The sequence below is a fragment of the Syzygium oleosum genome, unplaced genomic scaffold (assembly GCF_021117445.2).
Source record: "Syzygium oleosum isolate NSW1041296 unplaced genomic scaffold, Sole_v2.1 Sole_v2.12, whole genome shotgun sequence".
Lineage (NCBI taxonomy): Eukaryota > Viridiplantae > Streptophyta > Magnoliopsida > Myrtales > Myrtaceae > Syzygium > Syzygium oleosum.
This window is the reverse complement of record NW_026607496.1, coordinates 242,680-355,188: the sequence shown is the minus strand read 5'-3', so window position 1 is coordinate 355,188 and position 112,509 is coordinate 242,680. Positions and strand designations below refer to the sequence as shown.

At 42.7% G+C, this 112,509-nt stretch overlaps 8 protein-coding genes and 4 pseudogenes across 12 annotated transcripts; 8 read left to right on the top strand and 4 right to left on the bottom strand.

Annotated features, from left to right (window-relative positions):
* Positions 1-10,947: 10,947 nt before the first annotated feature.
* LOC130139408 (G-type lectin S-receptor-like serine/threonine-protein kinase At1g61500) lies at positions 10,948-13,324 on the bottom strand (annotated as a pseudogene).
* On the bottom strand, positions 13,227-14,324 carry LOC130139407 (G-type lectin S-receptor-like serine/threonine-protein kinase SD1-29). The gene is made up of 2 exons (XM_056316301.1): positions 13,462-14,324; positions 13,227-13,360 (listed from the first exon to the last, which is right to left on the bottom strand). Exons 1-2 carry the CDS (start codon positions 14,293-14,295, stop codon positions 13,328-13,330), a joined length of 867 nt encoding a protein of 288 aa, XP_056172276.1. The 5' UTR covers positions 14,296-14,324; the 3' UTR covers positions 13,227-13,327.
* Positions 14,325-19,682: 5,358 nt separating this feature from the next.
* On the bottom strand, positions 19,683-22,703 carry LOC130139492 (L-type lectin-domain containing receptor kinase IX.1-like; annotated as a pseudogene).
* A 4,163-nt stretch (positions 22,704-26,866) lies between these two features.
* LOC115666553 (L-type lectin-domain containing receptor kinase IX.1-like) lies at positions 26,867-28,907 on the bottom strand (annotated as a pseudogene).
* Positions 28,908-35,564: 6,657 nt separating this feature from the next.
* On the top strand, positions 35,565-38,786 carry LOC130134386 (polygalacturonase-like). Its single transcript, XM_056316648.1, has 4 exons — positions 35,565-36,265; positions 36,730-37,019; positions 37,427-37,655; positions 38,330-38,786. Exons 1-4 carry the CDS (start codon positions 35,786-35,788, stop codon positions 38,552-38,554), a joined length of 1,224 nt encoding a protein of 407 aa, XP_056172623.1. The 5' UTR covers positions 35,565-35,785; the 3' UTR covers positions 38,555-38,786.
* Positions 38,787-40,091: 1,305 nt separating this feature from the next.
* Positions 40,092-43,394, top strand: LOC115664809 (2-alkenal reductase (NADP(+)-dependent)-like). The gene is made up of 7 exons (XM_056316331.1): positions 40,092-40,317; positions 40,414-40,553; positions 41,604-41,989; positions 42,088-42,265; positions 42,426-42,592; positions 42,701-42,783; positions 42,885-43,394. Exons 3-7 carry the CDS (start codon positions 41,762-41,764, stop codon positions 43,261-43,263), a joined length of 1,035 nt encoding a protein of 344 aa, XP_056172306.1. The 5' UTR covers positions 40,092-40,317; positions 40,414-40,553; positions 41,604-41,761; the 3' UTR covers positions 43,264-43,394.
* Positions 43,395-46,998: 3,604 nt separating this feature from the next.
* Positions 46,999-50,351, top strand: LOC130139402 (2-alkenal reductase (NADP(+)-dependent)-like; annotated as a pseudogene).
* Positions 50,352-53,356: 3,005 nt separating this feature from the next.
* Positions 53,357-55,696, top strand: LOC130134511 (2-alkenal reductase (NADP(+)-dependent)-like). Of its 2 annotated transcripts, none has more exons than XM_056316267.1 (5): positions 53,357-53,599; positions 53,821-53,998; positions 54,166-54,332; positions 54,876-54,958; positions 55,077-55,696. In XM_056316267.1, exons 1-5 carry the CDS (start codon positions 53,372-53,374, stop codon positions 55,453-55,455), a joined length of 1,035 nt encoding a protein of 344 aa, XP_056172242.1. In that variant the 5' UTR covers positions 53,357-53,371; the 3' UTR covers positions 55,456-55,696. The 2 variants fall into 2 exon arrangements, with proteins under 2 accessions (XP_056172242.1, XP_056172241.1); XM_056316266.1 differs by having other exon boundaries at positions 53,360-53,603; positions 53,840-53,998.
* A 6,702-nt stretch (positions 55,697-62,398) lies between these two features.
* On the top strand, positions 62,399-99,615 carry LOC115689744 (2-alkenal reductase (NADP(+)-dependent)-like). The gene is made up of 6 exons (XM_056316608.1): positions 62,399-62,786; positions 96,314-96,514; positions 97,678-97,855; positions 98,210-98,376; positions 98,785-98,867; positions 98,986-99,615. The coding sequence occupies exons 1-6, from the start codon at positions 62,751-62,753 to the stop codon at positions 99,362-99,364; spliced, it is 1,044 nt and encodes a 347-aa protein (XP_056172583.1). The 5' UTR covers positions 62,399-62,750; the 3' UTR covers positions 99,365-99,615.
* On the top strand, positions 65,368-68,887 carry LOC115667901 (2-alkenal reductase (NADP(+)-dependent)-like). Of its 2 annotated transcripts, none has more exons than XM_030589430.2 (4): positions 65,368-65,825; positions 66,836-67,013; positions 67,462-67,628; positions 68,069-68,155. In XM_030589430.2, exons 1-4 carry the CDS (start codon positions 65,586-65,588, stop codon positions 68,153-68,155), a joined length of 672 nt encoding a protein of 223 aa, XP_030445290.2. In that variant the 5' UTR covers positions 65,368-65,585. The 2 variants fall into 2 exon arrangements, with proteins under 2 accessions (XP_030445290.2, XP_056172584.1); XM_056316609.1 differs by lacking the exon at positions 65,368-65,825 and adding an exon at positions 68,270-68,887 and having other exon boundaries at positions 66,830-67,013; positions 68,069-68,151.
* Positions 74,662-77,672, top strand: LOC130139485 (2-alkenal reductase (NADP(+)-dependent)-like). 3 transcript variants are annotated; one of them, XM_056316605.1, is made up of 5 exons: positions 74,662-75,050; positions 75,320-75,776; positions 75,997-76,174; positions 76,342-76,508; positions 77,022-77,108. In XM_056316605.1, the coding sequence occupies exons 2-5, from the start codon at positions 75,378-75,380 to the stop codon at positions 77,106-77,108; spliced, it is 831 nt and encodes a 276-aa protein (XP_056172580.1). In that variant the 5' UTR covers positions 74,662-75,050; positions 75,320-75,377. The 3 variants fall into 3 exon arrangements, with proteins under 3 accessions (XP_056172580.1, XP_056172579.1, XP_056172581.1); XM_056316604.1 differs by lacking the exon at positions 74,662-75,050 and adding an exon at positions 77,219-77,672 and having other exon boundaries at positions 75,441-75,776; positions 77,022-77,104; XM_056316606.1 differs by lacking the exons at positions 74,662-75,050; positions 75,320-75,776 and adding exons at positions 75,904-75,921; positions 77,219-77,672 and having other exon boundaries at positions 77,022-77,104.
* On the top strand, positions 85,394-87,662 carry LOC130139486 (2-alkenal reductase (NADP(+)-dependent)-like). The gene is made up of 5 exons (XM_056316607.1): positions 85,394-85,636; positions 85,857-86,034; positions 86,202-86,368; positions 86,880-86,962; positions 87,081-87,662. The coding sequence occupies exons 1-5, from the start codon at positions 85,409-85,411 to the stop codon at positions 87,457-87,459; spliced, it is 1,035 nt and encodes a 344-aa protein (XP_056172582.1). The 5' UTR covers positions 85,394-85,408; the 3' UTR covers positions 87,460-87,662.
* Positions 99,616-112,509: the final 12,894 nt, after the last annotated feature.

Below are 112,509 nucleotides of genomic sequence, written 5' to 3'. Positions count from 1 at the left end.
TGCACTCAATCAATCCAACTAATTCAACCAGCCAATTCAATCACACGCTCAACCGGCCAATTCAATCACACTCAATTCCGCATGCGTGGCCGAACATCTTTCTCACGACCCGCGCCCAGCTGCGCCTCGGGCCCACTTGGCACACCGGCCATTCATGCTTTCACACGGACCGCCGTCAACACGTCCCAAGTCCGTAGCCCTCCGATCAATCCGGGCTCAATTTCCAATGACCGACGTAAATACGTCCCGGTCCAACACACCTCTAACGGGCCACCGTCAACACGTCTCAAGCCCGCATCCATTTGGCACACCGGCCATTCATGCCTTCACACGGACCGCCGTCAACACGTCCCAAGTCCGTAGCCCTCCGATCAATCCGGGCTTATAATCGACAGGCATGCACACGCCATTCAATTCAATCAATTTCACGCCAATTGCATTAAACCATCCATATTCACAACTCACCACGTCAATCCACAAACCCGACGTTCAAGTCGGCCACGTACGATCACCCAAATCATGCACATCATTTTATCAAATCCAATTAGCACAATCATATCATAATATAATTAAATTAAATCACGCTCTAACCGTTCTAAACCCGAGACAAGTCATAAAATACCCAAAGTACTAGGTAGGGTTTAGGAAGTCACTTACTTCAATTTGGCTCGGGAAAACCCGCACGGCTCAAAAACGGGCCGGATGAACAAAGGCCGAATGAACAAGAACGGGCCCCGATGAACAAAGTGTTCTAATGAACAGCAATGGCCCCCCTGATGAACAATTACTCGGAATGAACGAGAACGGGCCCTGGATGAAGCACTCTCGGAATGAACAAAGGACGCCCCCCACACAGGAACCCCGTGCACGAGCAAGGGCGCGGGGCTCGCCCAATCTGCTCGGGGCACTCGGGCCGGGCCGGGCGGTGGTCAGCCGGGGCTAGGTGGTGGTAGACGGGAAGCCGACGGCGGCCGGTACGGCGCGCGCGGCCGCTGGTCGAGGCGGCGCCTGGGGAGAGCCCAAAACAGGGGAGGCGTCTGGGGAGGAAGAAAACAACGGAGGAAGAAAGGTGGTGGCGGCCAAGGGGGGGAAGCGGCAGTCGGCGGAGAGGTGGCTGAGGGGAGAGACTGGGTGGCGGAGGCCGAGCGGCGGCGGCGAACGACGGCATGCGGCGGCGGCGAGCCGGGAGCCGAAACCTGGGAAGGCGTCGGGAGAGAAAACAGAGGGGAGAGGGAGTCGCGCGCGCGGAGGTGGCACGGCGGCATCTCGGGTGGCCGGCCGACGGAGGAGGCAGGCCGGGCCAGGCCCAGGCCGGGCAACGCTGACCACGCGGCCTTGTGACGCAGCTGCAAGCCGGCGTGCAGCGTGGGCAGGGACAGCCGCATAGAGCGGACAAGGCCGACAGCGCGGTCGCGGCAACGCAGCAGCAGCGCAATGCTCGGTCGGGCGGCAGCAGCGATGGCGACTGGGCTGGAGGCGAGCTCGATCGGCGTCGAGGCTGGGTGCGACGGCGGAAACGATCGAGCGGCGAAGGAGGAGGAAGAAGAAGAAGAAAGAAGGAAGAAGAAAGAAAAAGGAAGAGAGAGAAGGAGAAGGGATGGGTCGACACGGGGGAGAAGGGATAGACGTGCGCAGGGGGAGGTGACCGGGGAGAGAGAGAGAGAGAGAGAGAGAGAGAGAGAGAGAGAGAGAGAGAGAGAGAGAGAAAACAATAAAAAATTTAACTTCAATCAAATATTAAATGCGATCCGATGACCCAAATTCAAAATCGAAAGCGATCTACCGGTCCAAAATAAGCCTCGCATATAAAAAGGGACAAAGGCCGAATTAATTAAATCAAACTATATCGAGGGAGGTCTACTAATCCAAATTCGCATCCGGTCAAAAACTCCCCTTTTTCCATTATTCCTGACAATCTCAACGCTGGCTACGATAATATTGACACCGTCCAATTTATTTCGTCCGAAACTCCCGAAAATCGTCATTGTCAAGTTCGGGGTCTAAATAACGGCCAAATTCGATCGAGCGCGATTCTAGCGAAATCTCAATTTTTTAAAACAATAACCGAGAGTGATCGGTTCCCGGCGAGATTTTACTATAAGCACACTTGACGAATTACACGTTTTATAAATCCCAACTATGGGCCGAAATTCGGAATGTCACAGTAAGGGCATATGCGATGTCCATAAGTCCGCACGATACGGAGGCAGTACAAAAGATGTATCGACAGAGCCAATAAAGTAGGAATACAACATGTTCTTGAGGTGTTACAGGTCCGTCTGGCTTGCTAAATTTCTTGATGAAATCAGGAAATGAGAGATTAAAAATCAGGAAATCAGGAAAGAGGAGCCATAAAAATCTGGACATGACCATGACTTTTGATTATAAAATTCCACAAAAGGTGATAATCGAGTCAGTGACCACATATCAAGCAAAGTAATGGTTACCGGACCAGGGGGTAGGAAAAAGCAATTGGTCGATGGTGACCAAAGACAGAAAAGAGCTCCGATAAGCCCATATTCCACAGGATCTATGGAAAGACAGCTTAATGACAAGGCCTCCTCTATCTTTGCCGCTTTCCAAATGTTAGACATTTCTGGTTTCATTCTCTGGTACCACCAAGAAAATTGTTCATCATAACACGGATACGAGTTGAAGCGAGTATTTGGCGTTGTCCATGAAGAGATGCTAAGTCGAGATCGACTAATGGGAAGTATCTCCTTGAAATAACGTGGAAAATGCTCGGTAAAGATAGATGGTGGGGGTGTTGATTTGAGGTACGGACCAAGGATCACATGGCGAGCTTTTGCGTCATAATCCATGAAGGATAATGAAAGGCGCCCTTGTCGTTCGAAACTCCGAAGTTTCTCGAAACAATTCAGGCGAAGGAGAGCTTGAGCATTGGTTGGGGAAAAAGAAAAGCTAGCCATTATGATGAGCCAAGTGACGAAACTTGCCAACGACTATCAGGTATTTATACTAATCCATTTGGCCGATGAGTTAGGCCCACTAACTGGGGACGTGCACATAAATGAAGGCGCAAGACTCGGGATCCATTATTGAAATTAGTTATAAATGATTGTGGCACACGTAGGACATTCGAGGAAAATAAAGATATTTTATTAAAGAGAAGATTTATCCGACAGAAAGTCATGAATCCCTCGTTGGAGCGAAAATAGCTGGGATTCTAATCTACTCATCTTTGAAGTACATGCGCCTTTATTCTGATGACGTTCTATCACGGAGTTCACTATTCGTACGTGCTCTTGTTGCTTCAAACTCTTCAAGACGCCGACATGGTGACGCAGTTCTTGCTCAATTTCTGCTTGTTGATGAAGCTTCGCCTCCCGCCGTCGACGGGTCCCTTCGAGGATTTCTGTAAGACGTCTTTCCTCCTCGACGAGGACACTTACTTCGTCCGCAATAATCCGAAGAGACTCACGGCGAGTGCTTACTATTTCACTAGCTTCCTTCACAATATCAGCTGGTTCTTCATGTACTTCGGTGGGAATGGACGCCTCTTGTACGTGGCCCAAGAGTTGTTGATACTTATCGAACATAGTCTTAAACTTTCGGGAGAAAACCCTGAGTCGTTCTCTGAGTGCTGAAGGAAGAATAGACGCAACTTCAGCATTGTCATTCCCAAGACGCTCAACGAGTTTGAATTGCTCTAAGGTAGCAGCATCGTACTACATCCTCGCAAATCCTCCTATAGATAAGTCTAAAAAGCGCGTCAACTCTATCTTCTTCTTGACAATGGCTAGTTGTGATTGGCCAAAATGAGGCGATAAGTCATATGGATTGAATGCCAGAATAAATTCAAATTCATTTATAGCATGTATTGCCTTGCCCGTATAAGCAGTAGTCGATTGATGATTAGGAGTTGGTGAGACAGACGTCGACGATAAAGCCTCGACAGAAGTAGTCGTGAAAGCCGAAGTCACGAATACTGGAGTAGACATCGACGGAGAAGTCGTGGAAGGATTGACCATAGTGGCTGGAATAGTGGTCTGTTGAGCCATAATACTCGTCGACGGGCCGCATGCTGTAAAACCGGAATGATACATTAGTATCAAGATTAGAATTGGAGACAAAGTAATGTTTGAAAGACATACACCAGTCTCAGGCATGGTTGTCCCACGTTCGACCATATGAGGAGCAACAGTGGTCCCTACGGTAGAATCAAGAATCGGGGCAGAAGTGGAAACAATAACTGGAAAGAAAAGAAGAATAAATAAATCCAATAAACAATACGAGCAGAATATACCAGACAACAACAAAAACTTACCAGGAGTCAAAAGAGTAGATGAACCAGGCTGAGAAAAGAGATGTACTCGGGATGCCATCGAACTGGTAACAATGCCGCTAGGAGATATCAAGGTAGCTGTGACTGGTGTGGTGCTAGAAATACCAGTCGATGGAATTGAGACATTAATAACTCGATCGATGGAAGGAAGGCCAATAGATGTGAAAGGGTAACAGGATTCTGAATGGGAACGAAGATATTATCCCTTGGACCTTTACCTTTATCCGAAGAAGCAACAGCTTCTGAAGAAACTACATCGCGTGCGACCGGCTCAGCAGACGGCTCGGTAGATAAAGTACTGGACTTCTTTCTCAGAGGGGGAGGAGATGATATTTTCCTTTTCCTTTTCAATGATGATACCATCTCTTCTAGTGTCTCCTCTTCATTTATCCAAAAAAAAAAAAAATCCAACAGGGACAAAGACCTTGTAAATAACCAATTAACACAAAGAAGGACAAAGTGGGCTGGCACAGAGAAAGAAAGACAGATTTACCATCAGTAGGATTTTCTGCAGTGTCGACATCCTTTGCATCAGAATCTTCTCCTATTTCTAAGTTAAGAGATGGAAAATTAGAAGATGTACCAGAGTGAAACTGAATAGGAACATAGAGTGATGATGTCTATACCTTGAGCAGTTGGTTTCTTAGAACCACTCCGTTTCACACGACCAATCGCAGACCGGAGAGCCTCTTCGTATATACTCTCAAATGCAAAGGAATACCACCAAGTCTGCCATTCAGCAAGGTGTCCTGGACGGGCTCTGAAAACATTAGAAAGGTTCGCACTATAACGGGTACGCATTGTGTTGGAAATTTTAATACAACAGAGAAGTGGACTTCGATTCTTGAGAGAATATTCCTTCTTCTTGGTTCCTTCCGAGAAGCCCATTGAGTAAGGAATTGACATGGGAATTGCTTGCCAGAGTCCAAATTGCCTGGCATAAATATTGCGGAGAATATACCTCAAACTCAGGATAGAATCAACCCTTCAATGAAGTCCATATGGGAAGATCTACTGCAGACAAAGCACAAGTCCAGAAAAGCCTATAGAGGTTGAATCGAGCTGGATCGAACAAATAATTAAATTCTCCATGGCCATACTTAAAGAAAATGACTTGGTCATGATTCAATTCAAGAAGAATCCGAAGATAAAAGATAAAAGAAGGTGCTGAAGAAGAAATATGTCGAGGAGAACGACTCAGTAATCGACAGCCCAGAGGTAAAGGTGTAGGTTATCTATACCCTTGAAGAGACAGATGGGGAAGATGACGAGTGTTTTTATAAAAAGAGAAGGGAAATGCAAAGCCATCCATGCTTGAAGTATCCAAAAGGCGCCTGAAATGGTACCAGAATCTCCGAACTTCATTGCTCGAGAGGCGTGGGTAAAGCCTCTATACAAAATTGCAAGAACAAGAAGGGCCAAGGCAAGACGTTGTCCCGTGGCTAGAGCTGCGGCAATTTGCAAATAGTCCTTACAAACTTTAAGGGCAGGACTGATGAACACATATTTTGATAGCCAAAAAAGCAAGAAAAAGAGACGCTCATCTTGAGTAACAGGACCCGAAGCTCGGTAAAATCGAGACAAGAAATTGTTATACGCCAAAACGTCTTCAGAGATGAAAGAAGTGGACAGTACGGGCAAATCCTCGATGGCATGACCGACCAATTCAAAGCCCTCTATGGCAAATGCATCGAGCATAGTGACGGACATGTGGGCCCAAGGGAAAAAGAAACAATTGCTAGAAGAGGATCAGAAAGTGATGGCGGAGCCCAATAACCCACGTTCCAGGTCATAAGATGACATACTGACCTCAAGAGTGATGTCGATTCCGGCAGCTGTCCATAAAAGCCGAGTCTCTTGGTCAGCCTTCAGCCGAATAAACCATTTGTGAAAATCCTCTTCGTAAGAAGGGAAACTTCTAAATCGAGAAGACCCGGTGGACCACACATCCGTAATAGAAGAATGTTGCAGTGCCAAGGTCTCACTGTGTTTATACGGGAAGTGGAATTGAAGATTCACAGGTATATTGAGATGGTCCATGAAACTGGGACCCAGAGAGAAACAGTTGCATTTACCCTCGATAGCTTTCAGTAAATGAAAGGAGCAATTACCGGCATGCGGATCATCTTTAAACTTATCAAAAGCTGCGATGTAATCGCTGGATAAATATTCGGATTTTTTGGACGCCATGAGAAGTGATCAAAAAGGATCAAGAAAGAATTTTTAGGAGAAGATGCGACGATGAAACAAGGTTTTTACCAGGAGAAAAGATGAAGAAGACGATTTGAAAAGCCAAAACTTTTCGGGGAAGATACGAGGTGATGTGTCTAATGGGTATTGGATGAAGAATTCGTAGAGACTGCTCGAAAGGACGTCAAAGGATAGAAAGGCACGATCATCGCCTAGGGGGGCATATGTTGACACCCAAAATTACCCCTGGTGGAAATGGGTCGTCCACAAGTTACAGAAGATATAAAATACTGCCCACATGGCAAAAATATTAGAAAGGCCGCAAGTCAGACCCAGAGGCTGTTGTCGACAGGACACGTCATAAAGGTGTCGACAAGTATAAAATCACGAGCTTTGCACGTGATGTCGACAAATCTAAGCTTTACACGTGACGTTGACGAATCCCAGATCACGAGCTTTGCACGTAATGTCGACAAAGTTCGGAATCGCGAGTTTTGTGCAAAATCATGGTAATACATTCATTTACACGTGTCAAAAGGTAAAGACACGACCGTGGGCATCAAGAATGACAAGAAGTAACGTGACACGGGGAAGAAAATCAGTTATTACTTGAAGCCCAAGGAGCGTAAGCAATATCGACAAGTGAGGAAACAGTTAAAGCACGAAACGTAAGGAAGTGGAAAACGACTTTCAAGGAACGGTTGCCAAGCTGCTCTATAAATACTCAAGGACTTCCAACGTAGAAGGGACTTCTTCAACAATACAACACATCCTTTATTTAGCATTTATCTTTAAGCACATTAGGAGTAGCATTAGTCATAATCTTCAGATTCTGCATCGTAGATTCAATTCCGACGAAGGTCTTTATCAGGTTCAGCATTGTTGATTAAATTCCAGTGTTGAGCCATTAGCTCAGTGTCGTTGATTAAATTCTGGCGCTGTGCTTGGGGTATAGCTGTTGATTAGATTCCAGCCGTATTCATCCAGGTTACGTCATTGATTAAATTCTGACGTACTTTGAAGTTGTGTCGTTAATTAAATTCCGACGTACTTTGAAGTTGTGTCGTTGATTAAATTTCGACATAGCTTAATTTCAACATTCGTTTCACGTCGAGCTCGACATCATATCGAGTCAGGGTGTAAGATCTACATTGGGATTAATAAACGCATTTGACATTCTCTGTCCAAGCTTAACTCAAGACCCTAGTCTCCTCTAATAAAATCCGAAACGCTGCGTTCGGTGAAAGATTTTTCGACGGAGTAACAAACCGGCGAAACAGATTTTAATCATACACTTAATGTTGTTGAATCTAGATGGGGCTAGCCAGTTCAACTAGTTTGAACCGACACTTCTATTCAGTCTAGTTAAACCTACAAAAACAATTTGTCTAGACTGAATCAATTTCAATTGGATCGATATCTCCCAAGAAAATTAAAGTTCGGGCTCATTTAGGCTAATCCTAGGCTCGTAGTCATAGCTCAAATAGATCTGATAAGACCACTTCTCATCTAAAATAAGAAAGAGCCCCATAATTATTCACAAGAGATGCCCCAAAACAATTCCCTTTCTGCCGTGTAAAAAGATATCGATGGAGTTTGAATATACCTTATAGATATTAGAATGTTTAATTAAATTTTTAGCAAAACACCAACTGTATACTGGGCAAGCCCGTCAGCTCAGCTTCACTTGGTCTGGATGGGGAAGCCCGAAACTGGCGACACGACTAAGCACGTGCCAAGTAAATGAGCTCTGTTCTATTGATTGTTTTTTGGTCGAACTGTTCAATTGATTACTTGAGTTAATAATAGCTTTCAATCTTATTTCTTCCAAATTTTTCAAACTTATGAATAATTTCTAATCATGTTGACATAAGCACATCGGCCCAATCTACAACCAATCTTTTTTTTTAGGTTGAAGATCCACAACGAATCCACAACCAATCTTCGGAGATATTGAAATGTCAAACCGTTAAAACGGTTGAAACTGTAATTAATTTAAGTTGGGCTCTTTTCGAGATGAGGTAAAATCTGTAGTTGAATTGCGGATCCTAAGATCTCAGCTAACAGCTGTAAAGTAAGACCAAGAAAAGGTCTTGCTCCAAATGAAAGATACTGGATCACATGGCAAACTTGATGAGGAAAACAAAATTGATGAGGAAAAACAGCAATGATGCGCGGTTTTCTAAGATTGATCTGCAAAATTTACTAAATAATGTATCAGGCTGTGAGTTAATCTTCAAAAAGTAAACATCACCTATTAAACTACTTTTATAGACCATTTAATCCAACAAACCATGCATTTTGCTGTAGTAATCGAATAGTACACACTACGTCATTTTGTAAAAATTGACCATCTTATGTCCTCTCTCTTAATGCCCTTTTCTGAGGGAGGTTTGAACATAATTGTAGCACCAGTCGCCTTTTCAGAACCTGGATATGAGGAACTTGATCCCTCCCTCACCTTTCTGACTGGACCGCGCATTTGTTGACGAGCGGTGCTGCGGCTTCAATCCCCCTTTCAAGTGCTAAATTCGAGTCTCCTCGCATACTTAACTCGGAAAAAAAAAATTTCTTTGGCAAGTAGATTTTGAAAGCAATAAAAGTAGAAAGAAGATTTTGACCAGGAAAAACAAAAGAACTTTGGGCAAATCTCATTAGGAGTGAGCGGTTGCAGGTTTCTTACGAGTTCAATCTGGAACCTGGAACCTATCTTGTCATAGGTTCTAGGATGGGTTTCAAGATCTAACCGGTTCTTAGGTTTCAAGGATTTAACAGGTTCTTTTTTTTTTTAATTTCATTTTTAGTTAAATAAAACAAAAGAACACAATAATACTAAATAAGCTTGTCGTTCACTAAAGAGAAGCATTGCTTGATGATAAGATGCTGAACCAACTTAATTTTATTTATTTACGGTAACTATTGGTCGTCAAAGAGGACAGGGCAAGCAGTTGTAGGCTACAAGGGCAGAGTATTTGGCACGCAACAGCTCTTTTGATGTGGTCTTTCAGCTTCTCTTTTAATGGGTCTACACTGTGTAATATTATTCGCTTTGGGCCTAAAGTGAACAATATTACACAGTGTAGACCCGGGGTGTTACAGATTGTATTAGAGCCGACTCTCGACCGTGTGTGGGGCCACAGCGAGGGCGCTATGCTCGTAAGGGGTGGAGAGTGTGATGACCCAGGCGGCAGTGTGCGGAAAGGAGGGAAGGCAGTACGTCCACGCCTCGGTCCTCGGACGTGCACAGGGAAGGGGGGAGCCTTCTTTGTCCCACATCGTCTAGGGGGAAACCTAGACTAGCTTATAAGTTTTGGGGTTCTACATCTGTGTAACGCGTTTTAAAGCCGTGAGGATCAGTGGGTCCAAAGCGGACAATATTAAACAGTATAGACCAGGGTGTTACACGAGAAAAACTATACTATGACTGTGACAGACGAGGTTCAGTCGATAGAACACCTTTTGATGTGGCTAATAATTCACCAAGTCAAGTCACTTGGCAATGGAGGAACCGCTCGACTGCATCTTCAAAGGTTCATTTAATTCCTAGCATTTCAGTGATAGTGCTTCGCGTATGATGATACAATGAAACGAAGCAATAATTGATGTTTTTCCTTCTTTTTAGAAAAATGCTTGAACGAAAATTGTTACTGTAGTTGCTCATGGTGATCTTAACAGGATTGTAAAAGTGTTTTCATTTCGATTGTGCACTTGAACTGGAGTAGTGGTGCTTACAGGGCAGCTCTGCTTGAACTATCTGTGCTAATTTACCCACCTGTTTCCTTAACGAAATCGAAGTTAAGTTTAAGTTTTCGATTCAAACAATTTTACATCAGCCTTAGACAGCTTCAAACCAAAGCCACTTGATCATGTAGCTGTTTAAGTGGCAAATCCCACAAAATGAATTTAACCCCTGCAACTGGCGTTCAAAGTTGACTTAACCTTCCAGTGCGCAAATAGTTTATGAGGGGTCGAAGCCACTTCCGATCAAATTTTGTTGATCATCTGTTTCTGTCAATGCAATAACGCAAGTTTCAGGTTCAGCAAAGCTAGATTTGATACTGGTTCCAAGAAAAAGGGTAACTCTTGAATCCTTCAATTTAAGGATACTAGCTGACATTATAGCCTTCCATCTTCATGCGAAACTCGTCCGAAATGAATTGTTCAGTCGTTGAAGCTTTTGGCCACTTTCTGCTTTCTTTCCTCTTGTTGGATAACCGAGAATTATTTTATGGCTGCGAGGCAGCAATATAGTTCCCATAGACATAGACAACTCTTATGATCAAATCTGGAGAAGGTAAATCGCATCTGTAAATCATACTGAAGCTGGAAATACTTTTGCTGTGCCAATACTAACGATTCTTATTTGGGAACTTTAGTCTAGCTTTAATAATGACGTCTTTCGTCTGAAATGCCATAACATAAAAATCTTCATAACGCAACTGTGATGAGACCTGAAGATGATTACTTGTTAGTTCTCCTTCATAATACCAACAGTTCCGGCTATTCCAAGCCCCTGCTTTACAGCCTAAAATCCTTGTAAAAGTGGAGCAGTTCATTCAACCTTTTGCATAGAGCAGACTAAAGCCATTCTTGAATCGAATAAACACTGATGCCTTGGAAAATAACAACAAAATCATCTGCCAACAAAGGAAAATAAAAATTAAGAAAGATAGCCAACATCTTCCTTCGACCACTGTATTAGTGACAGTGTTAACAGACCAGATGCTTGCTTGCTGCGATGGAATAGAACGATTTGGCATTTCAGTTTGGAAAGTGAATATAGGCTGTCTCGGCTGAGGAGGATCTGATTCACCACTTAGCATCAGAACCACATTGGTCATGTTTGGTCTATCCATGGCATGGTCCTGAACACAGAGAAGCCCGACGTGGATGCATCTTGTTACCTCCAGTGGAAAGCTAACAGCAATTGCTTCATCCATTAGGTCCAATGCTTTGCCTTCACTCCATAATTGCCATGCCTACAAGAGAACACTGTCATAATATTGCAGGGAACTTACAATATCGATTAAGGTTGGAATTTGGCAATTACGTAGGAAAGGAGATTGAGATATCCCTGGTCATACAGGGCCGTGTTCTTTCTGCCACTAATGATCTCCAGTAGCAACACTCCAAAGCTATAGACATCGGACCTCTCGGAAAATATCCCGCCCATGGCGTACTCAGGAGACATATAGCCGCTGCATTGAGTTGAACATATTTTGTACTCTTTAATTGTATTGAAGGACAATGGGATGAAACATATATAAAGTGACAGAGTCATTGTGGTAAATCAATCATTTCTGTCTACTTCAAAAGATTGACTCAAAGGATTGATAATTCAAGTAGGACTAGAGAACTTACAGTGTTCCAACAATTTTGTGAGTGTTCACCAAAACTTGAGTGCCCTCGAACATCCGTGCCAGCCCAAAATCCGAAATTTTTGGGTTCATCTTTTCATCCAAGAGAATATTGCTCACTTTTAAGTCACGGTGTATGACCCTAAGGCAAGAATCTCGATGGAGGTAGAGAAGTCCCCTTGCAATTCCCTCAATAATTTGGAATCGTTTGCCCCAGTCGAGTTCTGCCTTCTTTCTTGAATCTAACAAACATGACAAACAAGAACAGTTTTCAAGTTTTAGTGCTGTTTCGAAAATTACATTACCAAAAAATAGTTATTCGGAGAGAAAAAGCCAACCAAAAAGAAAGGTGTCCAAGCTTTTGTTTGGCAAGTACTCGTATACCAAAATCTTTTCATCTCGTTCAGTGCAGCAACCAATGAGTTTAACAAGATTTCGATGTTGGAGTTTCGATATTAGGACGATCTCATTCTTGAACTCTTGAACACCTTGGGCCGAGCTACTAGAAAGTCTTTTCACAGCTACCTCTTTCCCATCATCCATCTTTCCCTGTTTCGCAATTCACATAGCTTTTAGACCTTGAATTATCTCTATATTTTCATTTAACAAATGTCCTGCAGAATGGTTTTACCTTATAAACAGTGCCAAACCCTCCTTGCCCGAGTTTACTTGTCGTGCTGAACTTGTTTGTAGCAAGTAGTATGCTATCAAAACTGAAAAGGGTCAATTCCAGTGCATCATTTTGCTTCAACTGCTCTTTCCATGCATTTCCTTGTAGCAGTTCACCTGGCTTTTCAGGTTTATCTACCGAGTCGAGGGGCCTTGAAGTTTTTCTGAAGTTTCCTGTGTTTATTATTGGTGAAGAATCAGCTAACTATCTTCATAGCGATCGAAGATTAAAAAAAATAGAAGCACGATCCTCTGAAAACACTGATGTGGCTCTTGAATAGTACCTCTTGTCTTAGCTCTCCATTTGCAAAGACCAAAAACAAGTACTGCAAAGAACATCATCCCGGCAACAGTACTCAGGCTGATGATAACTACTGCTTTCTGTGGCGATCCTCCTGAAATGGGAAAGAGAGTTACATAAAAGACGATTGATGTTGACTCAAACGCATCTCAATGAAACCATTTCTAACCTTTTTTTACATGTGCAACTCGAACAAATAGATCTTCTCCAGCTGTGGAAAGTTCCTCAAGATCGATTAAGTCTTCTTTAGTCCAAACCATACACCCGATGGTGCTGACATAAGAATAAGCCAAGCAAGAACAGTTGCTCAGGCACCAGCTTAAACATCCTTCTTGATCTCCAATGTCTGATAAATAGTCCTCAGAGTCAGGTAGTTTCATCCGGCTCATTTGCCAAAAGGCATCTTTCTTTACGGTTGTTGAAGCCAATGTGCTTGTGTCTTTCTGGCAATTCAATGGTGTCTCTCTTACACATCCTTTGGTCCAGTTTCCACTGTTCCATTCTTCATTTGACTTTGGCACAAACCCATTTAAGCATCTGCAAATAGGCAAATTCGTTGAGTTACAAACTCCGAAAGGACCACAAGTTCCATAAATCTCGCAAGTATTGTTCGGTCCTGCCCAATCTGTCAACCACACCTTAGCTCCATCATCCCACTTCATTATCTTCAGAGATCCTCCAGGCGAAACAAACATGTATACAAAGAATGGGCTCTTGTAAAAATCGATAGAAAGGTAAGTGGTCCCCTGCTGAATATCTTGCTGGACATTGATCGCACTCGAGTACGATTGGTCCATGTTTTGTATGCCGATAAATTTCGATTTGTCCCATTGCCCGCCTCTCCAGTAAGGGGTTGAACCATTCCAAGTGAAAGGTTGAGGCGGCGTCTCCGATGTCATCCCAGTCAAGAAACTTCCAGGGGACGGATCACTGTCGCTTCTCCAGGAAATTAAATAGTGTTTCTCCCCAGTCCTGGCATTTACTCCCATCTTCATGCCCGGAAGAAGAGTGTCTGTCGGATCATCGAAGCTTCCCCATATTTCACTATAATTCGCATCTTGCAGTACAAAATTACCACTATCCAATAGCGCCGCTGATGTATAATCAGACCGACCAGAGGCATTGGTAGACCAAACTATATTTTCTTGTCCATCCACGAGCTTCAAATTCCCATCGCTGCCTATCGTTAATTTCGCAGACCGATCCGTGTCCACGAGCGGCAAATCCCTATTGGCCACCCACACGACTTTAGAAGGCGTGAAGTTCTTGTACCATATCCCAACATACTGATTTTCTGAGCCATCCGGCGTAAAGAACCCAAGCTCGAATATGTGGCCAGAGGAGACAAGAGTTTGGTACGGGAAGAGTGGCTCCGATGTCGTGATATTGTAAACCACGCCGCTGGCTATTTGACTTGCCTGAAGTAGGAAGAAGAAGACCAAGCAAGAGCACCAACGAATCATAAGTGGCATAATAAGATGACTGAACGACCCTAGCGAGTTCTGTGGGTCGGTTGATTCTGCAGTTCCTGGCCGGAACAAGAATTGATGAAGAAGATTTTCTGAGAGTCAACCCTTGGTGCTCTAGGTAGGACGTCTTTTAAATCCTTTTTCTGTGTTTGTTTAAAGTTCATTTCGTGCACAGACTAAGCACGATCCTGGGCGCCGATAATGCCTGTCTCATATTACAACTGCATGCCCAAAATGACCCAGAAGATCAAGATTGACATCACAATCATTTGAGTCAAAAGGGCGGCTAAAAAATCAATCTTTTCAGAAGCATTTCTTCATTGACTAATTCAACGAGGGATGGTTCCTCGCCACTCTTCAAATTTGACTTGGCCTCTACAGTTGAATCTTCTTCCTCCACAAAAAGAGCTGCATTACGCGTGAAGACCATGTAAGAAGAGAGGAACTTGGAATTCAAAGTTCAAGAAATTTGCTACAAAAAAAGGAAACCAACAGCTTCCAAGCTTTCGCTGATGCAACCATTAGCACAAAGATGATTCGTTAATTTTCCGTCATTTTAGAAAGAAGTCTCATTGACATCAGAAATAAAGAGGCATAGATGCGAGGCAAAAATTATGCTTGGACGATAGTCAACGGTGAGTGAAGGAGCGCGAGATTACGAAGCCGCCGATGGCGATGGAGGATACATGCGATTCGTAGATGTCGTGTAGAGGAAGGACTTCAAAATCGAGCTAATTTGGTAGGATTACTACTATTAAGTTGGAGAGAGAAAGTAAGAGAGAAGAGGTAAGTTGAGTTGATAATTGACTAAACTTTTAGGATCCTTTTGTTTTATGTAAAATGAATGATTTGGAAAATATTTTTTAAAATTTGATCATTTGTATTGCTTATAAAAATGTATAAACGACAAATATTTTCATCGTCCACGAAAATGTTTAGACTTATGAGTAACGAAAATATTTTTATTGACTAATTATTTTAAGAAATGCAAGCAATCATTTTGAGGAAAATATTTTCCAAAACGCAAACACCTCGCAAAACAAACAAACCCATAAATTAAAGGGGTTTATAAGTCAATTAAGGCCTAATTCCAAAAAAAACCCCAAACTTTACACTTTGTCCCAATTATACCCTGAACTTTTTTTTGTCTCAAGAAAAACCTCAAACTTTTCTCCGAGTCCCAAATCTACCCTACCGTTTATAACTCCAGTCCAATTAACGTCGAGAAAAAAAAAAAAAAAAGAATCGGCCGCGGCGTGGCCAAGCCTTCGCAGGGATGCGTGCCGCCGAGAAGGAGCTGGCGCCTGCGCCAGGACTTCCGAAGGCGGCAACCCTCGCCGGCCCGGGCGAGTCGCCGCGAGGGCTCGCGGCCCGATCCGGGGAGGGCGCGACCCTCGCCCCGGATCGGGCCGCGAGCCTCGCCGGCGACTCCGCCCCGGCGAGGGTCGCCGCCGGAAGGCCCAGTAAGTGGCCGCCGACCTCCCGTGCGAGGCCTCGCCTCGGGATCGCCCACCATGGGCGAGGCCTCGCCCGGGCCCAGGCGGCCCCGGGCGAGGCCTCGCACGGGTCCGTGGCGCCGGCTCGCCTTCCTGAGCCGCTGGCGATTGCCGCCGGCCTCGGGCGGAGTCAAGCCGGCGAGGGCTGCAGTGCCCCGATCCGGGGGGGAGGTCGCGCCCTCACCCAGACGGGCCGCAGCCTCGCCGGCGATTTCTTGTCCGGGCCGGGCGACGGCCGCCGATCTTCGGAAGACCCAGCTGGGTGGTCGCCGCTCTCTTCCCGGCGGCCGTGGCGGCGGCCACCGGCGAAGGCTTGGCCGCCGCACCGGTTCCGGGTTCCGTTTTTTTTTTTTTCCGACGTTAATGGACGGAGTTATAACGGTAGGGTAGATTTGGGACTCGGAGAAAAGTTTGAGGTTTTTCTTGAGACAAAAAAAGTTCAGGGTATAATTGGGATAAAGTGTAAAGTTTGGGGTTTTTTTTTGGAATTAGGCCGTCAATTAATAATAACATGGGTGTTTTGGTCAACGAAGCGGTGGAAGTAACCCCACCCTTGAACAAATTCCAATATTATTTAGGGATAAGTGCACCAAAAGTCTTAAAACTTGTCAAGAAAGTGTAATTGAGCCTTAAAACTTTTAAAAACTGCAACAAATTGGTTTAATCAAATTCTTCCGTTAACTCCGTTTAACTAGGCTTAGGGAAAACGCTAATGCGTCTTCTTTTATTACTTTCATAAGACATGTGGTGACGATGTGGCATCCACCAAGCGCTACGTCAGAAAGATATTCAAAAATTAAGAAGAAATACAAACTAAATTAAATTAAAAATATGAAAAGTTAAAAGTTAAAAAAAGAACAAAAAACACAAACTACAGAAAAAGCAAACTAAATCAGAGCCCTTGCCATTGGCCCCCGCTGCCACCCATCACCGAAAAGGGTTGACCGAGGTTGCTTGGGCCTCATTGATGGCCGGCAAGGGTTGCCGACCCTGTGCAAGGCCCCGTTGGCCCTCGGCGAAGGCTTGCTAGCCCAAATATGGGGGAGGGTGCGACCCTCGGCTTAGATCTGAGCGAGGGTCGCGGCCTCCCCCATATTTGGGGCAACAGGCCCTTGATAAGGGCCAGTGAGGGTCACCGAGCTTCAACGAGGCCTAGGTGACCTCCGCCAGCCCTTTCTAGCCATGGGCGGCGGCGGCCACTAGTGAGAGCTTGTTTCTCCTTTTTTTTATTACTTGGTTTTAAAAAAATAATTTATCCTTTTTAATTTATTTAATCAAACATAAGTAAAATTTGATAAGAAATTAATGAAAAGTGGAATATAGGAGAGAAATAGCATTTTCAGTTTGCCTAGTTGGAGGAGTTAAGAGAATGACTTGATTGAACCAATTTGGCAATTTTTAGGACTTGATTGTAATTTTCGAATGTTTGAGGACTCGATTGCACCCTCGTGATAAATTTTGGGAATTCCAATGCATTTATCCCTATTATCTAAAAAAACTTGTCATGATTTTGTTTGCGGGACTTCTAACTCCACCCGGATCAAATTCATATCCCGTTAAAATCGAGGTGCGTGGATTTTATTACTTTAGGTGACATTTATATATTTATTAATGACTTTATGCTAATTCCTTGATCACTTGTCGAAGTTTTGAAATTTGATAATAAATAAACAATTTCTTTTTTTAAAAAAAAATCAGGCTTTAACCCTGGGTATCCGGAACCGAACTGATTCAAACAACTTCTAGTGATTTAGGGCTTGGCCACTGATCGAGCCCTAACAATTTAGGCTCGACCTGTTTAGGCCCAGTCAAAAATCAGCGCGAGTTGTTCGACAACGAAGGATCTGGCGTCGACCAGGGTGTCTCCTCGGTAACGCTGGCTCCATTACCCGTACGTAACCCGTCATGGCTTCAACGCGCAGAGGATGACCCCGATGAATAACAGACCAAGATTCGAGACTTGACTGTGCAGAGCGAGCTCGAAAGATCGCGCGGCTGCGAAAGTGTCGAGGGCGAGATGGATCACACGGCCACGAGGGTGAGATTGTTTGAAGGTGGAAGAAGAAGAAAAGAAAGTGCGAGGAGAGAAAGTAACGGGAGAATAAAAGAAAAGGAGGAGAAATTTGAAGTTTCTGAAGAGTGGGGCTCGGTGGGTGCAAGTGTCCATGTATAAAAAATAATCACAATCATTAATGGTGTGGCACATAAGTGAGTCCACATGATCAACGACTATAAGATCAACGAATCCATTGGCCGGCTCCGCAAATCCTTCGTAGAGTATGTCGTCTGAGTTCTTGTCAAAGCTAGTTATGTTGAAGCGAAGGGGACTGACAAAGGGGACAACAGGACAGCAGACAAAGGAGAAGAAAATTAAACGAGTGCGAAAAGAAAGAGAACAAGAGGTCGCACGCGGCACGCTGAACATGGTTTTGATTGAAATTGCATTTATACAAGTATGAGAACGAGGTTCGCACTCGTTTCTCAACTGGTTGAGATCGGCACCATTCGGGGGTTGCTTTATATAATAACCAAATGTTCCTAGCAGCCGCTTCGACAAGTGAATAGGTCGACAGCTTCTTCGCTGTTTCCGCTAAAGATTCGATATGGACAAGGAACCTTCTTCATTATCTAGCAAACAAGAAGATGATTATAGCAACGTGGTCAATTGGAGTGATCTTTTCATAACTGTATTCTGCTTAGGGCCGTCCTATGAATGTGACTCCTGCTATTTGTCCCTTGGGGAAAATTACAGGACCGTCGAGACAAAAGCCTGAGTCGAACGAGTTGGCAAATCATGGAGCGGCGACGCAGACCGCGGAGATGCACAGTCCTTTGCGACAGCACCGTGGAGAGAAAACCAACGTGCAGCACTTAAAACAAACAGAATCGGCAACCTGAAAGATAACATAACTTGCTTTGAAATCCTACAGAAAACAAGTTCAAGTATTATTTACGATAAGAGTTTAGGAGAAAGAAAAGAGTGTTCGGTTGGAGGATAATCTTGATTTATTAAGTTACAAGGACCTAATAATTCTACTACATGTAGTTTAAAATAGAATAAACTCTCGCAGAACTATCATGTACATGTTATTTCGTGACAATTTCATTTTATATATCTTAATACACATTGAAGTTATACTAACATTCACATATTATTCATATTAAAAAAATTTCAAACGTAGAATTCTTCGTCATCAAACGTACTTTGACCGGCACACGCGAGCACTTTCTAGACCGATTGTATTTGACAGTCAAAGTCAAAATTGTAAATGCATGTGGCGATTGTCCATCGCAATCTTAAACATATAGCATGTGGTCGTGCTACGGAGACTCGCACACCTATTGGTGAACTCGGTAGGTATGACTCAATTAAAATATTTTGTAACGGGCGACCAATCGCTTATTGTAATCTCCTAAAGGGTTACATTAGTCCCCCCAACTCACCATTTTATTTTATGAATTTTTTTTAATCAAACACTTAATGTTGCTGAATCTAGATGGGCCAGCCGGTTCAACTAGTTTGAAATCAGAAAAAAGATTTTGACCAGGAAAAACAAAAGAACCCTGGGCAAGTCTCGCCACTGGATGCTAGGAGAAGTTGCAATGACCCAAGGTGATGGATAAGAGTGTTGAACAAGCACTTTTGCACGATGTTTTTTTTCTTTTCTCTTAACTTGCACAAAGTGAATTAACTTTAAAAGAATATGTAAAGAATCGGCGTAACAGGCAAGACCTGAAATGTAGAAAACTAAGAATGCCCGTTCATTCCTATGCATGTGTTCTGTTCTACGATTTTGCCAATGTGTCTGTATCATCGACTTCAACTACTAATTGGGCACGCAGGAGAAAATATACAGAACAGATGTTAGACAAGCTAGCTTTCTCCCAAAAGATTGAGCTGCAAGGAGACGAGCTAACGATGCATATAACACATTACTAACAATGGGAATACATGAGGAACAACATGAATTAGCGGAAATGGTCGACGCCCCGAGTCTTATTTACGGGTAAAAGGACGGGGCATGAGGAACCATTTCACTGACTCTCATGTTTGTCAGCCTCCATCCACAAAAGCAACATGTGTTGTCGTGTGGCTTTAGGAGCCATGGTCCATCTTGCTTAACACAATTATTTCTTGACTAGAAGAAGAAGAAGAAGAAGATCCTATTCTTAGTGCTGGTGGCTGGAATAAAGTGGGAGCCTCGAATGCGGCGAGTGGAAACTTTGGCACAGGGACTTCTAGCTGAAGAAACCTGATAACTTGTCCTGCTTTTGGCCCTCTCTTGGGATCTGGATGCACACACCAGAGTCCCACCATCATCAAGCATTCCATGTCCTTCCTATCGAAGCTCGAACCCAGCTTCTCATCCGCTGCTTCAAGCATATTTCCAGCAAGGTAAAGCTGCCAAACCCACTTGTACAGTGGGACATGAAACTCTCCATCCTGATAAGTCCTCCTACCGCAAGCGATTTCTAGATCCACGACCCCGAAGCTGAACATGTCAGACTCTCTAGTAGCCTTCCGTCCGTTGAGATATTCTGGTGCCAGATAACCGTATGTCCCCACCACGTCCGTCGTTTGAGTCCTGAATTGGGGTCGATGAACTTAGATACTCCGAAGTCGCCGAGCTTAGTGTTGAAATCCGTGTCTAGCAATACATTGGCCGCTTTTATATCTCTGTGAACAACGCATTGCTCTAGATCTTCATGAAGATAATTAAGGACCGATGCCAGGCCTAGAGCTATCCCGTACCTAACATCCCAAGGAAGAACTTTTCGAGTTCCAAAGAGATGATTTTCAAGGCTACCGTTAGGCATGTATTCATAAACGAGCAAAAATTCACCTTCCTCTCGACACCATCCAATGAATTGCACCAGATTTTGATGTATCGCATGGCTTAATATCTTCACTTCATTGATGAAGACCTTCTCGGAATGTTTGGATTCGGTGGAGATTCTCTTGACAGCAGCTTGGCGATCTAAACTGTTCACAAGTCCTTTATAAACACGGCAAGACCCTCCTTGGCCGAGTCTTCGATCCTGTGAGAAGCCACTCGTAGCTACAACTAACTCTTGATAAGCAGCAATGCTCTTATTTCTTTCTCCATGTCGGTCAAAGCACAAAGCTCATATTTTTTCCTCATTTTGATCATAATTAGGCAAGACCCCGCTGAGATAATCAGCATTAGAGTTGCTAAAGGAGCGGTGATAAATGTAAACAACCTACAGATCCTGGAGTTTGCTCCCTTTACTGATGAATTGGTCGACGGGGGACGTACAAAATCCAAGTCCAAAGTAAACCCCCATGAATTGATGATGTGTCTCTCCGCAAAGCCGCCACAAGAAGCTGAAATCCCAATTGCTACCGATTCAGGAAGAACTTCAGCAAGGTCGATTTGGTAAGAAAGCGAGGAGCTTTTCTTGTCCAAAGAAACCGGCTCGCCATCAAATTACCAGAATACGCTAAGATTCTTGCTAGTAGAATTATAGGTCACCACAACATTAGTTGCATTTCCTCTGTGTGATTCGGGATCCCAACTGGAATAAACAATTGAAGAGAGCAAGTTTATGTTGATTCCTATGTGCTGCACTGGAGGGTCATAATCTGTGTTCACAAAAGTATCGAACTCAACCATCACGATTCGGTTTCGGGGCCCATCATCGACTGTGCTGGCATTGAACAATCCGAGACACGCACCAGCTGAGTTGGGTGGGATTGCGAAGCCAGTAGGAGCAAGGAAAAAGGCCATGCCGTCACTGTATTCGTTGGGATTGAATGGTTCGATGGTGAAAGAAAAATGGGTAGAGAAGTCTGCTTGTCTCCCAGTAATAGAATTCCTTATATAGATGGGTTCAATCCCTTAAAACGGGTGGAACCGTATAAAATTGTAAAATTCCAACCTCTTCTGTAATATAAGCTCGGCTCTTTTCTAAATGAGGTAAAATCACTAATTGAACCATAGATATTGAGATCTCAGCTAACCACCAAACCACCTCTTCTTTAATTTAAGTTGGGCCAAATGTCCTTAACAATCCATAAAGAATTGACCAAAAAAGAGTCTTGCTCCAAATGAAAGATATTGGCAAACTTGATGAGGATAACAAAATTGATGAAAATAAAATGCGAGGTATTCTAACATGGGTCTATAAATTAAGTTACTAAATGATGTGTCAAGCTATGGATGGACCTTGAAAAAATAACCGGTAATAGTTTGACATACCATCTGTCACGCCCCGTACCCCACGAAGCGCGAGCATCCCATCTCCGGTCGTTTGTGATGCAACGCTCCCAGGATGCGTCGCCGACCCAACGCCCAATCAGAGATAAGTCACATGCGGAAACAACGTATATAAATATATATACACACCCGTACAAAAACAACACACGTGAGATCAAGATAGAACAGCCATCAAACAAGAATATACACTTGTACTGTTATAGTAAAAACCCTTTTTACACTATCCTTTTAAACAACTCCGAAAACCTACAGAAGTCAACTGCCACTATATCAAAAAGGGTAAGTGGCACTGGTGGTTCGACTAGCTAGAGTATGAACGCTATTCAAAAGAGACAGTCTTCGCTTCTCAGGGTACCGGCCTGCTCTAGGGCTCCCAGTCAGGGTCTGAGGACTCCGATGAATCGCCCGATGATTCCTCTGAAGACTCCTCCGATTCCATGGCCTGTGCTCGCTCATCCTCGGCTGCGATCCTCTCATCCTCCGAATCTAGCTCTAACTCTAGGTCCAGATAAAGACCTAACTCGTCATCTTCCTCAGCTCCTATCTCCACATCGGACCCTACCTCGGCGACCTCTCCAATTACTTCCTCATCATCTATGTCCATGTCTTCGAGTTCCTCTTCCTCGTCATCGAGCTGATCAGGATCTTCGGCGATTACTTGAGGCTCCCCAGGCATGGGCTCATCCACGCCGTCTACGTCTTACACATCCTGAGGATTAACTATCTCACCATCAGCCATTCGTGGAATCATCAATCCATCTTGGTCGACCGGCACATCAAAAGTCCTAAGGGGTTGCCCTAGGTTTCCGTCTGCATCTCGTAAGCACCATGCCACGTACTCCTGGGTCTGATGAAAGTACTCTCCCACATTTATAAACACCACGGACCGGTATCTTACGTATGATTCCCATTTCTGCGGGGTAGGTACTTGGTATATCTTGGTGTATCATACGGGTATTCCAAAAAGCGGCGGTTTCGGCATCTTTTACTGGTGAGGGTGCGAAAAGTTTCGGTTTACACAACCGTGAGACGAATCTCAATGAGTTCAACCCCTAAACCTAGGCTAGGCTAGCATGCAATCTCCTGACCAGAAATAAACACTCAAAGTATAACACAACAATGATCACACAAGTCTCTGACCCTGCAGGTTAGATAGTTCAACATCTAATAATCACAGCACATACGTGGCACACATAGTCACACGTATGCCAAACACATGCTCCTGCACCGAGTCTCACACACTCGCACGCTAATCCATGCATTCTTATGCATGCAAATGTCGTCAGCATGTCATATGCATTTTCCGGCCCACTGGCCCACACTGGCACACTGGCAATCGCCCGATTTATTATTTATTACGACTCGAGTCGACAATATTCACGGCCCGGTGCGTCTAGCCTGCTTCAAAGTGCATGAGGCGCAGCAACCGATTTGGCCCAGTGTCTCTAGCCTGCTTCAAAGTGCATGAGGCGCAACACTGATCTCCTTACGAACCAGAGCCAGCTTCAAAATGCATGAGGATGGTCGTCTTCCGGACGTACCGGGCATCGTCCTGCTTCAAAGTGCATGAGGACGGTATCGACCCGAAGGTCACGACCCGAAGGCCCTTAGGTGATCACACAACCCATTATTATCTGAACCCCGCGTAACACGCATCAGGATATTTTAGGTGATCACATGCTCATGACAGGCACGCAGTCTCACACAATTTCATCACAAGCCTCATTCTCGGCATTCATAATGCGTGCCATGAAATGCAACATGAGCATCCACATAACATAGGCACATGCACACAGTTCAATCAGAGTCATTCCACAGTGCCTAATTCACAAGCCACGTGCTTACTTGGCCTATTAATACCATGCAGCCCAATTCCAAAAACACAATTCAAGCCATCAATTGGCCAATCACACTCCGCACGATTCAGCCACACAAGCACGCAATATGGCATTTCACAATTAAACACAATTGATCACCAATCAATCAACAGCCAATCATTCTGGTTAATCCCGGCCATTTCGACTAATAATTCTTGGCCCATTATAATCCGGTACATTCCTCAAAAATATGGACAGCCGCTATTTCCTCAATCCGGGCCCAACAATTATCCGTAATAATCCCACTAATTTCCTCGGATTTTATTTCCACCAAACAATCCTCAATCCAGTCCGAATTACACACTGATACTACCCAAGCCTGTCCAAAATACACCGATAATACCTAAGCCAGTCCAGAAAATCGCACTATCAGTCCTAATCCGGGTTTAGGAATTTTACTCACCTAATCCAAGGTCACGACGACGGGGAACGGCGGCCGATCACTGGTAAATAGTGAAACCGGTGGCGAAATTCCCGGCGACGGCGTACGGACGGCGTGAACAGTGACCGTACGGACGCGGTGAACAGTAACCCCTGTACGGACACTGTACGGACAGGCTGGGACGATGGCCGGCGAGGTGCCGGTGGCCGGCGCAACGGCCGTACGGACGGCAACCGTACGGCGCTACAATACCGTCCGTACGGACACTGTACGGGGCTTGTACAGTTGGCGTCGTACAGCATGGCTGGACGGCTAGGTGTCGACAGGCACGCGACGGAGCTCCGGAAGCTCGGCGGCCCTATTTGCCGGACGGGAAAGAGAGAAAAAGACGGAGAAAGAGAGAGAAAGGGAGACGGGGTGAGGGTGGTGATGCTGGTGGGTGATCGAACGAGGCAGCAGCAGCGACGGCCGGCGACCAGCAGCTCCGGCGGCGGTTCGACAAGCTCCGGCGTGAATGGCCAAAAGAAAGAGAGACGGTGGATGAGGAGGAAACGTGGGGGAGGGGCTGCTCTTGGGGTTGATCTGCCGAATGAGGTAGGAGAGAGAGAGAGCTGGTCAGATCTGGTCAAAAATAGGGGCTTAGGTGGACACGTGTCGCCGATCCGAGCAATATGACTAAAATGCCCCTAATCTAACGGTCTAAAATCAACCTAATCTAATAATGGATGGGCAAAAAGGTCAATAGCCCCAATAATTCAGCTGATAAGCACTCTTGAATCTCCCAAATAATTTTCCCAAAATTCGGAGCTGAAAACGGCCCAAGGGCAAAACCGTCATTTTTCCGGTCCCGGGGCGAAATTCCAATTTTCGCACATACGTGTTCCATATGTGCGTGACTAACATAATATGGTGTCGGATTCGCGAAATTCACTTTCTAAGCCCTCGAAAATCGACTGCGAAGTTTCGGGAATAAAATAATATTATTTTCCCAATTTTTGTCGAAATTCCAATTTTTGGCCATAACGACTCCTGGTATGCGTGGCCACCCAAAAATGGCGTCGGCCATGAAAAATAACCTCATTTGGCCTCAAAAAGCAACGCTGGCGTCCCGAGGGGTAAAATTGTAATTTTTCACCCCCGGACCAAAATTCCAATTTTCAACTGTACTAACTCAAAATATGCGTGGCCAGCATAATATGACGTCAGATTCCCAAAAATAGTCTCTTAAACCTTCGAAAATCGATATCGTAATCCATGTCCAATTCCGTGAACCAAAACTCGCTAAACTTTCAATTTTAGGGTCTCTCACTAACGGGCAGCTGTTTAGAGGTTACGCGTATCAACCTAGGGTTATTCGAATTACGACGGTCCCGATCATTGAGAGAATGAGAAATCATCACTAGTTCCAGAGGTCGCGATCGTTCGGTTCAGGTTCAGGACTGGTTGGTCACGTGCACTTTCGGTCTTGCAGACTCACCTGCGATCCGATTGTACATCGTTGGCCTTGGCCAAACCAAATCCATCACCTTTCCTAAGATCGGCCCACGTTGGCCCAAAATATTCCCTCATCATATCTCGAGATCGGTGTCCCGTTCACTATCGAGTCCCTGGTCCACGTACCATTTCCTAGTTAGCCATACCCCCTTGGTTAGTATCCCGAGAGTAATCAGCTCTGGGCGAGACTTACTAAAATGAAATGTGAAATATTGTCAATTTTATTGATCCCGGAATTACATCAAAATTCGGGCTGTTACACCATCTGGTGTACTACTTTTGTAGACCAGTCTTAGTAACTCCAGCATTTCTCAAAATAAAACACCTTTGATGGAACGATGCGGTTAGTGAAGAACATTGCTAATGGCTTATATCTGTTTATATGTATATAATCTTCATAACATATGACGCACTAAACAGAGCTATGACTTGTTATTATTATCATTATCTCGGTTGCAGGAGTGCTTTTAATATTATATTGACTTTTAAGGTTCATATGTTTTACGACAAATGAACATTGTTACAAAGTATTTTCAAGAAAACTTATTTTATAGGAAAATGAACTTTGTTACGTTTGGCGGTCCTTTGTAAATGATATTAAAGTCATTTTACGACGTTTGTTACAGGATATTAATGAGACACTAGGCTGGTAACCAAGCCTGTTCATGCCTATGCAGGCAAAGTGAACTTACTTTAAAGGAATGTGTTACAGCATCGGACTCCAGTGTGACAGGCAATACCTGAAATGTCAGAGAAAATTGAGAATGCCCATTCCTGCCTATGCAGGCGTTCTGTTCTACAATTTTACCGATGTGTCTGTATCATCAGCTTCAAGCCACTAATGGAGGATGCAGGAGAAAATATGTATTACAGGTGTTCGACAAGCCATTGTTCCTCCAAAAGCTGGAGCTGCGAGTAGATGAGCTGACAATGCATACATAACATATAACTAGCGATCGGGATACATGAGGAACAAAATGAATGAGCAGAAATGGTCGATGCCCTGAGTCTTATTTACGGGTAAAAGGGCTGTGCGAGAGGAACCAATTCATTGACTCTCATGTTTGCCCTCCGCCATCCCAAAATTCAACATGTGCTGTTGTGTGGCTTTAGGAGCCACGGTCCATCTTGCTTGACTGAACTGAATCTTGACCGGAAGAACAATAAGATCCTATTCTTAGTGGTGATGGCTGATATAAAGTGGGAGCCTTGTATGCGGCGAGTGGAAGCTCCGGCACTGGGACTTCTAGCTTAAGAAACCTGATGACTTGTCCTGCTTTTGGCCTTCTCTTGGGATCTGGATGCACACACCACAGTCCCACTATCATCAAGCATTCCATTTCCTTCCCATCGAAGCTCGAGCCCAGCTTCTTGTCCGCTGCTTCAAGCATATTTCCAAAAAGGTAAAGCTGCCAAACCCACTTGTAAACTGGGACATCAAATTCTCCTACTTGATAGGTCCTCCTACCACAAGCAATTTCAAGAACCACAATCCCAAAGCTGAACATGTCGGACTCTCTAGTAGCCTTCCGTCCGTTGAGATACTCTGGTGCCAAATAACCATATGTCCCCACCACATCCATCGTCTGAGTCTTGAACCAGGGATCAACTAGCTTAGCTACCCCGAAGTGACCAAGCTTAGTGTTGAAATCCATATCCAGCAATATGTTTGCCGCTTTTATATTTCTGTGAAGAATGCATTGCTCTAGTTCTTCATGAAGATAATTGAGGCCGATGCCAGGCCTAGTGCTATCCCATACCTTACATGCCAAGGCAGAACTTTTCGTGTTCTGAAGAGATGATTATCAAGGCTACCATTAGGCATGTATTCATAAACAAGCAAAAGTTCACCTTCCTCTTGGCACCATCCAATGAATTGCACTAGATTTCGGTGTTTCGTGCAGCTTATTATCTTCACTTCATTGATGAAGATCTTCTCGGAATGATTGGATTTGGTGAAGATTCTCTTGACGGCAACTAGGCGACCTAAATGGTTCATAAGTCCTTTATAAACTTGGCAAGACCTCCTTGGCCGTGTCTTCGATCCTGTGAGAAGCCACTAGCAGCTGCAACCAACTCTTGATAAGAGAATTTGAGCGGCAAAGCTTTTATCTCTTTCTCAATGTCAGTCAGGGCACAAAGCTCGTATTTTTTCCTCATCTTGATCATATATAAGTAAGACCCCGCTGAAATAATTAGCAAGAGACTTGCTACAGGAGCCGTGATTAATGTTAGTGACCAATAGATCTTGAAGTTTACACCCTTTACGGATGTATTACTCGATGGGGTCGTAAAAAATCCAAGTTCGATGTAAACACCCATGAATTTATGATGTGTCTCTCCCCATGGAGGCCATGAGAAGCTGAAATCCCAATTGCTACCGATTCAGGAAGGACCTCAGCAAGATCGATGGGCTGAGTAAGCGAGGTGTTTTTGTTGTCGAAAGAAACCGGCTCGCCATTAAATGACCAGAACACACTAAGATTCTTGCTAGTGGAATTATAGGTTACCACAACATTAGTTGTGCTTCCGTCGAGTGATCCGGGATCCCAACTGGAATAAATAAGTGAAGAGAGTGAGTTTTTATTGATTCCTATGTGCTGTCCTGGAGAATCATCATATCCTTGTGGATTTCCAAAAGTATAGATCGAACTCGACCATCACGATGTGGTTTCCAGGCCCATCATCGACTGTGCTTGTATTGAACAATCTGAGGTACCCACCAGCCGAATTGGGTGGGATTGTGAAGCCAGTAGGAGCGAGAAAAAACGCAATGCCGTCACTGTAATTTTTGGGATGGAAAGGAATGATGTTGAAAGAAAAATTGGTAGAGAAGTCTGCTTGTCTCCCACTAATAGAATCCCTTATATAGATGGGTTTGGAATACTGAATGCGGCCTACCTGAAACTTCTTGTGGAGTGGTGCCTTCGGGGGTGAGATCAGCGCATCCTTGCGCTCGTACCGCAACTCCTTCGTAGAGTATGTCGTTTGAGTTATTGTCAAAGCTACTTATATCAAAGTGAAGGGGACTGACAAAGGGGATAACGTGATAGCAGACAAAGGAGAAGACTATTAAACGAGTGTGAAAAGAAAGAGAACAAGAGGTCGCACGCTGCATGCTAGACATGGTTATGGTTGAAACTGCATTTATAGAAGTTTGAGGACGATGTCCACACTGGTTACTCTTCTATTTGGGATCGGCACTATACCCAGGTGCTTTATAGTGTAACAAAAGTTCCTAACAGCAGCTTCGACGCATTGAATATATCGACAGATTTTTCGCTGTTTCTGCTAAAGCCTCAATATGGACAAGGGACCTTCTTAATCACTGCATACATTTGCTATCTAGCAAATAAGAAGATAATTATATCAACATGTCACTCGGTGTAGATTTTTCATCAATATATTATGCTTAGGGCCGTCCTAAGAAAGTGACTCCTGCCATTCGTTTAATGTCTTTCTTGGGGAAAATTACAGGACCGTCCTGACGAAAGCCGACCAACCTGAGTTGAATGAGTCGGCAAACCGTGCAGTGGAGACGAAGACGGCGGAGATGCAAAGTCGCTAGCGACAGGACCATGGAGAGAAAACCAACATTCAGTAATTAAAATGAACAAGTCGACAACCGGGATCGATGTTTTCGACTCATCCGGGGAAAAAGTCGATCTAGAAATACCAAATCTCTCTGCAGAAACCAGATAATTTTCCCTAAACACACAAAAGAGTTTTGTCGCTCGCCATTCTTCTGGCTCCAGCCTCACAAGTGCGTCTTCTTCTTCCACTCTCTCTATCTCTCTCTCTCTCTCATTATCCGATTTTGTTGAGCCCCATGATCTCTTCCGCCCTCATCCATTTTTGGGGGAGGACAAGATATAATGCTTTCTTCATATTTATCTGCTCTCTACTGTTGGTTCTACAGATATTGTTGGAGCCGGAAGATCAAATTGGATTTGTGATGCTTGTGATAGCAAGCCTACTAACTTCTTGCCAAAATTTCTCAAAGAAATCTGACTTAAAATCACGGTGATTTTGCTATTAGTCGTGTGAATTGGAGACGCATCTATCCAACACAAAACTATCAAATGAACAAAAACACAAATCAATTTTCTACTCCAAATGGCAGAAATCATTTTCCAACTCGTTTTTGGATTTGGCCCAACACGGGAAACCATCGTCATTTTCCTAGAAAATGACTTACTTAGAAAATGTTTTCCAATTGCATTATATTTTTCCCGAAATAAACAAAGCCTCAAAGTAGTCTCTTGAACTCTTTTGAGTCATGAGCCCTCTTCTTCTTCTTTTGTACGTTCGTAGGTCGTTCTCTCTGCTTTGATTTTCATAATTTTATGATAGAACGCTTTAACAACTTTTGGCGTGGAGACACGAGTAAAGAGATCATTTGTAGGTCAACTATAAGGTTAAATATGAAATTTGATCATGTCGATAAATCTTGAGATGCTTATCAGTTATTTGACACAATATTAGGTGATCAATTTATTTTTGTCAATATGTTATATCATTGGTTAATATCGTATGCCACTTGAAAAACCCATTTAGGTGTCTATACCTACGAATTCACACAAGATTAAGGTTTTCGGAAATAGATCGAGCGATAAGCCAAAATAACGTAGCCACAAAATTCATCATGTAACGGTAATGTAATGATAAGTGCACGTGTAAATATAAATTTTTGTGGTGCCGATGCTAATTGCTCTAAAAGAAAAAGCTGCTGAATGAATGCGTGATTTAATATTTAAAAATTCTAACACTCCCCATCATGCATAGACTAGACTTTTGACATAAGATTAAGCGTGAAAAAATATGATAAAGGAGACAAATACAGTGCCTAGAAAATTTTTAATTCAAAACAACTTGCTCTGATACCATGTAAATTTCTAACAATATGGATTCAAATCCAAAACAATAAATTTTCCCTTAATTTAATCCATTCTTTTTTTGTTGTACTCGGTCTCGGTATAACAATTCTTTTTTGGACTGAGTTATGACCTAAAATAACGGGGATTAGATCATCTCTAAAATTTGCGGGCACCCATTATAATCTTATGATTTTACGGTCCAATTTTACAGCTAGCGAACTTATTTTCAAAGGGTGTTTTTTAGCAAACCTAGCAACGTCTGCTTATCTTCTACTTATAGCGTTGAATAAAGGAGGACAGTTGATAAGGTCAGCTTTTGCTTTGGAGTTAGGCCATCAAAAGCAATGCATGTCCGAGTACGAAGTCTCTGCGGCTCTTATCTTGAACCCTAAGCAGTCCTTTCGGTGTATAATATGGGGTGATTAGTGCTTAATTAAGTTAAGTTAATCTCAGCAGTCATCCCCCAGAAAAGTCAAAATGATTTGGAAGAAATACAAATTGACCCGTTTTTGGAGGAAGGTTTTGAAATGATTGTGTGATTGATGATTTGCTACGAAAGCAATGGGCAAGTACGTCGGTCGCACGTACGACGACTATCGAGGTCTTTTGATGGCTTTTTCCACATATCGATGAGATGAAAGAAATTTGCCAAGGAGGGTTTGGTTCTTGAATATGTCCTAGATAGCAGACACGTCACGGATCTTGTTTATTTTGGTCTTAGGCTGTGCTCGTTTGCGGAAAAATATTTTTCCGGAAAATATTTTCCGCGTTTTCCGGTGTTCGGGGGCGGAAAATGTTTTCCGCCTTCCCCACCCCCAAATCCTTCATTGTTTTGAGGAAAATGATTTCCTCTTTTCACAAAGAAATCATTTTCCCTAAATTGAAGGCAAAATTGCCCATGGGAGGAAAATATTTTCCGTGGGAGAGGAAGTTGATCGCCGGTCACCGCCGTTGGCCGCCCGTCGCAGGTCGCCGGTCGCCCGCCGCCGCCGCCGCCGGTCGCCGGTGAAAAATATTTTTTGAAACTTTTTCATATTGATCGCCGAACACCGGAAAATTATGTTCCGGGAAAACATTTTCCAGAAAAATGACTTCCGGGAAAATATTTTCCAAAAGGAGAATATTTTCCGCGAAACGAACGGAGCCTTAGATTATTATAAAGTCTATACATAAAAAGCGGGTTTTGTAAACAAGTTCCTTGTGGCACTTGCTGAACACCTAATTAAGAAAGCTTATTATTTTCAATGACCGTCTATTTCGTGTTATGTGTAATCGGTGTTATAATAATGAAAGCATTTCTTTAAAGGGCGTCATTAATAAGTGATTCAAGAATACTGATCAACATAACCCATAAAAATTATTTATATTGTGTAAAACTAGGCATAAGGCTTCTGATCCTAGGTGTTGTAAATCCCTAGGAACTAAAGATATTTTCAAACACAAAAATGTATCTATGTATTTGAATTGCTCCGCTTTAAAGGGAATCTATAATCAACAAAAAAAAATACTAGTTCAATACTAAACTTATTGTGTAGACGTCAATTTAGTCGTAAAATTTCTAATTTTGCCAAAATAATCCTTAAATTTGCACTAACTTCCAATAAAATACTTCAAACCAATTGCCGTCGAAAATCGCTCATGCGACTATTCACATAGGTTGTCATGTCTAGTAAAGTTGTTTACATTAGCGTATCATATAGAATGACGGGTGATAATTGAACGTCACGTTAGTCGTTAGGCCAAAATTGATCGGAATAACTACATCCGAAACTTATAAAAAATGTTTAGGATTATATTGCAAAATTTGAAATATTTAGAACTAAATTGATATTTGTACAATAGATTTAAAACTAAATTGGTCATCCCTCTCTCCCTCCCTCTCTCTCCCTCTCTCTCCCTCTTTTACGTTTCAACGTTTCTCCGTCTCTTCAAATTCTGGAGGGGAGAGATTTGACCTAGATATCTTCCTCCCCTCCCTCATTGTTTTTCGTTCTAGTTTTTTTTGTTTCTTTCCTTGCTCTCTCGATCTAGTTTTAGATTTGGGAGTTTTGCTCTCCCCATATTAGATCTGGGAGCTTTTCTCTCATATCTAATTCTAGATTTAGGAGTTTTAATGAATAAGTACTCCGCCTCCAATTTCAATGGTGTTTACAACAACTTTTATGTTAAATTTGGGCTTATTCAACGTGTTTTTGTTAAAACCTTCGGAGTCTCGCACTTGCTAAAAGGCTTGTTCTCACAGGTGTTCAGATCTAAACTTCTTCAACATGTTTATGTTGACTTGTGATGGTGTTGGAGACGCCGAACCTTGACGCAAATCACCAAAAGGCAAAACCGTAACTACAGATAGAGATCTCGGCATGTGCTCATCACTGATGAAGATGTGTGATTTGATGATCGGCTACCGATCCTTTCGCTTAAATGCAGTTGCAAATCTGTTCTTGAAAGAAGAGCTTGTGATTATCTTTGTCAACTATGCTTTGATGATGTACCTTGATTTCTGATTTTTGGTTTGTTTTGGAGTTTTACAGACTTGCCTTGTTATGGTGGCTTTTGAGATTTTCTATGGATCATTTCATGTATTATTTTGATAATGAATAGAAATATCTTTTGACAAAAAAAAATCCTAACTTTCAATCTGAATGGAATAATTATATGTCACACGACATCAATATGACAAAAAAGATCATTTAGAGAGATATTAGTTTTCTTCCACGCATCGCAAAAAACGGGCATGTGATTGTCCATGGCCATCATTTATAAATGAAGGAATTTATTTGAGGTCTCTCAAAATTCATGGACTTTCATGGGTTTTGAACCTAAGTTCTATTGTGGACCTAATAATTTATTTCGTTAATTCTAGATGTTGTCTATGAACCAGGACCAATTAGTGTCAAGTCACTAAACATACTTATTTGTTTCATATGGAGACGGCTTTTGACATTTGAGTCTTGTTAACAAGTGCCCCCAAAGAAATTTGCAACCTCATTTGATGAAAAATTTAAAATATTGATTGTACATATCACGAGAGCAATTAATGACATTGATTCAATGCATTGAAAGTTATGATATTTCCTCGTTTGGTCGCTTAACAAGTGGTTACACACACTTTTTAACGAAATCCTTGATAATTTTAACAAGAATCGATCCGAGAGAATTCTCCGAAAGAAAATTCCTTGCAAAGTCCAATTCCAGCATTAATGACGTGGAAAATGGCGATGATGAAGCAAATGTGGCTCCCGTGGGGTTTTGAACTTAATGGTGGGAAGCTGCTTACGTGTCGTCATTTATGTCCATTGGATCCAGGTTCCAGCACGCACATTGAATGGGACACATCATTATGTGTGGATTTTGCTGCATAACTAAGTTGGATGGATATTGGGATGAAAATTGAATTCGAAGAGTCGATCTCTTGATTGAGCACACACTTGCGGCGCCGCCCGAAGAGTCAATTCACGTGCCGACTTTTGCTACGACCCATCTTCGAATAATCTCACGTTTCATCAAACGTGCGTCTGTGAACGAACCATCATGACAAGGACGAGAATGCGCTTGATGTCCTAATTTCGGAAATCATCCGTAATTGGAGAAAAGTAATTTTTTTTTAAGAAAAGGAAAGTTATGTCCATTTGAACACGTGGCCTCTTTTTTCTATTGTGATGGTTCGCGTTTTACCCTTTTAGGACACGTGTCCAAAAGAGATGGTTTTATTTTCTTTTGGGTTAATATCATGAAAACATCTAAACTAGTACACATGTGATAAATTTACCCCGAACTAATCTTTTTATCATCAAAAGCTCTAAACTGGTACACCTGTGATAAATTTACTCCAAACTAATTTTTTAATCACCAAAAACCCAAAATCGATACGCTTGTAACAAATTTACACTCCGTTAAATTGGATTAATATTACGAAAAATCACAAATTGGTAAACCCTTGACAAACAGAGGGCTAAAATCCAAAACTAGTATACACGTAATTTGCTACGTGTCATCCAATTCAGCAATTTGACTGTAAAATTTAACGGAAATTTACGAAGGGTAAATTTGTCACAAATGTACCAATTTGAGGTTTTGCATTGTTCTAACCATTTTCTTTTCATGTGAGTTACAAGTCTCACGCGAGGAGGAGAAATTAGCTAGTGCAATATATATTTCAGGGTTTGCCATATGAATTAATAATGATTATTGATCCACAAAAATATATCCTCGACTAACAACTAATTATATACCTCTACCGCCTCCACTCTTTGCAAAGCAAAATCAATTTATTGAGCACTTTATGGGGTAATTTTTCTATGTCATGTACATATTAGTATTGAAAGGTTTTTATTATATTTTTCATGAAATTGTAAAGTATTCTATATCCATACCATTAATCTAGACCTAACAAACGATATTCTATCAAGATTTCAATATAAACTGATAAATATAATGACAAAAGAAAAACACGTAGCTCATTCGAGTACATCCACAAACATATCGAGTTGTCCATAAAATGTCACGTGCTGAGATCGATTGTAACTCTAGCAAGCTCAAAAATTGAACGGTTTTCTGACAAAAAAATATTGAACGATTTATCTGAAAAGATCTCATCCGGTATCTGTAGTTCGATTAATCAACCGTGCCGATCATTTGTGCATCTCGCACAAGGAGCTAAACTAGCTAGTACGAACCTTAGATCTCGATTCTCGATTGCTTGGCATATTCCGTGTTCTATCATCTAATTAATCAAATAATTACCGTGAGGGCTCACTGACAAATTAAAGAGCCTAATCGGAGCTAAAAAGAGGATTAAAGTGCCCGGAAGTACAGTGATGGCGCAGGTACGTCCTTGTGGACCATAAACGCAAGCAAAGTCCTCTAATTTCTTCGTTTTTGGACCAATAGCAAAGTCCTCCCGATTCAATCAATTGATGAGCAGCTTTCTTGAGTCGTCAACTTCATGCAATTCAATGCACTTAAATCCTTCGTCCAAAAAAAAAATGCACTTAAAATCCAATTCAAATTCCTATAAATCCCCCAAATTAACCGCCTCTCTACTCCCACTACTCCCACTACTCACCTCTCTTCCAACTGCCATCAACTCCCTCACATCTCTCTCTCTCTCTCTCGCGGCCAAGAGGAAATGGCATTAACGATGAGTAGCCATAGCACTCTCGGTGTGACCTCGCTTCTCTTCATGGTGTTCCACATTGCCATCATCATCAGCTCGCAATCAGCCGCAATTGCCGTGGCCACGGCCGAGTATGACGTCATCTCTCTCGGGGCCAGGCCCGACGGCATCACAGACTCGACGCAGGCCTTCGTGGGCGCGTGGCTCAACGCTTGCGGCTCCGAGAGGCCGGCCACAATCAGTGTGCCGACAGGGCGGTTCCTAGTGGGAGAGGCCACCTTCAGCGGGCCGTGCAAGAATAACGCCGTCCGGTGGCGGATCCAAGGGGTCATCACGGCTCCCGCAGATTACAACGTGCTCGGGAATGCCTGGACGTGGCTCTTATTCCAACACGTGGACGGCATGTCCATCTCCGGCGGGGTCCTCGACGGGCAAGGCGCCGCTCTGTGGGCTTGCAAAGCCTCCGGCAAGAATTGCCCCACTGGAGCCACGGTACATACATATATATGTCTTTATTATAGTCGTTTGTAATTTCATTTGAATCACACAATAATATTGACATGAGTTTCTCCTAGTCTATATTGATCTCCATGATGCTAATGTTGCTAGAGTTATTTTGTCCAAGTATACTTTTCTAATACGTTCCAAACTTGCACAATACCAATCATAGCAAAGAACACATCCATAATCTTTTACAAAATATTTAATATTTTATGAACTCCTAGACCAATCATTATTTCGAAGATAAATAGATAAAATAATTAGCCTAAAGTATAATAAACAAGCAAGTGGTTTTAAGAAATAACCATCACAATTAGGGTTTTTCCTGCTTGTCAATCAAATGTGCTCTCTTTCGAGAAACTTACGTCTTGACTTTGTGGTTGTTTCACGAACAAATGATATTTTTTATTCTTAATTACTTGTTTTTGGGTGCATGCACACGAACGACTCTCTAGACAATACTCTTCAGCAACTCAAGGAACATTGCGGTGAGCAAACTGATGTCGCTCAACAGTCAGCTGTTTCATATTGTCATCTACGAATGCCAAAACGTGAGGCTGCAAGGAGTGAAGGTTTTCGCCTCCGGCGACAGCCCGAACACGGACGGCGTTCACATCCAATTTTCTTCCGGCATCACGATCATGAACTCGAGAATCGGAACCGGCGATGACTGCGTCTCGGTCGGCGCCGGCACCACAAACCTCTGGATCGAAAACGTTGCGTGCGGCCCAGGCCACGGAATCAGGTAATTATACTCGCTAAACCCCAGAAAAAACCACAACTGGAGAATATTAAATTTGATAATTAACTTAGCATTCACGAAAGTAACATGTACCATAAGGTGAGGCCAAAATGTCAGGCCTGTTTGAGGGATTTTGACTCTTGCTTTAACTTTCTCGCCGAGACCAAAATATCGTATCATATTTAGAAAGAAAACATGAATGAATAACACGTTACTCAAAATAACTTGAAATTAGAATCTTCTTACATTTTGAGCATTCGAGTCCTTCCAATTTAGAAAAAAATTGAAGATCTTTAACACTAAAAGTAATTAATTGATGCAAGAAAGGTTGTGGTTTAAGTAAAAGATGGTAATTAATTTTATTTTATTTTGGAATTTATATAATATATTGGTTCATGAATTGTACACAGCATTGGGAGCCTAGGGAAGGACCTTGAGGAGGCAGGGGTTGAGAACGTGACCGTCAAGAACGTTGTGTTCGGAGGGACACAAAACGGGCTGAGGATCAAATCTTGGGGCAGACCCAGCACCGGATTTGCCAAGAACATCCTCTTCCAACATGCCATCATGTCCGACGTTAAAAACCCGATCGTCATCGACCAGAATTACTGCCCCAACAGTATAAATTGTCCTGGTCAGGTATGTGTTGAGGACATTAATCAATCGATCGATTAATTTGTTGTTCGCGTGTAATAAATGTCTAAAGAGTCGGTTATCAACAAAAAAAAATGTCTAAAGAGTCTTTTCTTCATTAATTCGAAAGTTGACATGGATCACCCTAGATTTGGACAAGTCGTATTGGGTTAGATTCATAATGACATATATATTTGGGTAACCGTCGTTATGAACAATAATGCCTGCGACCTAGCAATGATCCTAGGGAAAACAACATGATTGAATAGATCATAGCTAAATCGAGATCGATTCGTTCTACCGTGATTTAATCATTGCGAGAACTCGTTTAATAGCTAGTAGATTAGTCCAAAGGACATGCAACTACCATCAAAACCATCATAGAGTGAGATCATGCAAGTTATTCTCACCGTAAATCCATCTATATTTACGTCAGTAAGAAAATGAAACAACCAATTGATTTTCATTTTTTACCAATTTTACTACACCGATCACAGTTCTAGTGTCATTCAAAACCCCGAAAATGATTAGCTCAAATGCTCCGTTAAACCGAAGTTCATTGCAATGAGCCCACGCATAATTTTGCTTTTATTTTCTCCATTTTTCCGCGTCCATTTTTGGGGTTTATATATACAGTTTGTCTATTCTTACCGCTTCTAACATTGATGTCATCCAAACAGTTTTCGGGCGTGAAAATTAGCGACGTGACGTACCACGACATTCATGGGACGTCGGCGACAGAAGTGGCCGTCAAATTCGACTGCAGTCCGAAGAACCCTTGCACAGGAATAAGATTAGAAGATGTGAAGCTCACCTACAAGAACGATCAACGACCGGCTCAAGCTTCCTGTGTTAATGCTGGTGGGCTGGCCTTTGGCCTGGTCCAACCCTCCAGTTGCTTATAGTGCAAAACATTGAACATGATCAATCTGAGTGTTGTAATATATGTACTGTGGAGAAGTAGAAATATATAGTGGTAATAGATTGCATGTATCTTGTGAATATTGCTTGAGCATGTGGCTGTTTCCCACCTTGATTATGAAAAGGCCGGTCTGAAGCCTGGCCTTGCAATGTTAGCTTTGTACTAATTGTTTGCCGTATTCAACTGATCGATGAAATACACAAGGGTTTAAGTAATAGATACTGTTGAAAATGACCTCGGAATTATTACGAGGACTATACAAGATAGTGACTATCGATCACGAGGATGATATTGTTTCTGAGTATCATACAATACCCTTAAGTTCGCGTTTCATGTCGCACGCACCTAAGGGCACGGGGAATGACTTGACACGAGAAGTTGCGAGACAAGACCGCGATGTTCGGGTGAACACTAGTCGGATCTCCACGCATTGCTCTGAGCCTGTTTATGATCGTAATATTCTGTAAAGGTACATGAAATAATTAGCGGATCATAGATTTATATTTTAAGAAAATGAAAAGAAAAATTATTTAATCTCTATTATGTTGCCAGCCAAAAATAGTTATAAGTAGGATCTTATGAAGAAACCAACGAATTTATGAGAAGTTCTGCTACTACCGATATTAATATCGTTTAATCAATCTTATGATTACATTGTTTTATCAGCTTAAGTAATTGACTCTCTCGAAAGATAATAGGATACTTTAATTATTCAATTACGTGTATCACAAGGCATAAATCATAACAGATGCTGATTAAATACTTCAATTAGTCCAATAAAAACAAATCAACACTGAAGGACGGCTACTTGCAATTCGTTAGGATAAAAGACATTTAGCTATCTAAATCTCTACACCTGTCCAATTTACGGGCTAAAGATCAAGGTCAATTTATATGCTCACTATTGTTAATAACACTATTTCACTAGCATGTCATAGAAATAGACTAAATTAAATTGAACATGTAATGTAAATTTGGTGGTAAGTAATTTGATAAGACCCATTTTGTGTTAGTTTCGGTTAAATTCGAACACGACTATATTCGCATATAATAAGCAATTAGCATAAAACCTAGACATCAATTTAAAGTTTCATAATAGTCATTAATAACAAAAGAAACATAGATTGAAAATAAAATAAACCTTTGCTCATAAAATTAACCTTGCTTTTTTATCAAAAGAGTGGCCGTACTCTCGTGATTTCATTATAGTACACAAGCAGTATCACATCAACTCTTTAAGAGGAACAGCGGGCTGATAAAAGACTGCTTAACCACCCAATCCTTGGGGCATGGGCTAGGGTTAATCTCTGAAATTCATCCAAGAAATCTTTACAATCTCTTACAATATTCCTCATCTCCCAGGAAACTGCGGTTGTCTTTGAGGATGCACTTGTCTAGGGTAGAGTTATCTGACTCGAGGAAGAGGTTAGTTTGCTTTGTGCCACCAAGAAAATCGAGGGTTTCAAATAAAGCGCAAGTTTCTGCTTGTAACGGTGAAGAGTAGTTGACAATTTTTTTCCATTGATTAGAACACCTCTCCGGTCTCTGCAGATGATTGCCGCGGCGCCTGGCTGAATATCTCCACGAAATGCAGCATGGAAATTCACTTTGATCGAGCTCATCATCGAAGGACGCCATGCAGCAGGAGGATCACTTCATCGAGTTTGAGTCAGAAAAGTGGCACAAAGGGACATCGAAATATCAGCAACTGAGGCAGCATCTGGTGTGGTGTCTTTGAAGATGAAGGTACTTCCAGCCTTCCATATATACAACATAGTAGAAGAATTGAGCTCGGGCGACGGAAAGATCTTACCTTCTCTCTTTTCTTCAACTTTTTCGTAGAAACCAGTTTTGAATTCGTTTGGAGCCCTATGAATTGGACGGGGGATCTTAAGATACGCAAGGTTCGAGACATGTTTTCTGCACGCACAGGTGCTCCGCGATTTCAACTTCTTGCTGGCAGAGGGAATACATGGGAGAAGGTTCGATCTGTCGTTTTCTTTTTTCCAGATTCTCAAGCTAGGTCTAGCTAAGAAATGCAAAAGCGAGTTTGTAAACATAGGAAAAGTTGACAAATCAAAAGAAAATAAAAAACCAAGTAAATGTCAATGAGTAACTCGAATGAGAGTTGATGATCTCATACTATGTAATAATTTAATAGGAAAAATTAGCGAGCCACGCTAATTTGGGTTGATAATTTGTAAAAAGATATAGTAAATGTAAAGAGTTGCTAAATAAGGCAAATAAACTTTCATGATATATAAAAAAAATTAACTAAATGCCAATAATTAACTCAAAAATGAGAGTTTGTGACTCAAAAAAAGTTGATAGCTTAATTTGACAAAAGTTGATAAGACACCAAAATTGATATAGTTGATTTCGTATAAAAATAAAGTAAACTCGGAACATTAGTAAGTTAAGTGAATAAAAATTGGTAAGCTAGCACAAAATTGCTAATTTGCAACTATAAGAAAAGATTAGTGATTGCAAAAAAGTATTGATAAATCACCAACAATCTATCTGGAAAAAAAGTTACTAGTCATTTTTTTGTACATATAGTGTTTTTGACTCTTTCCAACATTAATTTAAATGTAACGGCACGAAAAGAAATCCTTATTTTTGGGCAAGGACCAACAAAAATCCACCTCCGAAAATTAAATTTTTGGGGTAAACTAGTCTTCTAGCTGTTGAAAACTATTTTGTTAGGTTTTTTTTTGGTAACTCTTAATATTACGTTATGTGATGTAAAGTTCCAGTCCCAGCAGCACATACGCACGTGATTACGTTAAAAAATTTGGTCAAAACTCAGATTAATTGTTTCGAAAAGTAATGAATGGCAGCTTCCACATGAAAACAAAATCGTACACTTCAACACCATAGTTGATTCGACTGTAGATGATTGATTAAACATTGCTAGTGTGTCATATGTCAATGCTTGGAAAGATTAATTTCAACGAGTATTATTCCATCTTCGATTTGTACTCTGATGTTATCCACGTAACGATGAACTCATTCACCCATTATTACTCAAGCGCTGACGTAAACATGCGGCTGCTTCATTCATCCCTATAAATACACGCACGAAAGGTAAACAAGAGGCAACCAAAAATTTAGAAAGAAGGCCAAGAGAAAGAGACATTGTTTTGCAGAGTTGAACTTTGGGAAAACAAGATTGAGATAGAGAGACAGAATGGAGAAGAACAGTACAGCTTCGTGTGAAGTGATCGTGAGGAACAGGCAGGTGATATTGAGGGAGCATGTGCGAGGTTTCCCGAAGGAGGTGGACATGGAAGTGAGAGATGGCTCGGTGAAGTTGATGGTGGAAGATGGTTCATCGGGCGCCATGTGGGTGAAGAACTTGTACCTCTCTTGCGAACCCAAAACCCGCCACCTCATGGACACCATTCGCCCCGGTTCTGTAAGTACGAATAATGATGTTCTGTGTCGTAGCAATAATCGCAATTGTGTGTTTGTGCTTAATTTGATTCTGAAGTTGTATTGGCGCATTGAATGTAGCCAATCACTGGATTTGGAGTGGCCCGAGTTGTGGACTCTGCGAATCCGAAGTTCAAGAAAGGCGACCTGGTTTGGGGGATCACCGGATGGGAGGAGTACAGTCTAATTGCTTCATCGGAGACTTTCTTCAAGATCGAGCACACCGACGTTCCTCTCTCCTACTACAATGGCCTGCTCGGTATGTTATTGCTCAGCTCATGTGGTTTCGTTCTCAATGCTAGTTTATGACTAAGGCCAATAAACCTATCTGAGTCTGTTCTTCACATATCGGTCCTCCGACTCTCTCTTCACCGTCCTTTTGCTTGTCATGTAATATCCAACTTTTATCGATTCCGCAGGCATGCCAGGTTTGTCTGCTTATGTCGGTTTTTTTGAGCTGTGCTCTCCTAAGAAAGGAGAGTCTGTTTACATATCAACAGCTGCAGGAGGAGTAGGTCAGCTCGTCGGGCAGTTTGCGAAATTGCTCGGTTGTTACGTCGTAGGCAGTGCCGGTAGCCAAGAGAAGGTAAATCATTTGCACATCATAACATGAGTCCTACCGTGCAATCTTGTTAGCCGGTCTCTTGATTCAATTCTGTTTAAATTTTTCTCTGCATTATATTACACGAAACAGGTTGATTTGCTCAAGAACAAATTGGGGTTCGATGAAGCTTTCAACTACAAGGAAGAAGCGGACCTTGATGCAGGACTGAAAAGGTCATTATTTGCATATGAGTTAAATGATATATTCTGAATGATGCACAAACGTGTATTTGATATACTAATTTATCGTCAACTTTTCGGTGTTTCATCTTTAGATATTTCCCCGACGGGATCGATATCTACTTCGAAAATGTAGGGGGAAAGATGCTGGACGCAGTGCTGCTCAACATGAAGAGCCACGGCCGAATCGCCGCGTGCGGGATGACCTCGCAGTACAACCTCGACCAGCCCGAGGGCATACACAACCTGATGAATCTCGTCCTGAAACAGGTCCGGATGGAAGGCTTCCTGGTGTCCAGCTACTACCATCTCTACCCAAAGTTCCTCGAGACGGTCTTGCCTTACGTCAAACAAGGAAAGATCATATACACGGAGGACATCGTTGAGGGGCTCGAAAACGGCCCCGCGGCTCTGGTAGGGTTGTTTTCAGGTCAGAATGTCGGGAAACAGGTGATTGTGGTTTCGCGAGAATGAGTCACTTAAAATTGTATATTCTGTTTTGTTGGGTATTGTATGCAAGGCTTCTCTAGGATGTCGATTGTGAATGCGTCTCCTTGTACCGGGCCATATTACCTATAAATAAAACTGGCTTCAGATGTACCAAACAGCAGTTTTTTCCTCTCCGAGCGTGTGCACATGCACGGATGAATGTGCATTGACGATGTCCTCCTGTAACTCGTTAAGGGAAGAACTTTAGTGATCCCCGTAACATATTCAAACCCTGAATTTGGACATACAGCTAAACTAGCCCGCAGGGATGAATGTGCATTGACGATATCTGCCTGTAACTCGTTAAGGGAAGAACTTTAGTGATCACCGAAACATATTTGAACCCTGAATTTGGACATACAGCTAAACTAGCCCGCCAAATCAACCGTGGTGGCAATCCAAACATTCGGCAAGCTTGAGTCTGTTTAACATGCCCAGAGTTACATTCTGCATCCTTGAAGAAGAGATCTGAATTCGGAGACATCTGCTTTCGAGCATCTGCGTAAGTTCCACCAAGAGGTCACGTGCTAACGTCGAAACACAAGCACAAGCACGACCGTCTCGAATTTCAAATCAATGTAATGGCATTTTCCATACCATTCTGTATCCGGAATAGCTAATATGAGATTCTTCAAACGATAAGCTAGGCGGTATCAGTGATTAGAAGTGTGCGAGGTTGAGTCCTGAGGCCAACCACTCTATCTTCCTATGTAACTCCAGTTGAGAAATATAGGCGCTACACAGTTCGTGGCCAATTAGAGGTTCAAATGACACTGCATTTTCACAAAGCATTCTCAATTACTTCCCCCACAAGAAGAGTACCGAACCGACATGAGAAACGCAAATCAGGTACATGGAGCGGGACGACTGTGGGGAGATACTCTCAGAGCGGACCGTCTGGTGTACTTATTTCCCGGGTTTGGTAATAGACATCTCGTTCTCGCCTTTACATGACTAACCGATCTGGAATCACTGCTTGTACTATTTCTCTGCTTCGGCACTCAAACTTCTGCTTCGATATTTTACCTGTCAATCATGCATTCTAAGTTCGACCAAAAAAAAAAAATCATGCATTCTAAGGCTTCTTACTTCTCATACCAAATTAATGTGAGGTGGTGTCAACTGTCAAGTTACCTATAATAAGCAAGTCGTCTTTGGATCGTTTGTTATGAATAAATTAACCGACAGGATTGTGTTTAGATTGACTTATACAATAATATGCACTTGCCATGACGTGGAATAAAGACTGATTATGAACACTGATGATGCAGAGTCTTTCCCAAGCTCCCTTGGGCTGCCTTGAACCACTCGTGGACTGGGTCAAACCATGCGCCCTAAGCAAAGGAAGCCTCGGAGACTTGGATTCAGGAGGACTTGCCGATGCTTAAATCAGCGAACGAGGAATAAAGAAGGAAAGAAAGAGAAATGTGTCAGAGAATTTATCTAGGGAAGAGAGGCAAAGGGGCAAAAATGTTCGACAGATCGCGTGGACCAGAAACGAAGATAGCTCATCGTAACTTAGTTGTAGAGGTGATCATGAACCAGATGGTCCAATGTAGCCGTTCGGGCCTAGTAGGCCTGAACCGCACAATGAATGTAGCCCTTTGGGCCTAGTAGGCCTGAACCGCACAATGGTCATGTCTAATTAAATTGCTCATTTTTCGGTTTGGCTTGGCTAGGCCTAGTTAGATCCGTTCGGACGCAACCAATTGAAAATTTAATATTTTCTAATCACGGCTCGAGGACATAAAAAGAAGGGAAAATTTCATTTTGGTACCTAAAGTGGGGGCCTTTTCTCAATTTGGTATCCAAAGTGGACATAGTCTCAAATTGGTATCCAAAGTGCCCATTCGATCTCAATTTGGTACATGAGTTCGCCGTAGGTCAAATGCTCATCGTATTGCCAAGAAATTCTTGTTCCGACTCGGAATCTGTATTTTTTACTTTTTTTTATTTTTTTATTTTTCTGTTTTTTTTTCTTTTCCTTTTCCTTTTCTTTTTTTTTCCTTCTTCCCTCCGCCGGCGGCTATAGCCGGCGGAGGTCGCCGGTGTCGGCCCTCGCCGGCGTCCCGGTGCGGGCGGCCCTCGCCCGGGCCGGGCGAGTGGTCGCCCTCGCTGCGTCGAGCGGTGGGCCGACCTGGCGAGGGTCGAGGATGCAGCCGAAGAAGCGAGAGCAGTAGGCGAGAGAAGAGAGGAAGTTGGAGAGGCAGACGAAGTGGGAAGCCACGAACTGATCCTGCTCAAGCCCCATGACGATGATCTGGGCGTGCAGCTGGTGGATGTGGGCGGAGTTCTTGCAGGACTTGAGGAGGGTGACGATGGACGGCAGCTTGGCGGAGGTCGCCGGCGAGGGCGACCCTCGCCAGATCCGGCGAGGGTCGGCCCTCGCCCCCCCAAGCGAGGGCGGCCCTCGCCCGACGCCGGCAAGGGCCGACGCCGGCAACATCTGCCGGCCACGGCTATGGGCGGCGGAGGGAAGAAGAAAAAAAAAAAAAAGAAACGGAAAAGGAAAAGAAAAAAAAAAAACAGAAAAAGGAAAAAGAAAAAAAAATAAAAAAGTAAAAAAAATCTTTCTTAGGTGCGAACAGTAAATTTCTTGCCAGCCGGTGAGCATTTGACCGGCCGGCGAACTCAGGCACCAAATTGAGACTAAATGGGTACTTTGGGTACCAATTTGAGAAAATGCCCGACGTTGGGTACCAAAATGAAATTTTCCCTAAAAAGAACAATTTACCCAATTCATTATGCCAACACTAAGTTATGAACTCTCGTGTGCGTTGGGCTAATCAGGCACCAGTGTTTCGTAAGTATTTTGAAGAGCTCTCTGTTTAGGCTGAACCAATCAGAAAAGGAACACTATGAAACCTAAGCCCAAACTCACCAGGACACGCTTATTGATCCCGGGGGTTTTCTTTGCATTTCGCCGTTGCTAAGGTTCGATTTTTTGTGCAAACTTCCACAGAAAGTGTTGTACCATCCAAACACTTGAAAATCAATGGTCATGGTGCATTGCTGCAATACATTATGAGAGAGTCATGATATGGAAACAACCTTGATTATGATAAGCATAAGGATGAAACCAAGTCGAGTCTCTCACGAGCCTTGTACTCGAGTGAAATGTAGTTTTTTTATGGTATTCTTAGAGAGATCTAATAATTGTACAAACAGATCAGTGAAAATTACATAGTATTAGAGCTTAAGTTTGAGCTCGAGCTCAAGCTCGATCTCGATTTTATTCATGAGTTAATGGTAATTGAGTGGAGCTCGAGTATTTATATTTTCAATCTCTAATCAAGTCGAGTTCGAACATAAATATCAATACTCAAGCGAGTTCAAGTCGAGCTTGAGCACCGAATGTATGACTGTACACCCGCACTTGAAGACCGTCTAATGTTTTTCGTCTTCTGCATGAATCTTTCGCTTTGACCTTTGTCCTTCTGTCTTCTGAATAATCGCCTATAAAACAGAAGAAATCATTCCCATTTCCTCTGGACGTGAATCGTTATGCGAAAGTGTACTTTCACACCATTCTGGGTCGTGTCCATTCCCTCTGCCATACTCGACCCGGCGACAAAAGCAGAGCCTCCATACAGCAAGAAGAGCGGCGTTGTTAACAACGGGATCGCTCTGGAATACGCCAAAACGTTGTCGTGTTCCCCCACACATCGCTATAGTCATCGTCATCGTCACCCGTCAACTCTTCCCACGTACTCGGACAGACACAAAGCAGAACAAAAAGGGTCCTCTTTTGTCTCGCCATTCAAGGCTTCTGCACCCGCGTTCTCGGCTCAGTCCATAAGAACGGTACGCCATTCGCACACCACAACACCTGCTCGTCTTTCTCTCTTCTGGGTGTTACGCGTTTCGTCCAAAAGGAGTGGCGGAGAGCGATGGCGGGTGGGGATGGCGAGGGAGTGAGGAACAAGCAAGTGATATTCAGGGGCTACGTGAGTGGTTCCCCCGAGGAGACGGACATGGAGGTGCGCGAATCCACCGTGGAATTGCGAGTCCCGGAGGGCTCCAGTGGCGTTCTCGTGAAAAATCTCTACTTGTCCTGCGATCCTTACATGAGGATTCGCATGAGGAAGCTCTATATCCCCGGTTACCGCGATTCCTTCGAACCTGGTTCGGTGAGCAAGCCTAAGTCTTTTCGTGTCAAATTCTTTTCGTTTCCAAAACAGACTATCGAAAAAGAAAAATGGGTCATCCACTCGGCGTCAGCGGGTCTTCCTCGTTGTTGAAACTGGGGGAGGTGCTGAACAAAATGAGCTCCGAATGTCGGATGATGTGGGTTTTGTTGAGTATGATATTGTGTTGAATTTTTGTCCTTTTTTTTATTTTGACCACTTTGCTCTGGGGATTGATTATTTTGTTTCAGGAGAAAGTTGTGGTGTCTCTGCTGGTGATTATGTCAAATTGTGCTGTTCAATATGATTGTAGCGACTCTGCTCTATTTCTGTTCATTCTGCCTATCATGGCTAAATCTTTTTTATCTCTGTAAGTGCGATCCAATTGGTGGTGCCTTTGAAATTGTAGAAATGGTTTGCGATGTCGCCCAAAAATTCAGAATATGGATTAAAGAGCTTAGCGTGTCGAAAGAACCTCACTTATGCTATTTGGCGTAGAGTTTCACATGTCTTTCGTTTGCACAGCCACATAAATCACGGTGTTAAACGATGTGAGTTGCTTAACCCTTCCATCTATGTGTCAGCATGATGAATGGTGACAGATAGCTTGCACGTGAAATAGGACGATGAGATGTATTCATTAAAAGATAAAATAAACACAGCTCTGGAATAAGCAGAGTTTTGTTTCCATCCTTTAGCATATTGCTTCGGATTCTAATGTATTGCCGTGAATTTCACTTCTATTCCTGCTGAGATGTTAAAATTATGCTGCTCTTCTTCTAGGTTTGTTAGAAGTTATATTAAGTGTTTAGGGAGCTGCATTTGACTTAGCTTACTTCAATATGACTGGAGCTGCAAACTTTTAAATTGAAAGGGTTTCTGGTTATTGCAGCGTATTTGATTATGAAATTCTTTTCATTTCCAATCATCCTTCTTGGGAGTTCAATGTCTATTTGTGTTTGCTAAATGTGTTTCCACTTATATTCTGAAGTATTTAACGCATTGATGCAGCCTATTGCTGGATATGGAGTAGCTAGAGTTTTGGAATCTGGTCATCCAAATTTCCAGAAAGGCAACTTGGTTTGGGGCATCACTGGATGGGAGGAGTATAGTCTAATAACTGTGCCAGAGACTTGCTTTAAGATTGAACACACCGATGTTCCTCTGTCTTACTATACCGGCCTTTTGGGTATGCTCTTTTATCATCTAATGTTAAATGTATGCTATTTATTCATCAAATGTAATATATCTTTCAATGTTAATGAATAAGGGCAGTTCGATTGTTAAGATACTCTGTCCTGTATCATTCAAGTTTGGATAGCCTCCGGCTATGCAAGAAAAGAGTGTGCTTCCTTTGTATTTTTCTTGTAGGGATCTTCCTTGTTGATGAACCATATGCCCTTGTTGCATTGTCTAAAGTTAGAGCCCTGCAAACTGTCTTTACGCATTGAAAGAAGTGTGTAAATCGATTATTTCTCAATGAAATAGTAGCTTTCCTTGAGGAGTCAATACATTTCTCACGGGCTTCACCTATGGGCAATAATCGGATCATTTGGGATGTTGCCATGGCATAACACTCCTCTTATGCTTCAGCAAATCTTGTGACTCGTCTAATTTCTACAAATTTAAACTTTCAGGTATGCCAGGCATGACGGCTTATGCCGGGTTTTTCGAGGTATGCTCTCCTAAGAAAGGAGAGACTGTTTTCATATCGGCAGCATCGGGAGCCGTTGGTCAGCTTGTTGGCCAGTTTGCAAAGTTGTTGGGTTGTTATGTTGTTGGCAGCGCTGGTAGCAAAGAGAAGGTGATTATCTCACATTTGTCGAGTCTTTCCTTGAATAGTAATTGTTTAAGCACAAGTACGCTGGCCCCTCCGTCTCTTTCATGTAGAAAGAAGCAGGTAATTGGGCAAATGTCAATGGTTCACCAAACATATTTGGTTTCACTTTTGTTTCATACTAGAGTTACTAGACAAGTGTTTGAAATAGAGTGCATGTCCATGTTCTTACAAAACTTAATGGCTCAAATAGGCGTCTACTACATAGAATTAGATCTAAAAGATGCACTTGAGGTATGATGAGTGCTGCATTTCTCAAATTTGAGAATGCTCAAGAGAGTGATGCAGTTTTGAATGTGTACCCTCATCATTTCGCTCAACATAAATGTTAAAAATACAGTCTTATCAGTCTCTTCCAGGTTTAATCTTAATTAAAGTCTTCTCGTGCTGTTATTTTTGCAAAAAAGGTTGATTTGCTGAAGAACAAGTTTGGTTTTGATAATGCTTTCAACTACAAGGAGGAACCGGATCTGGATGCAGCACTGAAAAGGTGAGCCATGTGTATCTTAAGGATGATTGAGCAAATAAATGACTGCTATACACGATACAAAAAATGTACCTGCTCCTGGAGACAACTCGAGTTAACTTTTTCTGCTGTAAATGTTTAGATGCTTCCCTAAAGGTATCGATATCTACTTTGAAAATGTCGGCGGAAAGATGCTTGATGCAGTGCTGCTCAACATGAAACTTAATGGCTGAATTGCGATTTGTGGAATGATCTCACAGTACAACCTCGAGCAGCCTGAAGGTGTACACAATTTGATGAGCCTTATCCTGAAGCGGGCTCGAATGGAAGGTTTCATAGTGTCCGATTATTATCATCTCTATCCGAAGTTCCTGGAGACGGTATTGGCTCAGATCAAAGAGGGGAAGATTGTGTACGTGGAAGACACCGCCGAAGGGCTCGAGAATGGTCCGGCTGCTCTTGTCGGGCTGTTCTCCAGTCGCAATGTCGGGAAACAAGTGGTCGTGGTTTCTCGCGAATGAGTTAGCTTTCTGTTCTTCTTCATCGGCATAGTCTCTTTTTGCCTCGTGCTTTGGAAAGGAGTTGTTTTCCTTTTGTCTTTGCCCTGCCGTTCTGTCATGCGGGAACATAGAGGCGGTTTCTTTGGTTTGGTGATGGTGCAAAGGACATTTGAGTGTAAATGTGTCTCTGAGATTTCGATGTAAATGCGTCTTTAAGTACCCTGTCATCGGATATAAATAAAACTGGTTTGAAATACCAAACTGACAGGCTAACGTGGGAACATAAATAAACAAAAAGAGTACAAAAAAAAATAAATATAAAATAAAAAGTCGAACATACTTAATTTACGTGGCTCGGTAGCATGCCTAAGCCAAGAGAATAAATTGACGAGATATGCTACTATAATCAGCAAAAATGAGATTACACTAGCTTTTTTTTTTTTTCTGGTATTGAAATGGGCTTTACAACAGCACTCGTCTAACGAAACTCGAACCAACCTAATCTCCTATCAATAGACGAATCAAACTTCTCAGTGGTGTCCAACACTAAGATGTCATTCGCATCACAAGAATCAATGACTCAATTTGCTAACCAGTTAGCACATGAGTTACCTTCCCTAAAATTATGTAGCATTTTAACATGCTGGAAACACCTTAAAAGTTTCTGAATCTAAGAAATGATCGTGTCGCCAAAGTTGAGAGCAGGAGATGATCTCTGAAGCAGTGAAATGGCGACTTTCGAGTCCACCTCCACAATAAGTTTAGGTATGCCCAAAGAAATTGCCATTTTAAGACCCAAAAGGATACCCTATAGTTTTGCTTTGAGCAAAGAGCACAATCCCACAGTTTGAGCAAATCCAGCAAGCCAATTACCTAATTCGTTAATCAAAACCCACCTACTGAGGCGAATCCTGGGTTGCCTTTAGACGCCCTGTCGAAATTGAGCTTTACCCAACCAGTCGGAGGGGTAGTCCAACCCACAAGCTTATCTCTTTTCTCCCTTTGAGGTGACAATCTATGTTCTGCCAGTAGCGTTGAAGCGATATCTTTCATATGGCCTAGAATCATGCACAAGGGTTCGTTGGTGAGACAAAAATCCTTCTCAAATAATCGTTTATTCCTCTAGTTCCAGAAATGCCAACAAGCAACCGTAAAAATAGGTGACCAGTTATCCTGAACCCTAGTTGATGAACCATATAGGTTCAACATCAACCATGGGAGTAGATCTTGGGTGAAGAACTTGCCCAGAAACTAACAGGTAGAATCTCCTGCCAAACTGCCTTTGCATATTTACAATCTCTGAGAACATGCATAATTGTCTTCGAATAGTGTGGGCACATCGTGCAGCAAGAGTCTGCTGTGAATCTACATCAAAATCTTTCATCATTAGTGAGCAGGCACTGATGAGAGATCAACCACAAGAAGCTTTTGATTATTTGTGGCCCATCCCATTTCCATACTAAACTCCAAAGCGGTTAGTCATACTCATTCACAAGTGTTTTTTAATTGGAAAAATGATATAAATGATCTCTGAACTTTTAATTTGTTCAATGTGGTCTCTAAACTTTAGCTCAATGTGCAATGTCATCTCTAATCTTTTAGATTGTTCAATGTGATTCCTGAAATTTTGATACATGTTCAATTATATGAAAATATTTAATGTTATTCCTAACTTTGAAATAAATATTTTTATATAGTTTATAGACTAAATTGAATACATATCAAAAGTTCATAAACCATACTGAATAAATTAAAAGTTCATGAATCACATTGCACATTAGAGTAAAGTTTAGGGACCACATTGAACAAATTAAAAATTCATAGACTATATTGCATACTGGGCAAAAAATCATGGATCATTTATATCATTATCCCTTTTTAATTCTAAGTTAATCTCGAATGCACAAGAATCAATATGAAGAAACGAATTTTCTCACTCTCAAATTCTCTTAGATGATGGTTCTCAATGTTTTTTTGGCTCTCTCGCAAGTTTCATACATATTAAGCGCACTTACCATGCACACCAAACGAAATTCAACAATGGAAAAACTATAAGCACTTCTCCTACACCAACTTACACTTCATCTTCAACGAGGGAAAGAGGTCTCATGGGAAATTACATCAACATAGACTCGATCTTCAATGTGGGAAAGAATTCTTATTTTCCTTTTTGTATAACCCACGATACCCGTACCTGCCTTTAAAATCCTGATTTTAACCGATTTCTTCCGAGCTATCTTATTTAAAGTTCATCTCTTGCTGTTATTTTTGCGAAGATAGTTGATTTACGGAAGAACAAATTTGGTTTCGATGATGCTTTCAATTAAAACGAGGAATATTTTTATATAGTCCAAGGACTAAATTGATCATGTACCAAAAGTTCAGGGACCACATTGAACAAATTAAAAGTTCATAGACGATATTACACATTGGATTAAAGTTCAAGAATCGCATTAAACATACTTAAAATTCATGGACCATATTGTACGTTAGGTCAACGTGCAATGACCATTTATGTCATCAATCCTTCTAATAACGGATGAGTCTAGATCAAAACTTTTACGCCGGCCCATTTAAGTTCATCCATCCCTTCATTTGTTCTTTCAATCAAGGGTTATAATTTTCACCACCCCACTGTGTAAGCACAATATTACGCTCGAATCAAGTCAAGGTGCTCAAATCCAAAATACCCCTCTCTAATCAACGTTTGATTATGAAGGATGAATGAAGCTCTTTTCTGGAAAGAAAAAAAAAAGTCAGGGTGCTCAAGGATGCGCGGAAAAGGGAAACTGACGAGTGCAGAGAGCTTACTTCTTAAGAAAGGCATGATTTTAGGATTTTCTTCAAATTCTTTGCTTCCACATAAAAAAATTCATGAAAGTTCTACTGCAAATCAGAGAACTTTCTAATGATCAGAATTCAATTGGCGACTTTGATAACCTTTTATGTTTCCCAAGGAATTATTCGAATAGTATTCCACCGATGACACAACGGCACACGTAAGCACGCATACAGATGACACATGGGCACACGTCAGCAACGTCTGCATATCTCATCACCCCCTATACATACCTATATATACCCCGTGCAGTGTTTGGCTACGTTTCCCACCAATCAAATCCAAGAGCAAAAAAATCCAAGAAAAGAAGGGGAGAGAGAGAGAATGGAGAAGGTGAACAAGAATGCTTCAGTGGAAGTGATGAGCAACAAACAGGTGATATACAGAGAGCAGGTACGAGGTTCCCTGAAAGAGGCCAACTTGGAAGTTAGGACGAGCTCGGAGAGATTGAAGGCCGACACCGGTTCGGGGGCCATCGCGGTGAAGAACTTGTACCTGGCTTGCGATCCCTACAATCTCAACCTCATCAAGTACTTCACTCAGCTCGGTTCCGTAAGTACCACCATCTCTCTCATTACATTTACTCGATTCATTATGGCGAGAGTAGGTTATGAACTCGCACGAATAAATCGAACTCAAATTTGCGACAAAGTACACTTGACAAGTAACATTCAAAGGGAGCAAACTCTCTCCTACTAGTAAGTTCAATGTCTATTCGCGTTTGCTAAATGTATTGGCACTTATATTCTGAAGTATATAACACAATGGTGCAGCCTGTTCCTGGATTTGGAGTAGCTAGAGTTTTGGAATCTGGGCATCCAAACTTCAAGAAAGGCGACTTGGTTTGGGGCTTGACTGGATGGGAGGAGTACAGTCTAATTACTGCGCCAGAGACTTGCTTTAAGATCGAACACGCCGATGTTCCTCTGTCTTACTACACCGGCCTTTTGGGTATGCTCTTTAATCATCTGGTTTAATATCTCTTTCAGTGTTAAAGAATAAGGGGAATCAGATTGTTAAGATACTTTCTTCGGTCTATTTCATTCTCAAGTTAGTACGGACAGCCATGACGGCTAATTTCGTGACTCGTCTAATTTCTACAAATGTAAACTTTCCAGGTATGCCAGGCATGACGGCTTATGCTGGGTTTTACGAGGTATGCTCTCCCAAGAAAGGAGAGACTGTTTTCATATCCTCGGCGGCGGGGGCTGTTGGTCAGCTTGTTGGCCAGTTTGCAAAGTTGTTGGGCTGTTATGTTGTTGGCAGCGCCGGTAGCAAAGAGAAGGTAATCATCTCACATTCGTCTAGTGTTTCCTTGAAGAGTGATTGTTTAAGCACTAGTGCGTTGACGACGATCCCCTCCCCCCCGGCTTTCTTCTCTCTCTCTCTCTCTCTCTCTCTCTCTCTCTCTCTCTCTCTCTCTCTCTCTCTCTCTCTCTCTCTCTCTCTCTCTCTCTCTCTCTCGTGTTGAAAGAAGTACATAGTCACGTAGATGTTAATGGTTCACCCAACATGTTTGGCATCTGCAATTTTCACTATTGTTTCATACTGAGTGACTAGACAAGCGTTTGAAATAGAGTGCATGTTCATGTTCTCTTAAAGGCATAAACAGTCATCTACTCGTATAGAATTAAATCTAAAAAAAGCACTTGGGGTTTGATGAGTGCTGTATGTCTCAAATTTGAGAATCCTCAAGAGAGTGATGGCAGTGTTGAATGCATACCCTCATCATTTCACTAAACACAAATGCTAAAAATGCAGTCTTAATAGTCTCTTCCGGATTTTATCTTACTTAAAGTTCTCTCTTGCTGTTATGTTCGCGAAAAAGGTTGATTTGCTGAAGAACAAGTTTGGATTCGATGATGCTTTCAACTACAAGGAGGAACTGGATCTGGATGCAGCACTGAAAAGGTGAGTCAGGAATATGGTAACGATGATTGAGCAAATAAGTGACTGATGTACAGGATATAAAATATGTACACATTCTGAAGCCGACTCGAGTTGACTTTTTTCTGTCTTAAATGTTTAGATGCTTCCCCGAGGGGATCGATATCTACTTCGAAAATGTCGGCGGAAAGATGCTTGATGCGGTGCTGCTCAACATGAAACTTCATGGCCGAATCACAGTATGTGGAATGATCTCACAGTACAACCTCGAGCAGCCCGAAGGCGTACACAACTTGCTGAACCTCCTCCTGAAGCGGGTTCGGATGGAAGGTTTCTTGGTGTTCGATTACTATCATCTCTACCCAAAGTTTCTGGAGACGGTATTGCCTCAGATCAAAGAGGGGAAGATTGTGTACGTGGAAGACATCGCCGAAGGGCTCGAGAACGGTCCGGCAGCTCTTGTCGGGGTGTTCTCCGGCCGCAATGTCGGGAAACAGGTGGTCATGGTTTCCTGCGAATGAGTCAGCTTTCTGTACTTCTTCATCGGCATAATCTTTTTTTTTCTCGTGTTTTCAAAAGGGGTTGTTTTCTGTTTATTTGTGCGTTGCCGTTCTGTCCTGCGAGGTCGTTTGTGTATAGATGCGTCTCTTATAACAAGGGACCAGACCATCTGGTTGGGTTGTTTTCCGGCAGCAATGTTGGCAAACAGGTGCTTGGAGTTTCTCGCGAATGAGTCTAAAATATTATGCTATGCCTCTCTAAGATGTCGATGTAAAGGATCATCGCCTCTCATAAAACTGGTTTGAGGTACCAAATTGTTATGAATGCCGCGGAAACGTGAACAAATAAACGATTTGAACAAGAAATAAGTTGTAGAAATAAATTCTGAAAATAACGAATGTATGTGGTTCAGCGATGTGTCTACTCCTACGGGAGAGATAGACGGGATGATTCCATTATAATTGGCGAAGATAAGATTACAACCACTCAATCACGGTCACTCATAAGTGTTTTTTGATCCTAAAATGAATCCAAAATCGCAAGAATTAATCACAAGAAAAGAAGTTTTCCCACACTATCAACTCTCTTGGACGAGGCTCTCAATACTCTTTGTATCTCGCGAGTTTCGCACGTGTTAAGCAGACTTACGATGCACACGATTACGCTTAGAGATACTTAAACATCTTCTAGAGATATTTAGAAGATATTGAGGGTATTATTAACACACCACATGAAACTTGACAAAAGAATATTTATACGCAACAAATTATGAGACATTAGCTGACATGGACTTTATCTTCAATGACGAAAAGGGAGTGTTTTGGGAATCTCTCTTGCATTACACACAATCCTATAGCAAAAATCTACTTTGGGGCATAGGTTACCTTGCGATTCAGGTCCTGAGCATGATCTTAAAAGGTTTAAGGAGAGACAGGAGAATGAGCTCCCCAGTATGATGAAGGGACCTTCCTAATAAGTTCTCTCTATATTCCCTCTTTCGGGGGAAGAAAAATATTTGGAGAGAACTTAGGGAGACCTTGGGTGGTGAAGATAGATACTACGTCAGTTTCGACTAATTATCGCCGAGTAAGGCAGGCAAAGTAGCTTCCCGCGCCTAGAGTGACAAGGGAGTGTTTAAGCACCTATGAACTTAGTCGCTAATGTGAATCAACCCGCAAGACTAGGACTCCGTAAGCCTGGTTGATGACTTCAAGCCATCCTCAATAAATCTCCACCTCGGCAAGAAGTCCAACTTCATCCTCATGATTGTCGTCGTCCCCGACCCCCTCTGGGCTCATGACCTGCTACAAACACTAACCAAGTCCGACTCATGCTAGAACTTGGTCATTAGTATGTCTGTCTGTCGTGTGCACATTCTCAACAGATGCGGTTCCCAATTGGACAATATCACGTACAAAAATAGTACCTAATATCAGTCTGTTTCTGTTCAATCATGATACATTCAATTTTTGATTAAATTTATTGCAATCTGATTGTCGTAGTAAACAATAATAATCTCCTACTGTAGTCCCACGTCACCAAGCAAACCTCTAAGTCATATTACTTCCTTGATTGCTCGATTGACGCTACGTACTCTTTTTCAGTTGTCGGCAAAACAATTATCAACTATAATTACGCCTTCTAGCTGAGAGCAATACCCGCAAAACTGAACACGTATTATATCAAGGACCTCTGGGAGCCCGTCACTTCACAAAATGTCTAACAGACGTCCATTGTCCCTTTAATTTCATAACTTCTTAGGGCGCGAATGATAATCATTTTATTTCAGAAATTAATTTCTAGTCAGAAATAAATTTTTCTATTTCTATTACATATACGAGTTTTTGAGCTAAAATAAGCATTTGATAACGGCACAAAATTTCTATTTCTAAAATAGAACTTTGTTTGATAACGACACAAAATTTCTCCCTCCCAAGCGACCGGCGATTTGGAGGCGACGGAGCAAGCGATTGCAGGAGGCGGCCGGCAACGGGAGGCGACGAAGCAGGCGATTGTAAGAGGCGGCCGGCAACGACAGATGGGCAGCAGCTGGAGGTGGCTGGCATTGGGCGGCGGAGGAGGACGGCGATGGGAGGCGGGCGATGGGTGGGCGACGACGGGAGGCGGGCGATGTTGGGTGGCGATGGGAGGTGGGCGGCGATGGGAGGCGGCCGGCGTTGGGCCGCGACCGAAGGCAGCCGACAATGGAGGACGGCCAGAGGCGGCCGACGATGGGAGGCAACCGGAGTCGGGCTGCGGCAGAAGGCAGCCAGAGACGGAGGACGACCAGTGGAGGCCGACGACGGGAGGCCGACTATGGGAGGCAGCCAGAGTCGGGCTACGGCAGAAGGCAGCCAGAGACGGAGGACGGCTAGTGGCGGCCGACGGTGGGAGGCGGCCAGCGCTGGGAGGCGGAGGAAGGCAGACATTGAGTGTAACAGCCCGAATTTCGATGTAATTCCGGGATCAATAAAATTGACAATATTTCGCATTTCATTTTGGTAAGTCTCGCCCAGAGCTGATTACTCTCGGGATACTAACCAAGGGGGTATGACTAACTAGGAAACGGTACGTGGACCAGGGACTCGATAGTGAACGGGACATTGATCTCGAGATATGATGAGGGAATATTTTGGGCCAACGTGAGCCGAACTTAGGAAAGGTGATGGATTTGGTTTGGCCAAGGCCAACGATGTACAATCGGATCGCAGGTGATTCTGTAAGACCGAAAGTGCACATGACCAACCAGTCCTGAACCTGAACCGAACGATCGCGACCTCTGGAACTAGTGATGATTTCTCATTCTCTCAATGATCGGGACCGTCGTAATTCGAATAACCCTAGGTTGATACGCGTATGTCCTAAACAGCCACCCGTTAGTGAGAGACCCTGAAATTGAAAGTTTAGTGAGTTTTGTTCACAGAATTGGGCCCGGATTTCGATGCCGATTTTCGAAAGTTTAAGAGACTATTTTTGGGAATCTGACGTCATATTACGCTGGCCACACACGTTTGGAGTTAGTACGAGTAAAAATTGAAATTTCGGTTCGGGGTTGAAAAATTACGATTTTGCCCCTCGGGACGCCAGCGTTGCTTTTAGAGACCAAATGAGGTTATTTTTCGAGGCCGACGCCATTTTAGGGTGGCCACGCATACCAGGAGTCGTTATGGCCAAAAATTGGAATTTCGACAGAAATTGAAAAAATAATATTATTTTATTCCCGAAACTTTGCAGTCGATTTTCGAGGGCTTAAAGGGCTGTTTTCGCGATTCCGACGCCATATTATGTTGGCCACGCACATGGAGGGTTGGTACGGGCGAAAATTGGAATTTCGCCCTGGGACCGGAAAAATGACCATTTTGCCCCTGGGCCGTTCTCAGTTCCGAATTTTGGGAAAATTTTTGGGGTAATTAAAAATGGATTATCAGCTGCATTATTGAACCTAAAGACCATTTTACCCTTCACTTTTTGGATAGGGATGGGTTAGAACCGTTAGATTAGGGGCGTTTTGGTCAAATCGCGCGGATCGGCGACACGTGGCGCCCCTAGGCTGCTGTATTTGACAAGACCAGACCATACCCATTTCTCTCTCCTCTATCCCCCCATTCGGCAGAACCATCCCAGACCAGCAGCTTCTCCCCCATTTTCTCTCTTTTTCTCTCTTGGTTTGGCTTGGCCGGAGCTCACCGCCGGCCACCGGAGCGCCGCCGCCGGCCACCATGCCTCGCCGTCGACCACCTCAGTCCCCAGCCTCAGCCTTGCCCCTGTCCGACCCCTTTCTCTCTCTCCCTCTCTCTCTCTTTCTCTCCCTTTTCTCTCCCGGAGCATCACCGCCGCCGCATCGGAGCCTTGCCGCAGCCGTGCCGGAGCTCGGATCGCTGTTTCGTCGCCACCCAGCCGTCCAGCCACGCTGTACGACGCCGACCGTACCTATCCGTACATCGTCCATACGGTCGTACTATAGCGTTCGTACAGTCACTGTTCACCGCCGTCCATACGGTCACTGTTCACGCCGTCCGTACACCGTCGCCGGGAACGCCGCCGCCGGTTCCACTGTTCACCAGTGATTGGCCGCCGTTCCTCGTCGTCGTGACCTTGGATTAAGTGAGTAAAATTCCTAAACCCGGATTAGGACTGATAGTGCGTTTTTCTGGACTGGTTTAGGTATTATCGATGCATTTTGTACTGGCTTAGGTAGTATCAGTGTATATTTCAGACTGGGATGAGGACTGATTGGTAGGAATTATTATTGGGAAAATTTAGTGGATTAATGAGAATTATTTGGAGAGATTAATTGGATTAAATGACCAATTTAGGAGCCCATTGGAAAATTACCGGGTATGTCCGGGTTGACTGGTTGTACGTAATTTGTGCTTAATTGTGATTGACTTCGTACTGCCATGTCACATGTCGTGTGGTTGAATTATGTGGAGTGCGATTGGCCAATGATTGGTTTGAAATTAATTGTTGATTTGTGATTCGCACGTTAGGCCACACGATATTAATTGGGTCAATTGAACACGTGTTGTGATATTGAGTGTTTGAATTATATTGGCGCTCGTGGTGCATTGCATTGCATAACATGGACACGCATTGTGTATGCCAAGAGTGAGGCATGTGATGAAATTGTGCGAGAATGCGTGCCTGCCATGGGCATGTGATCACCTAAAATACCATGAAGCGTTTTACGCTGGGTTCAGATAATAATTGGTTGTGTGATCACCTAAGGACCTTTGGGTCATGACCTTCGGGTCGATACCGTCCTCATGTACTTTGAAGCAGGACGATGCCCGGTACGTCCGGAAGACGATCATCCTCATGCACTTTGAAGCAGGCTCTGGTTCGTAAGGAGATCAGTGTTGCGCCCCATGCACTTTGAAGCAGGCTAGAGACACTGGGCCAGATTGGTTGCTGCACCTCATGCACTTTGAAGCAGGCTAGACGCACCGGGCCGTGAATGTTGTTGACTCGAGTCGTCGTAATAAATAATAAATTGGGCGATTGCCAGTGTGGGCCAATGGGCCGGGAAATGCACGTGACCTGTCGACGACATTTGCATGCATGAACATGCATGGACTGGCATGCGAGTGTGTGAGACTCGGTGCATGAGCATGTGATTGGCGTACGTGTGATAATGTGTACCACGTATGTGCCGTGACTATTATATGTTGATCTGTCTAACCTGCAGGATCAGAGAATGGTTTGATTATTGTTGTATTGTGATTTAAATATTTGTTTCCGATCAGGAGATTACATGCTAGCCTAGCCTAGGTTTAGGGGTTGAACTCATTGAGATTCGTCTCACGGTTGTGTAAACCGAAACTTTTCAGACCCCCAACCGTGAGGATGGAGAGACCACCGACTCTTTTTGGGATCCCTGTACAGATTCGGCAGTATACCAGTACCTACCCCTCAGGTAATGGGGAGGCTTTCGTGAGGTATCGATCAGTAGTATATGTGGAGATAGGCGAGTATTTTTTTACCAGAAGCAGGAGTATGTGGCATGGTGCCACCGGGATGCCGATGGAAATGTGGGAGAGCCCCTTAGGACCTTTGATATCCCGGTCGATGATGTTGGGTTGATGCAGCCAATTATAACTGATGGTGAGGTAATTGACCTTGAGGTTACACCCGAGTGGATGATGCAGGAGGAGGAGGTGAATGAGGAGCCTGATGTACTAGTAGAGGACCCCGAGACGATGGATGAGGAGGAGGATGAACCCGAGGCCATGGAGCAGGACGTAGAGGAGGACGGAGAGGTGGCAGAGCTGGGATCAGATGAGGAGGGGTTCGAGCTGTACCTTGACCCGGAGTTGGAGCCGGACTCCGAGGATGAGTGAGCCCAGACGATGGATTCGGAGGAGTCAGAGTCTAGTGAGGACGCCTCCGAGGAGTTGTCAGAAAATTCTTCCGAGTCATCCGATCCTGATTGGGAACCTTAGGGTCACCCAATGTCCTTAGTTAGTAGTGGGGGCCGTTACTTTTTGGACTGTAGCCCTCCCCCTGAGTTTTAGCCTGACCTCCCTAGCCACTTATTCCTTTTTGACCAAGTGGCTACTGATCATGTGTGCCTTTTTGTTTGTACTTGTAAATATTGTATAAAGGGTTTTTAATAGTAATATAAATGTGTAATTATTTTCTATGATGGTGTTTGATGTATGGCTATCCTTGGCTCATATCGTAGTTGTCTGGGTTTATTTATTTTATGCTTCCGCTTGTGTTTGATCTCTGTATGGGTGTGGGTCGGCGATGCTTCCTGGGACGTCGCAGTCAAACAACCGAAGGTGGGATGCTCGCGCTTCGTGGGGTACGGGGCGTGACATTGAGCGGCAGGAGATGGCGGCGGGAGGCGACTGGCGGCGACGAGGGGCGGCAGGTGGGTGGCCGGCTAGTAGTGAAAGCAAGTGATGAAAAGAGTTTTATTTCTCATTTCTGTTCTAGAAATAGACAAGTAAAAAAAATTTACTTCTGATTTTATTTCCAAACCTATTTCTGGAGTAGAAATTTGTTCCAGAAATAGAAAAATGAAATTGCGTTACCAAACGGATTTCTGTTCCAAATCTGTTCCGGAGAACAAAAAAAATAAAAGAACAGAGAAACATAATGATTATCATGAGCGCCCCTAGTGTTTTCTTTCGAGATAATTCATATAATTGCTCGCAATACCAATAGTATGCGAAAATATCTTGCATAGCACAAATCATAGCACGCGAAATGCCAACAACACTAGAATAGATGACACACAAGAAGTATAGAGTCTCATCCTCTTACCGTGGTTCAAGATTAAAGTTTAGTTTAAATCAAAGTTCATGAATCACGTTAAACAAATTAAAATTTGGAAATGACGATATACGTCGGGTCAAAATCCATGGACAATTCGAGTCATTTTAGCTCAAGAGAAGGTGATTCAGATCACCTCGTAGAACCTTGGAAGGGCCATGATCAATCTCGGCCACATTCGAGCCGACGACGAAGGAGAAGCCCCCCACCGACCAAGAAGAGCGGCGCCGTAATGACCAAATGATGTCGTGTTCCTCGCGGTGCATCTCCAGAACCATCTCGCTCGCGCTCCTCATCATCCTCCACACGCGCATCTCCATCGTTGCCGTCCCCCTCGACAACTGTTCCCACTGACCGACACGCACAAAAGGTCAACCTTTTTTTCCTTGTCGCGCAGGGCCTCCTCACGCGTTCCACGCCCAGCATCCGAGTCGCTAAAAGCGGTACCCGCATTCACGCACTCCATAGCGCCTGCTCACCTTCTCTCTCCTTCTGGGTGTCTCGAGTTTCGACGGGAAAGAGCAGCGAGGGAGCGATGGCGAGCGAGAGTGGAGAGGTAAGGAACAAGCAGGTCACTTAAAATTGTATATTCTGTTTTGTTGGGTATTGTATGCAAGGCTTCTCTAGGATGTCGATTGTGAATGCGTCTCCTTGTGCCGGGCCATATTACCTATAAATATAACTGGCTTCAGATGTACCAAACAGCAGTTTTTTCCTCTCCGAGCGTGTGCACATGCACGGATGAATGTGCATTGACGATGTCCTCCTGTAACTCGTTAAGGGAAGAACTTTAGTGATCCCGGTAACATATTTGAACCCTGAATTTGGACATACAGCTAAACTAGCCCGCCAAATCAACCGTGGTGGCAATGCAAACATTCGGCAAGCTTGAGTCTGTTTAGCATGCCCAGAGTTACATTCTGCATCCTTGAAGGAGAGATCTGAATTCGGAGACATCTGCTTTCGAGCATCTGCGCAAGTTCCACCAAGAGGTCGCATGCTGACGTCGAAACACAAGCACAAGCACCACCCTCTCGAATTTCAAATCAATGTAATGGCATTTTCCATACCATTCTGTATCCGGAATAGCTAATATGAGATTCTTCAAACGATAAGCTAGGCGGTATCAGTGATTAGAAGTGTGCGAGGGTGAGTCCTGAGGCCAACCACTCTATATTCCTATGTAACTCCAGTTGAGAAATATAGGCTCTACACAGTTCGTGGCCAATTAGAGGTTCAAATGACACTGCATTTTCACAAAGCATTCTCAATTACTTCCTCCACAAGAAGAGTACCGAACCGACATGAGAAACGCAAATCAGGTACATGGAGCGGGACGACTGAGGGGAGATACTCTCAGAGTGGACCATCTGGTGTACTTATTTCCCGGGTTTGGTAATAGACATCTCGTTCTCGCCTTTACATGAGTAACCGATCTGGAATCTCTGCTTGTACTATTCCTCTGCTTCAGCACTCAAACTTCTGCTTCGATATTTTACCTGTCGATCGTGCATTCTAAGGCTTCTTACTTCTCATACCAAATTAATGTGAGTTGGTGTCAACTGTCAAGTTAGCTATAATAAGCAAGTCGTCTTTGGATTGTTTGTTATGAATAAATTAACCGACAGGATTGTGTTTAGATTGACTTATACAATAATATGCACTTGCCATGACGTGGAATAAAGACTGATTATGAACACTGATGATGCAGAGTCTTTCCCAAGCTCCGTTGGGCTGGCTTGAACCACTTGTGGACTGGGTCAAACCATGCGCCCTAAGCAAAGGAAGCCTCGGAGACTTGGATTCAGGAGGACTTGCCGTTGCTTAAATCAGCAAACGAGGAATAAAGAAGGAAAGAAAGAGAACTACGAGAGAGAATTTATCTAGGGAACAGAGGCAAAGAGACATAAATGTTCGACAGATCGCGCGGACCAGAAACGAAGATAGCTCATCGTGACTTAGTTGTAGAGGTGATCATAAATCAGATGGTCCAGTGTAGCCCTTCGGGCCTAGTAGGCCTGAACCGCACAATTGTCATGTCAAATTAAATTGCTCATTTTTCGGTTTGGCTTGGCTAGGCCTAGTTAGCTCCGTTCGGACGCAACCAATTGAAAATTTAGTCTTTTCTAATCACGGCTCAGGGACATAAAAAGAACAATTTACCCAATTCATTATGCCAACATAAGTTATGAACTCTCGTGTGCATTGGGCTAATCAGGCACCAATGTTTCGTAAGTATTTTGAAGAGCTCTCTGTTTAGGCTGAACCAATCAGAAAAGGAACACTATGAAACCTAATCCCAAACTCACCAGGACTCGCTTATTGATCCCGGGGTTTTCTTTGCATTTCGTCGTTGCTAAGTTTCGATTTTTTGTGCAAACTTCCACAGAAAGTGTTGTACCACCCAAACACTTGAAAATCAATGGTCATGGTGCATTGCTGCAATACATTATGAGAGAGTCATGATATGGAAACAACCTTGATTATGATAAGCATAAGGATGAAACCAAGTCGAGTCTCTCATGAGCCTTGTACTCGAGTGAAATGTAGCTTTTTTATGGTATTCTTAGAGAGATCTAATAATTGTACAAACAGATCAGTGAAAATTACATAGTATTAGAGCTTAAGTTTGAGCTTGAGCTCAAGCTCGATCTCGATTTTATTCATGAGTTAATGGTAATTGAGTGGAGCTCGAGTATTTGTATTTTCAATCTCTAATCAAGTCGAGTTCGAACATAAATATCAATACTCAAGCGAGTTCAAGTCGAGCTTGAGCACCGAATGTATGACTGTACACCCGCACTTGAAGACCGTCTCTACGACCAATTATTGATCACCCCCCCGCTACTCCCCACGTCGCTAGCCTCTAATGATTTTCGTCTTCTGCATGAATCTTTCGCTTTGACCTTTGTCCATCTGTCTTCTGAATAATCGCCTATAAAACAGAAGAAATCATTCCCATTTCCTCTGGACGTGAATCGTTATGCGAAAGTGCACTTTCACACCATTCTGGGTCGTGTTCATTCTCTCTGCCATACTCGACCCGGCGACAAAAGCAGAGCCTCCATACAGCAAGAAGAGTGGCGTTGTTAACAACGGGGATCGCTCTGGAATACGCCAAAACGTTGTCGTCGTCCCCCACACATCGCTATAGTCATCGTCATCGTCACCCGTCAACTCTTCCCACGTACTCGGACAGACACAAAGCAGAACAAAAAGGGTCCTCTTTTGTCTCGCCATTCAAGGCCTCTGCACCCGCGTTCTCGGCTCAGTCCATAAGAACGGTACGCCATTCGCACACCACAACACCTGCTCGTCTTTCTCTCTTCTGGGTGTTACGCGTTTCGTCCAAAAGGAGTGGCGGAGAGCGATGGCTGGTGGGGATGGCGAGGGAGTGAGGAACAAGCAAGTGATATTCAGGGGCTACGTGAGTGGTTCCCCCGAGGAGACGGACATGGAGGTGCGCGAATCCACCGTGGAATTGCGAGTCCCGGAGGGCTCCAGTGGCGTTCTCGTGAAAAATCTCTACTTGTCCTGCGATCCTTACATGAGGATTCGCATGAGGAAGCTCTATATCCCCGGTTACCGCGATTCCTTCGAACCTGGTTCGGTGAGCAAGCCTAAGTCTTTTCGTGTCAAATTCTTTTCTTTTCCAAAACAGACTATCGAAAAAGAAAAATGGGTCATCCACTCGGCGTCAGCCGGTCTTCCTCGTTGTTGAAACTGGGGGAGGTGCTGAACAAAATGAGCTCCGAATGTCGGATGATGTGGGTTTTGTTGAGTATGATATTGTGTTGAATTTTCGTCCTTTTTTTTATTTTGACCACTTCGCTCTGGGGATTGATTATTTTGTTTCAGGAGAAAGTTGTGGTGTCTCTGCTGGTGATTATGTCAAATTGTGCTGTTCAATATGATTGTAGCGACTCTGTGCTCTATTTCTGTTCATTCTGCCTATCATGGCTAAATCTTTTTTATCTCTGTAAGTGCGATCCAATTGGTGGTGCCTTTGAAATTGTAGAAATGGTTTGCGATGTCGCCCAAAAATTCAGAATATGGATTAAAGAGCTTAGCGTGTCGAAAGAACCTCACTTACGCTATTTGGCATAGAGTTTCACATGTCTTTCGTTTGCACAGCCACATAAATCACGGTGTTAAACGATGTGAGTTGCTTAACCCTTCCATCTATGTGTCAGCATGATGAATGGTGACAGATAGCTTGCACGTGAAATAGGACGATGAGATGTATTCATTAAAAGATAAAATAAACACAGCTCTGGAATAAGCAGAGTTTTGTTTCCATCCTTTAGCATATTGCTTCGGATTCTAATGTATTGCCGTGAATTTCACTTCTATTCCTGCTGAGATGTTAAAATTATGCTGCTCTTCTTCTAGGTTTGTTAGAAGTTATATTAAGTGTTTAGGGAGCTGCATTTGACTTAGCTTACTTCAATATGACTGGAGCTGCAAACTTTTAAATTGAAAGGGTTTCTGGTTATTGCAGCGTATTTGATTATGAAATTCTTTTCATTTCCAATCATCCTTCTTGGGAGTTCAATGTCTATTTGTGTTTGCTAAATGTGTTTCCACTTATATTCTGAAGTATTTAACCCATTGATGCAGCCTATTGCTGGATATGGAGTAGCTAGAGTTTTGGAATCTGGTCATCCAAATTTCCAGAAAGGCGACTTGGTTTGGGGCATCACTGGATGGGAGGAGTATAGTCTAATAACTGTGCCAGAGACTTGCTTTAAGATTGAACACACCGATGTTCCTCTGTCTTACTATACCGGCCTTTTGGGTATGCTCTTTTATCATCTAATGTTAAATGTATGCTCTTTATTCATCAAATGTAATATATCTTTCAATGTTAATGAATAAGGGCAGTTCGATCGTTAAGATACTCTGTTCTGTATCATTCAAGTTTGGATAGCCTCCGGCTATGCAAGAAAAGAGTGTGCTTCCTTTGCATTTTTCTTGTAGGGATCTTCCTTGTTGATGAACCATATGCCCTTGTTGCATTGTCTAAAGTTAGAGCCCTGTAAACTGTCTTTACGCATTGAAAGAAGTGTGTAAATCGATTATTTCTCAATGAAATAGTAGCTTTCCTTGAGGAGTCAATACATTTCTCCCGGGCTTCACCTATGGGCAATAATCGGATCATTTGGGATGTTGCCATAGCATAACACTCCTCTTATGCTTCAGCAAATCTTGTGACTCGTCTAATTTCTACAAATTTAAACTTTCAGGTATGCCAGGCATGACGGCTTATGCCGGGTTTTTTGAGGTATGCTCTCCTAAGAAAGGAGAGACTGTTTTCTTATCGGCAGCATCGGGAGCCGTTGGTCAGCTTGTTGGCCAGTTTGCAAAGTTGTTGGGTTGTTATGTTGTTGGCAGCGCTGGTAGCAAAGAGAAGGTGATTATCTCACATTTGTCGAGTCTTTCCTTGAATAGTAATTGTTTAAGCACAAGTACGCTGGCCCCTCCGTCTCTTTCATGTAGAAAGAAGCAGGTAATTGGGCAAATGTCAATGGTTCACCAAACATATTTGGTTTCACTTTTGTTTCATACTAGAGTTTCTAGACAAGTGTTTGAAATAGAGTGCATGTCCATGTTCTTACAAAACTTAATGGCTTAAATAGGCGTCTAGTACATAGAATTAGATCTAAAAGATCCACTTGAGGTATGATGAGTGCTGCATTTCTCAAATTTGAGAATGCTCAAGAGAGTGATGCAGTTTTGAATGTGTACCCTCATCATTTCGCTCAACATAAATGTTAAAAATACAGTCTTATCAGTCTCTTCCAGGTTTAATCTTAATTAAAGTCTTCTCGTGCTGTTATTTTTGCAAAAAAGGTTGATTTACTGAAGAACAAGTTTGGTTTTGATAATGCTTTCAACTACAAGGAGGAACCGGATCTGGATGCAGCACTGAAAAGGTGAGCCATGTGTATCTTAAGGATGATTGAGCAAATAAATGACTGCTGTACACGATACAAAATATGTACCTGCTCCTGGAGACGACTCGAGTTAACTTTTTCTGCTGTAAATGTTTAGATGCTTCCCTAAAGGTATCGATATCTACTTTGAAAATGTCGGCGGAAAGATGCTTGATGCAGTGCTGCTCAACATGAAACTTAATGGCCGAATTGCGATTTGTGGAATGATCTCACAGTACAACCTCGAGCAGCCTGAAGGTGTACACAACTTGATGAGCCTTATCATGAAGCGGGCTCGAATGGAAGGTTTCATAGTGTCCGATTATTATCATCTCTACCCGAAGTTCCTGGAGACGGTATTGCCTCAGATCAAAGAGGGGAAGATTGTGTACGTGGAAGACATCGCCGAAGGGCTCGAGAATGGTCCGGCTGCTCTTGTTGGGCTGTTCTCTGGTCGCAATGTCGGGAAACAAGTGGTCGTGGTTTCTCGCGAATGAGTCAGCTTTCTGTTCTTCTTCATCGGCATAGTCTCTTTTTGCCTCATGCTTTGGAAAGGAGTTGTTTTCCTTTTGTCTTTGCCCTGCCGTTCTGTCATACGGGAACATAGAGGTGGTTTCTTGGTTTGGTGATGGTGCAAGGGACATTTGAGTGTAAATGTGTCTCTGAGATGTCGATGTAAATGCGTCTTTATGTACCCTGTCATCGGCTATAAATAAAACTGTTTTGAAATACCAAACTGACAGGTTAACGTGGGAACATAAATAAACAAAAAGAGTACAAAAAATAAAATTAAAATTAAAAAGTCGAATATACTTAATTTACGTAGCTCGGTATCGTGCCTAAGCCAAGAGAATAGATTGACGAGATATGCTATCATAATCAGCAAAGATGAGATTACACTATCTTTTTTTTTTTTTTTTTTTGGTATTGAAAGGGGCAAAGCCCAAAAATTACAATAGAACTCGTCTAATGAAACTTGAACCAACCTAATCTCCTAATCTCCTTGAATTTGGACTTCGGTAGGCAAAGGTAAATGGTGATAGATTGGGCAAGCAGTCCGAGCCGAGGGTCGGTAATAGAACGGACAATATGGTCGGAACGAGTGTACTAAGGGTTGGTCATGGTTCGATCGAAAGATTGTCCATGAATTGGCCTAGAGATCGATAGTAGAATGACTCCCCGATCACGCAAGTCGATTAGAGTGATACGACTATGGATTGACCCTTCGACTATAAAGGCCGTTAGTGGGATAGTCCGGGATAGCTATGGATCAGTGTCGTGACGGCATGTGTCGGTCACGAGGTGATACCGTACGGCCATGCATGGGTCACTGATGACCATGAGTTGATTACGGGATACTGGATTCCACGAGGCTACATGACAACCGAAGGTCGACCATGGATCGTCGACACTGGAACGTGGACCGGTCGTGAATCAGCCATAGATCATTGCGTCAAGTCGGGTAGGCCATGGACGAGCCATGTGCCAGGCCACGAGCCTAATGGCTTGGTCGCGAGCCAGGCATTGTGCCAGCCGCGCCGGCCAGGCCTTGTGCCCGGACATGACCGGCCATTGTGCCCATCAACTAGGCCACGGACTGGCTACGTGCCCAGCCGTGTGCCAATCATTGTGCCTAACCTTTGTGCCAGGCAATGTGCCCGTTAGATCCGGCTCTGACCTAGTTCCGTGCTCCAACAAACTTGGCCATGAGCCATGCATGGTGCTCATTTATGTGCCAATGCATGTGTTTAGTCCATAGACCAAGCCCTTGCCCGTGTGGCTTGGCGTTGTGCTCGGCACGCCACTCGTGCAGCCCAGCACCGCGCCTATGCGCTTGGCCACACGCCCGACCATGTGCCCGGCCGTGTGCCCTTGTAGCCCGACAGTGTACCCGGCCCTGCACCCAGCCAAGCCCGATTGCACAGGCCATGCGCTTGGGCAACCCGACCAGCCCAAACTTGCATAGTTGGACTTAGACTTTTGCTTGGATGTGTTTGGTCATATTTGGAGGTTTTCCTACACCAAATCTTGGATCGAACGGGATTAATGAGCATGAATTATTGTGAAAAACCCTCGGAAAAACAAGTTGAATGAATATGATGTGGGGTTAAGAGTTAAGTGTCGTTTAGTCGGTTTTGTCTAGCCCGATTGATCCAAGTTATTTATGAGTAGAACCAGCACTTGTAAAGGACCTAGGATTGGCCTCACGCTTCAAAAATGAAAGGAAACTAGAAGACAAAATTTTGACCAAGTCAAATTTTACTCTAGAAACCACCATTATTAGTGCTTTGCTTAGGTGTCCTCCCTCCATAATTGATAACCAGCTGAGTTGTCTACTGCTACAAATGAAACATGGTGACTCATTGTCACCAATAATAAGCAAAGGACAAAGAAGTAATCGGTCGAGGGGGGGAAGCCACGAGAAACCAAGAGAGGAGAAAGCCACATTAAGAGCACTTAATGGCTTAGATTTGGCAATATCACTTCATCATGCTCTTTTGGCCATTGTTCGTTAATACCCGAGATTTCCAAATTAAGATAATGATGACACTTGACTTTAAGGGCCATTTCATGATGACCTTGTCTCTTTTTCATAACTCAAGCATGGACCATGGACCATTATATATAGAGAAGGCCCCCACTTGATTTGAAAGCCCCACATGCACTCACACACACACACCAACCGGCCATCATCTCTTCCACTTACTTCCTTGCTTTCTTGTTCACGCCCAAAAGGGCCTCACCGACCATCCCCTTCTTTTATTTTCTCTTGTTCGGCCAACTAAGGAGCCCACGCCCAAGAACCGTGCTCAAGCCATACGCTACTTACTTTCTTTGTTTCTCACGTGTTCTTGTTTTATCATTTGAGTAAGTGAATTCCCTAATATCGAGAAAGGAAGATGAGAAACGTTGTAACGTGGTTTGCTTGGATCGTGTTTGATCATTTGGTTGATCGTAGTTGGTTCTTTCTATGGCATGCTTATGTTTCATGTTCAATGTTCACATCTCGAGATAGAAACCAGAACTTGGCTAGTGATGTTCATATATGATAGCTATGCTTCATGTTCTCTAGTTATTTGTTGGCATAAACTTTGCTAATAATTTGTCATCGACGCTGGTGCGATAAGAGCCAACTCATGTTAATGCGATTGATTCATCCTCGCTTGACATTAGTGAGTTTACTTATTGAGTCCCCCGACTCATTCCCCGTTATTTTTCTCTTTTCAGGTCCGTAGAATGGCGTTTCCCCCAACCCGTTTCGGCAACCTCGTAGAAATGCGAGCTGAGTTGCTCACCGTGATCGATGATCGTGAAGGCCGCGCCTACTGTCGGATTACAACTTATGTTCTGGTGGACAAGGGCCTCGAAGAATTGGTCCCCCACACGTATGTGGCGCGATCCCGCTTGTCTAACTGAGACTGGATTGGACCCCTGTGCGGGTTCAACGGCCCTTTTGACGGTATGGGCGGGCCGGCTCCAGGGCATGCCACGGGTGGGGCGTGAGACGACTAAGCGGACGGGTCGCAGGGAGGAGTAGCACATGTGAACGGGAGTGCGAGTAGATGGAGTAGCAGGAGTAGGATTACCCCAAGCCGAAATTTTGTTATCTATAGTCGGCCTTTGCACGGAAGAGCCTTTGGAATAGGCGTGTGAAATATGTATGATGTTTGCAATGGCCCGAGAGACGGGCTTGTTAAAATAAGCACGATCATGTAAATATAACGTGCGATGGTTTGCTCATGTTGTTCTTGTGATTACTCATTTAGATTTGCTTCCGCTTGCGCATTTGAATAAAATGAACGGGTCGTACTAACTTGTTTCCAGAAGTCACGGGCTCGTTCTGGTCATGATCAGTCATCACACATTGATCGTGATTCCGTGTCGGGGCGTGACACTAACGAGTAAGCACATGAGTTACCTTCCCTAAATTATGTAGCATTTTGACATGCTGGAAACACCTTAAAAGTTTTTGAATCTGAGGAATGAGCGTGTCGCCAAAGTTGAGAGCGGGAGATGATCTCTGAAGCAGTGAAATGGCAACTTGCGAGTCCACCTCCACAATAAGTTTAGGTATGCCCAGAGAAATTGTCATTTTAAGACCCAAAAGGATGCTCCATAGTTCTGCTTTGAGCGAAGAGCACACTCCCACAATTTGAGCAAATTTAGCAAGCGAACTGCCTAATTCATTTATCAAAAGCCCACCTACTGAGGCGGATCCCGGGTTACCTTTAGAGGCCCCGTCGAAATTAAGCTTTACCCAACCAGTCGGAGGGGCAGCCCAACCCACAAGCTTATCTCTTTTCTCCCTTTGAGGCGACAATCTATGTTCTGCCAGTTGCGCTGAAGCGATATCTTTCACATGGCCTAGAATCACGCACAAGGGTTCGCTAGTGAGACAAAAATCCTTCTCAAATAATCGTTTATTCCTCTAGTTCCAGAAATGCCAACAAGCAACAGCAAAAATAGGTGACCAGTTATCCTGAACCCTAGTTGATGAACCATATAGGTACAATATCAACCATAAGAGTAGATCTTGGGTGAAGAAGTCACCTCGGAAGCTGGCAGGTAGAATCTTCTGCCAAACTGCCTTTGCATATTTGCAATCTCTGAGAACATGCTTAATTGTCTCTGGATAGTGTGGGCACATAGCGCAACAAGAGTCTATTGTGAGTCTACGTCAAAATCTTTCATCAATAGTGAGCAGGCACTGATGAGAGACCAACCACAAGAAGCTTTTGATTTTTTGTAGCCCATCCCATTTCTATACTAAACTCCAGAGTGGTTAGTCACACTCATTCACAAGTGTTTTTAATTGGGAAATGACACAAATAGTCTCTGAACTTTTAATTTGTTCAATGTTGTCTTTAAACTTTAGTTTAATGTGCAATGTTGTCCCTAATCCTTTAGATTGTTCAATGTGATTCCTGGACTTCTGGTACATGTTCAATTTAGTCCATGAATTATATGAAAATGTTCAATGTTATTCCTAAACTTGAAATAAATGAAGGACAATATTAAATATTTATATATAGTTCAAAGACTAAATTGAATACATACCAAAAGTTCATGGACCATACTGAACAAATTAAAAGTTCGGGAACCACAGTGCATATTAGGATAAAGTTTAGGGACCGCATTGAACAAATTAAAAATTCATGGACTATATTGCATATTGGGCAAAAAATCATGGATCATTTATATCATTATCTCTTTTTAATTCTAAGTTAATATCGAATACACAATAATCAATATGAAGAAACGAATTTTCTCACTCTCAAATTCTCTTAGGTGATGGTTCTCAATGTTTTTTTGGCTCTCTCACAAGTTTCATACATATTAAGCGCACTTACCATGCACACCAAACGAAATGCACTTACTAGTTACTATGCACACCAAACGAAATTCAACAATGGAATAACTATAAGCACTTCTCCTACACCAACTTACACTTCATCTTCAATGAGGGAAAGAAGTCTTGTGGGAAATTATATCAACATAGACTCGATCTTCAATGTGGGAAAGAACTCTTATTTTCCTTTTTGTATCACCCACGATGCCCGTAGGTGCCTTTAAAATCCTGATTTTAACCGATTTCTTCCGAGCTATCTTATTTAAAGTTCATCTCTTGCTGTTATTTTTGCGAAGATAGTTGATTTGCGGAAGAACAAATTTGGTTTCGATGATGCTTTCAATTACGAGGAATATTTTTATACAGTCCAAGGACTAAGTTGATCATATACCAAAAGTCGAGCGATCACATTAAACAAATTAAAAAATTTTGGGCGATATTACACATTGGACTAAAGTTCAAGAATCATAATGAACATACTTAAAATTCATGAACCATATTGCACATTAGGTCAATGTTTAATAACCATTTATGTCATTAATCCTTCTAATAACGGATGAGTCTAGATCAAAACTTTTACGCCAACCCGTTTAAGTTCATCCATCTCATCATTTGTTCTTTCAATCAAGGGTTATAATTTCACCACCCTAATGTGTACGCATAATATTACTCTCGAATCAAGTCAAGGTGCTCAAATCCAAAATACCCTCCCCTCTAATGGGGTCTCTCATCCACCCCTCAGAGAAAATATTAGGTACCTCAGTGATACCAGGTCAGCAAAATATTAGTCCACTTAACGTGCGACACGTGGCTATTTCGGGCCCACATGTCAGATTTCTCTCCCCCTTTGTCTCTCTCCTCTCTCCCCTGCTTCTTCACGACTCCGTTAAAATTTTTGCGGGGGCGAGGGTCGCCCTCGCGGCCTTCGGCGAGGGACCGACCCTCGCTGCCTGAGCAATGGCTAGCCAGATCCAGAAGCTGCGGAGGGAGGGGACGACATCGGATCCGCAAGGGACCTCGAGGATGCAGGAGCTGTGGGAGGGCTCGGGGTTGCGGGTGATGAAGACCGGGGGGGGGGGGGGGCTTGGGCAGGTTCTTGAACCCAGGGGAGCGGCGGACGAGGCGGAGTCCGCGAAGTCGTCGCCGTCGCAACCAGTTCCTTCAAGAAGAACACCCAACAAAAACCCTCTTCAAAACCCAGGACTCTCTCTGTTTTCTCAGCCTCTGCAACGCACCCAAATCCAACAAATTTCTCCTCTTTATCTCTGGGACACACATGGCTGAGAAAAATGGGATTTTGGAAAGTAGTGAAACTCCCAAAGACCAGAAGAATGCCTTCCCTTTCTTCCCCAACTTTGGTTTCAATTTCCCATTTCAATTCCCTGAGAAGGAGCCGAAACCAGTGAAGAAATGAAAAAGAGCAAAATTTTAGCGGAGTCGTGAAGAAGCAGGGGAGAGAGGAGAGAGACAAAGGGGGAGAGAAATCTGACATGTGGGCCCGAAATCACCACGTGTCGTACGTTAAGTGGATTAATATTTTACTGACCTGGTATGTACCTAATATTTTCTCCTGAACGAAGCTCTTTTTTGGAAAAAAAAAAGAAAAAAAAAAAAGAGTGAGGGTGGTTAAGGATATATGGAAAAGGGAAACTGACGATGTGCAGAGCTTACCTCTTAAGAAAGGCATGATTTTAGGATTTTCTTCGAATTCTTTGCTTCCACGTAAAAAGATTCATGAAAGTTCTACTGCAAATCAGAGAATTTTCTAATGATTAGAATTCAATTGACTACTTTCGTGACCTTTTTTTATTTCCCAAGGAATTATTGGAATACTATTCCACCGATGACACTACGGCACACGTAAGCATGCATACAGATGACGCATGGGCACACGTCAGCAACGTATGCATATCTCATCGCCCATCTCCCCCCATACATACCCCGTGCAGTGTTTGGCTACGTTTCCCATCAATCAAATCCAAGAACAAAAAAATCCAAGAAAAAGAAGGGGAGAGAGAGAGAGAGAGAACACAGCTCTAGAGAGAGAATGGAGAAGGTGAACAAGAATGCATCAGTGGAAGTGATGAGCAACAAGCAGGTGATATACAGAGAGCAGGTACGAGGTTCCCTGAAAGAGACCAACTTGGAAGTTAGGACGAGCTCGGAGAGATTGAAGGCCGACGCCGGTTCGGGGGCCATCGCGGTGAAGAACTTGTACCTGGCTTGCGATCCCTACAATTTCAACCTCATCAAGTACTCCACTCAGCTCGGTTCCGTAAGTACCACCATCTCTCTCATTACATTTACTCGATTCATGATGGCGAGAGTAAGTTATGAACTCGCACGAATAAATCGAACTCAAATTTGCGACAAGTACACTCGACAAGTAAAATTCAAAGGGAGCAAACTCTCTCCTACTTGTAAGTTCAATGTCTATTCGCGTTTGCTAAATGTATTGGCACTTATATTCTGAAGTATATAACACAATGGCGCAGCCTGTTCCTGGATATGGAGTAGCTAGAGTTTTGGAATCTGGGCATCCAAATTTCAAGAAAGGCGACTTGGTTTGGGGCATGACTGGATGGGAGGAGTACAGTCTAATTACTGCGCCAGAGACTTGCTTTAAGATCGAACACGCCGATGTTCCTCTGTCTTACTACACCGGCCTTTTGGGTATGCTCTTTAATCATCTGGTTTAATATCTCTTTCAGTGTTAAAGAATAAGGGGAATCAGATTGTTAAGATACTTTGTTCGGTCTATTTCATTCTCAAGTTAGTATGGACAGCCATGACGGCTAATTTCGTGACTCGTCTAATTTCTACAAATCTAAACTTTCCAGGTATGCCAGGCATGACGGCTTATGCTGGGTTTTTCGAGGTATCCTCTCCTAAGAAAGGAGAGACTGTTTTCATATCCTCGGCGGCGGGAGCTGTTGGTCAGCTTGTTGGCCAGTTTGCAAAGTCGTTGGGCTGTTATGTTGTTGGCAGCGCCGGTAGCAAAGAGAAGGTAATCATCTCACATTCGTCTAGTGTTTCCTTGAATAGTAATTGTTTAAGCACTAGTGCGTTGACGACGATCCCCCCCCCCTTCTTCTCTTTCACTCTCTCTCTCTCTCTCTCTCTCTCTCTCTCTCTCTCTCTCTCTCTCTCTCTCTCTTGTTGAAAGAAGTACATAGTCACGTAGATGTTAATGGTTCACCCAACATGTTTGGCATCTGCAATTTTCACTGTTGTTTCATACTAAGTGACTAGACAAGCGTTTGAAATAGAGTGCATGTTCATGTTCTCTTAAAGGCTTAAACAGTCGTCTACTCATATAGAATTAAATCTAAAAAAAGCACTTGAGGTATGATGAGTGCTGTATGTCTCAAATTTGAGAATCCTCAAGAGAGTGATGGCAGTGTTGAATGCATACCCTCATCATTTCACTAAACACAAATGCTAAAAATACAGTCTTAATAATCTCTTCCGGATTTTATCTTGCTTAAAGTTCTCTCTTGCTGTTATGTTCGCCAAAAAGGTTGATTTGCTGAAGAACAAGTTTGGATTCGATGATGCTTTCAACTACAAGGAGGAACTGGATCTGGATGCAGCACTGAAAAGGTGAGCCAGGAATATGGTAACGATGATTGAGCAAGTGACTGATGTACAGAATATAAAATATGCACACATTCTGAAGCCGACTCGAGTTGACTTTTTTCTGTCTTAAATGTTTAGATGCTTCCCCGAGGGGATCGATATCTACTTCGAAAATGTCGGCGGAAAGATGCTTGATGCGGTGCTGCTCAACATGAAACTTCATGGCCGAATCACAGTATGTGGAATGATCTCACAGTACAACCTCGAGCAGCCCGAAGGCGTACACAACTTGCTGAACCTCCTCCTTAAGCGGGTTCGGATGGAAGGTTTCGTAGTGCCCGATTATTATCATCTCTACCCGAAGTTCCTGGAGACGGTATTGCCTCAGATCAAAGAGGGGAAGATTGTGTACGTGGAAGACATCGTCGAAGGGCTCGAGAACGGTCCGGCAGCTCTTGTCGGGGTGTTCTCCGGCCGCAGTGTCGGGAAACAGGTGGTCATGGTTTCTTGCGAATGAGTCAGCTTTCTGTACTTCTTCATCGGCATAATCTTTTTTTTTCTCGTGTTTTCAAAAGGGGTTGTTTTCTGTTTATCTGTGCGTTGCCGTTCTGTCCTGCGAGGTCGTTTGAGTATAGATGCGTCTCTTATAACAAGGGACCAGAACATCTGGTTGGGTTGTTTTCCGGCAGCAATGTTGGCAAACAGGTGCTTGGAGTTTCTCGCGAATGAGTCTAAAATATTATGCTATGTGTTGAAAATATGTCTCGAGTTTAAGCTCAAAGCGAAATCTAAATATTCCGAATTGGATATTTTGCGGATCTCCGAAATCGAGCAAAAGGAAATATTGGAAATTTGTTTTCGTAACATGCAAGAGTCGGCAAGCAAATACGAAAGGAAAGCAAATCATCCAAGGAAAGAAATAATAAAAAAAGGAGATTACGTGAGTCAATTTCCTTGCTGAGTGCATTGAAGAGTCGGTCAAAGAAAGATAGAAAAGAGGAAAGTTGACTTTCGTTGACCGAATCCCACTTGATTATGTTTCCCTCTGCAGTACGCGTAGCGATTTGTTGCACTTCTTCAGACGGTGGATATATGAGCATGTTCATATATATTAGCGAGTTGCTCAGTTGGTCAATAGACAGAAGAAGTCATGAAGCGCCTAATGCGAGTGCTTGGTGTGCCGTGCAAGTGATCCAGAAGCTATTGTGCACGAAGAAGGAAGCGCCGCATTCGTGAGTGCTTGGCGGTGGGTGTTTCCGTGGATTCTCGTTCGTGAATTACATCCAAGAAGAATTAGTGTTCAAGCTTAAATCTTGTGATAAGATTTGTGTATAATTCCTTCGTGAGATTGAAATATTATTTCGTAAGGAATTGGGGCTAAACACTGTGTGAGTTATTGGGTGTAATTGGGGCTTGGGAAACATTGAGAGTGTTTGAGTGACTCGAGTGTGGTTGTAATCTCCGTTGTATCGCTTGATCTATAGTGGAATTCCGTGCTGCTCTCCCCGTGGACGTAGGTCACTACGACCGAACCACGTAAATCTGGTGTCCGATTTATTTTCTTATTCTGTCAATTTTATTGTTCGATCGCTTGGCTTCCGCAACACTATGCCTCTCTAGGATGTCGATGTAAAGGGTCATCGCCTCTCATAAAACTGGTTTGAGGTACCAAATTGTTCTGAATGCCGCGGAAACGTGAACAAATAAACGATTTGAACAAGAAATAAATTGTAGAAATAAATTCTGAAAATAACGAATGTATGTGGTTCAGCGATACATCTACTCCTACGGGAGAGATAGACGGGATGATTCCATTATAATTGGGGAAGATAAAATTACAACCACTTAATCACGGTCACTCATAAGTGTTTTCCAATCCTGAAATGAATCCAAAATCGCAACAATTAATCACAAGAAAAGAAGTTTTCCCACACTATCAACTCTCTTGGACGAGGCTCTCAATACTCTTTGTATCTCGCAAGTTTCGTACGTGTTAAGCAGACTCGCTATGCACACGGTTACGCTTAGAGATATTTAAATATCTTTCGGAGATATTTAGAAGATATTGAGGGTATTTTTAACACATCACACGAAACTTGACAAAAGAATATTTATACGCAATAAATTATGAGACATTAGCTAACATGGACTTTATCTTCAATGAGGAAAAGTGAGTGTTTTGGGAATCTCTCTTGCATTACACACGATCTGTAATGTTCTGAAAATTCGATCCGATTTGGTGATTTTTGGAATGGTAATTTGAATGACAAAATTTAGGAAATTGAAAAAAAAAAAAGGAAAAATTTTGGTGGAAGATTTTCGTGTGGAGACAATCGTTGACTCTCTCTCCTCTCTCTCACTTTTCCCCTTCGTTCGGCAGACCACCCCACGCACTCCCACGAACTCCTCTCTCTCTCTTCCCCTTCCCCGCTAATTCCCCCTTCTTCGCTGACCTCTCCCACGCCTTTGACTCCCTCGCCCACTCCCACCAACTCCCCATCATTTCCCCCACTTCTTCTTCTGCTTCTTCTTTTCTTTCTTCTTCTTCGTTCTTTCTCCTTTCCGCTCGGCTCCTCCATTTTTGCTGCTAACCGCCGGCCTGTCCTCATCGGACCAGCCACCGCCGTTCGCCGCTCCTCTCCGCCATCGAGCCACTGCCACCCCCAACTCCATCTCAGACTGGGTAGCACCGCCCCTGGCCCCCCGGAACCTCCCGTCACTGGCCTGCTTTCCAGCCAAGGCGAGTGCACCTCTCGCCGGTCTCGCCCTCCGTCCGCCTCCGCTGCTTGCCGCCACTGTCCGGCACCCCAAGCCACCACCACCACCAGCTGCCATTACATCCTTAGATTAGCCCCCGATTTGACCCGAGCAGCCCCGAACAACCACCCACAGCTGCTCCTCCGTCGCGCCGTCCACCGCCGTTCTCGCTCGCCGTTCGTCCTACATGCTTGAGTTATGATGCTTATTCTATGAATGGCCGTGTTGATTAGTTGGAGTAGCTAAATGAATTTAATGCCTTAAGGATGAAAATTATGTTTTGAAATGAGGTTCACAAAGTCGATTGACCATTTGCATATGTGACCACTTGGCATTGGTCCGTGGCATTGATGTAACTCATGCATGCATTGGCTAAATGAAAAGATAAGAATTGGCTTGAATGTTCGAGTGCTCGTGTGGTCACATGTTGGAGCCATCTTGCTGGACACCGCTTGACGATGCCTGACTTATCGGGGACTACTGTAGATCGTGCCTGATTTGTCGGATGCCTGACTTATTTGGGACTGCTGTAGATCGCGCCTGATTTGTCGGATGCCTGATTATCCGGGACTGCTGTAGATCGAGCCTGATTTGTCGGATGCCTGATTATCGGGGACTGATGTAGATCGCGCCTGATTTATCGGATGCCTGGTTTATCAGGGTCTGCTGTAGATCGCGCCCGATTCATTAGATGCCTGATTTGTCGAGGTCTGCTGTAGATCGCGCTTGATTTATCAGATGCCTGATTTGTCGAGGTCTGCTGTAGATCGCGCTCGATTTATCGAATGCCTGATTTGTCGAGATCTGCTGTAGATCAAGCTCGATTCATCGGATGCTCGGTCATCCCGGAAAACTGTCATCTCGCTGTGTATCACTTGACGTTGCAGTGGACCTGAGAAGTCATGAGAAATTAAGAAATGGAACACGCATGTTGCATAGTATTCGATTATGGGGTGAATATTGCTAGGTATGGTATGAGACGTGCCCAAGTGATTTTACCTTATAATCGAGACACGCACGAGTATGGACGCATGATGCATGGGAAATCTCTTTATGTGTTCCGACTACGTCTTGTGCTGTGTGCATTGTTATGACATTGTTAACTGATGTTATGTATGACACGTGTGCTAAAGCGAGGTAAGGATGCCTATGGTTGATTAATGACTTGTGTCCAATGCGTGGTCATGTGATTAGGGACCCCTGAGGTGAGTTGGCCTTCTAAACGGGGCTTAGGCCGTTAACTTATTGAGACTTTCGTCTCATTTGTTGTTGTTAACATTTTTCAGGCCCTTAGCATGTTGATGCACCCAATATGGTTCGGGGTGTCTGGAAGCTAGCTTTTTGAGATTGACCTGTTGGTGAAATAGATTGGCCCCAGCCTGGTATCTTTTTGTTGGCTTTTGTGGTAATGCCTGAAGTGGGCTTGTAAAAATGTTCCCATGGGTTAATCAAGTGAATATTAAAAATGGTGTTGTTGTTTAACTGTTGCGAATCGTTTTCCTGTCTATCCTTATTTATTGTAGTTGTTCGGGTGATTATTGTTATCGCTTCCGTATGCGTAATTAAAAGATAAAATGAAGGATCGACGACGAGTCCTGGGACATCGCATCGTGATGACAGTAGTGGGATGTTGTGCATCCGTAGGGTTTGGGGCGTGACACGATCCTATAGCAAAAATCTACTTTGAGTTACAGGTTACCTTGCGATTCAGGTCCTGGGCATGATTTTAAAAGGTTTAAGGAGAGATAGGGGAATGAATTCCCCAGTATGATGGAGGGACCTCTCTAATAAGTTCTCTCCGTATTCCCTCTTTCGGAGAAAGAAAAATATTTGGAGAGAACTTAGGGGGACCTTGGGTGGTGAAGGTAGACACTACGTCAATTTCGACTGGTTACCGCCGGGTAAGGCAGGCAAAGTAACTTCCCGCACCTAGAGTGACAAAGGGGTGTTTCGGCACCTATGAACTTAGTCGCTAACGCGAATCAACCCGCAAGACTAGGACTCCGTAAGCCCGGTTGATGACTTCAAGCCATCCTCAATAAATCTCCACCTTGGCAAGAAGTCCAACTTCATCCTCGTGATTGTCGTCATCCCTGACCCCCTCTGGGCTCTTGTCACAAACACTAACCAAGTCCGACTCATGCTAGAACTTGGTCATTAGTATGTCTCTTTGTTGTGTGCACATTCTCAACAGATGCGGTTCCCCCAACCCATTTCGGCAACCTCGTAGAAATGCGAGCTGAGTTGCTCACCGTGATCGATGATCGTGAAGGCCACGCCTACTGTCGGATTACAACTTATGTTCTGGTGGACAAGGACCTCGAAGAATTGAACCCCCACACGTATGTGGCACGATCCTGCTTGTCTAACTGAGACTGGATTGGACCCCTGTGCGGGTTCAACGGCCCTTTTGATGGTATGGGCAGGCCGGCTCCAGGGCATGCCACGGGTGGGGCATGAGACGACCAAGCAGACAGGTCGCAGGGAGGAGTAGCACATGTGAACGGGAGCGCAAGTAGATGGAGTAGCGTGAGTAGGATTACCCCAAGCTGAAATTTTGTTATCTATAGTTGGCCTTTGCACAAAAAAGCCTTTGGAATAGGCGTGTGAAATATGTATGATATTTGCAATGGCCCGAGAGACGGGCTTGTTAAAATAAGCACGATCATGTAAATATAACGTGCAATGATTTGCTTATGTTGTTCTTGTGATTACTCGTTTAGATTTGCTTCCACTTGCGCATTTGAATAAAATGAACGAGTCGTACTAACTTGTTTTCACAAGTCACAGGCTCGTTCTAGTCATGATCAGTCATCACACATTGATCGTGATTCCGTGTCGGGGCGTGACACTAACGAGTAAGCACATGAGTTACCTTCCCTAAATTATGTAGCATTTTGACATGCTGGAAACACCTTAAAAGTTTCTGAATATGAGGAATGAGCGTGTCGCCAAAGTTGAGAGCAGGAGATGATCTCTGAAGCAGTGAAATGGCGACTTGCGAGTCCACCTCCACAATAAGTTTAGGTATGCCCAGAGAAATTGTCATTTTAAGACCCAAAAGGATGCTCCATTGTTCTGCTTTGAGCGAAGAGCACACTCCCACAATTTGAGCAAATTCAGCAAGCGAACTGCCTAATTCATTTATCAAAAGCCCACCTACTGAAGCGGATCCCGGGTTGCCTTTAGAGGCCCCGTCGAAATTAAGCTTTACCCAACCAGTCGGGGGGGCAGCCCAACCCACAAGCTTATCTCTTTTCTCCCTTTGAGGCGACAATCTATGTTCTGCCAGTTGCACTGAAGCGATATCTTTCACATGGCCTAGAATCATGCACAAGGGTTCGTTGGTGAGACAAAAATCCTTCTCAAATAATCGTTTATTCCTCTAGTTCCAGAAATGCCAACAAGCAACAGCAAAAATAGGTGACCAGTTATCCTGAACCCTAGTTGATGAACCATATAGGTACAATATCAACCATGGGAGTAGATCTTGGGTGAAGAAGTCACCTCGGAAGCTGGCAGGTAGAATCTTCTGCCAAACTGCCTTTGCATATTTGCAATCTCTGAGAACATGCATAATTATCTCTGGATAGTGTGGGCACATCGCGCAACAAGAGTCCATTGTGAGTCTACGTCAAAATCTTTCATCATTAGTGAGCAGGCATTGATGAGAGACCAACTACATGAAGCTTTTGATTTTTTGTAGTCCATCCCATTTCTATACTAAACTCCAGAGTGGTTAGTCACACTCATTCACAAATGTTTTTAATTGGGAAATGACACAAATAGTCTCTCAACTTTTAATTTGTTCAATGTGGTCTTTAAACTTTAGTTTAATGTGCAATGTTGTCCTTAATCCTTTAGATTGTTCAATGTGATTTCTGGACTTTTGGTACATGTTCAATTTAGTCCATGAATTATATGAAAATGTTCAATGTTATTCCTAAACTTGAAATAAATGAAGGACAATATTAAATATTTATACATAGTTCAAAGACTAAATTAAATACATACCAAAAGTTCATGGACCATACTGAACAAATTAAAAGTTCGGGAACCACAGTGCATATTAGGGTAAAGTTTAGGGACCGCATTGAACAAATTAAAAATTCATGGACTATATTGCATATTGGGCAAAAAATCATGGATCATTTATATCATTATCTCTTTTTTATTCTAAGTTAATCTCGAATACACAAGAATCAATATGAAGAAACGAATTTTCTCACTCTCAAATTCTCTTAGGTGATGGTTCTCAATGTTTTTTTGGCTCTCTCGCAAGTTTCATACATATTAAGCGCACTTACCATGCACACCAAACGAAATGCACTTACTAGTTACTATGCACACCAAACGAAATTCAACAATGGAGTAACTATAAGCACTTCTCCTACACCAACGTACACTTCATCTTCAATGAGGGAAAGAAGTCTTGTGGGAAATTACATCAACATAGACTCTATCTTCAATGTGGGAAAGAACTCTTATTTTCCTTTTTGTATCACCCACGATGCCCGTAGGTGCCTTTAAAATCCTGATTTTAACCGATTTCTTCCGAGCTATCTTATTTAAAGTTCATCTCTTGCTGTTATTTTTGCGAAGATAGTTGATTTGCGGAAGAACAAATTTGGTTTCGATGATGCTTTCAATTACAAGGAGGAATATTTTTATACAGTCCAAGGACTAAGTTGATCATATACCAAAAATTCAGGGATCACATTAAACAAATTAAAAGTTCTTGGACGATATTGCACATTGAACTAAAGTTCAAAAATCATAATGAACATACTTAAAATTCAGGAACCATATTGCACATTAGGTCAACATTCAATAACCGTTTATGTCATTAATCCATCTAATAACGAATGAGTCTAGATCAAAACTTTTACGCCAACCCGTTTAAGTTCATCCATATCATCATTTGTTCTTTCAATCAAGGGTTATAATTTTCACCACCCTACTGTGTACGCATAATATAACGCTCGAATCAAGTCAAGGTGCTCAAATCAAAAATACCATCCCCTCTTATCGGGTCTCTCATCCACCTCAAGTTCTTTGAAATTTATTATGTTCTGAACCCTTGGTGTATCTATTAACTTTTGATTATGAACTACGAAAGAAGCTCTTTTTTCGAAAAAAAAGAAAAATAAATGAGTCAGGGTGGCTAAGGATGCATGGAAAAGGGAAACTGACGATGTGCAGAGCTTACTTCTTAAGAAAGGCATGATTTTAGGATTTTCTTCAAATTCTTTGTTTCCACGTAAAAAAATTCATGAAAGTTCTACTGCAAATCAGAGAATTTTCTAATGATTAGAATTCAATTGACCACTTTGATCAACTTTTTTTATTTCCCAAGGAATTATTGGAATAACCCACCAATGACACAACGGCACACGTAAGCATGCATACAGATGACGCATAGGCACACGTCAGCAACGTATGCATATCTCATCGCCCATCTCCCCCTATACATACCTATATATACCCCGTGCAGTGTTTGGCTACGTTTCCCACCAATCAAATCCAAGAAAAGAAGGGGAGAGAGAGAGAGAACACAGCTCTAGAGAGAGAATGGAGAAGGTGAACAAGAATGCTTCAGTGGAAGTGATGAGCAACAAGCAGGTGATATACAGAGAACAGGTACGAGGTTCCCTGAAAGAGACCAACTTGGAAGTTAGGACGAGCTCGGAGAGATTGAAGGCCGACGCCGGTTCGGGGGCCATCACGGTGAAGAACTTGTACCTGGCTTGCGATCCCTACAATCTCAACCTCATCAAGTACTCCACTCAGCTCGGTTCCGTAAGTACCACCATCTCTCTCATTACATTTACTCGATTCATGATGGCGAGAGTAAGTTATGAACTCGCACGAATAAATCGAACTCAAATTTGCGACAAGTACACTCGACAAGTAAAATTCAAAAGGAGCAAACTCTCTCCTACTTGTAAGTTCAATGTCTATTCGCGTTTGCTAAATGTATTGGCACTTATATTCTGAAGTATATAACACAATGGTGCAGCCTGTTCCTGGATATGGAGTAGCTAGAGTTTTGGAATCTGGGCATCCAAACTTCAAGAAAGGCGACTTGGTTTGGGGCATAACTGGATGGGAGGAGTACAGTCTAATTACTGCGCCAGAGACTTGCTTCAAGATCGAACACGCCGATGTTCCTCTGTCTTACTACACCGGCCTTTTGGGTATGCCCTTTAATCATCTGGTTTAATATCTCTTTCAGTGTTAAAGAATAAGGGGAATCAGATCGTTAAGATACTTTGTTCGGTCTATTTCATTCTCAAGTTAGTATGGACAGCCATGACGGCTAATTTCGTGACTCGTCTAATTTCTACAAATCTAAACTTTCCAGGTATGCCAGGCCTGACGGCTTATGCTGGGTTTTTCGAGGTATGCTCTCCTAAGAAAGGAGAGACTGTTTTCATATCCTCGGCGGCGGGAGCTGTTGGTCAGCTTGTTGGCCAGTTTGCAAAGTTGTTGGGCTGTTATGTTGTTGGCAGCGCCGGTAGCAAAGAGAAGGTAATCATCTCACATTCGTCTAGTGTTTCCTTGAATAGTAATTGTTTAAGCACTAGTGCGTTGACGACGATCCCCCCCTTCTTCTTCTCTCTCTCTCTCTCTCTCTCTCTCTCTCTCTCTCTCTCTCTCTCTCTCTCTCTCTCTCTCGTGTTGAAAGAAGTGCATAGTCACGTAGATGTTAATGGTTCACCCAACATGTTTGGCATCTGCAATTTTCACTGTTGTTTCATACTGAGTGACTAGACAAGCGTTTGAAATAGAGTGCATGTTTATGTTCTCTTAAAGGCTTAAACAGTCGTCTACTCATATAGAATTAAATCTAAAAAAAGCACTTGAGGTATGATGAGTGCTGTATGTCTCAAATTTGAGAATCCTCAAGAGAGTGATGGCAGTGTTGAATGCATACCCTCATCATTTCACTAAACACAAATGCTAAAAATACAGTCTTAATAGTCTCTTCCGGATTTTATCTTACTTAAAGTTCTCTCTTGCTGTTATGTTCACGAAAAAGGTTGATTTGCTGAAGAACAAGTTTGGATTCGATGATGCTTTCAACTACAAGGAGGAACTGGATCTGGATGCAGCACTGAAAAGGTTGGTCAGGAATATGGTAACGATGATTGAGTAAATAAGTGACTGATGTACAGGATATAAAATATGTACACATTCTGAAGCCGACTCGAGTTGACTTTTTTCTGTCTTAAATGTTTAGATGCTTCCCCGAGGGGATCGATATCTACTTCGAAAATGTCGGCGGAAAGATGCTTGATGCGGTGCTGCTCAACATGAAACTTCATGGCCGAATCACAGTATGTGGAATGATCTCACAGTACAGCCTCGAGCAGCCCGAAGGTGTACACAACTTGCTGAACCTCCTCTGGAAGCGGGTTCGGATGGAAGGTTTCATAGTGTACGATTATTGTCATCTCTACCCGAAGTTCCTGGAGACGGTTTTGCCTCAGATCAAAGAGGGGAAGATTGTGTACGTGGAAGACATCGCCGAAGGGCTCGAGAATGGTCCGGCAGCTCTTGTCGGGGTGTTCTCCGGCCGCAATGTCGGGAAACAGGTGGTCATGGTTTCTTGCGAATGAGTCAGCTTTCTGTACTTCTTCATCGGCATAATCTTTTCTTTTCTCGTGTTTTCAAAAGGGGTTGTTTTCTGTTTATCTGTGCGTTGCCGTTCTGTCCTGCGAGGTCGTTTGTGTATAGATGCGTCTCTTATAACAAGGGACCAGACCATCTGGTTGGGTTGTTTTCCGGCAGCAATGTTGGCAAACAGGTGCTTGGAGTTTCTCTCGAATGAGTCTAAAATATTATGCTATGCCTCTCTAGGATGTCGATGTAAAGGGTCATCGCCTCTCATAAAACTGGTTTGAGGTACCAAATTGTTATGAATGCCGAGGAAACGTGAACAAATAAACGATTTGAACAAGAAATAAATTATAGAAATAAATTCTGAAAATAACGAATGTATGTGGTTCAGCGATGTGTCTACTCCTACGGGAGAGATAGACGGGATGATTCCATTATAATTGGCGAAGATAAGATTACAACAACTCAATCACGGTCACTCATAAGAGTTTTCCGATCCGGAAATGAATCCAAAATCACAAGAATTAATCACAAGAAAAGAAGTTTTCCCACACTATCAACTCTCTTGGACGAGGCTCTCAATACTCTTTGTATCTCGCGAGTTTCGCACGTGTTAAGCAGACTCCCTATGCACAAGGTTACGCTTAGAGATATTTAAATATCTTCCGGAGATATTTAGAAGATATTGAGGGTATTTTTAACACACCACACGAAACTTGACAAAAGAATATTTATACGCAACAAATTATGAGACATTAGCTAACATGGACTTTATCTTCAATGAGGAAAAGGGAGTGTTTTGGGAATCTATCTTGCATTACACACGATCCTATAGCAAAAATCTACTTTGGGGCACGGGTTACCTTGCGATTTAGGTCCTAAGCATGATCTTAAAAGGCTTAAGGAGAGACGGGAGAATGAACTCCCCAATATGATGGAAGGACCTCCCTAATAAGTTCTCTCTATATTCCCTCTTTCGGGGGAAGAAAAATATTTGGAGAGAACTTAGGGAATATATTCCCTCTATATTCCCATTTCCCACAATGACACCTCACCCTCTCGAAAAACCGACATGCCAGCACAACCAAGAAAGAGAAAAGGAAATGTAACCAATATTAATTTCGTAAACAATATTCCCAATTAATGTCCATCTCTCTCTATCATTCAGCAATGGACTAGTTAAAGGTAACATTAGCAGGATTGCATTCTTCATCAATCAACAATGTCAAAGTATACCCTCATTAGTATAATAAGTATATTGCATCGCCAAATTTTATTGAACATAAGAGGCAACAGGCTTGTTCATATTCACAATAGATAGAAAATACAGATGTTACCCAAAAAACAGGACAGGAAATTTTGACTACGTTGTATATCTGTTGATGCAAATCGAAAACCAATACCCAAATAGAAGGTCTTGTACAAACACTACCTTGACAACAATATGGCAGAAATAAGACAAAACTGACCTGGTGATCTATATGAGCTCCCAGGGGGCAAATTCTATAAGGAGATCCTGCAACCTGAACTTCATCTGTTCTTTGGTCAGCCATTCGAGAAACAACATTGCGAATATAGTTCAACTGCAATGAGATAGGATTACATGGAGCACAATCCCCCAAGAATTTTGACATTCGCAAGACTGACTACACTCTTCTCAAGATGGTCAAATAGAGAGATGATGTTCAACTGAACACAGAGAAGATCCACGAATTTCCTACTGACGCACCAAAGAAGTCGAAGCAAACCCCACTGGCATTTGACTCTTTCATCGCTCTTTTCAAGGCAATGAGTAGGAAACAACGATACTGCCCCGCTAGATCATCCCACATCACGATCAATCATCTCAAAAGCAACAAAATATCAGACAAAATGACCAGAGAAGGACGCCCAACACGCACAGACTATCTTCTAGTTCAAGGAAAGGAACAAAAGAGACCAGGCATCATCCTTTGATTCTCAAGCTTCAAATAGCATTGGCGAGAGAACATCACAGCAAAAAATGTGGACTGGATTTAACCAAAGAACAATTTCCGACAATGCGGGTCGATTCATCGGCGTTCACGAACTGCAGAGGAGATTCAAAAACGAAAAAAAAAAACGAGGTGGAGAATGCGCACACCCCATCTTCTACTTCAAGAAGAGGAAGAAAAGAGACCATTGCAGCAGAAAATGTGGGCATTGCTGAAAGAACATCACAGCAAGAAACGTGGGCCGGCTTTGATTGAAGAAGAGAACAAATTTTCGACAATGCCCATTAACCGGCTTTGACGAACTGCAGAGGGATTACCTGCGCGCCAGAAGGCCAAGACGACTCGCCCATCTTCCTTCCAGATCGTTGTCTGACACTGCAGCAAACGGGACAACGAACGTGAAACCTCGGCGGAGCATAGAGAGTTGTGCATATACACGCGGTCTCTGTCTGCAACTGAACGAGAGAGGGATGTAGCAGCGGTGGCGAAAGGGTTCAGAAGCAATGGTGGAGCCGGTGGCGGTGGGTGAGGGGGGCAATCATCATTTGAAAAGAAGCAGAAGAGAGAGAGAGTTGCGGTCAGTCGGACGTCGCTCATCGGAGGCAGGGTCGGCGTCGGCGCGAGGAGGCGGACCTCGGTCGTGGGAGGCGACGGACGTCGCTCGTGGGCAGCGGCGGACCTCGGTCGTCGGAGGCGTCATCGGCGTCGGCGTCGGAGGCTAGGGGGGCGGAGGCGGAGGCTAGGGCGTCGCTCGTTGGTCGTCGGAGGCAGCGCGGCGTGAGGTGCAGAGAGAATTGGAGATCTGGGAGGAGCGCGCAAGAGGAGAGAAAGGAGGACACCTTTTGTTCAAAATTTTTCTCTCCCGCTGCTCTCTCCTCTGGCCTGTGCCGACGAGGAGAAACCGGGGGAAAAACGTATATTTGAGCAGTAGAGGAGGCGAGACGACGGAGGGTTAACGGAGGATGGAAGAAAGAAGGGAAAGAGTCAGATTTTTTAATAAATCTGATTTGTGGGCCCTCTTGCCACGTGTCACGCACCCAATGAAATTGTGTATTGCTGATGTGGAGCATTCCACTCATGCAATATTTTCTCGAGAAGTGGTCGCTATGTTCTCTCTCTTTGCCGATTCAATCTTTGTCTCGCGCGCAGGCATGCCACTGCGACTTGCGCCTCGATCCAAGGTCGCCCATTATGTTGCGATGAGGGATCGAGGCCGCCGACGCCATGGGCAACCTCGTCAAGGTCGCCATTTGGACATGGAGACCCTTTGATTGAGGCCGCGACCGCCGTTGGCGACCTCGGATCTCAGTTGGCCATGGCGTCGCAACCTCGATTCTTGGTCGCAACTGCCACCGTGACACCCTCATGGTGACAAGGAGCTGAGGTCGCGGAGGTGTGGAGCAGGTCGAGGATGTGTGGAGCCGAAGAGGTGTGAACTGTGAAGTCATGATCGTGCCGTGAATGGAGAGAGAACTTAGAGAGAAAGAGAGAGGGAGGGGAAAGAGAAGGTGAGTTTAAAAATTCTGACAGTGGGCCGTTCTCGCTACGTGTCAGCTGCCGGATGGTTCAATATATGATTGACGTCGAGTATCTTATGCACCTAATATTTTCTCGAACTTGAGGGAGACAACTTGGAGAGAGAGAACAAGCAAAAAGAAGAGCAAAGAGAGAGAGAGAACGGGGAAAAAAGAAGCGAAGAGAAGATGTAAATTTTTTAAAGTCTGACAGTGAGCCTCTTTTTTTTTTGCCACGTGTCATGCACCGAATGGTTCAATGCATGACTGACGTGAGTGTTTCATGCACCTAATATTTTCTCCCTTGATTGCTCGATTGACGCCACGTACTCCTTTTCAGTTGTCGGCAAAACAATTATCAACTATAATTATGCCTTCCAGCTGAGAGCAATACCCGCAAAACTGAACACGTATTATATCAAGGACCTCTGGGAGCCCGTCTCTTCACAAAATGTCTAACAGACGTCCAATGTTTATCATTTTGTTTCATAAATCAATTTCTGATTAGAAATAATTTTTTCTATTTCTATTGCATAGACGAGTTTTTGAGCCAAAATAAGCATTTGAAAACGACACGAAATTTCTATTTCTAAAATAGAAATTCGTTTGATAACAACTGTCGCGATCTAACCTCCGCGGTACACACTAACGGATTGTTAAGTCTAAGCCTAACTCGGGCTCTCCCAAGAACTTATCGACTCGCGACTTAAGGTTTAAGTTCTCAACATGCAAATCGTTGCAATCGAGAATCGCCACTAATCTATTTTTGGTGGGTCGATTAGAAACCCAAGTAAAGTATTGGGAGAATTACTTTACTTCTACAAACCAGAGATTATGGACTCGGAGACTTGATTACACTAGATTACTCTAATGCCCTTTCGGTACCTTTTCTCTTCTATTTCAAAAAATATTTGTAGGCAGCTATCCACTAACATGCGAGGTAATCATACGGGTGCGCAACCAATAATATAACACTCAATAATGCAAAACGATAAATAAATTGCAAATATAAGGAGGAAAACTTACCTCGAAGCAACGAAAGCTTCTACAATGTTAGTTAGAAAATCACATAAACAACTCTAATATGATTTCTAATTAACACGCAATTTCACTCAATCTATCTTAGAAATAGACTATTCTAATATGACGGTTAAATAGACTATTCTAATATGACACACAAATGAACCTAGACGTGCAATTTCTAATGACACGCGAGCAATGACACATGGCAAGGTATGAATGATGTGGCAAGATGACGTGCAAGCATGATGCAATTAATCTATATGACATGCATATGATATTTTTGTATTTTTCATGAAATTCGAAATAAACTAAATACTTTAATTAGGAAATAATTCCTAATTTAAAGTTTACTTGGGAATTTCATGGATACGGCACTATTGCTAAAAGATTCACACAAGATCGTAATATCTCAAACAAGAAAATAATATACTCGAAAATCAAATTAGATGAGATCTTTACCTAATTTAAATATTTGCTTCCAAATTTGGACAATGAACGGTGGATAACGCAGTGATGGCTTGCGGTGATGCTCGGTCAAGGCAGGTGATACTCGAGCGGCTCACGTCAAAGATCGCGGTGAGGATGACCAGCGACGATGCTTCGCAAGAAAGCTGCAAAACAAAGTGTCTCGCGGTGATGGTGGGGAGATCACTAGCGGCTTCTCTGGGAAACTTACTGAATGATTTTTGTGTAGGTTGACTCCTCAGATATTTGACCGTGGAATGTCAGGGCTTTGCTTGACGTGTCGGTGAGGAGCAGAGCGTCACTGAACGAAGAACAGCGACAGGGACGACTCACGAAGAACAGCAACAGCAAAAGGGAATCGTCGGACTGGGGCAGCAGGTCGTCGGCAGGGCTTCGGGACAGCAGCGTCGTCGAGCTAACAACAACGGCTCTTCGTCGCTGTTGGGTGGCAGCGGTGTTAGGCAGAGATCGATGCGGGAGCCACGGTAGCTCCGGAAGCGACAGCAGCAAGAATGGCTCGCCAGGGACAGTAGCGGTGGCGAGGCGGTGGGCGTCAGGCAACGCGGGCATGACGGTGGGGCATCGCGAATGCAGCGGAGGGGCGGCGCGGCGTAGCGGCTGCACGCGTACGCAGCCAACTCTCTCTCTCAATCTCGCGTGTGCTTTTTTCGTGTGTTCTCCATCCAAAGGAGAGAACCCCCTTGTCTCTGACGAGTCTTCTTTTATAAGCAGGGACGACTTAGGCCTTCAGAATAAGGGAGTAGTGTACTCTTTCTTGTTTTGAGAAAGATATATTGCTCAAATAATATATGCCCTCACGTGAATATTTCTTTCCCAGTTGCTCTTCTTTTTTACTATTTTCCATTGACTGACGAAATCTTGCCTGTTCCACAAATATCTGGAAAAAAAAAAAGCCTATGAAATCATGGACATCTTCAGCAAATCATGAAAGATATTTTTGCACATGTGCCCAACCAAAAATATATTGACCTAGAATTATGCACCAAAATTTGGGAAAGTTTAACATGCACACAAATAGAAATATAGGCTTTCCCACGAGATTTCTTGCACGTTATATATTCCACTCATGATCGCATCCCCCGAACCTCCATGCATATATTCCGGAAATTCTTCATAACCTTTCTAAGTGCAGCATCCCACGTGCAAAAAGTTCAGCCATGATAATGAACGGGTTTGGCGAAAATCTTTATCCATGGGCTCGATCCACAATTTAACTCAAAACCTTTCAACTAAGTCCATTCACCGTTGATCTAATGCAAATGCAACTAATATGAGCCTATTACCATAAATGCTCCTAAAATCTATATGCAGTGTAATTATTATTTTTGCCAGGTGTCGGGATCGACTCCTAATTTTTCTATGCAATATGTACCTAAATGGATCGCCAAAATTTAGGTGTCAACAACGACACAAAATTTCTCCCTCTCGAGCGACCAGCGAACTAGAGGCGACGGAGCAGGCGATTGCGGGAGGCGGCCGGCAACGGGAAGCGACGGAGCAGGCGATTGCAGGAGGCGGCCGGCGACGGGAGGCGGGCAACAGCTAGAGGTGGCTGGCATTGGGCATCGGAGGAGGACAGTGACGGGAGGCGGCTGATTTTGGGCGGCGATGGGAGGTGGGTGGCGATGGGAGGCGGCCGGCGTTGGGCGGCGACAGAAGGCAACCGACAATGGAGGACGGCCAGAGGCGGCCGACAGTGGGAGGCAGCCGGTGTTGGGCTACAGTGGAAGGCAGCCAGCGGCGGAGGACGGCCAGTGGCGGCCGACGATGGGAGGCGACCAGCGTTGGAAGGCGGAGGAAGGCAGACAATGAGCGGCAGGAGACGGCCGGCGACGAACGACGGCCGACAGGTAGCGGAGGACGGCAGCCTACGGCGGCGGGAGGCGACCGGCGGCGACCGGGGGGGGGGGGGCGATAGGTGGGCGACCGGCTAGTAGTGAAAGCAAGTGATGAGAAGAGTTTTATTTCTCATTTCTGTTCAAGAAATAGACAAGTAAAAATCTGATTTTATTTCCAAACCTATTTCTGGAGTACAAATTTATTACATAAATAGAAAAATGAAATTGTGTTACCAAATGGATTTTTGTTCTAAATCTGTTCCGGGGAACTAAAAAATAAAAAAATAGATAAACAGAATGATTATCATAAACGCCTCTAGTGTTTTCTTTCGAGATAATTCATATAATTGCTCGTAGTACCGATAGTATGCGAAAATATCTTGCATAGCACAAATCATAGCACGCGAAATGCCAACAACACTAGAATAGATGACACACGAGAAGTATACGGTCTCATCCTCTTACCGTGGTTCAAGATTAAAGTTTAGTTTAAATCAAAGTTCATGAATGACGTTAAATAAATTAAAATTTGAAAATGACGTTACACGTCCGGTTAAAATCCATGGGCAATTCGAGTCATTTTAGCTCAAGAGAAGGTGATTCAGATCACCTCGTAGAACCTTGGAAGGGCCATGATCAATCTCGGCCACATTCGACCCGACGACGAAGGAGAAGCCCCCCACCGACCAAGAAGAGCGGCGCCGTAATGACCAAATGATGGCCCTGTTTGGTTCAGCATTTGAATGCTGCTTTGGGGCTCTAAAGGCCCTTGGGCAAATGCAAATTTGTTTGGCAATTTTTTTTGCAAGCTTTGAGGAGATGCAATTGCATCTCCAAAGCTCTCTAAGGGCTTTGGCTGAATGCACCTCATGAGGTCCCTTGGGGAAATTGCATTTTCGGAATGCAATTGGCACTGTTCATCTAGCACTATTCATCGTGCCCGGCACTGTTCATCGCTCCCAAGGAACCACACCGGAGGCCGCCTGAGGGGTCCGGCGACCGCCGCCCGGGGGTCGGGCGACCTCCGGCGACCCCCGGCGGTGGTCGCCGGAGGTCGACCAACCCCAGGGCGACGGTCGCCCGACCTTAGGCGACGCTCGGGTCGCGACCCGCATCTGGGTCGCACAACCCGAGCACCGCCTCGAGGCCTGGGCGACACCAAAGGCGCTGATCGCCGGGTCGCGACCCCCTGTGCACGGGTCGCGGAGGTCGCCCGATCCCCAGCGACAGTCGCCGAGGTCGCCCGACCCCGGCGACCACTGCCTGGGGTCGCCCGACCGCAGGCGGCGCTCGGGTCGCGACCCAGATCTGGGTTGCGCGACCCCATCCCCGCCTGAGGTTGGGCGACCCCAGGCGACGGTCGCCGGGGTCGCACGACCTAGGCGGCGATCGCCTGAGGTAGCCCGACCTCAGGCGAGGCTGGCCGCCGGAGGTTGGCCGGCGGCCATTTTGGCCTGCCAAACAGTCGCCGGTGGTGGTTGGTTCAGGCCAATTTTTTTTTTTTAAATATTAGCAAAAGTCCTTTACAAAATTAAGGTTTTACTAAACGGTATTTAGACCAAAGTTATTTTCAAATGTGATTTTAAAATACACATTACCAAACACTACTTGTATTTCGAAAAACCCTTTTAGCTCAACGGTATTTGCATTTTGCCAAATGCATTTTTTCAAAGCCGAACCAAACAGGCCGATGTCGTGTTCCTCGCGGAGCATCTCCAGAACCATCTGGCTCGCGCTCCTCATCATCCGCCACACGCGCATCTCCATCGTCGCCGTACCCCCTCGACAACTGTTCCCACTGACTGACACGCACGAAAGGTCAGCCTTTTTTTCCTTGTCGCGCAGGGCCTCCTCACGCGTTCCACGCCCAGCATCCGAGTCGCTAAAAGCGGTACCCGCATTCACGCACTCCACAGCGCCTGCTCACCTTCTCTCTCCTTCTGGGTGTCTCGAGTTTCGACGGAAAAGAGCAGCGAGGGAGTGATGGCGAGCGACAGTGGGGAGGTTAGGAACAAGCAGGTGGTGTTCGGGGGCTACGTGAGCGGTTTCCCCAAGGAGACGGACATGGAGGTGCGTGAATCCACCATGGAGCTGCGTCTCCCGGAGGGCTCGAGCGGCCTTCTCGTGAAAAATCTCTACTTGTCCTGCGATCCGTACATGCGGACCCGCATGGCGAAGCTCGATGTCCCGGGCTATGTCGATTCCTTCAAGCCTGGTTCGGTGAGCAACCTTAAATACTCTTTTCGTGTCAAATTCTGTCTTTTTTCCCAAAAGAACGTAGAAAGAGGAAATGGGTCGTTCACTCGGCGCCCAATGGTCTTCTTCCTCGTAGTTGAAATCGGAAGGTACTGAATAAAATAAGCTTCGACTGTCGGATGATCTGGGTTTTCTCGACTATGATATGTTTGTCCCTTTTTTTTTATTATTAATTTTGACCAGTTTGCTCTGGGGATTGATTATGTTGTTTTAGGAGAAAGTTGCAGGTGCCTCTGCTGATGGATGGCGGATATTATATTAGTTTTCCTGAGTGGAATTTTACATGTTTGACTACTGTTCTTGGATTATGATCTCAGGTCTGGCTAAATTTAATATACGAGGGCTTGTCAAGTATTAGTTCTGATCATGTCCAATCGTTCTAATCAAAGGATTGTAGCGACTCTGTGCTGTATGTCTATTCATTTTTTTATTCTTTCACTATCATGGCTATATCTTTTTTATCTCTGAAGTGTGAGCCAATTGGTGGTGTCTTTGAAAGTGTGGAAATGGTTTGTGATGTCGCTATAAGATTCGGCAAATGTATTGAAGAGCTTAGTGTGTCGATAGAGACTTGCTTATGCTATTTGGCGTAGGAATTTTACATGTCTTGCGTTTGCACAGTCCACATAAATCACGGGGTTAAGCGATGCGAGTTGCTTAACATTCCCACTCATGTGTAAGCAAGACGAATGGTGACGATAGCTTGCACGTGAAATAGGATGATGAGATGTATTCATTGAAATATAAAATAAACATGACTCTGGGATAAGCAGAGTTTTGGGTGGATCCTTTAGCATATTGCTTAAGATTCCGATGTATTACTATGGATTTCAATTTTATTCCTGCTGAGATGTTAAAATTATGCCACTCTTCTTCTAGGTTTGTTGGAAGTTGGTTCGAGTGTCAAGAAAGCTGCATTTTGACTTACCTTACTTCAATATGACTCGAGTTAGAAACCTTTAAAATCCGAAAAAAAGTTAAAGTGAAATGGTCCCTGGTTATTGTAGCGTATACGATTATGAAATTGTCTTTATGGTCCAATCATTCCTTCTTGGAAGTACAATGTCTAGTTGTGTTTGATAAATTATTTGCACTTATATGCTGAAGTATTTAACACATTGATGCAGCCTATTACTGGATATGGAGTAGCTAGAGTTTTGGAATCTGGGCATCCAAACTTCAAGAAAGGCGACTTGCTTTGGGGTTACACTGGATGGGAGGAGTATAGTCTAATTACCGCGCAAGAGACTTGCTTTAAGATTGAACACACCGATGTTCCTCTGTCTTACTACACTGGCCTTTTGGGTATGCTCTTTAATCATTGAATGTAATATCTCTTTCGTTGTTAATGAATAAGGAGAATCAGATAGTTAAGATATTACTTGTAGGGATCTTCATTGTTGATGAGCCTTATCGCCTCGTTGAATTGTCTGAATGATAGAGCCCTGCAAAGCTGTCTTCTCGCTTTGATAGAAGCGGGTAAATCGGTTATTTCTAGAGAAATAGTATCTTTCCTTGAGAAGTCAATACATTTTTAACGGGCTTCACCTTTGGGCAATAATAGGACCATTTGAGATTTTGCCATAGCATTACACTCCTACTCTCATGCTTCAGCAAATCCTGTGACTCGTCTAATTTCTACAAATTGAAACTGTGCAGGTATGCCAGGCATGACGGCTTATGCCGGGTTTTTCGAGGTATGCTCTCCTAAGAAAGGAGAGACTGTTTTCATATCAGCTGCATCAGGAGCCGTTGGTCAGCTTGTTGGGCAGTTTGCAAAGTTGTTTGGTTGTTATGTCGTCGGCAGCGCCGGTAGCAAAGAGAAGGTACTCATATCATGGTTGAAAGAAGCACAAAACTTCATACATGTTAATGGTTCACCAAACATTTTTTGACATCTGCAATTTTCACTTTTGTTTCATACTAGAGTGACTAGACAAGCGTTTTGAAATAGAGTGCATGTTTTTTTTGGTAAGATAAAAATAGAGTGCATGTTTTTTGGTAAGGAAAATAGAGTGCATGTTCATGTTCTCATAAACCTCAAAGGCTTAAACAGTCGTCTACTCATGTAGAATTAGATCTGAAAGAAGCACTTGAGGTACGATGAGTGCTGTATTTCTCAAATTTGACAATGCTCAAGAGAGTGATGGCTCTGTTGAATGTACCATCATCATCAATTCTCTTCCGAATTTCATTTTTTTTAAGTTCTCATTGCTGTTATTTTTGCGAAAAAGGTTGATTTGCTGAAGAACAAGTTTGGATTCAATGATGCTTTCAACTACAAGGAGGAACTGGATCTGGATGCAGCACTGAAAAGGTGAGCTATGAGTTTAGCAATGATGATTAAGCAAATAAGTGACTGCTGCGCAGGATAAAAAATATGCGCCCATTCCTGAAGCCGACTCCAGTTGACTTCTTCTGTTGTAAATGTTTAGATGCTTCCCCGAGGGGATCGATATCTACTTTGAAAATGTTGGCGGAAAGATGCTTGATGCGGTGCTGCTCAACATGAAAATTCATGGCCGAATCGCGGTATGTGGAATGATCTCACAGTACAACCTCGAGCAGCCCGAAGGCGTACGCAACTTGATGAACATTATAATGAAGCGGGTTCGAATGGAAGGTTTCTTGGTGTTCGATTACTATCATCTCTACCCGAAGTTCCTGGAGACGGTATTGCCTCAGATCAAAGAGGGGAAGATTGTGTATGTGGAAGACATGGCCAAGGGTCTCGAGAACGCTCCGGCAGCTCTCATCGGGCTGTTCTCCGGCCGCAATGTCGGGAAACAAGTGGTAGTGGTTTCTCACGAATGAGCCAGCTTTCTGTACTTTTTCATGGGCGTAGTCTCCTGTTTTCTCATGTTTTCAAAATGGTTTCATTTCTGTTTGTCTTTGTGTTGCCGTTCCGTTGTGCGAGGACATAGAGGTTGTTTCTTTCTTTGGGGATACAGAGGACGCTTGGTTGTAAATGTGTCTCGTGTAACATGGGACCATCTGGTTGGGTTGTTTTCAGGTAGCAATGTTGGAAAACTGGTGGTTTGTAGCTTTTCGCGAATGAGTCGCTTTTTGGTGCATTGGCTCTCTTTAGCTTTCAGGAGGATAGTTCTCTCTATCGGGTAATTATATGCCTCTCTAAGATGTCGATGGAAATGTTTCTTCTTGTACTGTGTCTTTGCCTTTTAATAAGACTGGTTTGAGATACCAAATTGTTACAACTAATACGGAAAGTGCGTGAACAAATTGAACATTTTGAGTAAGAAATAAATCATAGAAATAAAACTCGAAAATAACGGATTATCGTGGTTTGATGGTGTGCCTACTCTATGATGAGAAATTGACGAGATGAGTCGTACATAATCAACAAAGACATGATTATAATCGTTTAACGTGATACGGTCGGCGCTAACGTGGATAATTTTTGAATTTTTTTAAAAAATATTCTGAGTTTTTTCTTTTTTCCTTTATGTTTTTTCTTTCTTTTTCCTTCTCTTTGCTTTTTGCAGTGGCCGGTCGTCGACCACCGGCCACACGAGCCACAAGCGATGACCAGTGAGAGCAGGTCTCGCTTGGGCAACGGTTGCGGGTGAGGGTCGACATTGCTTAGGCGAGGGTGAGCCCCAGCAAGAGCGAGTCTCGACAAGGCCGCCCTCTGCTAGGCAAGGTTTGGCCTTGCCTAGGCGAGGGCGTGGGCGAGGGCGAGCGCCGGCAAGGGCCCTCCTTGCTAGACTTGGCTAGGCCGATTCTCACCAGGCCTCGCCTAGGCGAGGGCGAGGGCCACCCTTGCCAAATCTAGAGAGGTCAATCCTTGCCCAAGTGATGCTCGACGAGGCCGCCTTAGCCTAGGCGAGGGTCGGCCTCGCCAAATCTAACGAGGGGGGCCTTGTTCAATAATCAGCCACTAGCAAAAGAAAAGGGAGAAAAAAAAGAATTAAAAAACTATAAAAATTGTCCATGTTAACGTCGGCTGTGTGCTGACCGTGCCACGTTAGACGACCGGTCGTGCCACGTTAGATGACCGGTGTTCATGTCAGCGATTTTTGGCCAAAATAGACTGAATAAACTACATTGGTAAATCATTAAAAGGTTTATGACTCAATTATCAAATTTAAGACAAAAAATATTGGTCAAATTGAAAGGATTATGACTGAATTTGCATAAATACAATAAGTGTAGGATTTTCTTGGTAATTTCGCCTTCATAAGTGTTTTCCAATTCTAAAACCCCAACTCACAAAAATTAATTACAAGAAAGGGATTTTCTCACACTCTCAACTCTCTTGAAATATGGCTCTCGATCTTTGTATTTCTCGCAAGTTCTACACATATTAAGCACAAAATGCTACAACAACAAAATATTTATATGCAGAAAATTCTATGAGCATTTCTTCGACATCAACTTGGAAAAGAACTCTCGTGGGAAATTAGTTTCCATTTTGTTCCATTCACGATCCCGTTGGCAACAGTTCAATTCGGACTTTCCTAATATGGCTCGGGTTTTGTCACACTTCATGGATCGAATTTCAAATCAATTCAGGATTAATTTCGGGCTATAATCAACACAAACTTCCGACTTTCCTCTTGGAGCATGCGCACGATGTGCCTATGGCGCGTGCAAATGAGCAGTGTTTGCATTGTAAAGGTTGAAGTTTCACTTGTAATGGCGGCAACATATTTGAATCCGAATTAGAGATCCATCAAGCCCATCACATCAACCATCACCCCCATGCATTTTTTGGCAAAGCTTGAGAGGCTGTTCAACATCCTCAGGTTCACATCCATTACCCAAAAAATAAAGGGATAATAACACAAACAAACTCTGAAATTTAGCTTAATATACAATGTGATTTCTGAAATTTTAATTTATTTAATATGGTCCATGAACTTTAACCCAATGTACAATGAGGTCCCTGAATTTTTAATTTGTTCAATGTTGTTTCTTGACTTTTGGTACATATTCAATGTAGTCCCTGAATTATATGAAAATATTCAATGAATTAAATATGCACAAAAAATTCAGAGACCACATTGCATATTGAGTTAAAGTTCAAGGACTACATTAAATAAATTAAAAGTTCAAGAACCACATTGCACATTGAGTCAAAGTTCAGAAATTTCCATCCCAAGAATAAACGAATAATATAGATATATTAATAGATCTAACCCTTTGTGGTGTGATGCATGCATGTGAATTTACATTCCATTAGTTTCGCCAATATGAGTAATTCGAAAAATATTTTTCTGATTTGAATCGTTCTTAACACTCAGAAAAACAAATCCTTGAAAAAGGTTTTCTTCATTAATAATAATTTGAGTCTAAACATTTTCTCTGATAATGAAAGCATTTTTCTTCAATTTATTTGGATAGTTGTTGATTGAATTAGAGTCAAGATTGCGTCGAGCCACTTGACAGGATTGATGTCGGGTGTGTATCGTTCGGATTCATCCTCATGCAATGTGAAAGCACCTGTGCATGTGTGACCAATTTAATTGAGTGTATCATGTCGACTAAACTAATGAGCTTACTTAGGCTAACCTATTTAAATTTGATTTAGTTAACTTTCATGATCTTGTACTAGCTATTAATTAAAGAAGAAAGTACTAGTCATCGTGACACTTCAATGACATTACATATCTTAAGTGATACTCATAGGGTTGAACCAAATCACGATCGACCTATAATATTTCAAAAGTAAATTTTGGGACGGCTCCACTAGCAGAATTTCGTAAGAGACCAAACAAGTGGACCCGATTAGGCTGGAATATTAAAGTTTGCAAATAGATTTTACCAATGAGTAGAAATTTCGTGACTTTTGTCTGAACCCACTTAGGCCTTATCTCTGCCATTGCCGTTCCTTTTTGGAAAAATGACAAATATACAATGTGATTTCTGAACTTTTAATTTATTCAACGTAATCCCTAAACTTTAGCTCAATATATAATATGGTCCATAAACTTTTAATATATTCAATGTGATCCTTGGACTTTTGGTATATGTTCAACTTAGTCTCTAAAAGTCCAAAGATCATATTGAACAATTAAAAGTTCGAGGATCACATTGTACATTAGGCCAAAGTTTATAGACCATTTATGTGACGTCCCAGAACGTCACACGCGACATGTATTTTTTTTTTCTATAAGCATGCAGAAGCACGATAATACGTTCAAAATATCCCATACTGGCAATCACACAAGTTTAATGAAAATACAAACTTCATTATTGTTACTTTTATACAACACTCGAGCAATACACTATTTCATAAGACCTGGGAAGGATCGAGGTCGTCTATCTCCAATTACACCACTCATACCCTCAACTAAACTTTTATGTACAATATTCGGACTACACATTATGGGTCGATAACTTCACCCAACAATACGTCATCTTGACTATCAAACCCTCTCCATGGGCCAATCATATCACTGTGGAGATTACAATACCAAGCTATGAAACAGGAGGGAATCCATTGTGAAAACCCCACGTCGACCCACAAGGTAGAAACACACCCAGTATATGTTCCTATCCTTGTTCCCGGAATGTGTACATCTTCATAAACAAAGTCAATGGAAATAGGGACTCTAAAAAAAACATTGGCGGTTGGTAAATCATCCTACAAATTTGAAAAATAAGGAGTGAGTCGAGACTCAGTAAATGAAATTCTCTAAATTTTAGGTAGGAAATCTTCTTACCACTTAACCTGGTATTTACATAAAGTACGAGTTCAAGGCAATACAGAATAATTATATACAACAAGCACAGGAGTAAATGTACTATCTTTCCTATCATGACATGCTATTGGAGACATCATCAACATTCCATAAAATCAATCATTCATAAGTATACATATGACATATTATTTCATAATATCACATCGTATTTCATCAATTTATACACATGAGTTCATATTCATCACTAGCCAATACCATCTTAATTCACGAGGCATCTCAACTCACGAGACATTGTCACCATCAACTCATGGGGGACGGAATCATTCATACCCTTTGCCATGCCTCAGCCCATTCATCATGGATGTCCTCTTCATTAGCGATGATAAATACACCACTGTATATCCACTTGAGAATGGCCATTTCTTAATATCATACCATAGCAAAGCTATGTCATAAATGATCACAAGAGCCATGTCATACCATCGTGTCATCATAGGATTTCATATCATCTCAACCTCGTAGAGAATCGTCTCATATAGTAGAACATCTTGCTAACTTCAGAGTCTCATCCATATACTCATACAAGAGAATTCGCTCGGTAGCAAATAGGCCGTGGCAAAGGTCTTAATCACATGGCATCATCCATTTATATTTTATAACAACATAACAATTGCCATGTACATATCAATAATTTGTCATTTCTCATACAATTAATGATAAATAATTAATTAATTGCATGAACTTCAACACATATAACCTCATTCTTTCCATTTTACGCCATCATCATTTACAAACCATATGTTATTCATAGTACTACTCTCATCCAGTGTACTTCAATATCATGTGCAAGTCATATTAATATCTTATTTGCCACAAAATTTTATTTACATTTTCCATAAAATTGTGGCATTCAAAAAATTACGGATTTTTTCAACGTACAAGAATTCATTCTCTTTAACCATACCATCATCAAACAATTTCTGATTTTGTGAACAGCTCATTATAATATCAATATTTGCATTTAAGCCTCAAAACTTTGTGAATTTACAACTTTGCCCTTATACTCTCAAAATTAACAATTTAGTCTAATTTTGAAATAAATTAACCATCAAAACATTTTAAGGTTCTAATTCTGTAATAGCTTCCAGAATTTTCAGTATTTACAGATTCGTCTTCAATTTTTGTGAAATTACAATTTTGCCCCTAAACTTTCGAAAATTGCATTTATGCCCCTCTTAAGCCATGTTAATCAAATTAAATACTAAAGGCTATTATTTTGTTATAAAATACATACTAATATCTTATTTACACTATAGACATACCACATATTTTACAAAACTAATTTATCCATACAATTAGGTCCAATTTGCATAATTAGACATTTTGTCTAGATTAAGCACTTAATGTAAAAATAACTTAACCACCTAACGATATAAGATTCCTCATGCTGTAAACAGTCCCCAGAACTTCCAGTATTTACAAATTCTTCCTTCAACTTGGTGAAATTACGAATTTACCCCTAAAGCTTCTAAACTCATTTTCTTGAGCCAGTTTGATTTCCTTTAATTAACCTTACTTAATAATTCACTAATTAATAATAAAACTCATAAAATAACCCTATTAACAGCACCCTTTTGCTTTTGCAAATTTTCGAAATTTGTAGAAAATTACCAATATATCATGCCTAGTTTTACCATATTCACATTTTCTCATTCAAGATGCAACAAAACATGCTAATAATCTCTCAAAGACATTCTAGGCATGTAGAAAACTTTGTAATCAAGCTCAACAATCACAATAATTTAATGTGCAATTATTGAAATCAGTCGTAAATAGAATAAAATCTAGAATACTTGAACAAATAATCAAACAACCAAGTTCAAGAGTACTAAGTATATTATTTTAACTAAGTAGACTTTGATTTGGAGTGAAAGAGAGTGAAATAGAAAAAATGACTTAAGATGTGAAGGAGATGAAGCTCATGCTCAAGATTAAGGGGAAATGCTATCTTATCTCCTCTTCCACTTTCTTTTTTTTAATTGAACAATAATAGAGGCCTCAATTATTAGCTTGAGTTAAGATCAATAAGGGCATGTTTGGTAACCGGCCAAACAGTGTCTGATTCTGTTCTTTTGTTTCTGAGAATAAAAAAAGAACAGAAATCTATTTGGTAAATTTTTTGTTCTCAAGCACAAATTTATTCCCAAAATCAGTTTTGGAACAGAATTAAAAATCAAGAGAACAAGAATTAGAAATGGAAAAGAATTTTTTTTTTCTTCTTTCCTGGCCTGTGGCAGGTGGTCGGCGACCAGCCACAGGCTAGGGCTGGCGAGGGCAAGGGTCGCTGTGACATCCTCAAATTTCGATCCTATTCGGGATATAATGAAGTGATTATTCATCGATGCACTGTTTGTTAAATCTCACTCTGAATTGATCACTCATGAGAGACTAACTATTAGGGAGAGGCCATTAAGGAATTAATTACGCACGACCTGATAACTCAACTATGGATTGAAAATTCGATCATAAGGATTGACGAGGGACAATTTTGAACTATCATAAACCGATCAAGGAACGGTTATAGAATATTTCGCTAATAGTAGACAATCGGAGTACGGGTGATTCCGCCTAACCATTGTATGGATTGCGAACGACCCTAAACCAATTCCTAATGATCGTCTACTTCGGAACTAGTGATTGACCCATCGCAATTACACGACAATCGAGATCATCCATGATTCGAGAAAACTTAAACATGAATTGATATCAAGTCAACCACGGGTCGAATACGCATAACTCCTAAAAGCCGCTCGTTAGTTTGAGATATACTAAAGTCGCAATCGATCGATTTTGACCATTAATTACAGTCCGAAATTGGGTATTGATCTTTCGAGAATTTCAAGACTAAACTATTGGACGTCGCCTCGTTAATCTTCCGATTTATCAGTTTGCTCGGAATTCTCGGAAAAGGATTAACGAGCCGAGAATTTAGAGCCCACGAGGAAGTGGGCCGGACAAAGGCACATTGGGCCTCAAGCCCAATGTGGTTCATCCATTTGGGCCCAAGACAACCCCATTGGGCCCAATGAAGCCCACTAAGCCCATTTTCTATTTTCAAGCCCAAGTTTGAGCCTGATAGCATTTTCAAGCCCATTCCTTATCCGTTTGAGCCCAAAATTAATTTATACGAGCCCGTACAAAATTCTAACTCGTATACGTGTATAGTATTTTTATATCTTGTGAAATTACCATTTTACCCTTCTAGCATTTATGACCAAGAAACAAAAGGGTTTAATGCATTAAGACTTTGGGCTTGGCATTTTTGTGGGGAAATGATGAAGAAGATTTGAAGGGCATGGCTTTAATGAGAGAAATATCTCTCTTAATCTCTCATCTCACTCACTCTCTGTCCTCACCTCCCTCATTCGGCCATCTCTCTCTCCTCTTTCTCTTCCATGGCAACTTCCCTTCTTTTCCTTCCTTTTTTCTTTCCTCATTCAGCCACAGCAGAACAGCCTTTGGGCTGCTGTTCTTGCTGCCGTGCACCACCACAGAACCACCGGCGGCTCGCCGTGTTCGCCCGGAGCCATACGCCACCTGTCCGAGCCATTTTCGCCATTCAACCGAGCCCCGCCAAGCTAAAACAGCCGCCCGCAGTTGCTGTCCAGCCAAGACCCAGCCACCGTTGTCGTTCCGTGTCGTTTTCGGACCGTGCCACGCCTAGCCCTCGCCACAGCCGTCGCGTCCGTGTAATCGGAATCACTAACGGGTGAGTTATGGCACTAATCCCTTGATTAGTAGGTTAAACTTGATTAGGATGAGTTAGTTTAAGTTAATTATGTTTAGTACTAATTAATTAAGGATTAGTCGATAAGTTATTGCAATAAGTGATAAGTGGACTCGATAAGTTATCGAGAAAATACAATAAGCTATTGAATTTGTAGTGATAAGTTATCACCAATATTGCAATAAGCTATCAAGGATATTACGATAAACTATAAAGGATATTGCGATAAGCAATCGAGGATTTGACGATAAGCTATCGGATTATTTTATAATTAATATTTTATTATTAAATAAATTAATTTTCGGAATTTAAATATTAATATTTTTGTGTAGAGTTTAATAATAAATTGTGATTGTTTTAGGCTTGAATTGTGATGCCTATGTTGGAAATTTCCATATAAATTAGCTTGTATAGCTAAATGAATTGTATTGCTATTTTAAGGATGGAAGTGCGGGTATATGAGCAGTAAATCCCAAGGTATCGAGTTTATATGTCAAATTTTATGAGTGGAATAGGATGAGGATATTTAAATATGGAAGCATGGCAAGTTTGATGATTTAATTATATGTACGTTATCACGTGTGATTATTCTAGTGCATTTTTACGTGTGAAAATTGCAATATATTGACGTATTAGCACGGATCCTGTCTACATTGGCTAATTGAGAAAGATAACAATGGGACTTGAGTGATTGCTATGTGTGCATGATCACCTAAAGGTTCCTTTCGTGCCTGGTTATACCGGATGACCGCCAACCTAGGGTTTGGCCGTGGCCTTAACAGGTGTCCCCAATTTGGTAATTGGATGTCGTCGCAGGGGCAAGGGAGACGAAGTCGTTCGCGAATTGGATTTGGAACAAACCCATTTATGGGATGCCGTCATTGAGGTAAGGTGAGACGATGTCGTGCCCGACGGGGTGGGACGATGCCCGGTTATGCTGGAAGACGGCCAATCTGATGCGAATAATGCGGGTTATGCCTTGCCTTGTGTGGCCGTAGTAATCTAAATACGCATGAAAGATTGTGGTGGCATTGCGCTTAATTATGGGATAAAATTATGAGGCACGGTATAAAACAGGCCGAAGCGATTTCACCTTATAATCGGGACACGTGTGAATGCATTGTGCATGGGAAAGTTGCTGCATATTCTGATTGCATTATACGCATATGGAATTATCATGGTACATGATGTTATAACGTGCAGGGCGTGTGCCAAGACAAGCTAAGGTTATTTACGATTGTGTGATGGTATGTTGTGTACATCGGGCTGAGTTGCATGTTTTAGGTGCATCCGAGATGAGTTAACCTCCTAATCGAGGCTTAGGTCGTTAACTTACTAAGTTTATCTCATTGTTGTTTGTTTAAATATTTTCAAACTCCCGAGTATGAATGGCCCTCCGATGCGCTTTGGCGTGCTCATGGATACGGCCAAGATAATAGTAGAGTTCCGGCCCGGTGGGACTAGGTAGAGTATACGAGAAGCATATGTCAACCGTCTGGGTTTACGAGGGGCTTAAGATATGGCAACCGAATGAATTTGTTGCCTAGTTCATTAGGGAGGGCAATAGACGGTTTGGCTTGATAAGGGGCTTCGATGGACCCCCTGATGATGGTCCTGGTGATGAGGTTTGGAATCTCATGGATTTCAAACCTCAAGATGAAGCTGTTAACGATCCGGATACTGGCCCAGATGATATGGATTCCGAGGCGAACAAAGTGGAGTCCGACCCGGATTACTTATTATCCGATCCGGATGACATAAAGTCTGATCCGGAGCCGCCACCAGGGTATCACGGGGTTTGATGATGGGTTAGGACACCCTATCTTTTTGGACCGCCCCCTTTTTGATAGCAAAGCTAAGTTAACCCGACCACTCGATCCTTTTTGTTATCCATGGTCTTGTTAGGAAGCTGCCTTGCTTAGGCTTGTATACTGCATCTTCCATGAGTTAACGTTGTATTTATACAAATGACTTCGTTGTGTTGTGTATCAATTGTTTTCCTTACTATCCCGTTTATTGAATGTTGTTGGGTGATTGAAATTCGCTTCCGCATGCGTTTAATCGTAAGTTAGATCGATTGGGTCGGCGACGAGTCATGTGATGTCGCATTCTAACGACCAAGGTTGGATGTTATCGCGTTCATGGGTTCAAGACGTGACAGTCGCCCTCGCTGGACCCTCGCTAAATCCGGCAAGGGCAGCTCACGGCCTGGGCGAGGGCGACCCTCGCCCAAGTTGCGAGCTACCCTCGCCCAAGCCTCCCTCGCCAGATCTGGCAAGGGCTGGACCCTCACTGCCTGGGCGAGGGTAACCCTCGAGATCCGACAAGGGCGGCTCACAGCCTGGGCGAGGGTCGCGACGCCCTCGCTGGCCCTGGCCTGTGGCCAGTCGCTGGCACAACCATGGGCCAAGGAAGGAGAAGAAGAAAAAAAGAAAAGACAAAAAAAGAAAGAAATATTAAAAAAATTAAAATATTATTAATAAAAAGAAATTTTTGTGTAGTTACCAAATCCATTTCTGTTCTTTTTCTATTCCAAATATAGAAATTTTGGATAATTACCAAATGGCTTTAAATACTTAGAAATTATTTTCGGGAATGGAATAAAAAAAATCATTTCTAAGCAGAAATTATTTCAGGAAGCAGAATGATTACCAAATGCACCCTAACTGTGCATTAACTAGGGTTATTAATAGATATAAAGTTACTAGAGTTAAAAAAACTTATGTCATGCATGAAGTCATCAAAATAATATGTCATGTATTATGTCATCATGAGCTAAGTTAAATGATTTAAAATTAAGAGTATGTGGTTAAATACTAAGTGGAAAAATAAGACATGTGTTCAAGCTTAAAAATAACAAATGACATGATTTGGTTGAAAAGCTAGACATATTATGTTATTTTGGATAGGTATTTTACAATATGGTAAATACATAGGGAAATCAGTATTCGTTTGAAATGCTGGTAAGTTAGAAAATTATTTTAAAACCAATATCATTATTAATAAAAGGCATAGAACAATAAAGACACTTAATTTCAATAAAATTTTAATATTTGAAAATTATTCGATATGTATTCAGGAGCATATCAGTCCTTGTTGATAATTATTCTATTAATTATATCTCCTTCAATAATTATCACAAACCTAATATCTTAAATGTCATCAAATACGAAGAAAAATCCGGATGTCACAATTTGTCTCATTACCCCTTCCTTTTTCAATCTCGTCTTTCATCCACTTAGAAAATCATTCACATGCCACATATAGTGAGACATCCATTTTATCTTCCACCTTGTTGGGAAGAGAAGATCTAGGAAGCTGTAGAGACAATGGCGAAATGTGAAAACAGTGAAGCTGTTCATCCAATCTGCAGCAGTTCTTCGCGTAATTGAGGCGAAGGTAGCTGGTGACCCCATGGAGTAGATTCCCAGTAACCTTCTCTTAAGTTTAAGGGGCCGCTTTGTCTCGGAAGTCACAACCGGTCCGATGCACTAAAAGCAATAGGAGATGCCTTTCCATGGTGATCGAATGCAGGAGTTGTTGCACATGGTTGTTCGTGTAATGTATAAACACTGTCAGCTTCGTGCTTTTTCTAGTGACTAGTTTTGTGCGTGTCTTGTTGTGAGACTTGTCTCTTCTGTCATGCGCAAGTGCCTTTGCAGTTGTCTTGTTACTTAAAGAGTCCAAGTACCAGGTCGTGATAGTTGGTCACAGTTGGGAAGCATCAATCAATCTCTAGATATAGAGACACACCCACCCACACCTCTTTACTTTTAGCTTCCTGGGTCGAGAGAAAAGAAAATAGAAAAGGAAGGATGGGGAGTAAGAATGGGGAGGCAATGAGGAATAAGCAAGCGATATTCAGGGACTTCGTCACGAACGGCGTCTTCCCTAAAGAGTCGGACATGGAAGTGACTGAATCGATCATCGAACTGACGAGAGCCGTCTCTGAAGGCTCCAAGGGAGTGTTGGTGAAGAATCTCTACCTGTCCTGCGATCCTTACATGAGGAATCGCATGCTGAAGCTCCCTGCCTCCGCTCAAAGCTATCTCGGCACCTTCCAACCTGGTTTGGTGAGCCCAGTTCAATTCATTTTTTACATTCTTTTATGTGTGTGTATTGAATTTCTTGCTTTTGTTTATTGATTTCGTGATTAAGATATAGAAATGGGCTTAAAACCTGCTTTCTTTTCTTTACCAAGTATGGTAGAAATATTAGAAGGATTACCATATTGGAAAACTGGCCTGGGTTTTTGGAAATTATTTAAATATTTTATTTTCGTTTCCGGATCAGTGATTTGATCAATTGTTTGCAAAAGAATTTCTTCTTCGTTTGTCAAAACATTTATTTCAAAATTGGTGGTATTTTCATCTTCGCTTTCTGAAGTCGAGGATGAAGAGGTTTCTAAATCACAAATCTGCAAACCTTTTTCAAAACTAGATTCATCGGAAAAACTGCTGTCAGCTTCAGCCATTATTTGATTAAGCTAATTGATAGTTTCTTCGTCTAAATCTAACTCATTAACTTTTTTGCTAATTTTACAATATCTAGAAGTATGGCCTTTCTTACCACAATTATAGCAAGTAATATTTTTAAAATTCTTTCTTGATTTCTTGGTTTTATCAAAACTTTCATTTTCCTTTTTCTTGGAAAACTTTTTATCAAATTTCTTCTTATAAGATTTTTTTTATCCTTTTGTCTAGGAAAACATTTTCTTGAAAATTTAGATTTTTCAAAAGATTCAAAGGATGGATCATACTGGTCACAAAAATCTCCTAATCCTTTATTAGAAAGTTTTTGTTCCTTTTTGATATGTTTTTGAAGACAAATGTTGGTACATAATTGTGTTCCTATTTTATAAACATAAGAGGTTAATTCACCATAGCAAAGATGGTCATATGGAATTTGGTTTCCATATTCTTCTCTTATCTTATTGCGAACTTGTTCTCCTATGAGTTTTGGTAAATCAGCAAGAAATTTTTCTTTTCAAAAGGGTTGGTTACAATCTGTTCTTTGGAGAACTCTTTGTAAAAATATTTCTTTATATTCTCTAAACTCTCCTAAGGATCTACATTTCATATTGGATAAAAGGTCTTGATTTTTGTCAAGAATATGTGAAGAATCTCCTGGAAAATGTTGGGATATAGAGAATATCATAGTATTAATAGCATCTTGGATGGGTTGGTCGTTTTCATCAAATATATTTTGACCAAAATTGTCGACTTTATAGGCATTTAAAATTTGAGACCTTTGCTCATTATTTAAGTAGTTATCCTACCATCCTTTGAGCTGGCCAGTAAAATCGGATATTAAAAGATATGCAACAGAATGGTCAAAAGTGTTTAGGATGGTTTTATAAGTATTAGCAAGCATAATCATTTGAGTTGAAACATTTATGAGGTTTTGTTCAGAAACACCATCGATATTCCATTCATAAATTACATCAGAAGAATATTTGTTTTGGATTTTTGAAACGGTTTTTTCTGTGAGAATGTCAGGAGGAGTAG

Bases quoted from the DNA above. Each gene is read 5' to 3' on its own strand.
- LOC130139486 (XM_056316607.1), top strand. From the start codon at position 85,409: ATGGAGAAGGTGAACAAGAATGCTTCAGTGGAAGTGATGAGCAACAAG. The intron at 85,637-85,856 runs GTAAGTACCACC...ACAATGGTGCAG, and splicing joins ACTCCACTCAGCTCGGTTCC to CCTGTTCCTGGATATGGAGT. The intron at 86,369-86,879 runs GTAATCATCTCA...TTCACGAAAAAG, and splicing joins GCGCCGGTAGCAAAGAGAAG to GTTGATTTGCTGAAGAACAA.
- LOC115689744 (XM_056316608.1), top strand. From the start codon at position 62,751: ATGGCGAGCGAGAGTGGAGAGGTAAGGAACAAGCAG. The intron at 96,515-97,677 runs GTGAGCAACCTT...ACATTGATGCAG, and splicing joins ATTCCTTCAAGCCTGGTTCG to CCTATTACTGGATATGGAGT. The intron at 98,868-98,985 runs GTGAGCTATGAG...GTAAATGTTTAG, and splicing joins CTGGATGCAGCACTGAAAAG to ATGCTTCCCCGAGGGGATCG.
- LOC130134511 (XM_056316267.1), top strand. From the start codon at position 53,372: ATGGAGAAGGTGAACAAGAATGCTTCAGTGGAAGTGATGAGCAACAAA. The intron at 53,999-54,165 runs GTATGCTCTTTA...TAAACTTTCCAG, and splicing joins TTACTACACCGGCCTTTTGG to GTATGCCAGGCATGACGGCT. The intron at 54,959-55,076 runs GTGAGTCAGGAA...TTAAATGTTTAG, and splicing joins CTGGATGCAGCACTGAAAAG to ATGCTTCCCCGAGGGGATCG.
- LOC130134386 (XM_056316648.1), top strand. From the start codon at position 35,786: ATGGCATTAACGATGAGTAGCCATAGCACTCTCGGTGTGACCTCGCTT. The intron at 37,020-37,426 runs GTAATTATACTC...AATTGTACACAG, and splicing joins GGCCCAGGCCACGGAATCAG to CATTGGGAGCCTAGGGAAGG. The intron at 37,656-38,329 runs GTATGTGTTGAG...TCATCCAAACAG, and splicing joins GTATAAATTGTCCTGGTCAG to TTTTCGGGCGTGAAAATTAG.
- LOC115667901 (XM_056316609.1), top strand. From the start codon at position 66,830: ATGCAGCCTATTGCTGGATATGGAGTAGCTAGAGTTTTGGAATCTGGT. The intron at 67,014-67,461 runs GTATGCTCTTTT...TTAAACTTTCAG, and splicing joins TTACTATACCGGCCTTTTGG to GTATGCCAGGCATGACGGCT. The intron at 68,152-68,269 runs GTGAGCCATGTG...GTAAATGTTTAG, and splicing joins CTGGATGCAGCACTGAAAAG to ATGCTTCCCTAAAGGTATCG.
- LOC115664809 (XM_056316331.1), top strand. From the start codon at position 41,762: ATGGAGAAGAACAGTACAGCTTCGTGTGAAGTGATCGTGAGGAACAGG. The intron at 41,990-42,087 runs GTAAGTACGAAT...CATTGAATGTAG, and splicing joins ACACCATTCGCCCCGGTTCT to CCAATCACTGGATTTGGAGT. The intron at 42,784-42,884 runs GTCATTATTTGC...TTTCATCTTTAG, and splicing joins CTTGATGCAGGACTGAAAAG to ATATTTCCCCGACGGGATCG.
- LOC130139485 (XM_056316604.1), top strand. From the start codon at position 75,549: ATGGAGAAGGTGAACAAGAATGCATCAGTGGAAGTGATGAGCAACAAG. The intron at 76,175-76,341 runs GTATGCTCTTTA...TAAACTTTCCAG, and splicing joins TTACTACACCGGCCTTTTGG to GTATGCCAGGCATGACGGCT. The intron at 77,105-77,218 runs GTGAGCCAGGAA...TTAAATGTTTAG, and splicing joins CTGGATGCAGCACTGAAAAG to ATGCTTCCCCGAGGGGATCG.
- LOC130139407 (XM_056316301.1), bottom strand. From the start codon at position 14,295: ATGCCACTTATGATTCGTTGGTGCTCTTGCTTGGTCTTCTTCTTCCTA. The intron at 13,361-13,461 runs GTGTGGTTGACA...GCCTATTTGCAG, and splicing joins AGTGGGATGATGGAGCTAAG to ATGCTTAAATGGGTTTGTGC.